The 126,331-nt window shown below is 42.3% G+C and overlaps 7 protein-coding genes, 2 long non-coding RNA genes and 1 other non-coding gene across 15 annotated transcripts; 8 read left to right on the forward strand and 2 right to left on the reverse strand.

Annotated features, from left to right (window-relative positions):
• The first annotated feature begins 2,575 nt into the window (after positions 1 to 2,575).
• LOC106676970 (uridylate-specific endoribonuclease C-like) lies at positions 2,576 to 21,676 on the forward strand. Of its 2 annotated transcripts, XM_076886948.1 has the most exons (4): positions 2,587 to 2,693; positions 2,792 to 2,847; positions 20,629 to 21,538; positions 21,622 to 21,676. In XM_076886948.1, exons 1-3 carry the CDS (start codon positions 2,668 to 2,670, stop codon positions 21,498 to 21,500), a joined length of 954 nt encoding a protein of 317 aa, XP_076743063.1. In that variant the 5' UTR covers positions 2,587 to 2,667; the 3' UTR covers positions 21,501 to 21,538; positions 21,622 to 21,676. The 2 variants fall into 2 exon arrangements, with proteins under 2 accessions (XP_076743064.1, XP_076743063.1); XM_076886949.1 differs by lacking the exons at positions 2,792 to 2,847; positions 20,629 to 21,538; positions 21,622 to 21,676 and adding an exon at positions 3,100 to 3,547 and having other exon boundaries at positions 2,576 to 2,693.
• A 4,016-nt stretch (positions 21,677 to 25,692) lies between these two features.
• On the forward strand, positions 25,693 to 31,089 carry LOC101472342 (uncharacterized). The gene is made up of 3 exons (XR_013099602.1): positions 25,693 to 25,960; positions 26,070 to 26,125; positions 29,218 to 31,089. It is a non-coding gene; the product is annotated as an uncharacterized LOC101472342 (long non-coding RNA).
• Positions 31,090 to 36,170: 5,081 nt separating this feature from the next.
• LOC106676968 (uncharacterized) lies at positions 36,171 to 39,508 on the forward strand. 2 transcript variants are annotated; one of them, XM_076886950.1, is made up of 4 exons: positions 36,171 to 36,327; positions 36,426 to 36,481; positions 38,533 to 39,370; positions 39,454 to 39,508. In XM_076886950.1, the coding sequence occupies exons 1-3, from the start codon at positions 36,302 to 36,304 to the stop codon at positions 39,330 to 39,332; spliced, it is 882 nt and encodes a 293-aa protein (XP_076743065.1). In that variant the 5' UTR covers positions 36,171 to 36,301; the 3' UTR covers positions 39,333 to 39,370; positions 39,454 to 39,508. The 2 variants fall into 2 exon arrangements, with proteins under 2 accessions (XP_076743065.1, XP_076743066.1); XM_076886951.1 differs by having other exon boundaries at positions 38,533 to 39,335; positions 39,453 to 39,508.
• Positions 39,509 to 42,534: 3,026 nt separating this feature from the next.
• On the forward strand, positions 42,535 to 47,445 carry LOC106676967 (uncharacterized). The gene is made up of 4 exons (XR_001342516.4): positions 42,535 to 42,797; positions 42,891 to 42,946; positions 44,118 to 46,478; positions 46,553 to 47,445. It is a non-coding gene; the product is annotated as an uncharacterized LOC106676967 (transcript).
• A 4,766-nt stretch (positions 47,446 to 52,211) lies between these two features.
• On the forward strand, positions 52,212 to 63,662 carry slc12a3 (solute carrier family 12 member 3). Its single transcript, XM_004575787.4, has 26 exons — positions 52,212 to 52,672; positions 52,747 to 52,890; positions 53,450 to 53,525; positions 53,620 to 53,715; positions 53,819 to 53,958; positions 54,057 to 54,167; positions 54,889 to 55,000; positions 55,085 to 55,215; positions 55,362 to 55,446; positions 55,749 to 55,909; positions 56,498 to 56,605; positions 56,943 to 57,066; positions 57,975 to 58,076; positions 58,181 to 58,336; positions 58,420 to 58,519; positions 59,601 to 59,712; positions 59,824 to 59,961; positions 60,121 to 60,227; positions 60,400 to 60,482; positions 60,686 to 60,763; positions 60,860 to 60,958; positions 61,053 to 61,164; positions 61,524 to 61,610; positions 62,371 to 62,509; positions 62,621 to 62,688; positions 62,826 to 63,662. The coding sequence occupies exons 1-26, from the start codon at positions 52,391 to 52,393 to the stop codon at positions 62,965 to 62,967; spliced, it is 3,093 nt and encodes a 1,030-aa protein (XP_004575844.1). The 5' UTR covers positions 52,212 to 52,390; the 3' UTR covers positions 62,968 to 63,662.
• Positions 63,663 to 64,158: 496 nt separating this feature from the next.
• On the forward strand, positions 64,159 to 74,170 carry herpud1 (homocysteine-inducible, endoplasmic reticulum stress-inducible, ubiquitin-like domain member 1). The gene is made up of 8 exons (XM_004575788.5): positions 64,159 to 64,530; positions 65,293 to 65,370; positions 67,684 to 67,761; positions 68,481 to 68,614; positions 69,613 to 69,723; positions 69,813 to 70,181; positions 72,315 to 72,426; positions 72,644 to 74,170. Exons 1-8 carry the CDS (start codon positions 64,378 to 64,380, stop codon positions 72,815 to 72,817), a joined length of 1,209 nt encoding a protein of 402 aa, XP_004575845.1. The 5' UTR covers positions 64,159 to 64,377; the 3' UTR covers positions 72,818 to 74,170.
• Positions 74,171 to 74,650: 480 nt separating this feature from the next.
• On the forward strand, positions 74,651 to 89,040 carry cetp (cholesteryl ester transfer protein, plasma). Of its 4 annotated transcripts, none has more exons than XM_023152075.3 (20): positions 74,651 to 74,822; positions 74,924 to 75,035; positions 75,249 to 75,383; positions 75,612 to 75,910; positions 76,416 to 76,530; positions 76,612 to 76,743; positions 78,672 to 78,742; positions 80,255 to 80,342; positions 80,415 to 80,484; positions 80,572 to 80,632; positions 82,527 to 82,618; positions 82,769 to 82,868; positions 83,809 to 83,888; positions 84,477 to 84,527; positions 84,601 to 84,753; positions 84,887 to 84,954; positions 86,307 to 86,349; positions 86,721 to 86,790; positions 87,953 to 88,038; positions 88,119 to 89,040. In XM_023152075.3, the coding sequence occupies exons 4-20, from the start codon at positions 75,769 to 75,771 to the stop codon at positions 88,194 to 88,196; spliced, it is 1,500 nt and encodes a 499-aa protein (XP_023007843.3). In that variant the 5' UTR covers positions 74,651 to 74,822; positions 74,924 to 75,035; positions 75,249 to 75,383; positions 75,612 to 75,768; the 3' UTR covers positions 88,197 to 89,040. The 4 variants fall into 4 exon arrangements, with proteins under 4 accessions (XP_023007843.3, XP_076743067.1, XP_076743069.1 ...); XM_076886952.1 differs by having other exon boundaries at positions 75,617 to 75,910; XM_076886954.1 differs by having other exon boundaries at positions 75,286 to 75,383; positions 75,617 to 75,910.
• Positions 89,041 to 89,221: 181 nt separating this feature from the next.
• On the reverse strand, positions 89,222 to 91,182 carry LOC101474011 (uncharacterized). Its single transcript, XM_024803262.2, has 4 exons — positions 90,830 to 91,182; positions 90,258 to 90,504; positions 89,790 to 89,927; positions 89,222 to 89,672 (listed from the first exon to the last, which is right to left on the reverse strand). Exons 1-4 carry the CDS (start codon positions 91,015 to 91,017, stop codon positions 89,403 to 89,405), a joined length of 843 nt encoding a protein of 280 aa, XP_024659030.2. The 5' UTR covers positions 91,018 to 91,182; the 3' UTR covers positions 89,222 to 89,402.
• Positions 91,183 to 95,470: 4,288 nt separating this feature from the next.
• LOC143419304 (uncharacterized) lies at positions 95,471 to 105,964 on the reverse strand. The gene is made up of 5 exons (XM_076885510.1): positions 105,789 to 105,964; positions 97,081 to 97,227; positions 96,509 to 96,755; positions 96,041 to 96,178; positions 95,471 to 95,921 (listed from the first exon to the last, which is right to left on the reverse strand). The coding sequence occupies exons 1-5, from the start codon at positions 105,962 to 105,964 to the stop codon at positions 95,652 to 95,654; spliced, it is 978 nt and encodes a 325-aa protein (XP_076741625.1). The 3' UTR covers positions 95,471 to 95,651.
• Positions 105,965 to 110,271: 4,307 nt separating this feature from the next.
• LOC143419584 (uncharacterized) lies at positions 110,272 to 116,668 on the forward strand. Its single transcript, XR_013099603.1, has 2 exons — positions 110,272 to 110,846; positions 114,993 to 116,668. It is a non-coding gene; the product is annotated as an uncharacterized LOC143419584 (long non-coding RNA).
• The last annotated feature ends 9,663 nt before the right edge of the window (positions 116,669 to 126,331 follow it).

Consider the following 126,331-nt stretch of genomic DNA (forward strand, 5'->3'; position numbering starts at 1 on the left):
CAGTGTGAAATGACATTTTGAAAGAGCCCCGGCTCTGACAGGTGGCTCTTTGTTATCATTATTCCAGCGTAACACCCGCTCAGCCCTGCTCACTGTGCTGTGCTGCGGCTTGTGCCAACTGTTCCCACAGAAAAAAAGGCACGGGCGCTCAAGACGCCCATACAAGCACACGCATATTGGATTGTTTAAATCAACACAGCCGGTATGAGGATGAAGTCCTAATCAGCAGAGCAATTAGCCACCGACTCAATGAGAGCTTTCTGGCAAATACATAAGCAAACATAAACAGAGGTGCACGTTTGCACACGCAGCATCTGAAAATGAAACAAAATGAGGTATTGATTGGCTGTCGGAGGGGCAAACAACATCATTTATCCCCCGCGGGATGACACGGAGCACAAAGGAATCAATCCAGAGGAGAACGAGAGGGGAATACATAGACGAAGAGCAAAGGCCAAACAAACGACAGCAGGCCGGCAGTAAACAACGCTACGGCTGATGGTCAAAAGGTTTAGACTGAGCTGCACAGCAACACACATTTTCCTTTTGAACATCTGACTTCATCATTTAGAGTTTTAAACGTTTGATTCGCAAATAATGACTTAACATATCTACTTTGAGCCCCCTTACTTATCATTTTAGAAATGTTTTATGGGACTTCTGTAGTTACCTGCTATAAAGATGTTTGACCACCAGGGGTCTAAGGAGCTTGGAAAGAAAAGCGTCTGGACTTCTTTGACTTGTTGAAGATGTTTCACCTCCGAGAAGCTTCTTTAGTTCTAAGAGTCAAATGGTGGAGAGTCCCAGTACCATTTGACTCTTAGAACTAAAGAAGCTTCTCGTCTTCCTTAGACTACCATGCCCTGGATGACTGAGAACCTTCAGACACCAGAGTGCAACGTTCACCAGAAAGGCTTAGCGTAATAGGACATGCTGTATTTTGTCTAACCTGTGTTTGCATGTGTCCGTGCTTAAACAGTGATTCTACAGCTGGGAGAGGCCCTCTCCTGTCCAACCCCCTCACTCTGTGACCTACGTCTATAAACGGATGGATGGAAGTGCTACATTGACTTGCTGTGCCATCTTGTGGTATGAATTAGTATTACACAAAAGTGCAGCCCGATCCTCGTTCAACTTCAGCCGATGTCTCACAGCGTAAATATTACTGAATGATATTTACTGACTAGAAGTAATAAATAGAGTCATCTTTTCCTTTTAACTTTAACACTGAGCCTGCAAAGCTAAATTTAATTTAAAATATGCATTTGCACTGTGGAAGACTCCAACCTGAGCTGGAGAGACAGAAATCCATCCAGAAAACAGAAGTCTGAAGCACATTAATAATATCACTGTGTGTCTCATAAATTGTAATTGGTAAATAAAAATGTTAAGTTTTTAATGTAGTTCTCCTTTATTCTGAAAGTGGTTTCATATCTTGACTGCTTTCATTTTTACAGCAGATTTATATAAGAAAATGTGATTGGTGAAGGGAGTTACAGCGAGGCACTGATGGGTCCCGGTATGTTTGTCAGTATTATTATTATGGGGGACTGGATTTAGGTTTCACCTGCAGCTACAGGAAGTAGATAATGCTGTGTTTGTTAAATTCAAACCAGTTCATCAAGCAAAAAGTCACTGCTGCTGCTGCTGCTGCTGCTGCTGTGGGCCTTGGGAGGAAATAAACCGGCGAGGAAATGAATAAGTCAAAATAAACAAGTCGACACCTTGTGCAGATCCATCATTATTAAGCTGCAACGGTGACTGCACAGCCGAGGTTCAATCTTTATGGCTCCGACAGCCAGCTTGCTTTGTTGTGACTGGAGTACCAAACAGACTGTTGGAGTACTGTGCATGCATGCAAAGTCACAGTCATAGCTGTGCGATCAGATGCATGGCTTCTTAAAGCAGTTAACATTATCAATTCAGAAAGTTTACTGCAGTTTTTTTATGATTTTAACGGATAAAAACTCAACTCCTAAATATATACTTAGGACGTTTGAAATACAGTGCATCATAAATAAATAAAATAAGTTTATGACAGAAATTTTTATTTCACTTTTCCTTTGTAAAGTCTGAATTTAGCAACACGGGTGAGGAGAAGACAAAGATCTGATGACTTCGGTGACATTTAAAGTATTAGGGATCTGCTGTATTGGGTGACCAACGTGCTTCGGCTTGTGGTCTTCATCAGGGTCATAAAGTCAGAATCTAGACAGAATTTTTTGGTCTTCTCTGGATTAAACCTGCGAGGCCCTGGAGCAACAGTTTATGTTTGAGCGACGAACAAAATGAACATGTATAAGTAAAAGGAGAGAGCAGCTGAGCAGAAAACCCTCTGCTGTAATGCATCATATCCTCTGCAGAAGACAGGCAAGTGCTCTCTGCTGGAGCAATCACATCTAGTGGTCACACTTGCGTGAGGCTGCCTGTGTGTGTCTCCCTCACACTTGTATGGGGGAGGGAGGTTGACCTGTTGGGTACCTCAGTTCAACTTCTCATTAAAACAGGCTAATTGGAAACACCTGCAGTAGGAAGGACCTATAAAGACAGCAGCATGTCCTGAACACTTGACTCAGAAGCACACTGGTGTTTGGCTGGAGTAGCTGACAGGGCACGACTGCATGCACAGTCCGGTTGGAGGACACAGCGAGTGCAGCTGCAGCAGTCATGGCTGCTCGGTTGCTCATTGCAAGGTACCACGTTTAAATGTGCTTTCATGATCTACACTTCCTGTACTCAGATGTGGACCTTTGTCTGGTTTTATCTTTACTGTATTTGTGCTGTTTGACAGGTTTTTACTGCTTTATGTTTTGAGTGATGTGAACTACTCCTCAGCCTTTCCAGGAGGTGAGCATGCTGAACCCGTGCCAATGATTTATGAAATGATAACTTGCTGTCTGACGTGAAGACTCCAGTGAAGTCATGCCTGCACCCACAGTCTGCAGCATCCCTTTAGAAAATACTTTATTCATTATTCTACAGACTTATGTTGGAGATTTAGGGAGAAAGTCTGACTGGGTACCCTCCCGGGTACCCAGTCAGACTTTCTCATTTCCTTCGCTGGTAACATAACCATTAATGTTCATGCTTTTGTCACAGCCTGATCAAGATGACCACGTTCTCAACCTCCAGTTCAGCTGGCACGGTGTGGTGAAGCCCGTTGGCAGTGCCTTCATCGGCACCAGCCCCGAGTTTGAGATGGCCGTCTTCACCATCGTCTTCCTCATGAACACGGAGAGAAGCACCACAGTTGTGGTCAACATTGACCAGTGTCAGATGGAGCTGGTGGTGATCAGACACGGGCGCTCACTCGGGACGGCGTACCCCAAACTGCTCAGCAGCAACGGCAGACATGTCAGGCAGCACGCGCACTGATGTGATCCATCATTTTATTCACTTCTGATAAAAACTAATCTTTGTTCAGCAATACGTGGCCTCATTGATAAGGAACTGACCTGCCTAATGTACTGCAAAGGACATTTACATGTATTTCAAGATCACTGTGACCTCAGTAGCTTTCAATAAAATGTTACTTTGGAGTTCAACATTTTTATTTTGCACAGGTGTTTTTTTTTTTTTTTTTTTTTTTTTTTTTTAAGAAAACAAGTCTTTCTAGGCATTTACATTTATTCAATGTAATATATATATATATAGAACATAGAACTGTGGCATGACCCTTGTGGGGACAGTAAAAGCGAACAAAAGCGAGATCCCGCAAGTGATGAAAAGTAAAGAAAATCATGTGTCCTTCCTCCCTGATGAGGCTTCAAAAAAGAAGGTTGTCCTGCTCCTGTCATCCATGCACATACAACCAAGCATAGGACCCACTGAAAACCTGAAATTATTGGATTTTAAAACCAAGCAAAGGTGGTGTTGATACTTTTGACCAGATGTGCACTCATATGGCTGTGGAAGAAAAAACAAGAAATGGCCCCTTTGCGTCTTCTATGGCATGATCATTGTTGGTGTGAACTCGTGGACCATTCACAATAAGAATGCAGTGAAGAGAGGTGACAACCAAATGCAGAGGAGGCATTATATGCAGGCTTTGGCACCGACACTTATCAAACCATTGGCAGAGGCTTCCCTCTTCAAATCTGACACGTCAACTCACAGTCCTGATCTGTAGCATCCTCGACATCCCTACCCTTGTCACTCTTGCAGGTAAGGCAGGACCAGCAGTAGAAGAAAGTAGTATTCCCTTAGTGAGGTGTGCTGACTGCCCCGCAGGCTTGGACAGGAAGTGTGTCCATGCCATTATTACCCTGCGTGTACTGACAGCATGTAAGAGTGGTCCTAGAATTTCCATGTTATCCTTATTTAGGGCAGTGCTTATGGATAAATATCACAAAGTGGTGATTACCAGGGGAATTCATAGGGTGAAGAAAATATTTTAGTCAATTGATCATTTTCACCCACTCAAAAATGCCATTTCTTGTTTCTCTCTCCTGCAGCTGTTCGCATGTAGAACAGCTGTGCCTTCACCAGGGAAGTCTCAAATGTCCCTGGAAGGGCAGGTCAAACCCCAACTTTCCAGTGTCATTATTTTTTGTTTAGGAATTTTTTATTCTCATATTCCTAATTTTTCAGTAACTTTGGAGCATTTCTTTAGGGTCCCCCCATGACATTTGTTTTGTTAGACATGTTGAAAATACCACAGTTGAAAACAAAAGAAGACCACTCTAATTTTTTGTCATAATTTGATATATTTCTGATGTTAGTGATGGTGTTACTCTTTATAGTGACAGTGTTCTAGGGTTAAACATGACAGTGAGTTCAGCACACCGTTACTGTATACCCATTCGTTTCTCCCATACTTGAAACACATTTTAATCAAGAAGCATTAAAATTTATCAGAGTGTGTAAGGGCTGGTGTGTTCTGTTACCTTCAGGAGGGCAACAACTTCCATTTTTCCAGTTAAAAAGGGAAAACAAACAAATAAACAGCAAGTTTGTTTTTATTCATAAATCATGGAAAACTATTTGCACTGGGTGCATGTTTATGCACGGTCTCCAAATTGAACACTAGAAAAAACAATATGTCAGAAATGACAAACTGGGACAGCACGTTCCCCTTCACTCTGCAACTCTCTGTAAGCGAACAGCCTGCACACCTTTACAATGTTTTCTTTCTTCCTTATTGGAGTTATTTCTGAACCAGCTGCCTAATCCAGATCTTATTTCACCTAACTTCATATTTACTCTATCTCTCTATCGCTCTCCTGTTTTCTTTAATGAACTGCTTTGATGAAATTTTCAATTCCATTTTTTTTATATAGTGACAAATTACAACCTTTGACTTTGGAGGGTTGTACTTGGCCTGCTACGCTGGATGTAAGAAGCTCTTCTCTCAACTGATCAACATTCCCAAGGCCACAAGGTGGTCTAGTACATTGGCTGTTGCCTTTTCTGTGTACTGAAATGAGGGGATGCAGATAAATGCAATTGCTGTCGGACTATCCAGTCTTTGAGTGATGACGTGATGAATCCTGTTTCTGGGCCCAAAGTGGTCTGCATTTAATAAAGCTGATGTGTTTTTATCATGTTTTAATGCTTTCTATCTTGTTCTATTTAATCTCAACAAGCCTCTAAAACAGTCAGTGATCACTGTTGGCTTCTCTCAGTTTTTATTAGGCTACTACTAATCATTTTAAAGCTCAGTTTTTAAACCCTTAAGATGTAACTACAGCCCAGCCCATGCAGCAGTATATTAATGACTAACTTCGTATTGTGGATGGATTATCTCAGTGGTTTTCCTGTTTGGTCCATTTACAGCATCCTGCCATGGGATTGCATTTGCCCCTAATCATTGGGAACCCTCACATTAACTTTTATCGAGTGGGAAAAAAGGTTTCCGTTCGTTAGCGTTCCTCCTCCAGCTTTACTGTTTATGTTATGTTAATATAGCTTTGTTGCGCTAGCGATAACGTAGCACATCATTATATACCAGCTAGCCCAACCTCAGTAGCCCTACAAACGTTGCTGCTGTTTAGTTTTCTGTCTTCATTTATGTTGGAAGTGATAGCAGAGCTGTACGTTTTAATTTGTTTCATAAATTGCTCAGTCAGAACATGGTATATTATATTTAGATGGCCGCTAGCGAGCTAACTCCCTGCTAACTTCTAACTCCGTTAAATATCATAAATTGTGTTTTCATGGATGTCTGGATGTTAAACTTAATTGTTACACCTGGTAGAACAGCCACACTGATCATTTTATTACAGATGAGAGAATTTAGACAGTTTCTAACTCTCAGTAATGCTGCAGTGATCATTTGACTAAGGGACTTGCAGCGGAGTTTGGGCCCAGACATGGGCAATGACGTCAGACTTAAAGACCGGATAGGAAAACCCGGACATTTTTATCAATCTCAAAAATCACCCCAGACGCTCCGGATGGAATGTGAAAAGTGGACATGTCCGGGGAAAAGAGGACGGTTGGTCACCCTAATCAACTTACCTATGTCACTATACTTAAATATGTAGTATTCTAATACCTGGGAATACCTTAAACCTAGCTGTGGGCTGCACAGGGTTCTCAGGGAGAGCAATATTGAGAGACCAACAAAAGCACCACAAGAGAATAAGAAAACAATCCATAATGCAAAAACACACCAAAACATAACAACTCAAAATACTGGCTCAAACTGACCCAGAACCGTGACAGGTAAGGAGATGTCATTTCAGGACTTAAACCAGACTCTAAGAAATTGCTGTGTCTAATTTTGCGATGCTGCGAGTAACAAACTGGGTTCCGTCTGGAGGTTGAAGAGGAACTCTCCCTCGCCAGGCCGACAGCCGTCTGTGCCACAGTTTATCTCATCTCAGTTTATCTCATGGAGTGCAGGGCTAAATTTAAAATTATTAGATATTTAAGACAATGTATATATTCTTCTATGACAAAAAATACAAGTGTTCATTTAAGCAAATAAACAGAGCCGTAAGAGATGTTTTTCAGAAATTGTTGTCTTTATTTTGATTTGCAACTAACAAAATTTTTTAAAAATTTGTAGTTTTTGTCGTGCTCTCTATTATGTGAACCCCTCACCTAATTTGTTATGTTTTTTAACAAATTAAACCCCAACAATCAAATGATCCCCTGTGAGCAAGCACTAGGCACAGTGGAAAGGAAAAACTCCCTTTAAACAGGAAGAAACCTTTGACAGAACCAGGCTCAGGAAGGGGCAGCCATCTGTCACAACTGGTTGGGGGGTGAGAGGCAAAAGAAAAGAAAAATGAGAGCACAAGTTAGCTAAATGTTGCGCACGTTGTCTAACATGAACAACGTATGGTTTTCTGGACTGTGGATGAAAAGCAGTCCATCATTACTAGTCTTTAAAAGGGAACTAATCCATCACCAAGGTGGCAATATGGCTCAAGGAGGCCATAGACAGAGTTAAATAGGCAATCACTGTTAAGCATTGAAAAGCCCCAGTAAGCTGCAGGTATAATAAGGCCTACTGCGGCAACACCTAAACCTATTTTAAGTAGGCGTTTGGCACCATGACGCCATGAACCACTAGTCGGAGCCACGTCAGGAGATGGTTCTGAGACAGGACAATCAAGCTCTTCAGGTTGAAGACCAAGATTCTCCTGTGTCGGGACCACATCAGGAGGTGGTTCCAAGGCAGGAAAAAAAAGCTCCTCGGGTTCAGGAGCAAGATTCTCCAGCTGCAGAGGTTCACCAGTGATGTTGTGAACAGCAGCTAATATTTCTTCTTCCTCCTCCCTTCTCAGCTCATCCTTAAGATTATTAATTATTTCTCTTTTCATTTTAAGATGTTCATAAAGTTCATCTATGAGATCTTCGTTATGAACAATCTTGAAATTTTGCTCTTTGACTTTTTCTTTCAGCCAAAATATTTGCAGTGTCAGACTTTCTGTTGTCTTTTCTTGATACTCAAGATTTTGTAAACGTTTCTTGAGATTTGTGTTCGCTGTTTTTAATTTGTTTATCTCAGCAGCAATGCTGCTGTTCTCCTTAAGGAGATATTCTTCCTTTTCCTGAAAGTCACAGTGCATCATTTGAACAGTTTTAACCTGTTCCTGCAATTTAGCCTCCAGAGATTCCACCTGTGACTGTTTGTCATCCAGAGCCTGTCTCACCCGACGCTGAAGAGTACAGATTTCTTTTTTCAGCTCAACTATCTGTTCAGTCTTGTGATCTATTTCTCTATTCTGTTTTTCTATTATCTCTTCTTTTTTTTGATATTTTATGGTGAGCTTCTCCCACTTGGTGCTCAAGTCTCACTAACGCTTCCTTGAGATGTGCGTTCTCTTTCTTCTGTTCATTTCTCTCCCTTTCAATCTGAGACAACTCAGCAACAATGTTGCTGTTCTGCTCAAGCAGAGATGCTTCCTTTTCCTGAAATTCATGGAGCATCATCCGAAAGGTTCTAACCTCTGCTTGCAAATTTTTATTCTCTGCAACAATTAGAGCTTGGATGTTATCTGACTGTTGAGTCACTTCTTCAAGCTCAACCATGCTTTCCCTAAAGTGGACATTCCTGTCATGCACATCTGTACTCATTTGTTCACGCTCATTTTTAAAGCGATAGTAATTCTTTTTGTAATATTTCTTTTCGCGCTTTAGGGTGCTTAACTCCAACTGGAGTTCTTGTATTTTCATTTGAAGGTCCCTAGGCTCCGATATTTCTCTCTCCACTAACCCACATAGTTCGATTGATTCCGCTGGAATCGCTCTGTCAGACTGTGAATTATTGACTATTTCTCGTGACATTTCTTTAAAAGCTTAATGCAACGTGTCGAAAGAAAAATACGTGTGCTTAATTATTTAACTTTAAAATAGTCCCTTTCTGAAAGGTTTCTGGTTTGCTAAACACAACTCGCTGTTTCTGAAAATGTTCCAAGTGAAACTGTGTTTGCAACGGTGAAGAGGGGGTATTTATAGACTTTCGTGGCTGCGAATTTGACGTCAGCGCTCTTTGAGCCTTTGATCCTTTGATTCTTTGGAACGTGATGTCACAGCAGGGGGCGTGGCCAGGATTTTTGGTCGAGGCGTCACATTAGCAGGCCAAGCAAATGTTTGCTGTATGGTCGGTCATATTATTCGTATGGTACAGTACGGAGCCCCGCAAGGGACATGGGAGAAAAAAATGAGAAGAACTTTTGCGAGCGCTCGCAAAAGTTACTCGGGATCTTGCAAAAGTTTTGCGAGCGTCCGCAAAAGATCCTGCTACTTTTTGATGGCGGTTCTGTTGAAGGGTGCGGTACGGTACGGAGCAGAAATGGAGGAGGATTTAGAACATTTACTGCGGTCAAGAGAGGTCCCACAAGAGGACATCATACACATGCATCAAGACAAAGTAGGGGAGACCGGGGATAGTTGTAACATTTTTGACATTTCTGTCTGTAAATTGGAGCTCTTTTAAGGTAGTGGATTCAAAATGTAATGCAAAGTATTTACATGTCTCAAGTATTAAATAGTGCAGCTATTTTCTCTGCAGCACAATTACCCATTGCATGGTATGGCCTCAAACACAAAGAGTGAAATGTTACAATTAACCCCATAGTCTGGGTTAGTTGTAACATATCCTGGGGTGAAATGTAACACAATGAAATAAGGGTACTAACAAAACATTAACATGTAATCTTTGTTTATTCAACACATGAATGCACTTAGAGCCATTTATGTAGCTGTGTGTGTGTGGCAGAATGCAGAAATCTAGCTTTTGAACATATTCCAACCCCCCAAAAAAGACAAGTTATGGAATTTTCTGCAACTGAATATTTCATTAATTTTGGTTGGTCTTCCTCGAGGTTGGCCTCATTGGCTCAGTGGGCATTATAACCTACAACTCTTGCACCAATTTTGAACATAACAATGAAGCTGAAAAAATGTAGCTGTGCACCAGCATCGCAATTCCATTACTTTTTATCCTGGCTTACCTTGGTGTGGTTTGCAAAGTTCTTCAGAAAGATGAGGAAATCTGTTTCGTGCACCCATCCTGATTTATTTCCACTACCAGTACTTCCTACTGGTCCATCTCTGACACAGTGGTCTGCATAATGTATGTGTGGGAACACAAACAGTGGAGGAATTGTGTTGCCAATGGCATTAACCGCATATACAAATGTGACCAGTGAACCTCTCTCTGCTGATGTCATTGCCCCAACTTGTTTAATATAAGTTAAAGTAATAGTGTGGTAAGTTGTAACATCTGCATTATTGTTACAACTGACCCAGACTGTTGCTGTTACAACTGACCCAGACTCCTATAGCCATGAACTAGCTAACATTACAGCCAACGGCTAAAACACTAGCACTAAAGACTTACACAGAATATATCCCCATAGACATACAAATAACATAATTTAAGTTTGATGAGTTTAACTGCAAAGCAGATAATGCTACTAGAAATTGAAATAAAGTAGAAAAACTTACTTTTTGCCATACAAATTACTTTTTTTCGTGTTAAATTGTTTGTGTTTGACAAAATGTGCTGATTTTTCACATGTGATAGCAGAACTGAGTTGGGCGTGCACAGGATGAGTCACATCATTTGAAACTTAGCCCTGATTGGAGAAATTGGAAGTGTTACAACTGACCCACGTTACAACTATCCCCGGTCTCCCCTACGTATAAAATTCCGTAAGTCAAAGAACAAGACAGCATAAAACACCGGGGTTGAGAAGGCGAGTAACTTGTTGAAAAACACTTGTTGTATATGCAAGCCTTTAATGTTAACTCTTGTAAATATGTTCAGGTTAATTAACATAACTGGTTAAGTGCACATATGTTTTGAAATTTCATAAAGTTATCTGGCTGTGCCGTTACCATGGTAACGTGGACGCCACTGTAATACATCCTTTTACTCTTGTAAGTGAGACATGTAGGCTGAAAATAAAGAGGTGTATCTTTTTTCAATGTCTTAAAATCTATTGACATATTTTGTAGACTTTTTAAGAACATTCATGATTTTTAATAGGCTAAGGTAAAAGATTGAAGAAGAGTCTCATGAACTTGAAGGGTTAATGTGTCTGCTGTCAATTATTGCAGTACTTGCACAAATAAATTTCAAACATATTTAGAACATTGATATTTTAGAATCTGTATAATTCATTTACATTTCTTATGGAAAGTGCATGTTTTTTCTTGTACCCAGGACCATGGACTGAATATCATCGCACAAGGTTTGCCTTTAGATTCAAGCAACCAACTTTCCCCATCAAATTCAGGAGATCCACAGAGCCCCCTACGTGTATCAATTGGCAGGATAAAGGTTGTTGATGATCTTTTGACTGTATTTATGGACAGTAGCATAATGAATGTGACTTTAAAGTTGAACTTTGTAAATGAAAATGCTGTTGATGACGCTGGGGTGTCAAGGGAGGTTTACACTGCATTTTGGGAGCAATTTTTGGAACAGTGTGAAGGTGAAACTGAACGAGTTCCAAGGCTGAGGCCAGACGTTTGTGAGGCTAAAAGGCAAGCAGTTGGGCAGATATGGGTGAAAAGGCTTACTAGATCATGGTGTCTTTCCTGTGAGGCTGTCAAAAGGCATCAGTTGATGTAGACATTCTGATTACCGTACATCGTTTCTCAACTATCTCCCTCCTGTTGAGAGATCAGCTGTTGAGAAAGTTCTAAAAGGCACATTGGATGAAAATGATGAAGAGGACCTGCTTCACCTTTTCTACAAGGATGGGTTCCCACTTCCCATCACCTAAGAACAACATGCATCCTGCCATTGAAACAATGGCTCATAAGGCCATTCTCCAAGAGCCAAAGTATATAATGGATTGCTTCTCCACACCCATGGCACGTCTGCAGCTGAAACTGTCAGACATGGAAAGTGTGTTGTCTCTGTATGAGACAAAGAAGGCCACAGGCAAAAGAGTAGTGCAGCTATTTGAAACAACAAAATTGATACTGTCTCAGGGAGAACAGACAACCTTTAACCATCTTCAGCGTTATGTCAAAAACACTGATGAACCAAAGCTGAAAAAATCCTGCACTTCTGCACAGGATCTTCTGTGATCTGTGTTGACAAAATTTGTGTGTGCTTTAATGCTGAAACTGGGCTCAACAGAAGGCCTGTTGCTCATACTTGTGGAGCTACCCTTGAAGTGCCATTTACTTACAGTTCTTATCCTGAATTTTGTACCGGGTTCGACAATGTCCTTTCCAGCAATTACTTTGAAATGGACATCATTTGAACTTGATGTGTGTACTAATGGTTACAGCTGTAATTGTTATATGTATGATTATCCTTGAGTTCATAAATTCTGTCTTTTTTTTTTTATTTATCATTGAAGCATTTGATACATTCAGCCGTATAGTGAGCAGTCATCAATTTAATTTTCCGATGGTTTAGTTGTATGTTACCTCAGATTTCACAAGGACTTTTCATTGTTTAAAATGCTTTGAAAATGACTTTTCCTCTGCTAATGTGTTTCCTCTTTTTTGATAAATGAGTGCAAATAAAAGCAGCTCCAGTTATTCAGATATTTTAAGATAAAATAAATGTTTTAACTGTTCTCAATTTTCTTCCATGGTCCATATTTTTTAGTCCATCCATCTCTTAAACGTTAATGTTGATTCAGAACAAAACCCTTACTTTAGCTTGATGCTGAGAAACTGAACTTTTTAACATGGGGTTCTATGAGGGCTGGCTGGCTTTTGAATCCAGCACACCAGAGCCTGACCAGAAACTGGTCGCTCCTGATATGGGCGTCACTTATGGCTGCCGTAATAGCATTTGAGCTTCTGATGAGGTCACGCATGAGGCGTTTTCATAATAAGACACGAAACGAATGCTGAATAAAATTTGAAATGTTTCTGCTGAGCTATTTAACAAGTCAGCAGCGCCGCTGTGTGGCCAAATGAGCGTACTGCATCAAAAATCAAACGAGACGCTGAAAATGAGAGACGTGGATAGTTTTCCATTGTTTCTAATGCAGGACGCTTCGCACAGCATCACGCACACAGACAAAATTCTTTTAAAATAAATTATGTTAAAACGTTGAATTATGTTAATCAATGATGCGACAAAGTAAAAATACTCCATTACCAGAGATGGGCAGTAACGCGTTACTTGTAACGCGTTACTGTAATCTGATTACTTTTTTCAAGTAACGAGTAAAGTAAGGGATTACTATTGCAAAATCGGTAATTAGATTACCGTTACTTTCCCGTAGGAACGCTGCGTTACTGCGTTACTAAAACCGAGATTTTTTTTGCGAGAATGTCTCATGACAGTGACGTAAGCGACGTTGGTGACAGCAGCTGTGTGCAGATCAACAATGGATAATATATTGAGTGCGGGAGAGAGTATGAGCGTGCAGCGTTTAAAGCGTGGAAGTACTGACCTTACTTTGAGTTTGATTCCATAAAAAGTGACAAAAACATTAGCGTCCATCGTGCGTGGGAAGAAAACTTCTTTTTACAGCGAAAAAAAACCCTAAACTTCCAACAAGCACCGAGTAGCTACGACGTAATGGGAAACTCACAGAGACACTCGCGCGGATTCTTCAACTGACCGCAGCACACCTACACCAGGGTAACCCTCCGCCTACCCTGCTCCTGCTTTACAGGTGAAAATAGAGCAAAAGGACCGCTGAGTCTTTGACTTTATTTATTTTCTGCTGTGTTTTACTTGCATCTGTTTGAAAGAGTGAGTGAAAACACAAAAAATATTTTATTTTATGTGCTGGAATGTGTAGAAAATAGGTTTAAATGTTAAACTAATTTATTCAAGTCAGAGAATGTTGCATATAATTAAATGTTTTGCTTGATGCATAAAGTTAAAAGATTAAAACTGATAAAACAAGTTAAAAAAAGAGACTTTTCCATTTGATTACATTTTGTATGATGGATTATGTAGAAAAAGTAGAATTGGGCTGAAAGATCTATCACTTTATCACCTCTTCAGGTTGTAAATCGTGTTTTTAAAAAGTAACTAAGTAACTAAGTAACTAAGTAATTAATTACTTTTGAAAATAAGTAATCAGTAAAGTAACGGGATTACTTTTTGGGGGGAGTAATCAGTAATTAGTTACTGATTACTTTTTTCAAGTAACTTGACCAACACTGTCCATTACTGTACTCATGTAGAGTTACAGTATTCGAGAATTCTCCTGAGAGCTTTGGTTTTACACCAAACATCTGAAGTCAAACGTCTCCACTGCAGTGCCTTGCGGTCAGCAGCGGATCAATTCCCATGACAAAGTGGTCAGGATTCTACAGAGCATCCTGGTATTACCTCACCCTGTGAGGATTTTAATATGTCAGATTATATTCTTTTTTTTTTATATATACATTTGTCAACAGAACCCAAGTTTCCACTGAAATCACAGAAAACATACCTGACAGAATCCTTTGGTTGTTCCATATCCACCTGCACAGGAAACACCGGCAGGAAGACCAGGCCAGTGTTTCTTACAGACCTTTGGTTCAATGGCAGACACGTCCACCACCGTCGGCTCATCAACAGGTTCGCCATCAGTTTCAGTTTTTCCCCATCCAGCCACCTGACACACTTGATTTTCTTTTAGGTTTATTTCAGCACGTGGAGGCTGAATTGTTTGTACTCTGTGAACTAATCGAACGTTCACACACAACTGGAGACACAACATGAAGTAAAAAATAGAAACACATTTTCATGTAAAAACTCTTTTAAAAATATAATTATTCTACAAATACATCACATGAAACTGATGCTGCTTTCAATGATGTCATTAGCATGTTCAGTGTTTTTGTATCCTTCATGGATTTCATTTTCTCTCAATCTTTACTTTGGGATGATCAGTGTGTGCGGTCACTGTGTGAGTAATCATTGAGAGGGAATTAAAAATGTCAACAATTTTAAACTGATATCTTTATTTCTCATTAGGCAATCGTCACAAGCAGGTTAATGTCAGCATTGCTGTAACCAACGGCTGTCAGAAGTCAAAGGTCATTTTTATTTGATGCTATTGCACTTAATTGTGTTTTATTTTCCCTCGAAATAACATCTGCCTTATCAATAACTTGGAGTGATCTGATCAATAAACACAAGTTTGAAAAAGTTTGTTTTTGGATGAACTTCATGAACAGGAAATCTAACTCACAACCGGTCACAGTGTGCAGCAGTGAGCACAAAGTCTTCAGTGATGAGGAATTCTCCACAGACATGTTGACCCTTGTTATTCTGAACTGATCCCATGTAGGGTATCGAGTTGTCCGGAGCTTTTGTTCCATGAAAAATTCCTGTTGAAAACTCTGGTAAATTAAAAAAAAAGAAGATGATAAAGTTAGTGTGCCGTTTACAGCCGTAAGATAAATCAGGTATATTTGATGTTCACACTGATGCCTTGTAGACATGGTAGAAAACAAAGAAGAAACTTGTGAAGACAGTGCATGGTGCCAGCAGGACACTCAAACTGTCCTTTACTCAGTAGAAAGACTTTTATACATCACGCGTCTTAGTTTGAAGGCTGGTCTATCGTTATCATCTCGACTTCCTGTCATGCCAACCTCTCTGCAGTGCAGGTTTGATTTACCATTATCTAATGTCAAAAGGGGGATGGTGCGTTACAAGGCAGCAAGAGAGACAGAAAGGCAGCAGAGTTCAGGTAAGAGTTGGATTTTAAATAGAGGGTTCTGTGTGCGGGCAGGCGGAGATGAGGATCCAAATGCAGGACTCAAACACAGAATTGTAACTCAAAACCTCAGCTTTATTGCTGGAGAAATTAAAACATGAACTGAACAAGGGTAGTGAACACGAAAATATTGACCACAGTATAAAACACACATCCGACGGTACGATGCGGCACTGAGCAAGGGCAAACACAGGGCTAATATACACAGGGAAGTAATCAGGGAATGGAAAACAGGAAACAGGGAAACAATACACACTAAACTAACACTAAACTAAGACACGGACTGGACAGAGAGAGACAGACTAGACACTGAACTAAACCAGCAAAAAACATGAGAACACAAAACCTAAGAACTAATCCCTAAACAAGAATAACTAAAACATAGATTAATAATCATCATCCTCATAACCAACAAAAGCACCACAAGAGAATAAGAAAACAATCCATAATGCAAAAACACACCAAAACATAACAACTCAAAATACTGGCTCAAACTGACCCAGAACCGTGACAGGTAAGGAGATGTCATTTCAGGACTTAAACCAGACTCTAAGAAATTGCTGTGTCTAATTTTGCGATGCTGCGAGTAACAAACTGGGTTCCGTCTGGAGGTTGAAGAGGAACTCTCCCTCGCCAGGCCGACAGCCGTCTGTGCCACAGTTTATCTCATCTCAGTTTATCTCATGGAGTGCAGGGCTAAATTTAAAATTATTAGATATTTAAGACAATGTATATATTCTTCTATGACAAAAAATACAAGTGTTCATTTAAGCAAATAAACAGAGCCGTAAGAGATGTTTTTCAGAAATTGTTGTCTTTATTTTGATTTGCAACTAACAAAATTTTTAAAAATTTGTAGTTTTTGTCGTGCTCTCTATTATGTGAACCCCTCACCTAATTTGTTATGTTTTTTAACAAATTAAACCCCAACAATCAAATGATCCCCTGTGAGCAAGCACTAGGCACAGTGGAAAGGAAAAACTCCCTTTAAACAGGAAGAAACCTTTGACAGAACCAGGCTCAGGAAGGGGCAGCCATCTGTCACAACTGGTTGGGGGGTGAGAGGCAAAAGAAAAGAAAAATGAGAGCACAAGTTAGCTAAATGTTGCGCACGTTGTCTAACATGAACAACGTATGGTTTTCTGGACTGTGGATGAAAAGCAGTCCATCATTACTAGTCTTTAAAAGGGAACTAATCCATCACCAAGGTGGCAATATGGCTCAAGGAGGCCATAGACAGAGTTAAATAGGCAATCACTGTTAAGCATTGAAAAGCCCCAGTAAGCTGCAGGTATAATAAGGCCTACTGCGGCAACACCTAAACCTATTTTAAGTAGGCGTTTGGCACCATGACGCCATGAACCACTAGTCGGAGCCACGTCAGGAGATGGTTCTGAGACAGGACAATCAAGCTCTTCAGGTTGAAGACCAAGATTCTCCTGTGTCGGCACCACATCAGGAGGTGGTTCCGAGGCAGGGAAACCTCCAGCAGAACCAGGCTCAGGAGGGGACAGTCAACTGCTGGGACTGGTTGGGGGGGAGGGTGAAAAAAGAAAAAAGATGAAGAAGGTGGAGAATATGTGTTAGGGGGGACAGGAGAGGTGAAAAGTAAGATGGATCACAGGTGGAGGAGGACGAGGCTAAATCATCTGAATAAGCGGCAGAACCAGCCTTTTTTCTTCTTTTTCAGGTATTTTTCCATGAGCTCGTTCTCCAGGATAAGGGTTCTCAGCTGATCGTTTGTTTCTGCATTCTGCTGCTCGAGTTGCTGGCATCTTTGCTCCATTTCTTTTAAAGTTTCTTGTTTTTTTCTAAGCTTTTCTGTCAGGTCTTTGTATGCTGCCTCCTCCATTAGATTTGCCTTGCACATGTCTGTATTTCTCTCTTGCTTTTTGTTGTGCATCTCTTCTAACAGCTCATTTTTTCTCTGGATTTCTTGACTCGTACGCTGCAGGTCTTCATGTATTTTCTCTTGTTGTTGCTTTTGTGCCTGCATTTCAATTATTTGGCTCTTCAAGTCACTGGACTCCAACAACATCTCCTTAATGACCGCTGAGTGTTTCCTCTTCATTCCATCAATCCTACGCTGCATCTTTGAACATCGTTTTTCCAGTATTTCCTTTTCTCTTTGCAGTTCAGGTGTTTCATTACAAAATTCTAGATGCCTTCTCTCAAAGTCCCGGAGAATACGTTCTTCTTCTTCCTGTTGCTTTTTTTCTTCAAGAAGCTTTTTATTTTTGCACTTTGTTTTACCAAACCTGACTATCAGATCGTTGTACAATTTCTGTGTGGCTTTGAGTTTGTCCTGCATTTGTATTTCCTTTTCTCTTTGCAGTTTAAGTGTTTCGTCATATTCTTTATTATAAAATTCTTGCAATTCTAGATGCCTTCTCTCAAAGCGCTCACAGGCGGAGGATAGTCCTCCTCCAGCCGCTATCAGGGCAGGAGATGTTCACGTGCGTCCAAACTGCAAATGAATCGCGCACGAGCAAAACCGCCGCTCCCGCACTGACTGTAACGCAGTCAATTCTTCTTTTACTGTTATGCTGTTTTGTGGATCACAAGGTTTAAAACTACGAGGGCCGGTGTCTTTTAGATCTCACCCTGGGTCAACACACCTGAATCAAATGATTAGTTCATTACCAGCCCCCTGGAGAACTTCAAGACATGTTGAGGAGGTAATTTAGCCATTTGAATCAGCTGTGTTGGTTCAAGGATACATCTAAAACCTGCAGGACACCAGCACTCGAGGCCTGGAGTTGCCTACCCCTGGTCTATATGATCTGGTCAGAGAGGCTGACTGCATCACCGCTGATGATGAGTACTAGCGGTTCTGAGACAGGAGAATCAAGCTCTTCAGGTTGAGGACCAAGATTCTCCTGTGTCGGCACCACATCAGTAGATGGTTCTGAGACTGGAGAAACAAGCTCCTCAGGTTCAGGAGCATAAAGAACGAGCTGACATTTTTCTCACGAAACCAGCGATCAGCTCAACAGACCCTCAGTTTACCTGCATGCATCCTCCTCCTCATCAGTCAGCTGTTTAACACCTGCTGCTAATTCAAGAAACACGCCTACGTTACCTGGTGATAGTAACTGGGCAGCCGGTACTCGATATAAAGCAATGTCAGCGCATTTTTCTGCACAAGATAAGTAAATATAGTGTTTTCCCAGAGCTGCTGGAGCTTGTTTCCTTACAGAGCACTTTATAGGCGAAGCAGCTTCATCAGCGGCTGATGTCCAATCACCGGCACACAGCTTTGAAACCTCACCTTAGTTTTAGCTCTCAGTGGTTAAACGCATGACTTCATTCACTCAGGTTCTGTCTGTCGGGTCACGTTTACTTCGCTGTTTTATTTACAACTGAGCAAATCGGTTTGGCTGAGGTTAAAGTTACAAACTCAAATTGTCGGAACAGGTTTGCTCGTTTCTTGGATTCATTTGGTGATTTATTAAATGTATAACTGTTATTCTAATCTGCTGCTGAGTCTCTTACACTTTTCTTTATGCTGTATATTTTCACGTCTCTGGAATAGTTGGCAGTTAGATAGTCAGCTGGGAAACTCTGTGTTAACTCATGGAGCTGAGGATATCGTGGATATGCTGACCTCGCTCCGTGGTGTACAGGGCCGTTTACCCTCATGATTAATATTCACAATAAAAATATTAGCCGAACATCATGAAGTCTGTATGTGTTTCATAGTGTCGAACAACCTTTGTACAGTTAAAGCCAGCAGTTACTACATGACGGAAACACCAACGTTATCTCTTTTATGCGTTTATACACAGGTCACGCTGATTACTGAACAAAAACCCAAAGATCAGATGTTAAACAGATTTATTTGCTCTCTCTCCTCCTTAAACATGTTTTTAATGTTAGTTATAATTCAGAATTGGCGACTGAAACACGTAGGACACATAAGAACATCAGGAAATAAAACACTGATAAATATAACCTCAGTAAAAGAAGTCAGCGGGGGTTATTACAGCTGTGTACAGGGGGTCCAGCGATGGACTTGTGGTTCTGTGAACAGCACAAATGCCAGGTGACTGTGAAATAACTAACAGCACTTCTTCCACAAATGAAGCCAGTAACTTACTATCCTAAAAGATTAGCCCTAGTTGCTTGTGCTTTACCTCCATGCGTGAGATCAGTATGTGCAGCAGCTTAAGCTGTACAATGTTTCAGGAAATAGTTCATTTCACCTTTTGACACTGTTAGTTCCACACGAGGTACACGAGAGATGCAGTAGCCTTGGTAAAAGTTGTAATATGATCGAGAGCACATCAATAATTCAAGTCTGTGAAAGGAGAGGTTTAAGAGTGTCCTTTTATTATTTACACTGGTGCAAGTTGTGTAGTATGTTATCCAGGCAGTCTTTTCTTTCACTCCCCACTTCAGATGATAAAGCTGTTGGTCACTAAACGTCTCTCAGTGTACTTTTTCAGGACTTTAAAGATATTGGGGTAAAGTTGTGATGCCTCATGTCCAAATCAGCAGGCTTAATTCAGTCAAAGGTATTTAAACAGATTGCAGTAAAACGAATCTACTGATGTGTTAATTGCACTGCCGTCCTTGCTCTGTATTTCTAATGTGACAGCTGCACACTTGGAGCTCCACTGCTTTAACGTGACAGCAGACTTTCATTCAGTGAGGTGGAAACTCTACAGGTTGCATTTACGACGCATTGTAATCAGTCATCGTAAGCTTGGCTGTTTCACTGGTGTTTTATTACCTTTTTACTCCAGTAATCACTTTAAAAGGTCAAGTTCTTCCCTGTTAAATTTGGAAAAGAACAATTGTAACTGTAGATGGTATAAAAATGCATGAATATTATGCTTTGCCTGAGTGGATCAAGCAAATTAAGCGATTTCTTCTCTGATGTTAAAAAGGTATAAGAATGCAAAGGTCTACGACACTGGTTTAAACTCAAGACTGAAGTTGTATCCAAACAATACTGAGAAACTGAAGATGTACATGTGTTTTCAACCTGATAATCTGTATTCTTACCCATGTTCTCTCTCAGCCACAAGTCCTGTGCAGCCTAGAGCGTGGCAGGGTGGAAGAGGGGAACACGATGTGTATGGAAGTCCTCGTCCTTTCCAGTACATGAGGGCTCTGCGGCCGACAGATCCAAAGATCAACCCTAATGTGCGCGATCAGGTCCAAGTCCAATCCCCGAGATCGTATCAGCCACGCTCCAATATTCCCGCCCACAGACCCATGGAAACGTATCCGCTCCAGCCTCGAGCACACAGAAACCACCTTGTGGCCAAGCCCAGGAGCTTTGACTTGAGCCTGAGGATTCCTTTTGCTCAGTCTCGTGATGGTGCTAATCCTCCTCGGTACAGACCAAGCGGCTTTATTATTGACAACAGTTTTAATAATCCCGGCAGACGCCATGGCCATGACGCTTCCAAGCTGGGCTACCAGTTCAGCTTATCCTTTCCCTTTTCACGAGGTTCTCCACGCCGCCAGGAACATCACGGCGGACATCGACACAGGCCTGAGGAAGCTGATTTGGGTCACCAAAGACCGCAAGTTTATGTGCCGCCTCATACAAGGCCGCACCCCAACGAGCAGCAGCAGCATCATCATCATCGTGAGCATCATCATCGTGAGCATCATCATCGTGAGCATCATCATCGTGAGCATCATCATCGTGACGAAGGCCGCCCTGGTCGGGTCTCTGCATTTCCGGAGCCAGATGGACTGGAACGCCCATCAAGGCCGCGCCATCCTCAGAGATATGTCGACCCTTACAGTGGCTACTACAACTCCCACATGAATCCTACGTGGAACGACTACTGGTGGTATTACCATGGACCTCACTGGGGTCATGTAAAGCATCCATCTTCTGACCCTTGGCCAAATTTCCATCGGTCAGCTTCAGACTGACATGGATGGAAGAGACGAGCCAAACTCGCAGGGCTCAGGTGGGTCACTGGTTTTTGGATATTACAACATGGCATTTCTTGATGGTTAAAACCTGTTCCTCATATTTCTTCCTCCTTCACAGCTCTACAGTGCAACAAGGATCTCCTGTATTTATCTAAAATAAAGTGTGAAAGCTCTCCTGCAGTTTCTCTCGTCTTCTGTCAGGTTGAAAGAATAGCTGAACATTTGGGTTGAGGTTGATCTTTAGAGCTAATGACATTCATGTGTTTGCAAGCAAGAAGCAACAAGTCTATGCCCGAATATTAAAAGCCACTGACTCTGCAGCTCACTAAATATTTGGGTGATGTACATTTTGAACTGTATCTAGAGATGCAACTGAGCCCAGTATTTCACAATTATCGCAGGCTTGACACAAAATCAAGTGTCCCGTCTTTGAGCCAACTCTAGCCCTCACTTTCACTAGAGCTGCCATTTAAAAGTCCCCGAGAGTGAATCAGACGTTCCATCCTTCAGTAGTTGCTTGCATACAAACTTGAAATGGTTTTGGAACTTTAGTCGAGTGCCTGTCATAAGATTTTAATATTGCTACTCCTTAATCCAGTGCATCATTGTGGAAGAACTGTAAAATGGTTCTACTTCAAGTATTCTGTGCTGGCTGACAGTGGGGCTGATGGTAGGGGGAGTGGCAGAACATCTGTAAAGATGTGTTTGAGGGTTTTGTTAAAAGCTGAACCTCCAAGGTTTGCAAAAGTCAATAGCAATGCACAAAACACAAAGTCCATCATTTTTCAAATAAGTTTCTTTAAAGAGGTTGAAGCACAGCAGTGACGCATCACAGCATAAAGGAAATGTGCAACAGACTAGAAAAATGCAGCAGTGCACTGGCACAATGAACGTCCACTAGGTGACAGGTACGTGCTCTGCAAGAGCAATCGCCTAAAACATGTGTTTGAAGGAACCGGTGAGCAGAAATTGAATTGTATGTTGGTGCTCTGTTTTGCAGAGAGCAGCAGGTTTCTCCAGAATGTGAGATCTACCTGGAACATCAAAAAAAAAAAAGCAGTGGGGCTCTTATGGCTTGGTGCACTGACGCCAGTAGTCTACAATGGGTTGTTTCAAAGGTTTCCACATCTCAGCCAACAACTGAAACAGTATTTTATTAAGCTGATGACATCTGAACCTCAGTGGTACAAGAGGCTCCTCCCACCAGTGTGTGGGTGTGTCTCAGTGTCAGAGAAGCTTTTAAATGCAGAGAGAAGAGAATGGCAAGACTTTTATACACATTTCCCCTCATGATTGCTCTTGAAGGCCACAGCATCCATAAATATTATTTTTCATCTCTTGCTATAGAGGATTATAGCTGCTATAAAGCAAACAAATTAACAATGAACTTAGGAAAAACTGATTATGGAAACTTTGTCCACTTCCATTCACTACTGTTCACTTCTTTCATGTTGGTTTTGGACTGTAGATCAATAAAGTTGTTTAGCTTGACTGTTTTGTTCTAACTGCAGCCACGATCTAATGTTGCCACCAAATGGCCAAAGGAGACTGTTCTACTCCAGCCTCCACCACAGAAGAAATATCAATCCCCAAAGCCCAAAAGCTATGAATTTGGTCTGAGAATTCCTTATTTTGATCTTTTGGTCAGAAATGACGAGGGGGATTTGTCCAGTGAAGGACGTGATGGTGGAAATGATAAGATAAGATAAGATAACCTTTATTAGTCCCACACGTGGGAAATTTGTTTTGTCACAGCAGGAAGTGGACAGTGCAAAAGTTATGACGCAAAAATTAGAATACAATAAGAATAAATACAGTACACAACTGTACAGAATAGAATAAAATAATATACTATATACAGTAGAATAAAATAGAATAAAAATATACAATAAGATAAAAATAGAATACGAATACAAATACTATATACAACTGAGTAAAAATACAACGATGACAGAAAGGATTATTGCACTTAGTATTATTGCATATGTATGGATGTGTGTGCTTGATCAGTTAAAGTCTTTATTATGGAGTCTGACAGCAGTGGGGAGGAAAGACCTGCGAAATCTCTCCGTCCCACACCGTGGGTGCCGCAGTCTCCCACTGAAGGAGCTGCTCAGTGCTGTCACAGTCTGCTGCATGGGGTGGGAGACGTTGTCCAACAGGGATGACAGCTTAGCCGCCGTTCTCCTGTCACTCACCACCTCCACTGGGTCCAGAGGGCATCCTAGAACAGAGCTGGCCCTTCGGATCACCCTGTTCAGTCTCTTCCTGTCCCCAGCAGAGATGCTGCCGCCCCAGCAGACCACACCATAAAAGATAGCAGAAGCCACCACAGAGTCATAGAAGGTCTTCAGGAGTGGGCCCTCCACTCCAAACGACCTGAGTCTCCGCAGCAGGTACAGCCTGCTCTGCCTTTCCTGTAGAGGGCGTCTGAGTTATGAGTCCAGTCCAGTCTATTGTTCAGATGAACACCAAGGTACCTGTAGCTGTCCACAGCCTCAATGTCCATACCCTGGATGTTCAGTGGTTGCAGTGGAGAATGCTTGTGCCTGCGGAAGTCTACCACCAGCTCCTTGGTTTTACTGGCGTTGATCTGGAGGTAGTTCTGCTGGCACCAGTCCACAAAGTCTTGAGTCAGTCCTCTGTACTCCTTGTCGTCCCCATCAGTGATGAGGCCGACTATTGCAGAGTCATCAGAGAACTTCTGCAGGAAGCACTGGGTGGAATTGTGGGAGAAGTCTGCAGTGTAGATGGTGAAGAGGAACGGAGCCAGAACCGTTCCCTGTGGGGCCCCCGTACTGCAGACGACCCTGTCCGACACACAGCCCTGAGTCCTCACATACTGTGGTCGGTCGGTGAGGTAGTCCAAAATCCAGGTAGTGAGGTGATGGTCCACTCCAGAGTTCTCCAGCTTGTCCTTCAGAACCGAGGGAAGAATGGTGTTGAAGGCACTGGAGAAATGCTCCTGCTGTCCCCAAACCAGGTCAAACCGACTTATCTGTTCCCTCTTCATCAGTACAGATATGATTGGATCAAGGCAACCCTTCTTGAACTAGTGCCTCCGAAACACAGGAGCAGACTCATGAGCCAGGTCATGTAAAACCACAAAGTCCCACTCTGCATGAAACAGAAGGCCTTTCTTCAACTGTGAAACCACACTGCAATAGACTTTTGAGCCAAGTAGAAAATGAGTTAAAGAAGGAAAATGAAAGAAAAATAAGATGTTCTTTGTGTACAGGCTGTGATCAGCTGATCTGGGCTACTGCTGCTCTGAGGTTTACTGCTCTTTGTGGATTTACACAACCGAATTTAACAAGATGTCAGCAGGTGTTTTATGAGTTGTACTATTCCATCCTCTACACTGACAGTTTGTTTTTCCGCACGTTTCACAGCATGAAGAAACACGATGTCACATGTACAGATCGGTATCTCATTGAAAACCACGAGGCTTTACATTTGCAGTTGATCAAATCCCACTGAGCAGAGGTTAATGATAACATCTCTTCTTCCTCTCCTGTCCTGTCTTTCTTATCTTTCTCCATCTGTGAGTGAAGTTAGCTCTCTTTCTTTTGTCTCCCTGTGAAATACAACAGCTGGGCCTTCAGCTGCAGCACGCTGTGTCACAGTCTCACTGTGTTTGCTGATGTTTGTTGAGCTGACAGAAACGCTGCATTTGAAATTACCTGACACTGAAAAACTTTTACTCCCTTTATTTGTGTTTTCTTACTTCAGCGTGAAGCATGACTAGCAGTTTTTATATGTAAATGTCATAAAGATAATCACATTATTTAAAGGTTTATGAGAAACCAACCCTTCAGGTTTCTCAACCACGTGAGTGAGCAGTGAATCAGCCAGATCCAACCCTCACTGATCACGTTCAGTTTCCAAACACCAAGAGCTGGTCGTGAGAAATACTGAACTTAAGGGTTCAAGACGGGTTGGGGGACATCACAGAGGCTACATTTATCTTCAATATGGGATCATCGTTTTTTACTGTGGCTCCTGATGTCAATACAAGGCCTTTAAAAAAATGTGTGCAAGGTGTATAAAATTATAAAAGAAAGAAAACCCCACTATAATACAGCTCTGCACTTAGACAATCAGGTCAGAAGTTGAAATCAAATGTGTTCTTATTGTCCACATCCTCTCTGGGGCATAGATTCAATCATTCTAACGTCTCAGCCAGGCCAATCAAATCAAGTGTTTGCACCTGTGTGAGGCAGAGTTTGCTTCAGCCCAACTTTTCATTAGGAAGATGGAAAAGACACACACAGACAGCCGCGTGGCTTGGATGCTCGACTTTGAGTCTCGTGGGTGTTTGGTTGGAGGAGCTGGAAGTTGGGCTTTCTGGATCCACGGCTGACAGGGCAGCTGTGCTGCACAGTCCAGCTCAGCGCTCGCAGCTGTGAGGACACAGCGACTGCAGCAGTCATGGCTGCTGGCTTCCTAATTGCAAGGTAACACATTAAATATGAAACCAAATGGGTTTTATTAGGTCCATTTTATTTACTTGAGTCTATGTTTGTCTGGGTCTACCTTGACTGTGTATTTGTAACTGTTTAACAGATTATTGCTGGTCTGTTTGTTGAGTGAGGTGAACTACTCCTCAGCTTTTCCAAGAGGTAAGCCTGACTCACCTCCTGCTGTTTGGAAATGGGGCTAAAACTCTTCTTGTAAACAAGAGAATGGGCCTTTGTTAAAATACCTGTGTTACTATAACTGAAGAGTCCTGCAAATTAAACCCTGTTAAGCTTTGATTCGTTAGCAACAATTTACCAGCTCCCCTAATTAAAGTGAGACCAAACACTAGGCCTACGATCTGATACACAGCACTGACAATTCAGGGTGGTGTTTTAGGGAAACTGCACTGCTTCATTCACGTTGGCTTCATCTGCAGACTTACAGGCACAAGATGGCTCTAAAATTCTAGAATATTCTAGCAGCTCTCAACCAAACCGCGGTTATTAAAGTGTGCTTTAATATGTATAGTGATGTAAGAAATCTCCATAAGAAATCTGACCTATGTCCTGTTTCTTTTTTTTTTTCCAACCCTGCACAAATCAACAAAGAGCCATAACAATTTGCAAATGCAGGGGAATGTCTATAAAGGGGTCTCGAGGTGGCACTCTTCTTCAGTCCTGAAATGTAATTTTTACAATCTGAGTCTAATAAGAAATATATGCTATTAACTTTTCAAATGTATGTGGTCTTAAAACAGGACAGTGTTCAGGGTATGTTTGCAGCATTCTCACGCTATGGAGTTCTTGTGTACTGGATCTAGATGCTGTCTCCACACTATATGAAATGCAGTTGGTATAAAATGAGTTGTCCTGTGCTTCATCTTATGCTGCTTAAATTGTTTCACAGGGAACTAGACGAGCCTTCTTTAAGCCAACTGTCAGGCCGGTTTATTCGTCACGACGCTCCTTTGTTGTCATTTGCAAAACACCGTAACAACACTTGGGTGCAGTCGGGAACTGTTTCTGTGCTGCTAATCATGAATTATGAAGTCCATTAATTCAAATTAGATTGTTGAGATTCTAGAGACGTGTTGAAAATAGATTTTTAATGTCTAAATTTTACTACTTCTTTCTAACCTTTATTTAACCAGGAAGATCCCATTGAGATTAAAAACCTTTTCCATGGATGGGCAGCAGCAAGTTACAAGTCACAGTTACAGAAATTACTGTTAAACACAGACGGCAACAACACAAATGCAAAATTAAATGAAAAGAATAAAATTAAGATAGAAAAAAAATTTTAAAAATCAAAGGAAAATACAAAAATTCAGTTAAAATGACAATCTAATTGAAGCAATTGCATGTTATGGACTTGGCCTCAGGGATTCTTAGTTAGCACTTAAGTGCTTTATGAAATAATTCAGTGTTTTTCCAGTCGTTCTGCAGTTTGTTCCAAGCCAAGGGTGTTAAATGTCTGTTATATAAAACTGTATAAATGAGAGTTCCTCCGACTTGCCGAAGCAGGCCATCCTACCCGAGAGTATAACTCGGTGTTGAGTCTGAGATTTACGGTTAGTGATGAACCTCAGTGAAGTATGCTTCACTATCAACCATTCGAAGACATTGAGCAGAAGCATTCATGTATAGGATATCTCCATAACCCAGCACAGGCAAAAATGTTGCATTTAAAAGCAGATTCTTTATATTGTAAGAAAAACAACTTATTTTGAAAATAAAATCTGTTTTAACTTCAGATTTTTCACGAGATTCTCTACATGTGGTTTGAAGGTGAGCGCTGTGGCACTCCGTTGTGCACTGTAACAAATTCAGACCATCAGATTTAATGCACTGAGACAGTTTGAGAACCATGCCACTGCTCTGAGTCCTGACTGGAGGAGTCTAAGTTTTAAAATACAATGATCAACAGTGTCTAATACGTTTGACAAATTAATAGAAAGGGACGCACAGTGTTGTTTCTTATCAAGTGCAACAGTAATATTATTTGCCACTTTCACTGCAGCTGTGATGGTACTGTGATTTATTTATTTTCTTCCTCTAAAGCCTGATTGATCAGATAAAACGGCATTGGTGTGTAGAAACTAACTGCTCGCACACACGAGCTTCAAGAACTGTGGCACAGGACAGATTAGATATTGGTCTATAATTAGTAAAAACTGCTGGGTCACCCACTTTTAGTAGAGGGATAACAAAAGTTGATTTTCATACTGAGGGAATTTGATTCAATTCAACTTTATTCATATAGGAAAGAAAAACTCCCTTTTAACAGGAAGAAACTTAATTTATCCCAAATTGTGATCATATCCATCCTGGGTATCAAACTGCACACATTAAGATGAATAATCTTCAGCCGAGGTGAGGATTTAAATTCAGATGGTGTTTGACTGCATTGCAGCTCAGGGCCTGGTCTAGGTTGAACATCACCAGATAAGAGCAGTATTAAGACAATCAGAAGTCTCAGAAGTCTCTGCTTTGAGACTTTGAGTTTGACTTGTGAAATGTTGAAACTAAGCAGAATTTTTCTTAACTTTGTAATCATACAAAACAAGAAGGTTTTGAAGATGAGGTAAATCTTTGTGTAGATCAAATGAAAAATCCGTGTGCTATTCCAAATACATTGGAGATCGTACAGGATGTACAGCAGCAGTGATGATATAGATCTGGGATCATGTTAAATGTGCTTGACTTAGAAAAATTCAGTGTCCCAAAGTCCCCCACAGCCAATAAGCAAAGTTATTTTAAAAAGTAATTATCCAAAACACACGACTATTGTTGATACTGAATTAAATGTATCATCAGGCTGCAAAGACCTAGGATGGCAAGTAAGGCTCCAGCCAGAAGCTCATGTCCTGGTGGCTTGCTAGCAGATGGCTTCTGGCATCTGCTTGGCTTCTGCTTGCTAGCAGATGGCTTAGTGTGCTGTCGATAGGTCCAGCCAGCAGCACAGGCCCCGGTGTGGTGCAGACGGTTTCTGGTAGTAGCAGAGGCTCCCAAAATGGGCCACTTTCCAAGAACTAACAGAATAGTTTAAAATACCCTTAAAATACCTTGTTGGAAAAACACTAGAATCCATTTAAAATAGTAAAAACAGAAAAATACCCAACAAATTCAAAGCAGACATTCAACAAGGAGACATGCTGCAGCCATCTTGGTCAGTGGTCTTGCCATGTAATCTTGCAGAAATTACAAATTACAATGTAATATTTACATTAACCTTCACCTGTTTTCTTTCATAGCCAGAAGTTTTGTGCAACCGAGAGTGTGGCAAAGTGAAGGAGAGGAAGAAGCCTACAACTATGAGAACTGTCATCCTTTCTACTACATCAGTGCCCAGGACAAAACATTGGAAAAGCAGGGACGTTTAATGATGGCCCCTTTCCATATCTGTAAACAAAACCATCCCATAGTGTACCAAAAAGCCTCAAACCTCAAGCCTGCAAACCCCTTGCAGCCACGATCTAATGTTGCCACCAAATGGCCAAAAGAGACTGTTCTACCCCAGCGTCCACCACAGAAGAAACATCTGTCACCCAAACCCAAAAGCTACGAATTTAGTCTGAGCATTCCATATTTTGATCTTTCGGTCAGACATGAAGGGGGAGATTTGGCCAGTGAAGGACATGATGGTGGAAATGATACCGCTCCTGTCTCTAAACCAGGCTTTCAAATCGACTTATCTGTTCCCTCTTCATCTGTCTCTCAATATCCCAATATCCCAATGACCAGCTATGTTGACAGTTCAGTAAATCAAGAAAATCCAGAGAACACAGAGTTTGTCAATTACGGTAACATAAAGCAGGAAATGCCACAATCAAGGCAACCTTTCTTAAACTCTGCTGGTAGTAGTTACTCAGAAACACAGGAACCGGCTTATAAACCATATTCCATCGAAACACAATCAAGTTCAACTCTTACTGGATCAGAAAGACCTTTTCTACATTTTCAAACACAGGAGCAGACTTATGAGCCAGTTCATGTTAAACCACAAAGCTCCACTCTGCATGAAACAGAAAGGCCTTTCTTCAACTTTGAAACAACACCACAACAGACTTTTGAGCCAAGTCGTGTTAAACCCCAGTCAAGTTCACCAATAACTGGATCAGAATGGCCTTTCTTTAACTCTGCAGCAACAGGGCAACAGACACATGAACCAGGTTATCTTAGACCTCAATCAAGTTCAACCCTTGGTGGATCAGAATGGCCTGCCTTAAACTTGGCACCTCCCTGGCAACAATCCTTTGAGGCAGGTCATCTTAAGCCTCAAGCAAGTTCAGCAATAGCTGGATCAGAATGGCTGGTCTTCAATTCGGCACCACCCTGGCAACAATCCTTTGAGGCAGATGGTCTTGAGCCTCAATCAAGCGCAACCCTTGGTGGATCAGAATGGCCTGCCTTAAACTTGGCACCACCCCGGCAACAATCCTTTGAGGCAGGTCATCTTAAGCCTCAAGCAAGTTCAGCAATAGCTGGATCAGAATGGCCTGCCTTCAATTCGGCACCACCTCGGCAACGAACCTTTGAGCCAGGTCGTGTTAAGCCACAGTCCAGTTCAGCAATAGCTGGATCAGAATGGCCTGCCTTAAACTCAGCAGCAACACAGCAACAGACTCATGAGTCGGGTTATCTTAAACCACAATCAATTCCAGCCCTTGGTGGATCAGAATGGCCTGTCTTCAATTCGGCACCACCTCGGCAACAATCCTTCGAGGCAGCTGGTCTTAAGCCTCAATCACGTTCAACCCTTGGTGGATCAGAATGGCCTGCTTTAAACTTAGCACCAATTCAGCAACAGACTCATGAATCAGGTTATCTTAAGCAACAATCAAGCTCAACCCTTGGTGGATCAGACTGGCCTGTCTTCAATTTGGCACCGACTCGGCAACAAACCTTTGAGGTAGATGGTCTTAAGCCTCAATCACGTTCAACCCTGGATGGATCAGAATGGCCTACCTTAAATATGGCACCAACTCTGCAACAGGCTTCTTTACACAGGAACTAACTCAGTGTCAACTCTGTTCAATCTGTGCACAAAGGTTATTTTACTTTTGGAGCGCATTTCTGCCAAGACTAACTCACCATGCAAATAAATACACAATTTCCTTCTTGCATCTGATGTCATTTATATTTTTATACGTTTACTCATACATCTCTAGTCCCTTTAGGGCAAAAATAACTTGGTATTCACTTATATTTTCTAAAATGTCCAATAATAGTTTTAGAAATCTTTAACATTTGATAGGACTTCTGTAGTTGCCTTCTACAAAGATATTTGACCACCAGCAGGTTGCTTTGCCAGAAATGTTGTTACCTGTGTAGTAAGAAATGCAGTGTTTGATCTTACATCAGGGCCTGCTGTTTCTGTGTTTAAATAGTGATTCTATATTGGTGTTGGGTGTGGATACCAGAGTGCCTTATTACAGCTAGAATGGGTCCAACTCCCTCACTTACTTTTATAACTGGTAAGATAAGAATAGAAGGATGACAGGATAAAGACATGCTGTGGAAGAGAGACAGAGATTAATGACAAGTATGATTCAAGGAGGTGTATTAACACATAGTGAGTGAAGAACTATCAACCAATGCATCATGGGAATCCCCCAGCAGTCTACATCTATTGCAGCATAACTGAGGATTCAGGGTCACCTGGTCCAGCCCTAACTATATGCTTTAGCAAAAGAAAGTTTGAAGCCTAATCTTGAAAGTAGAGATGGTGTCTGTCTCCTGAATCCAAACTGGAAGCTGGTTCCATAGAAGAGGGGCCTGAAAACTGAAGGCTCTGCCTCCCATTCTACTTTTAAATACTCTAGGAACAACAAGTAGGCCTGCAGTGTGAGAGCAAAGTGCTCTAGTAGGGTGATATGGTACTACAAGGTCATTAAGATAAGATGGGGCCTGATTATTTAAGCCAATGAAGGGAAGCCAAAACAGGAGAAATCTGCTCTCTCTTTCTAGTCCCTGTCAGGACTCTTGCTGCAGCATTTTGGATCAGCTGAAGGCTTTTCAGGGAGTTTTTTGGACATTCTGATAATAATGAATGTGGTGGGGCGTGGTCTGCGGGGCCGTGCGGACGCACCTGCACGGCATCCGCAATCACGCCCGCCGTGTTAAAACACGGGGACTCAGGGGTTGGTGGTGGTGTGGTGTGACGTGAATCAAATAAAGTTGGCTCTGAACGTCGCTCCGTGGTCCCGCCGTGCCTTATTCATGCCACAATGAATTACAGTAGTCCAGCCTGGAAGTAATAAATGCATGAACTAGTTTTTCAGCGTCACTCTGAGACAGGATATTTCTAACTTTAGAGATGTTGCACAAATGAATGAAGGCAGTCCTACATATTTGTTTAATATGTGCATTGAAGGACATGTCCTGGTCAAAAATGACTCCAAGGTTACTTAGTGTTACTGGAGGCCAAGGTAATGCCATCCAGAGTAGGAATCTGGTTAGATACCATATTTCTAAGCTTTTCAGGGCCGAGTACAATAACCTCAGTTTGATCTGAATTAAGAAGCAGAAAGTTAGCGGCCATCCAGGTCTTTATGTCTTTAACACATTCCTGCAGTTTAACTCATTGGTGTGTGTTATCTGGCTTCATGGACAGATAGAGCTGGGTGTCATCTGCATAGCAGTGTAAATGTATGCTATGTCTTCTAATGATACTGTCTAAGGGAAGCATGTATAGTGTAAACAGAATTGGTCCTAGCACTGAACCCTGTGGAACTCCATAATTGACCTCAGTGTGTGAAGAGGACTCTCCATTTACATGAACAAACTGGAGTCTATGGCTACGTTCACACTGCAGGCGAAAGCGCATCAAATCCGATTTTTTGGACCCTATGCGACCCATATCCGATCATGGTATGACAGTGTGAACGGCACAAATTCGATATTTTCAAATCCGATCTGGGTCACTTTCGTATGTGGTACTGATTCCGATACATATCCGATGTTTTAGAAAGCGACTGCTGTTTGAACGGTCATGTCGCATTAAATCAGTCTTTTACGTCACTGACACAAGACAGACGCCAATTATCAGTTCTGGAGAAGACATCGCGAACGCTTCCTGGCCAATAAGTGTAGATGTTAGTGAAACTGTTGGGAAGACAACGTTGGGGAAACGTGAACATTTTACTTTCACGTATATTTTATGTACTGTATAATCTGATTCGTTTAATTCTAAAGTCCGAAGTCTTTATATTAAGGCCCATCAGTCAAACAATATGGTTTGCTCTGGGTGTACAGAGCGTGTTGTGTGTGACGTCTTCTTTTGCGCATGCGGGCCGCTTTGAGCGTTCACACTAGAGCGCGTTTGCTGTCGCATTTTATTTGTAGTGTGAACAAGCAGACACAAAAATCGGATTTGATCAAAAAATCGGAATTGAGCATTAACACCTGCAGTGTGAACGTAGCCAAATAGATAGATATGATACAAACCACTGCAGTGCAGTACCTGTAATACCTACAGCATGTTCTAATCGCTCTAATAGGATATTATGGTCGACAGTATCGAATGCTGCACTGAGGTCTAGCAGGACAAGCACAGAGATGAGTCCACTGTCAGAGGCCATAAGAAGATAATTTGTAACCTTCACTAAAGCTGTTTCTGTGCTGTGATGGGCTCTGAAACCTGACTGAAACTCTTCAAATAAACCTCTGCAGATGATCTGTTAGCTGTTTGACAACTACTCTTTCAAGGATGTTTGATATGAAAGGAAGGTTGGAGATTGGCCTATAATTAGCTAACTCAGAAATATCAATTGGAGAAAAAGACTCTAAATGTTGCATCTGTGAGATGATTATGGGTAATTTTTTCTCTAATTCTTAAAATTTTATTTGTGAAGATGTTAATGAAGTCATTACTTGTTAACGTTAAAGGGATAGTTGGCTCAACAAACGCGTTACTGTAATCCGATTACTTTTTTCAAGTAACGAGTAAAGTAAGGGATTACTATTGCAAAAACGGTAATTAGATTACAGTTACTTTCCCGTAGGAATGCTGCATTACTAAAACCGTGAGTTTTTTGCGAGAATGTCTCATGACAGTGACGTAAGCAGGTGTGATGTTCGTGACAACAGCTGTGTGCATTTAAAGCGTGGAAGTACTGACCTTATTTTGAGTTTGATTCCATAAAAACTGACAAAAACATTAGCGTTCGTCCGGCGTGGGAAGAAAACTTCTTTCTACAGCGAAAAAAACCCTAAACTTACGAGCAAGCACCAAGTGCGCAACGACGTAATGGGAAATTCACAGAGAAACTCGCGGATTCTTCAACTGACCGCTGCGGCACACCTGCACCAGGGCAAATCTCCGCCTGCCCCACTCCTAGAGCAACAGGACCGCTAGTCTTTGATTTTATATATTTTCTGCTGTGTTTCACTTGCATCTATTTGTGTGTAAACACAAAAAAATATTTTATTTTATAGTAGTATTTATTTATTGTCATTGTCAAGAACAATGAAATTGATTGTTCTTGACAATGACAATAAATAAATACTGGAATGTGCAGAAAATAGGTTTAAATGTTAAACAAATTTCTTCCAGTCAGAGAATGTTGCATTTAATTACATTTTTGCTTGATGCATAAAGTTAAAAGATTAAAACTAATAAAACAAATTTTAAAAAGGAACTTTTCCATTTGTTTACATTTTGTATGATGGATTATGCAGAAAAAGTAGAATTGGGCTGAAAATTCTCTCGCTTTATCACCCATTCAGGTTGTAATTCGTGTTTTTAAAAAGTAACTAAGTAACTAAGTAATTAATTACTTTTGAAAATAAGTAATCAGTAAAGTAACGGGATTACTTTTGGGGGGAAGTAATCAGTAATTAGTTACTGATTACTTTTTCAAGAAACTTGACCAACACTGCTCAAAAGAGCTCTGACTTTTTGTCAGCCTGGCTACAGTGCTGAAGAGAAACCTGGGGTTGTTCTTATTTTCTTCAACCAGTGATGAATAGTAAGATGTTCTGGCTTTACAGAGGGCTTTCTCATAAAGCAACAAACAGTTTCTCCAGGCTAAATGATGATCTTCTAAATTTGTGCTGCGCCATTTCCTCTCCAACTTACAAGTTATCTGCTTTAGGCTACACAGAAACTACACAGAAAACTCTGTGTAAGGCCCAGGTGGACGATAGATGATAACAAGTAAGACTGGTTTCTGAGTTTTACAGCTGGGGTGGACGAGGCTAAGCATCAGGCTTTCAAATGAATTAAAAGTCTGTCTGGGTCTTTGGTTGATTAATAAGCTGGTGTGGAAATTTGCTGCCACACCTCCCCCTCGGCCTGTGCTTCGAGGTTTCTGGTAGTTAGAATGACTCGGGGGTGTTGATTCATTTAAACTAACATAATCATCCTGCTGCAACCAGGTTTCTGTAAGGCAGAGTAAATCGATTTGTTGATCAATTATTAACTCATGTACTAACAGGGACTTGGAAGAGAGAGACCTAATGTTTAATAATCCACATTTCACTGTTTTACTCTTTGGTGCAGTTGAGGATACTGTATTGTTCTTTCTTTGTGATTTTTTTATGTTTATGTCACAACATCAAGCAGCACTGAGTGGACGAGAGCATCAGGAGGTCGACCCTGTGACCCGGTGCAGAGGGAACGCTCGGCGTTTGTAATGCTGAACAAACAAAACCATGTGGGAGATTCAGTGTCAATGATTCGTACCATCTGAACTCGTGGGGTAACATTTTTGAAAATGCTATAAATACAAAGAAATATAATATAAATGCTCTTTCAGCCACGATGCCACGTCACTGTTTGAAATTGGATTTTTAATCTTAATTAGATGTTTTTACCTGGATAAATAAAGGTACTGTACTGGGATAAGAAATAATAAAGTCCATAGCGTGAAGGCTCTTCTTCTTTAAAGCCTAATGGCAGCTGGTAAACCAACTTAAAGCCACATTACTGCCACCTACTGGAGCGTGGATGGGAAAATAGCAGGAAAAAATAACTATGTTGTCTCCTTCAATCCTGTAACGGGAAGATATTCAAATGAAAGATTTTGTAATTCTGTGTTGCTGTCCTAAACAAATTCCTCAGGTTGCTAAATATAGCCACTAATTTCTTCTCTCTCCCTCACACGTTTATGGGGGAGGGAAGTTGACCTGTTGGGTACCTCAGTTCAACTTCTCATTAAAACAGGCTAATTGGAAACACCTGCAGTAGGAAGGACCTATAAAGACAGCAGCATGTCCTGAACACTTGACTCAGAAGCACACTGGTGTTTGGCTGGAGTAGCTGACAGGGCACGACTGCATGCACAGTCTGGTTGGAGGGTTTGTGAGGACACAGCGAGTGCAGCTGCAGCAGTCATGGCTGCTCGGTTCCTCATTGCAAGGTACCACGTTTAAATGTGCTTTCAAGATCTACACTTCCTGTACTCAAATGTGGACCTTTGTCTGGTTTTATCTTTACTGTATTTGTGCTGTTTGACAGGTTTTTACTGCTTTATGTTTTGAGTGATGTGGACTACTCCTCAGCTTTTCCAGGAGGTGAGCCTTACTTGCATCTTGTTGTTATGAATTTTTTCCAAAGCCTGTAGCAAATAACATTTTCAGCCTGTGCTGAAACAACCTGCTCCACAGTTAAAAAAACTATAACAACTTACTGCCTTACCTGAAGAGTCCAGCAAAGTCATGCCTGCACGCAGAACCTGGAGCATCTCTTTAGAAAACACTTAATCATTCTTTAGATTCAAGATTATTGGGGAAAGTATGAAGGCCTTCAGTGGGTACTAAACAGGAGACAAAACAACCTTGGAAACAGCTAATATTCTAGAGCACATAATTAATACATTACAAGTCTTTGAAAGCTGACTGTTAATGCCACTGTGTGCCACTAAATGGGTCTGCAGTCTACCTTTGTAAGGACAACGCAGCCAATGGGCTAAAGTTCTGTCATGTCCAAATCAGCAGGTTAAATTTGGTTTGCTTTGGAAGCAGAGAATTGAAGTGGATAAAATGTATCAGACACTGAGAAATGTCACCAGAAGACTCTAAAGAATTGAATGTTTCTGATGCTAGAGCAACGTTAAACTGGAAATGCTGATTAGATCCAGTGGTGGGACAAAGTATTCCAAACCAAACCAAAAAGCCAGGTTTTCTTCATCTAAACTGGCTTGACAACATCTAAAACGCCAGTTGAAGGTGACTGGTGTTAAGGTTCTTGGTGTTTTGTATGCAGCACATTTCCAACAAAGTGCTTTACAGACTAAAGTGTAAAATGCACAACAATAATAAAATAATTTTTTAGAATAATAAAATAAATACAAAAATACAATAACACAAACATCTGCAGCAACAGTGACCAAAGCTGTAAAAATTGTTTGGGTCAACATGTGCTGGAAGTCAGTCCATTAAAGCTGTGTCTTTTAGAAACGTAAGATGTTCCACTGTTTGTGCAGATCCAGTATTTGGAGGCAGGGGTGTCCAACTCCAGGCCTCGGGGGGGGGGCAGTGTCCTGCAGGTTTTAGATTTCACCCTGGGTCAACACATCTGAATCAAGTGATTAGTTCATTACCAGGCCTCTGGAGAACTTCAAGGCATGCTGAGGAGGTAATTTAACCGTTTGAATCAGCTGTGTTGGATCAAGGACACATCTAGAACCTGCAGGACACCAGCCCTCGAGGCCTGGAGTTCCCCACGCCTGATTTAGAGGGAGGGGGGCCTGCCACAGAAGGCTCTGTCACAACAAAATTTAAGTTAGACCATGGAATAATTAACACTGGTTTTTAACTTAACCTCATACTTTCAGGAGCCTGAATAGAAGCTCATATGGGTAAGGAGGGGTTTGGTCGTTTTCATGATGTAAAAACACAACTTGAATCCTGTAAGGAAGCCAGTGTAGGGAGGCTAGCACTGGGGTTATGCTCCATCAGTTTCATACCTGTCAGCAGAGAAACTGCTGCATGTTGGCCCACCTGAAAATGGTAAATTGAGGACTGGTCCAAACCAAAAAGTGGAGAGCCTCGCACTAGTCCAAACTGCAACTGAATGAAAAGATGGTAACAAACGGCTAAATGCTCTTCATGGCACTGAAAACTAACCCTTTGTAAAGTTTTAAACACAGGGAAATATCTGTTTATGTAAATACTTTTGGGAAGAAACTGAAATGACTGATTCTAGAATAAAATTTCACTTGCTGGGCCCACGTCATCATTTTAGGGTTGACAGTGTTTTAGTAGGTAAAGGTGAATGGCTTGGCCAGTTGAGCTGCGGTTTGGGGAAGGCCTCAAAGGGTACTGGCAGCAGCTCCCAGGCCTGGCAGATCCCCTGTGTACTAAATAGATGTGAAGAAGATAAAGAATTTTAAAAAGGGGAGGCAGGGTCTGTGCAAAAAGGTTTCTTTAGCTGCAATCATCTGCGTTTCTTGCCGCCTTACAGATTAGGAAACAAATTTTGGTCCACTCAGAGAAGACCTCTGTCAAATTTAAGTCACTTTCCTCCTGTTAAGATAAATGTGCATCAGTATACTGAAAAACTGTAGATGTGGGGTTTTTTTTAGCTTGGTTTAATCTGTATTCTTACCCATGTTCTCTCTCAGCCACAAGTCCTGTGCAGCCTAGAGCGTGGCAGGGTGGAAGAGAGGAACACAATGTGTATGGAAGTCCTCGTCCTTTCCAGTACATGAGGGCTCTGCGGCCGACAGATCCAAAGATCAACCCTAATGTGCACGATCAGGTCCAAGTCCAATCCCCGAGATTGTATCAGCCACGCTCCAATATTCCCGCCCACAGACCCATGGAAACATATCCGCTCCAGCCTCGAGCACACAGAAACCACCTTGTGGCCAAGCCCAGGAGCTTTGACTTGAGCCTGAGGATTCCTTTTGCTCAGTCTCGTGATGGTGCTAATCCTCCTCGGTACAGACCAAGCGGCTTTATTATTGACAACAGTTTTAATAATCCCGGCAGACGCCATGGCCATGACGCTTCCAAGCTGGGCTACCAGTTCAGCTTATCCGTTCCCTTTTCACGAGGTCCTCCACGCCGCCAGGAGCATCACGGCGGACATCAACACAGGCCTGAGGAAGATGATTTGGGTCACCAAAGACCGCAAGTTTATGTGCCGGCCCATACAAGGCCGCACCCCAACGAGCATCATCATCGTGATGAAGGCCGCCCTGGTCGGGACTCTGCATTTCCGGAGCCAGATGGACTGGAACGCCCATCAAGGCCGCGCCATCCTCAGAGATATGTCGACCCTTACAGTGGCTACTACAACTCCCACATGAATCCTACGTGGAACGACTACTGGTGGTATTACCATGGACCTCACTGGGGTCATGTAAAGCATCCATCTTCTGACCCTTGGCCAAATTTCCATCGGTCAGCTTCAGACTGACATGGATGGAAGAGACGAGCCAAACTCGCAGGGCTCAGGTGGGTCACTGGTTTTTGGATATTACAACATGGCATTTCTTGATGGTTAAAACCTGTTCCTCATATTTCTTCCTCCTTCACAGCTCTACAGTGCAACAAGGATCTCCTGTATTTATCTAAAATAAAGTGTGAAAGCTCTCCTGCAGTTTCTCTCGTCTTCTGTCAGGTTGAAAGAATAGCTGAACACTTGGGTTGAGGTTGCTCTTTAGAGCTAATGACATTCATGTGTTTGCAAGCAACAAGTCTATGCCCGAATGTTAAAAGCCACTGACTCTGCAGCTCATTAAATATTTGGGTGATGTACATTTTGAACTGCATCTAGAGATGTAACTGAGCCCAGTATTTCACAATTATCGCAGGCACTCCAATTTATGTAGAAACGCCATTCGGCCATCGAATGACACTTCAGTCGAATTCCTGCTCTGAGTCTCAAGCTGGGATCGCTGCCTGCCAAGACACGAGATTAGCCACCCAAACTGTCAGTTTTGGCAGACTATTGAATAGTTTCTCACATCTTAAACTTGTTCTCCAGGACAGTTCTTGGCTGCAGAGGATGACTTGAATGTTTAACGTTTTCTCCCTGGTGAATAATGACAAAGATTTAGGTAAGATGATTCTTCTAAGGGTTAAATGAGACCTGTCCCCTCCTGAGCCTTTATCAAATGCAGTGGAGCACTGAGGTTTGGCAGTTGCTGAAAGAAGACGTTCTGCTGCACCCAGTCCAGATTGGCTGGCCTTGGTTAAATCCCTTTAAGCAAAATATGTAATTCTCAGATTATAGTATTCACCAACATGTTGCCTCTAGACGAGCCCCTAAAATTGAGGCTGTTAAGTTTGAGTGTGCCTGATTTGAAACCTAATGCTGCAGGCTCTCAAGCTTTTAACGCCTGCCACACCACTACTAGCATATCATTCAAGAACCTTGCGTTTTCCTCCAAATCAGAGTTGAAAATTAAAGTGACTGGATGTAGCGCAAAACTGTAAGTGGTAGTCTGCTCAGGTACCAGTTTCAGCCCTGTTAGAGGCAATGGACAAAATGCTGATTGGCCTAGAACTGGCAAGAGCTTGAGCAGCCCCACACTTGTGTACGGGTAAAAATGGAGGTTTTCGTTTAAAAAAATATATATATATATATATATATATATATTTCTGTCCACATGTAAACGCTAAAAATGAAATGTTGGCAAATCAGAAGCCTGGGACGGAAAGACTAAAGTACTTCCAAAAAGGTTTTGTTTTCTTGGAAAGGCAGACAAATTTGTTACTTTTCAAATGCCTTCAGCATTTCAAATGTTAAAAGTATTTTGGTTGGTGTAGACTTGCAACTAGGAATGAACAATATAAAGTAAATTTATTCAAAACCACGTTAGGATTGTGGAAGCAGCTGTGTTGACTGTAGAGGCCACGTCCGAAGTTCCCTCTGATGTCTCTGTCTTTCTAAACGGACGGACAGTAACTGTGTAAGAACTGCAGATAGTCAGATTAACAGCAACAGTATTTTGTCTCTATCCACCATTGTAGAAATTCATCTCATGTAAACAATAACATGGCGCACAGCGTCGCGTCGAACAAAGCGCACACCTGTGACGTTCCGTGGCTAAATATCAGTTTTCCTCATCCACACGTAAACGCAAAAACTGAGTATTTGAGATTCTCCACCCTGGCAGGAGTTTTTAAAAATCTGTTTTCAGTTTTACGTGTGGACGAAAGGTGCAAATGCACAGAAAAATCTGCGTTTTCAAAAATACCCGTGTACATGTGGCCCTAGCCTTACTTCCAGTCATCCCTTGGATATGGACAAATTTGATAATTTTTCATAGCTAGATGTACCGCCACTAGATGCCATGAGAGATGCCACATTTTCAGCAAACAGCTCTTTGGGAGTTCCATTATTGGTGAAAAATAAAATTTTATGGCTGTCGTTGGAGTTTCTTTTATTTTTAAAGTTGTCTGTTGTGTAGATAAACACTGGCTCATGTGTTAGATGCCTGTTTTATGCTTGACTGATTTGTAGGTCAGTTTTACATTCCTGCAGCTGTGTCCATGGTGGGGGTTTGTTTGTTTTTCACACCAACCACACAAAGAAAATCATCAGATCGGGTGAAGTTGCTTTTTTTTTTTAAATAAATAAAACATTTTCTGTTATCACATTTTGGTGAGTCTGTGTGAACTTGAGCTCACTGGGTTAAATCCCAGTGCATCTTATTCTTTAGCCAGAGTGGATCGTCTGCCGCCTCCTCCTGTCCCAGCATCCTTCTCTTTCACTCCACCCTCTGCTTGTCCTCCTTAATTACATCCATGAATCGTCTTTGAGGTCTTCCTCTTTATTGCCTGGCAGCTCTATTTTTGACATCCTTTGTCAGTGTATCCACTCTCCCTCCTCTGTACAAAAAAGAGGAAAAACAGTCTACTCTAGAGTTTGAATCGGATATTAAAATTTTATTCATCTTTCATCAACCTTTTGAACATAGCTTGAAAGCTTTTAGAGCTGTATTCAAACATGTCAAGCTGATTAACGCACACTGTAAATGTGTTCTGTCCCTTTACCATTTTCTGTTCAGTGTTCATTTATTTCTCTCATGATTTTCTCAGTAACGTCAAAATAAAAGCACCCAAGTTCACTGTGTGTATGTTGGAGCCTTTACATGTTTATTTCCTGGCTTGGCCACAGATGACAGAGCGACTCATCCTCCTTCAGCTGTTCATGAATTTCCACAGCCAAATCTGGTTGTGGTGATACTTTCAGGTTCTTGTAGTGTGTCGTTGACCAGGCAGGTAAATTAGCTTCAGTTTGTGGTTGAAGGCTAAACAGCACATTCAGTCATGTAGTGTTGCCTCACCCCAAGAACAATTCAGCTATTTAATCTTAAAGTATCTCAAGTCTTTTTTTGTTTGCTTTCTTAACATAAAAAACATATATTTCATACCTCTGATAAATTTGCCTTTAATGTAGCCAATTTATTTTATGTTGGTGCTTGAGCTCAATGCAAGACTTTTATTATTAGTCTTTTATTTCATGTCAAAATGTGTATAAGCGCATAAAACTGTAAAAGGAAAACAATACAGCGCTGTACTGTAGAAGTTAAAATCAAACGTGTTCTTATTGTCCACATCCCCTCTGGGGCATAGATTCAATCATTCTAACGTCTCAGCCGGGCCAATCACATCAAGTGTTTGCACCTGTGTGAGGCAGAGTTTGCTTCAGCCCAACTTTTCATTAGGAAGATAGAAAAGACACACACAGACAGCCGCGTGGCTTGGATGCTCGACTTTGAGTCTCGTGGGTGTTTAGTTGGAGGAGCTGGAAGTTGGGCTTTCTGGATCCACGGCTGACAGGGCAGCTGTGCTGCACAGTCCAGCTCAGCGCTCGCAGCTGTGAGGACACAGCGACTGCAGCAGTCATGGCTGCTGGCTTCCTAATTACAAGGTAACACATTAAATATGAAACCAAATGGGTTTTATTAGGTCCATTTTATTTACTTGAGTCTACCTTGACTGTGTATTTGTAACTGTTTAACAGATTATTGCTGGTCTGTTTGTTGAGTGAGGTGAACTACTCCTCAGCTTTTCCAAGAGGTAAGCCTGACTCACCTCCTGCTGTTTGGAAATGGGGCTAAAACTCTTCTTGTTAAAATACCTGTGTTACTATAACGTCCTGCAAGTCTAACCCTGTTAAGAATTGAGCCATTAGCAACAATTTACCAGCTCCCCTAATTAAAGTAAGACCAAACACTAGGCCTACGATCTGATACACAGCACTGACAAGTCAGGGTGGTGCTTTAAGCAAACTGTGCATTTGCTTTTGTTTGTATCTTGATGTAGTTTTCTGATTAGGAACAGGTTAAGTTAGCCTTTCAAATTAAAACTGTCTGGGTCCATGGCGTGGGGGATTGCTGCCATTCCTCCTCCGCCTTCATGGATTCAGACAGAAAGTTGGAGGTTGAGTAATTTAAATTAACAACTTTCCTGATGTAACCGCATTTCTGTGTGGCAGAATAAAGCAATATGTCGGTAATTAAGTCAGTGACTGACAGGAAAAAGAGGGAACTAATACAAAAATCCACATGTAACTGTTTTGCTCTTTCCTTTATTGCAATATTGTTTTGCTATACAGCAAATGGAGAATCTATAAAGGGGACTCGAGGTGGCACTCTTCTTCAGTCCTGAAATGTAATTTTTACAATCTGAATCTAATAAATGATTAAATATTGTCAGTTAAATACCAGTGTAAGTAAAAAAAAAAAAAAATTTAATTAAAAGTAAGCTTTATTCACAGTCCTGTTTCAAGACCATGTACATTGAAACAGGACTGTGTAGAGTATATCTGCAGTATTTTAATGTTATGGAGTTACAGGGTCTAAATGCTCCACACTATTAAATATGAGTTGTCCTGTGCTTCATGTTACGCTGCTTAAAATGTCGCACAGGGAACTAAACAAGAACCTTGTTTAAGCCAACTGTCAGGCCGGTTTATTCTTTATGGCACATCTCTGCTTTGTTCTTGTTCCTCCCAGAGAAACCTCATTTGAAAAAACGGTAATGTAGCTCTGTGCATTAGCAAACTGTTTCTGTGCTGCTAATCACCAATTATGAAGCTAAATAGATCAAATGAATTATGCTCTTATGATAGATTCCTGCAGAAATATGCTGTTGAGGTTCTAGAGGTGTTGGTTTGGAAAATATAGTCTAAATGTCCAAATTTTACAATGTAATTTGTAACTTAACCTTCACCTGTTTTCTTTCATAGCCAGACGTTTTGTGCAACCGGGAGTGTGGCAAAGTGAAGGAGAGGAAGAAGCCTACAACTATGAGAACTGTCATCCTTTCTACTACATCAGTGCCCAGGACAAAACATTGGAAAAGCAGGGACGTTTTAGGACGGCCCCTTTCCATATCTGTAAACAAAACCATCCCATAGTGTACCAAAAAGCCTCAAACCTCAAGCCTGCAAACCCCTTGCAGCCACGATCTAATGTTGCCACCAAATGGCCAAAGGGGACTGTTCTACCCCAGCCTCCACCACAGAAGAAATATCTGTCACCCAAACCCAAAAGCTATGAATTCAATCTGAAGATTCCCTTTCTTGATTTCCTGATAAGAAATGATGGAAAGAATTCTTCTAATAAAAAACATGATGGTGGAAATGATGCGCCTGCTGTCGCCAAACCAGGTTTTCAGGTCGGCTCATCTGTTTCCTCTTCATCTGTCTCTCAGTCTCTCAACACCCCAACCAATAGCCATTTTGTCCACTTGGCAAGTCAACACAAACCAGAGACTCCTGATGTTTTAAACCCAGAAAAACCCATTTCAGCCACGACTGAATCAAGGCAACCCTCCTTAAACTCTGCTAGTATGGGCCAGACGGAAACACAGGAGCAGCCATTTTCCATGAAACCACAATCAAGTTCAACTTTATTTGGATCAGGAAGACCTTTCGTAAGTTTTGCAACACCCCAGCAAGAGACTCGTGAGCCAGTTCATATTAAGCCAAGTTCATCTCTGGCTGAGTCAACAAGGCCTCTCTTAAGCTTTGGAACAACACAGCAGCAGACTTATAAGCCAGTTCGTGTTAAACCTCCAAGTTCAACCATGACTGAATTAGAACAGCCTTTCCTAAACCTTGGAACAACGCAACACGACGGTTATAAGCCATATCCTATTAAACCACAATCAAACTCTGCCATGATTGGATTAAGGCAGCCCTTCTTAAACTCTGCTGGTACAGAAGCACAGGAGAAACCTTATGAGCCATATCCCATCAAACTACAGTCAAGCTTGACCCTGATTGAACCAGCGAGGCCTTTACGTTTTACATCACCACAGCATCACATTCATGAGCCAGTTCGTGCTAAACCACCAAGTTCAAATCAGGTTGGAGCAGAACGGCCTTTTGTGAACTTTGGAACAACACAACACCAGAGTTATGGGCCATATCTAGTTAAACCGCAATCGAAGTCTGCCATAATTGGATTAAGGCAACCCTTCTTAAACTCTGCTGGTGCAGATGCACAGGAGAAGCTTTATAAGCCATATCCCATCAAACTACAGTCCAGTTCAACCCTGGTGGAACCAGTGAGGCCTTTACGTTTTGCATCACCCCAGCAAAACATTCATGAGCCAGTTGGTGTTGAACCACAAAGTTCAAAGCATATTGGAACAGAACGGCCTCTTGTGAACTTTGGAACAACACAGACTCGTGAGCAACATCCCATTAAACCACAATCGAATTCAAACCTCATTGCATCAGCAAGGCCTTTCCTAAGTTTTGCAGCACCACAGCAAGAGACCTATGAGCCATTTCACATTAAACCACAAAGTTCAACCCCAGCTGTATCAGAGCGACCTTACTTTGGAACAACACAACAGCAAACTTATGAGCCATATCCAATTAAACCACAATCTAGTTCATTCATGGCTGCATCTGCAAAGCCTTTCCTGAACTTCGAAGCACCACAGCAGCAAACTTATGAGCCATTTCATATTAAACCACAATCAAGCTCAGATCGGTTAACCTCAGACTGGCCTGCCTTAAACTATGCTGCTATTGGACACTCACAAGCACAACAGGCTTATGAGCCATTTTACTTTAAGTCGCGGTCAACTTCAACCCACTTTGGATCAGAACAGCCTGCCTTTAACTCTGCAGCTGCACGTCAGAATTATGAGCCGGTTCATGCCAAAATGCAATCTTATGACAGTTGGCCATATTTTCAGGACAGGTCAACGATGTCTTCAAGCCAAATGAGAGTCCAAAGACAGGACTCTGCCAGAAACAAACTCAACAGGAAACGCGACTACCCAAAACTTTTTGATGTGGCTGGAAGTGATGGTCATAACAAACTTGCTTATGTTTAACAAGTTCAGGCTCAAGGTTTTAAATCTGCAATTGTCAAAAACTATCAGAGTTCACAGTTCATCCCTTTGCTTCCAAGACTTCTTTTTTCATATCCAGCCACCAGCCCTTCTGATTTCATCTCCAGTGACAACCAGGATACAAACCCAAACAATCTGGAACCATTTTCATCCTCACCTCTGTTCATCCTACCTAACAACACTTTGATAACAGCCTTGTCAGTTCAATTGGAAGCAAAAAGTACCTGAGGTTTAGGTGAGTCATTACATTCTTGTGATTTGACTACATCTGTGAAAACTGGTATAATGTCTGAATCTCTTGTCTTACAGTTGTGCACTTGAACTGAAGAGATGTTAATCTACTGTCTACTCATGTGAAAGTGCCCATGCTCCATCCTGTTTAAGTCTTTTGATTGGCTGCTCTCAAGACGAAACAGTGACAGTCATGTCTGTGCACTATAAACTGAAAGCAGGTGACAGCAAAGGCTAGAAATATCTAGCTACTTCAACCTGTTAAGCTGACCGAAGTCTTTTTGTTTTTGTTTAATCCATACAAAAAACATGAAGTATAGATTTAGCTCTTGCAGAGCGCAGCTTTCCATGTTTGTGTGGCCAGGTGCACTGATTTTTAGTCTAATCTTGTGCCCTGCAGCTTCACAGCAAAAAGCCTCCAGGATGTCATGGTATTTCACACAGCTGCAGCCGAGCACAGTGACCTGTAGTTTCTTCAAACTGTATAAATGCAGAGGTGCAAAGAGGCTGTTTTCATGTTTTTGTTGGAGGTTTGAGATTAAAACACTGACAAGTTGTTGCACTTGTTGCATTGGCACTGCATCACTACTAGGACATTAATCTAAGATAAGGTGAAGGAGGCACATCTGGAAACCTCAGGGTTTCCATGGTTGAAGTCAGTCTACAGGCCACAGAGAAGCAGTCTGGCTGGCCAAGAGTTTACCACCATAAAGCATTTTCAGTTAAAGGTAGAGGAATGTCTTGTGTTGTTTCTTGCTTTTTTGTGTTTTAGTTCCTGCATTAGCTCAAACTTTAATTACCAACAGATCCAACAGAGTTGTAAATGGTGTGATTGGGAACATAGTCAGTTACGTGATTGTTACATGGTTTATAACCCTTAGGTCACCATCTTGTAGTCTGACCTGTGGGTTAACCACTTGTGGAAGAGTGGCACTGATGGAAAATAAACGATGTTCACTATCTATAGAAAACTAGTCACTCATCCTTTTTGGTCTCTAGAATTGTATTGAGTGTAAAGCAATCCAATAACATTTCATGGTTATATACTGGCCAACTCTGAAACATTTCTTGCTTTTAGTTTTTCTAAAAGTCACTGAATGGTGGATCTTACCCTTTGTATGAAAAGAAAAAAATTAGTCTCCAAATCTAAGCTCTTCGAGGCTTCCCCCCCCCCCCCTCCCCCAACAATACATCCCTAAACCTTCTTTTTTGTTTTCCCCTAATGCAAAACTGGTTTATGAAGTTATCTGCTCACCACTGGCATTTTTTAATTGTTAGCATAAATAATGAGTCTGTCTAGATTCCCGTTATTCCACCACTGGTGAGTCTGGTGGGGCCCTGAGCGGCCCTTCTACCCGTGTTATTATCTAAGAAATATTCAAACACCAGTGTGTTTTAAACAGTGTAAAGACAAATTGATCACTCTGCTCAGTCATGTCTCGGTCAGAGTTGGACACACTAGACTGCTCTGCTAGCTAAATTAACAAATATAAAATGTTAAAGCAAAAGAGAGAAATATTGTGGTACTGGCTGAAGTTGTTATTCAAATGTCTCCTCCGCAGATGAGGCTAGCCAAGCAGCATTTAGTTATATTTAACCTTTATTTGCTTTACTCACCACGGTCTTGTTTTTTCACACTCCCAGAAAAGTAACTCTCCACTTTCATGGAGTGGCTTTTGTTGTCTTTAGCTTTGTCTAAAGAGAATCATGTGTGATACTTGTAGTGGGAATCTGGTGGCGCCTCCGTGGGAGCTCAGGTTTTTCCCACTGCCACTGCAAACCTTGCACACTGCCTCCATTACTCTCATAGTTTACTTTTCCCTTCTAATTGCAAGTTGGTAACTTTGCGTTTTTGAAACCTAATCTGCTCGTACCCAGTATTTTTATCACAGCGGGGTATAGTGTTGAGGTACCCGTTTAGTTTTTATTAGCTCCAGTGAAAACAGTTCAGAGTCTTTGTCAAATCTCAAGACTCTTCACAAATGTGTCGTCTATTGTATTCAACGATGAGAACTCACTGGAGTAGTTGAAGGAGCAAGTACATCGAGAGGGAGAGGAGGAAGAGGACTCCAACGTAGCTCTTGAAGTGAGGTTACTGCTGCTTAGTGTGCTGGAAAATCACCACCCATTCACACACATTTTAATTGCCCTTTTAAAATTGGCTGACTGTAGATTATTAAAGGTCTTTACTTTTTCACTGGGTTCAAGAGTTGAGGACATGAATATCATATTTACATCCATATCACCAAACCATATAAATTTTCCATTGAAAATAACTAGTCTGAGTACTTGTACAGTTTGCCAGTGTAACGAACACATCTGGCACGAATGAGAGGAAGCCGGTGTAACATTGAAGCTGCAAGGAGCAGGGGGGGAGGACTTTAAATACCTGGAGTCAAACGTCCAAAACAACAGACGGAGCAGAGAGAAGAGGATAGAGCAGGCAGGGCGACATGGGTGAAGACGAGTGTCAGGGGTGTTTTGTGATGGACTCAGAGCAGTGAGAGTAAAAGGAAAGGTTTTTAAGCTGAGAGCGGCTCTGAGAAGTTAAGATGTTCATTGGGAATGAACAGAATTAGAAATGAGTCCTCGGAGGGAAGCTCGGAGTCGGAGAGGTCAGAAATGGTTTGCACACGTGCAGCCGAGGGAGAGTGAATATACCAGATAAATGCTTCCAGACGTAGTGAAGGAGGACATGCATGTTGACGTTACAGAGGAGGATGCTGGGATAGGATGAGACTGAGGAAGATGATCCACTGTGCCCCCCCCCCCCCCCCCCCCCCCCCCCCAAAAAAAAGAGGGAAAAAAAACGAGCAGATAAGGAAAACGTTTGTTGCTGCAGTATCGCGTTTGAAATTCATTACAGTTGTGGGTTTTCCTCAGTGGAATCAATGTAACTATTTCCTGATGAGATCATCATTACAGGAAGCGATGGTTTTGTTCCCTCAGTAAGGAATCAAATGATAAAACATAATGATCAACTACATCGAAATGTCAATGAGGGCAGAACAAAAAGCAGAGTCATGTTTATCTGTCCAGTTTACCTTGGTGCAGTCTATGCCGGGGTGTCAAACATAAGTCCTGGGCCCACAGTTACCCTGGCAAAAGCTCAAATATGGCCATAGTTTTGTAGTTTTTCCTATTGAGATAGATGCTTACTTCACCACTGACACAACACCTAATAACAGAGTTAGACAAAGTTGCTTTTCCTACTGTCGATCACATAAATGTAATAATTTTTGTTTTTCATTTTTGTTTGGAAATTAAAAGACTTTTTGGGAATTAATGAAAACTTCATATTCTGTAATTAAAAATGGCTCTTACCATGAAAAAGCATAGAAAGTGTTTGTCTGACTGGGTGAATGAGGCAAGTTGTGTAAAGCACTCTGGGTGCTCGCAGTGGGAAAAACTCTATATAAGAACCATTTACCAGTTACAAGAACAGGCTGGACAATGAACTAGCAGAACTTTTATTTTACATATTTAATTTTACTCGGTTGTCTCACAGTGTAAAATGAGTTTGGTTATACCTGATCTATGGGAAGCATGGCAGAGCTTAAAATGCAAAATCCAATAGCACTGTTGTAAATGACAAAATGAAGGTTAATTAAGTAGACGGTACAGATTTAAACAACATGTGGGGCTTAGTTACATTTTACCTGAACACTGAAGGACACTGCAGTTATCTCAGATTTATATAAGAGAAAACGGATAAACCCAGAGCTTTAAAACCTGCTGGGTGTCTCTGTTTGTTTTTCTGCTTCAAGGTCAGTTCTTTAAACTGCAGAGCTGCAGCTGCCGAACACACAGCCCAGCTTAATTATTTAACTGTTTTAAAAAGGAAGAAGTAATTCAGAGTAATGAGCCTCCACCTTTAAGTGGAAATGGGTCTTTTCTTTGTTATCAAGGTGTCGTAACAGCACTGTTCAGCTGCAGGCAAAAACTAAGAAGTTTAATTCTGGAAAAATAACCAGGTGACATCACAGTGATGTCACCAAAGTTACTCTTACAGCCCAAAACTTACAAACAGTAAGATTCTGGATTTTGTGTTACGGTGGTCCGGAAAAAGACAGAATTAGTCCTGTGAGCAAAATAAATGTTTCAGGTGCTCTGCAGCTCGAATATGACAAGAACGTCTGAGGAAGCTGAGTGACGATGTTATACTGTGACAAAGCAGCGTGAAGAGATGCAACAAGTTACATCTGTCAGATTAACAACCGTTTGTATCTTTCCATGAATGCATGTAGTATGAGTTAATCTGGTTTATTCCCAACATGATGCAGAGTACGAAAAGAATACATCAGTGAAGTGTTAATACTGTTGTTTCTGAGGACGGGTTGGTTACGTTCTAGGTTTACAGTAGACTAAAAGTTATATTTTGTCACAGTCTCGGGTGTATGTTTGTTCCATAATGTTTCCATGTGGTGGTCGATAAAGTGACGATTCTGCTGTAATCACAGATTGGCACGCTCACGTTAAATTGTTCTAAAGCAAAGACTAAAAGCATCTGATCTTCATTAAATTTGAAAAGATGAAACGTATCAAAATTGAGTATTTTGGTCTAAATAACCCAACATGTGATGTCCACATATGTGGACGCCAGGTGCTAGGAGGTTAAAGGATCTCACACAACAAACTAAATATTTGAAGATCATTTTTAGTTGTCATGCATCATGCAGTAGTAAATATGACACGAATCTCTGTGAAAGTTTGCATTAATCATAGCTTGTATGGAGAGCCTGTGACTTTTAAACAGTGAGGTTGGCATTTGTTACTGTGGGGGAACAATGACGTTCTTCCAGAACGTATTCATAGGGGTGGCCACATCGAGGCACCTGAAAATATTGGGGTGGTACACCAAAAACAGAACAACGGAGGGGAGGGGGTGGCGACGGGAAATTGTGAGGGGCCGACAAAGTGGCACAGTGTGAATGACAACAATTCTATATGAATAAGTAAATGTTTCAGCTCATTGTAGGGTGTCTTCCTCGGTCTTCTGCTCACGTTTACTAAAATTATTGCCAACATGGGGCAGTCTTGCCAGGGGAGGCCCAGTATTTGGGTGGTGGCCAGTGCCCTCCTGACCCCCCCTTCCCATTTTGGGTGATACACGTTTGTGGTGCTGTGTAGCGTCGCCAAGAAGAACTTTCACAGTGATGCATGTTGTCTGTAACTCTGTCTTTTAGCCAAGATATCCAAACAAAATATCCAGTCGATTTTTTTTCTTCTAAATTTACATTTTCAGACATTAGATATTTGTCTTGATTGTTAGGGTATAATTAACACCATATTGGTTTGATGCAGAGAAACAAGTGAAACTGAAATGCGACTGGAAAAGTCATGATAATTTCAAACTCTTTCGTGCTCTGTTGACTGATTTAACTGTCGAGGATATGCTGCAGGTGCGTGTTTGTCTGTAATGATGCTGTTTTACATCTTAACCAAAAGTCCCCTCAGGAGATTACCAACTTCTCGAAACTGAGCAATAAGAAGTACACACAGGCTATAAAATCCCCCACTTCTGGTAACTCCTCCATTATTTGAGCTTTTGGAAAACTTTGAAGTGTTGAAGGGCGTTGCACATGTGACTCCATAAAAATGGAACCGTGTGTTAACTGGCCCTGCTCAGTCCAAAAGGGGCTGACCCTGTCATGTGAAATTGTCCGTGTCAGGCTTAATAGGTTGTGTAATAAGTTGTTTAATTGTTCACTGAACTAGCCCTCTACCACGGCTTCAGGCTCTTCCTGCATAGTTAAGGTCAAATATAAAACCAACCCCTCTTTCATCTTGAGCTACAGCATGGCTCCTGCACAGTCACTGACTCAGACGCTGGGATAGGACGCTCAACGTCGGCTCCCTTTCTTCACTAGACTCGTGGTCACAGACATTTTTAAAAAGATAATTCTGCTGTTCTGAATGGAGTTACAAGGAGCCAATGATGGCATTCGCCTGGCTGCCTACAGAGCCAATCTCCCTGCGTCAGTGGCTAATGGTAAAGCGACATCAGGAGGCTTTGAGTCCGATTACTACACGTGTGATGGGGATGGCAGCAGTGTCGCATCTCGCGTATCTGTTGATTTAACTGGCTACGAGACTCTGGATGCCCCGCCGCGCTACGACTTCTATGCCAACACGGAGGTGTGGGGCCGACGGAGGCAGTTCAGGCCGTCTCTGTTCCAGCTGCACGCCGGCCCTGAGGTGAGGGATCTCTTATTTATTTAATTACGAAAACTAAGAGAGAAGAACTGAGTTTGGTTTTGTGTCTTGAGCAGGATGACTCCAGACCTCCCATGTATGAAGAGACAACAGGTGGACAGGCGGAGGCAGGAGGGAAGGACAGCTCTGAGGAAGATGAGGATGAGCAAAAGGAGCCGCCAACTGAACCCACGCGCTTCGGATGGGTGCAGGGGGTCATGGTAGGTGGAGGCTTTGACCGATGGGAGGCGATTTTTCTGCTGCTGTTTTTGAACTTGGAGCAATCTTGAATCTCCAGATACGTGAAGTTAAAAGATATTTTTCTTAGACTTAACGTTGAAGGCCTCTAAAGCAGCATTCGTCTTGTGTTTCCTGCAACTTAATTCAACTTAAACAAGGAATTAGAAAAGATTAAAATCTGAGACTAATGTAATTTAACTGTCGCCTGTTTTTGCACGTGAAGCTGTGAAAATGTGAAATTGTTTCTGAACATGTTTGCTTGTTTTTGACTCCCTGAGGCATTAAAGGGTTACAGAGTACAGTCAACGACTTATTGTTAAAGGAAGTTAAAAATATTACCCGTGTGAAACTTTAAGTTTCTTCCAAAACCAAAAAAAGTAGATTGATGACGATTTCATATTTGATGCACTTTCTACAAGCTCACTTTCACCGTGCATGTAGGCTGGGACAGAAACAGGACTTTTACTGAGCCTCCACAGTGATGCCGTTGATGATACTTAGACACCAGCAGGCTTCACTCAGTGTTGCATCTGTTCTCAGATCCGCTGCATGTTGAACATATGGGGGGTGATCTTGTACCTGAGGCTGCCTTGGATTACTGCTCAGGCTGGTATAGGTATGTCCAACGACAGCATCCTTTATCCACAGCACATGTTTCCCAGACGGTGAGTATCCCTCACACTCACAGTGTGTTTCCCTGTTCTCATCAGGGATGACCTGGGTCATCATCCTGCTGTCCTCGACTATAACTGGGATCACTGGTCTCTCGACCTCAGCCATCGCCACCAATGGCAAAGTCAAAGGAGGTTGGATTTGTTCACTGCCACATGCAACAGCCTAGCTCTTTACTTTTAATGCTGCTGATTCCACACACAGTGCTCACTTTTTAATCTACCCTCTCATCTGCAGGCGGGACGTACTTTCTGATCAGTCGCAGCCTCGGTCCAGAGCTCGGCGGGTCAATCGGTCTCATCTTTGCCTTTGCGAATGCTGTAGCTGTGGCGATGCACACCGTGGGCTTTGCTGAGACTGTTACTGACCTCATGCGTGTGAGTAGCATGCCGTTTTATACGTGCGCTTTTATAAAATACAGTAAATAATGTCTGTTCATTGTCTTTACGCGTGAAATGTCTTTGTGCGCCATCAGGAAAATGGAGCCGTCATGGTGGATCGAACTAACGACATCCGCATCATCGGCATCATCACGGTGACATGTCTGCTGGGCATCTCAATGGCTGGCATGGCCTGGGAGTCAAAGGTTAGCTTAATCAGTTGTATGTGACACTATGATAAGCTGCCATAGTGGTTTGGATTTAAATGAATAGAATTTTTGCTAATTTTGTATTCAGATTATGAAGCCAGAGTCCCTAACCAGTCCGGTATCTGGAAAAATCATTAATGCAACATTTTTGAAGCCATCTCACTCTTTCACATAAGAGCAGAGGACTCGCCCTCTTCCTAGTTAGCATGTTGACGCTAGTCTTTGTGATAAACCCGACAAGCAAGACATCAAGTCACAGCCGCCAATGATGAAAGACTGAGCCACACTTCAGCAATAAAATTAACACGTTTCCAGCCTGGTGCAAAAGCAGCTAATGTCCCCTTCAGATTTTGGTAACTCAGCAGTGTGGTGTTCTTAACTGAAAGGTGTGCTGGCACAGGCAGGCTTAGCTCCTGGGTCTCGCCTCCGTTAGCTGAGAAGTTTGCGTTGGTGAAACTGTCACATTTTAATGGCCGTTTTTCTGCATTTTTTTTTATTCATGCATGGGCGTGTTTATGCTTGCTAACCAAGCTTTCCATGTTTCCATCTCCACCACCTTCATTTCTGGCTCAATAAATAATCTAAATAAAATTAAAATCAAAAAACTGCTTTTTAGTTCAACCTGGATACATAATCGATGCATAACGATGTGACTTTGTCCATCTTTTGTTTACAGTGTGTGCATCTGCATGTTTACAGCCTATTCTTCCTCCCACAGGCACAGGTTCTCTTCTTCATAGTCATCATGGTCTCATTTGCCAGTTACATTGTTGGAACAATCATTCCTGCTTCACCTGAGAAACAATCCAAAGGTTTCTTTAGCTACAAAGGTGACTATGCAGTGAGCCGGTCTTGCAGTTTACGGTAGTTTATTGCCGAGCTCTCCTGTAAACTCACTCTCTTCCCTTTAACAGCAAATATCTTTGCTGCAAATTTTGTACCTGACTGGCGGGGGCCAGGGGGCAGCTTCTTCGGCATGTTCTCCATTTTCTTCCCCTCTGCCACGGGCATCCTGGCAGGAGCGAACATCTCCGGAGATCTGAAGGCATGTTATACAAATGCTTCTTTTCTTTTTTTTAATAGTGGGAATGATATACAGATAAGCCAGTCGGCTTCATGCACACACACACAGCTTTAAATTAAATTTACATATGTTCATGTTTTTAAAAGCCTTTGTCGTCTCCTCCTCAGAATCCAGCAGTGGCCATCCCCCGAGGGACGCTGCTGGCTATTTTCTGGACCACAGTATCCTACCTCATCATCTCTGCTACCATTGGTACTGCATGCCTCTGGAAAAAGCTCTGCTTTAGAGTTGATACTTTTTTTTTTTATTTATGTGAAATAAGCTTACAAGCAAGTCTTGTAACTGCATTTTGCACCAGCAAAGTATACAAACCACTTTTATTGCAGTTTCTGCCAGAGCAGCCGTTTCCACCACACTTTATCATAACGCACACACACGGCTCTATGTGCATAGTATCCCAATAATTGTTGTTTTACAGCTCCCTGATCGCACAGTTTTCCTCCTGTAGGAGACCAAAAAAAGCAACCCTTAAATTCGTCTTTGTGTCCTCCCAGGATCCTGCGTGGTGCGGGATGCGTCTGGCGTTTTGAACGACACGCTGTCTCCCTCATCAGCAGTCGAGGATTGTGTTGGTACAGCATGCCAGTATGGCTGGGACTTCACAGGGTGCATCAACAACAAGACGTGCGTCTATGGTATTCACAACTACTATCAGGTCAACACACACACACACACACACACACACACACACACACACACAGGAAATAAAAGTCAGTGCTGCATTTTCTTCCTGGTCATCATGGAAACTTCTAGTCTGTTCTACCCTGTCCTACCTATGGGGCGATCGTGGCTCAAGAGTTGGGAGTTCGTCTTGTAATCGGAAGGTTGCCGGCCCCGGCTTGGGCAGTGTCGGTCGTTGTGTCCTTCAAGACACACTTCACCCGTTGCCTACTGGTGGTGGTCAGAGGGCCCGGTGGCGCCAGTGTCCGGCAGCCTCGCCTCTGTCAGCTGTGGCTACAATGTAGCTGCCATCACCAGTGTGTGAATGGGTGGATGACTGGATGTGTAAAGTGCTTTGGGGTCCTTAGGGACTAGTAAGGCGCTATACAAATACAGGCCGTTGACCATTTACCTGACTAAGGTGATCCCGTTTACACACTTTCACTACTTTTCTGTAATTTCCCCTTACAGTCACTCCACGGTCACACTCCCATTCTATTAAGCAGCCACAGCAGGTCACCTTGTAAACACAAAGATGTTTCTGCCCTCTGAGTGTACTGAGTGAGCGTATTTCTGTCTGCAGTCGATGAGCTTGGTGTCAGCCTTCGGCCCTCTCATCACAGCTGGGATATTTGGAGCCACTCTGTCATCAGCTTTGGCCTGCCTGGTGTCTGCTCCCAAAGTCTTCCAGGTACACGCACAGTCGGTCTTCACGGAGGTTTACAACCATCAGATATTTCTTGTGACTCTTTAAATGTTTTTACAGAGTGTTTGCTTTACTGTGGCTTAAAGAGATGAAGTCTCACATCCGTAGATACGGGCAGTAAACTCACTTATAGAGTATGAGAGGAATCTGGGATATCTGCAGGAATATTGTTTAGACACAGGGTGAACATGTTAGACCAAATATTACATTTTCTTGTTTCTTACTCCACAGGTCGCAAACTCAGCTTTAACGATGAAAGTCCCTGAGTGTCTTCTTTCTTGTATTAATGTGTTTCTTATTCTAACCTTTCCCCCCCTCACAGTGTCTGTGTAAGGATCAGCTCTACCCTTTCATTGGCTTCTTTGGCAAAAGTTATGGCAAGAACAATGAACCGATCAGAGGATACCTTCTCACATATATCATCGCTGCTTGCTTCATCCTCATTGGTGAGACTTTGAAAGAGTCCGAGTTGTGTAATATCTTTCAAATAAGATGAGTTAGAGGCATACCCGACAGGTTCAGAGGGCAATAACGGAATCATAGACGCAGCAATCAAAATGCTTTTGACAAACTGGAGGAGTCTCCCCCTGCTGGCAGTTAGAAAGAATGCGGTTTCAAGGCACTTCTGCATTGGGAACAGTGTGTCCATCTTTCATCATTAGTAGTCCCTGCTGTTGGGGTTTTAAATGTCAGTATGTGAGTGACATTTCAAACCCAAACAGCAGAGACTACCAATGATGGGTAGCTGCTGAGAAAGAGTTTCCTAATTCACAAACATTTCTGCTGTTTTCATCTAATTTAAGAAAAAAAAATTCTTCAAAACTGTTTAGAAATACATGTTATTTCATATAATCATATTACATATAATTTATCTAATAAAATCATAATAACCATAGGATCAGTTAAAATCTTTAATCCCTTTAGTCAAATTCATGTCATTTCTTTAAATGCATTTCAATAGCATTTAATAAACCAGCTCTTTGCAGAGAGAACGTTTAAAAAGAACCGTTTTGCACATTAAATGACTGTTCTGTAGCTTTACAGAGCGCCATAAAGATCCAGTAAGATGTTTCAGTAGGAGCGTTTGCTTTGTAAAGGGTCAGCCAAGTTACCAAATGTACATGAAATCAAACAGTTTTGATATGTGTGATGGCATACGCTCTATGAAGCCCAAAGGCAGCCAAGTACTTAAGCTCATCTTACTGCTGATATCTGTTAATGCCAAATCAAAACTGTATTAAGTTATTAATTATGCTATCAAGCTTTTTCCTTGCGGCTTCATATCAAACGCTTTTTTCATGTGAAGCCATCACAGAAAACAGACAAATCCTCTTCTCTTTTATTGCATCACCAGCTGAGCTGAACACCATCGCGCCCATCATCTCCAACTTCTTCCTCTGCTCCTACGCTTTGATCAACTTCAGCTGCTTCCACGCATCCATCACCAACTCACCAGGTAACCAGCTGAGAGATGGCAGAGCTGACTTTATCATTGTATATAAGAATGAATCATCATCTCAAGTTAAAATATGAACATATGTTAACTGTCTGTGTGTGCAGGTTGGCGTCCGTCCTTCAGGTTCTACAGTAAGTGGCTGTCGCTGCTGGGCGCCATATGCTCCGTGGTGATCATGTTCCTGCTGACGTGGTGGGCGGCCCTTATTGCTTTTGGCGTCGTCTTTATTCTGTTGGCATACACACTCTACAAGAAGCCAGGTAAACACACACAAACTCTCTCACGCACACGTGTGTAAAAACAAAGCCATGCTGCTGCTTCACTCCCTCTCTGCTGCGTTTAGACGTGAACTGGGGCTCATCAGTGCAGGCGAGCTCCTACAACATGGCTCTGAGCAGGTGTGCAGGCCTCAACAGCGTAGAGGACCACGTCAAGAACTACAGGTGAGCCTCTCCAGTGTCTCTTTCTGTTGTGAGGTACACACCCCAAACAGCTGAAGATCCACTATTAGCTCACACTTGAGGAACTCACTTTTAAATCTGACTTCTTCTTCTCTTTCTCTCTCTGTCCCCTCTCCCGGTATTGCCACCATGGGGAGCTCCTCTGCTCCTCGACTCTGGAATTCCTGACCTCCTGATTTAAGAAATATCTCTTCCTTCTCTCTCTTTAAGTCCCAACTCAAAACTCACTTTTTCAAAATAGCTTATCCCACATAACCTCTCCACTCCGCTATTTTAAATTTGTTTTATGTCTTATATGATTCTTTAAACTGCTTGTTTTTATGTTGCTTTTATTGTTCTGCTGTGTACAGTGTCCTTGAGAGTTCTGAAAGGTGCTTTCAAATAAAATGCTATGTATTATTATTATTATCAAAATTTGAAGGTTGGATGAGTGTTTCTGGAGATCCTAAATGAAGTTAAGTTTCCTCTTTAGTCCAGGGGATTCTTTTTTTTTTTGTTCAGTTTGCAACAGTGTTACCAGTTTTTATACTATTACTAAAGTTGGATCCACGGTTGAAATGCAGTAGTTTAAAGTTTGTTTTGAAGGACTTTATCAACACTTCAGTTACTTTCACTAACCTCATAATGACATTATGGCAACGGTGGGGAGGAAGAACACTTTTAAAGCAAAGCTTTTTTTACTTTTACGTTCTAAGATTGAACCAATGTTTCTGGAACGATTGATGCTTATTTTAACTTCTTCTGGATTCATGAAGACATGAAGTCTAGTGACTTTTTTCAGGACTGCAATGACCTTGGTCACCAAGGACATGCCCCTCAAAAATAAATGGTAAAGTCTAGCTTATGCACCAAGATACAAAAAGCAGACTTGTTATTGTAAGTCCAGACGCTTTTCTTTGCAAGCTCCTTTGACTACGATGACCTGGATGACTGAGAACCTTCACAGACAAAAAGCAGAGTAGGACTGATAGAAGTTTATTTAGTGATTTTCCAGGAAGAGAAAAGACAAAATACGTGAGACATGAAGAGTAAACTGCTCCGTATCTAACTCCAACACTTTCAGGCCCCAGTGTTTGGTGCTAACGGGCCCTCCCAGCAGTCGTCCAGCCCTGGTGGACCTCGTCAGCTGTTTCACAAAAGATCTCAGTCTTATGTTGTGTGGAAATGTGTTAACTGTGAGTTCTCCCACTGATCGCACAATAAATCCAAACAATAATCGGAACAATGATTAATTGTTTGAAAGCGGAGTGATGAAATCTTTCTACCTTCCTCCCCGTGTTTCGCAGGATGATCCCTCTCCTTCAGTACTGGAGAAGGCCATGAGCGACAGTCACCTGAACTGGCTCAACAAAAGGAAGGCCGGGTCGTTCTACAGAGGAGTGGTGGCTGCAGATCTGCAATCTGGGGTTAACGTGTTGCTACAGGTCAGGGGTGAAATACTGTAATTGATAGTTGAGATGTATCAGCAGAATTGGGCTGAGGGGCATGGCCCACCCACAATGCCAGTGCTGCCCTTTTGTAGTGACTGAGGTGTGAAAAGCACACGTGAATCCTCACCTGCTGGTGTTCTGACTGTCCACCAGGGGGCAGGTTTGGGCCGTGTGAAGCCAAATGTTCTCATCATGGGTTTCAAGAAAGACTGGCGGAGTGACACACCTCAGGCTGCTCACAACTACATAGGAGTAATGCGGTAAGCCAGAAAACTTTTATGACCAATACCGCTGCTAAAGTATTGCTAACAGAGTATTATTTTTGCGATATCAAATATTTATTGTTTAAAAACTGAACCTCAATTCCATAAAAGCTAAAGGGTACGAGTGTGTGTTGATGCACATGGTCATTCATTTAAATGTCGCTTTCAGTGATGCGTTCGACCTGCAGTTTGGCGTGTGCGTGCTGAGGATGAGAGAGGGATTAGAGGTCTCCAGTCCCTCTCAGTCACACGGTGAGAGCCTGCATGCATATCGCAGCAGGCTGCACATCAATGAACCCGGGAATGCTGCAGCCACTGCTACGTTCCCACGGCACTTTGCTCTTGGCATCAACAAGAGGCGTGCTAGGATGTGCAGTCCACATTTATCCATCATCTTTTAAGTAGCTGCCTGCAAATAAATGAATGTGCAAAGAAATTTCTTGTTTTTGTTTCAGTTAATCCAAGTTTTGACGGTGGACCAGAGAGCATCAACAGCATCTCTGTTCCTTCCTGCGTTCAGACAAACCCCACATGTATGTAAATGCATGATAATATCACAGACACACAGAATACCCAAAGACCCTCTATGGTGTCATTTAAATTCTATAAAACACGTTGTCTGTTTGCAGCTTCTGTCTCCATCGAGCCCGAGCCTCAGCATAGTACACAGTTTCAGAAAAAACAGGGAAAGAAGACCATCGACGTGTACTGGCTGTCTGATGATGGAGGTCCGAGTACATCTCCATTAGTCGCCTGCTTTATGTCTTAATTCAAGAATGTCCACAGACATTTACTCCTCGTGCGTGTGTGTGTGTATTCCAGGTCTGACCCTGCTGCTGCCTTACCTGCTGACCCGCAGAAAGCGCTGGGCCAAGTGTAAGGTCCGAGTGTTTGTGGGAGGAGACGCAGAGAAAAAGGACGAGCAGAAGCAGGAGTAAGTATCATGCACAGGTCTACAGTGTAGATCGCTTCAAAAAGTTTCTTTCTTCTCTTGGAGTTTTTCCAAATGCCCAAATCATCTCAGGAACGCAGCACTTTAGAGTCAAACTGTAGTTTGTTTTTTAATTGGTCAGTAATATAAAAATAATCTTACTGACAGCCAAGTTTTGCTATTTTCACCGTAAAATTGAACAATCTTGCATCATCATCAGTCTATATTCCATCAGAAAGACTTACTTTGTTTTCCCAAGAAACGGGGAAATGCAGTATATGGTCTGACATCCTGCGTTCTCGCAGACACAGACTGCACGCTGTTAGACATGTGCTCACTCCAGCCTCACGTTCTCTTTCCAGGGTGTTGGAGCTGATCAAGAAGTTCCGTCTTGGTTTCCATAGTGTCGAAGTCCTTCCTGAAATCAACCAGCCTCCTCAGCAGATGAAGTAAGCTTGAAGATGAGAATGAAGGATGGATGTTTGGGAATGTGAGCCAAAAAAGCTGCTGTCAGCTAACATAAGAATCCCGATCACTCAGTTTTTTGTGGTTTTTTAATTTTATTTTAGGCTTTGTTTGTTTTGTTTTTTTGTGGTATATGAAGTAAATTAGCCAAATCACTAACTTTAATCTTTTATAATATCCCCACCCACCAAACAGCTGTTGTGAAGAGCCGGGAGAGTCTATGAGGACTGACTCACTTTTGAAAGCGGCCTCTAGTGGCCATTAGACGAACTGCAGCTTTTGTCGCCATGCTGACTTTAGAGATTGTTGCTTATGACAAAGAATATATTTGAACACAGTATTTCAGAAAAATCTTTAGATAACTGTTTTAAGATTTCACTTAATCTATGAGCTGCTGCATCTAAAAATATTCAATTTAGCTGAATTAGGAGTTTTTTCTTCTAAAACTAATCAGCAATTGTTTTACATTTTCTGCTCGGGCGTCTCAGATTTGAACAGGATTGTTTTGGTTCAGAGTTTGAGCATATATAGGGAGATATAAAGTTTTAGCTTCCCTATTTATTTATTTTATAATGTGTCTATCTCAGACTACAGCTGATTTATTTAAATGAATTTGAAAGACTTAAAAAAGTCTTAAAGTACAGTATGATATGTGAAGCTAAAATTTAAAACCAGACAGTTGAACAGAAGGCCCACGATGATTTGAGATGGAATAACTCCAAACTCTGTCTCTGTGTGCTTCAGTGTCCATCAGTTTGAGAAGATGGTCAGTCGCTTCAGGGTGGATACAAATTCTAAGCCGGACTCAGATTCTGGATGTGCAAGCCAACATCAGGAGCCCTGGATGATCACGGACCAGGATTTCGAGAAGAACAAGGCCAAGGTCAGACACAAACTGATCAAATATGTTTAAACCAAGCCAAAACATTTCTTCTTTCCTCGCGCATCCCATCTTAGTTTGAACGTTTTGTTTGTTTTTTCCTGTGGAATTCAGTCTCTTCGCCAGATCCGTCTAAATGAGGTACTGCTGGATTACTCTAGAGAGGCCGCTCTCATTATAACGTGAGTAGTTTTTCTGCTTTTATTTAATAAATGATGGAAAGTGCTGAGTTTACAGGTGTTGTGAAGCTTTCACCTGAGAATGTTTCAAGCTCATTGTTACTGGGTGAAAATCAGCTGTTTGCTGTGTTTCCTGACAGCACCATGCCAGTGGGGAGGAGAGGACTGTGTCCCAGCACGCTCTACCTAGCGTGGCTCGACTTCTTGTCTCGTGATCTGAGACCTCCAGTCCTTCTGGTCAGAGGAAACCAGGAGAACGTTCTCACCTTCTACTGCCAGTAACATCTCCAGTGAGACCAATGGACATATATGAAACCAGTTATCCTGACATTACAACACCTTTCAGGCCACAGAAAACATTTATTTTTCCATAGATTTATTTCTTGTAATTTGATTTTCAGGTATCAGTGAATGTACTTTCTTCAGTAATGAGCACATGAAATGCTTTGTTACATTTTGATTAACTCTGATCACAAAAATTAGTCAAAAGACGTCTACTGTACAGTGTCCTCTGTTTGTCAGTTAGGGTCCCTTCATGCTAATGTTGCACTCTCCACTTCATAATATACAATAAAAAATAATAAATATAGCTAACATAAATAATTGAAATAATTATGCAGGTCTTTGTTTGACAGATAATTGATATTGACAGAAAATGCTAATGCTTCTTTTTTTTTTTAAATCTTTCTATTTATTGATTTGTGGCACAGGAGCAATGGTCTCCTATAGCTTCACCATCAGTCTAATTTAACTTTGTAAATAAAGTCTTCAGTACTCTTTTTAATATTAAGGTACAATATTAAGGTAATGAGGTACAATGGGAACACACGGTATCACAACATGTCCTTGTTGTAACTCTCTTGTAGTTAAACCAACGAGCTGTGTAATAAATCGATCATTAAATTAATAAATACTTGTATTTGTAAGTATATGCATATAATCAAAACATGATACAGTATTAAATATGTTTAAAGGTGCTGTTGTAGTTTCTGGTCATTTTTTCACGGCAGTATTTATATTCCGATGTTTTGCTCAGACGTGTCGTTAACATCTTGTAGCTCCGTTCACTTTTCTGCATAAATCTTGTGGGAATATCTGAAAGTTTACAGCTGATGTAACACGCCTGATGCAACTTCAGCTGAGATAGTTTTGCTTCTCTTATCAGAGACGGAAGTTGACAGGAGCTCTCACTATGACTGTTTTAGAAAACAGCAAAAGCAAAACCTTGAAGAAAGCTCACAGGAAGTGTACAAAAGAAAACATACAAATGTTTCACTTTGGTGGTGTGTGTTCGCTTTTTACTTGGACTTTAGCCCGGGTCTAAGCGCGTTTATCTCTGCTTTTCGATACCTTCTCAAATGGCACCAGAGTGTGGGTTATTCCTAAATAAACGATCTTTGGAAGCATAATCATAACTGCGCATGCTCAAGCGGCGAATATTCTGCAAACCTCCACGTCTGAGCACGAGCAGACGGTAGCCAATCAGGAGCGGCCACAGTGTGTTTGGAAACAACCTTCCTCCTCTAAAGTCCCGTATGAGGACCAGCGGAGACACTTCTAGAGCCACCCAGGTCACTGCAGTTTCTCTTTGACATAAGACGCACTTTCCCCCGGCTGTTCTTCGTGTTAGGGAGTCCAGCGAGTCACGGAGACATCCTGTTTTTCTAGCTCACACATCGGCAGACGGTAAAAATGGATGCAGGAAATTCTGAACAAAAGGCGATCACTCTCATCATAAAGACGCCCAACCAGGCTCAGGAGGACCGGACCATCGAGGGAGTGAGCCTGCAGTGGACCATAAAGGAGCTGAAAGCGCACCTGTCCGCTGTCTACCCGACCAAACCGGTGAGTTTACACAGAGGGCGGCGGAGCTATTCGCGGCTGTGCTGTGGAATGTGATGAGAGTAAAAAGGAGCTGTCAGCCATTTCCCGGGTCACGCGCGTGTATATGCGCGCGCTCACACGAAACCAGCGCAGCGTGCCTGCGAGTCCCATGAGCGCGAGCTCGCAGTCATGTCATTTTTTTCTGTTTAATTAATAAACTGAACTGTGACTGACACACCTGCAGTGAACACGTGTTTCTGTCTGTCTGTTGTTTTGGTATCTCTCTGTAGTTATGTCTCTGAAATAAGTACAACTTCACGGGAACATTCGTGCTATTCAGACCACATCCAGAGGTGTGTCTTAGGCGGGGGGGGGGGGACTACACATGTCAAACATCAGTTTTGGACAGGAAGCAGAGAAGCAAAGGATCTACGCTTCAGTGGGGTGTAGCCAGGCACAGGCAGTGGACTGAAAAGGTTCAAGTGAGGAGCCAGGTTTCGTCTGTTTACCCAAATGTTGTGGGAACTTGGCCATGTGTTTCTGGTTACGAAATGTTCTCATCAAAATCTTTGTTTTATTGTTTATTCTTTGTTTGATACTAAGAATTATTTTTTTACTACAATTAGATATAAGTCTTTGTGATCTACTGCAAACAAATTACTCGACTTTGGCCATATTTCATGGTTTCAGTTTAGTACCTTAAAAAAAACAAGCTCCCCCACCTAACCCAAAGCAGCAAGGAGATCTGATTCGTTACTGACTTTATTCTTGTTTCGTCTCCAGGCTGTGAGTGACCAGAGGCTCATCTACGCTGGCAAACTGCTGCCTGATAACCTGCACATTAATGGACTCTTCATACAGGTGTGTGTGATAGCACGAGCTGTCATGTCAAGTTGTAAATGTCACGAGCTGATTATGTGCCACTATGCTGGTGACAAACTGGTGGAAGAGGGCTGCTCTCACTGCTGCTTGTAGGAGAATAAGGAAGTACACAGTAATTACTGAGACCTGTGAAAGGGCTGTGCCACAAAAACTAGGACAGACTATTTCATGTTTTTTGTTCAAGAATCCCAGTAGAGGCTCATTGCCTGAGAAGGCATGATAGACGTAAGACAATACCAACCGTGCACAAAGGAGCTGTCAGCCATTTATTCTGTAAACCAATCAGCATACAGCTGTAGAAAACCTGCACGCAAGCTTTGGAGCTTCTGCGGCCTTAGTTCTGTGGGCCCGACCCCACTTCCTTTTAAACTAGAAAAACAAAACAAACAAAACTCATCTTACTGTCTGTCAGCGCTGGGAGGAACCACTATAGAAAAGAGTGCAACAGAGGGACAGCTCGGACTGAGAAGGTTGAGAGCTGAGGATGAGATGGTTTGGACACGTTCAGGGGGGACAATAGCAGATTTGTTGGACAAAGGATGATGAAGATGGTGCTGCGAGGTAGGAGGAAAAGAAAAGGACTTCAGTGAGGATTCATGGCTGTAGTGAAGGAGGCCAGGGATAGGGTGAGATGGAGATATAAACTTAAATTTCAGTTGTATACAGCGCTGTAATGAAACAAAATAACTGTGGACTTTTTTTGTTTGTTTTCTGTAAAAATCACTGATTTGGCGTAGTCTCAGTTTTTTTTCCTCCCATGGTCATCCACAGTTTGAGAACCACTGGCTACTCTGAGTAGACAGAAACCCAGCAGAAGAGCTTCATACCGTACCAGAGCCATGCTTCCCTCACTGTAAGGGTCAAGAGTGCAGTTTTTTTTTTCCTTTCATTTGTCACTGGTTATCAGACACACACACACACACTGCAGTGAAAGGCCACATGCAAAAAGAAAAAGTCACAACCTGGACACTGTCGTACAAAATGACTTCATTATTTCTGAGAAAAAGATTCCACAGAAGCATCAACAGCACAAACAAGTTGGTTTAGTTCAGTGGCTTAAATGAGCACAGATGAAGGCTAGTAGACCCCTATCATCTGCCTGATATGGCTAGGGATGGGTATCGTTTAGGTTTTATCCAATACCAGTACCAAACCGGTACTTTTGAAATGGTGCCGGTGCTTAAACGGTGCTCGAACCGGTGCTTAAACAATGGAAAACACAAACTTTGTCCTAAAACCTCTCATATTTAGCTGTTTGTAAAAAGATAACAATGTTAGCCTTTTCTGCAGCTTTAGGGCATATATGGTATCACTCTATCAAACAAGAAGACAGCCGCATGTAGCTACGACGGTGTTTGCTAGTTCACCTTACATGCATTAATGTAATAACGTGGTTAGCCTACTCAACGTAAATTACACACGAACAACATTAAGCTACTCACGCAGAGAAGAACGGCTGCTGCTGCTTCATCATCCTCATCATTTCTGCTACACTGGCAGGGCTAGGGGCCAGGACTCTCCTCTTCGGGTTCATGTTGCTAACTCCGGGTCGATAACAGGCACCACACCCGCAGTAGATGTGCTCGGTGTGAGGTCTCGCAGCAAGCTATCAAATACGGCGCATTTCTCAGCTTTTTAAAAAAAACGCTATGCGTCGCCAGGTGTTTCATCAGATTCGAGGTGTTACCTCCTTTGACAGTATCACAGTATCAGCTTAAAGCACTTGTTGCTGCTGAGTTTGCATATTTTGCTGTGAAGTACAGCCAGACTTTGACCGCTTCGCCTTGGGCATTTTTAATCAGTAGCTCTGCATAAAAGAACGTACGTATCTGGGCCCGCCTACTATTCTCGGAAACGTAAAATGATTGGCTAGAATCTAAAGTGTATCACAGCTCAGGAAAAAAAAGCACCGAAATAAAGCACCGAAATGTGCGCTGCTTTTCAGTCTGGTTACTACCGTTTATGTCAGAACCGGACACCGGTACCAATCCCTAGATATGGCACTAATGGAAGTCACCGTGGCCACGCCCCAAATCGTACGTTCGGGTTCTAAAAAAATTCACGGTCAGTGCAGGCCAAAACATTTTTCAAACCAGGCTGTAAACATGCCTCATAATCAGAGTCTGTGGGATCGACACAGGTGACGTTAAGTGGCCTCCAGAGCTCGTACGTTGGTGTAATTCTGCAGGCTTTGAGGTTCTCAAAGTTTAATCGGGGTTCATTCAGACACAAGTCTGTATGTGTTGGGTGGATGTCACATGTTGTTTAACTGTTTTACCTCCACTTCCACAGACGGACTCAATTCCCACACTGCACCTGGTGTGTGCTGTTAGGAATCCTGCCCAGGGACCTCTGGGAGCCAGACCCAAGGTGAGAACACTTTAGAAGTAACACCCAGTGACTTTTCTCTAACATCAGCACGTTGTTTCGGTCCTCCTGGCTTTATAAAGACCTGCATGTTCACAGCGAAACTCCTGTTGGTGAGGTATTTGAATTCTGAGCTCTTGTAAACAAAGCAGCTGGCTTCATGCCGCCCTCGTGTCCCTACGTTTGCATACAGGCTAGTTTCACACAGCGTCCTTGTGTGCCGTCTGTTACCATCCTTGTGTCTCAGAAATGACACCTGGCTGAGGCAACAGTGTAGTTTGCACTTCAAATGCTTTTCTAAATATTTTGTAAGTTTTGTTGAAGTTTCGAGGATATTTTCAGACTGAGTTAGTTTGGGCTCTGATGATGACAAATTCCAATCAAGAAATCAGTGTGAGGTTTTGTAAGTAACCTCAAGACACTGTGGTAAAGAGCGCTGCAGATGTGCTTCTTCACCTCCGCCCTTATTGTTGCCCCGCTGTGTAGTGGAACTGTTCTGCTTCAGCTGTTATCTACCAGAAGTCAGCCCAGACACTAAAGCTGGCATGCATTAGTATCAGTACACTTCCAAGCCGGAAACAAAGCTGCAGAAACAAAATGTGGTAGATCTGATAACACAGGTCTCAGCAGATGTTTCTTGCTGGGGATTTTTTGTTTGTTTTATTTTGTTTTGGGGGGGTTTGCAGAAAAAAAATGACATCAAACTCTTCTTTCCTTTGCAGACCAAAGAGCCACATTCCTCCAGTCCACAGCCCACACCAGCCCAGACTCCCAGCCCACCAGAGCTGCGGCAGAGGAGGCCGGCCTCCGCAGCTCCAGCACACACACAGACTCCAGTGTGGCCTCCTGCTGCCATGTAAGCAACAAAGGAAGAACTTCAGCTTGTGTGTCAGTGTGCTTTAATCCATCGCAGCAGTGTTTGTACTGTCAGAGAGAATGACCGCTATGCAGCCAAACCACTGAACATTTTTTATTCCCCTTTAATACAACGCAGCTATGACTGCTAACTGTACAGTAAGCCATCGCTGACTTCCCTTCTCCACTTCCCCACTGGGGGAATCCCAGTTTCAAAACCAAGTGGCCTTCGGTTAAACTAACCTTTTAAAAGCTGAAGAACAGTCGAATCCTGATCATGTGATTTCTGGATCTTTGTTATTGTTTGTCAGCGACATTCAACAAAAACCCCAAAAGCTGAACTTAAAAATCATCAGTCGTGATAAAGATGCAGAACATGGAAGAAGCCACAGCTTTGCAGGTTGTGCTTTCTGAGGGGCCACTGTTTTCTGTGTCAGGCCGTTTTTAAATTGCAAACATGTAGCTGCTTTTAAGGTGGATTAAGGTATAATTTGTAGTTAATTTCATTTAAGCAGTGCAGAGCACTACCTCTGGAACCAGTAGCAAAGATCACTGTTTCAGGAGCTCACAGCAAATATCAAAGTGTTTTGAATTTTCAAAAGTAACCACCAACAAACAGAGATGGTGACTGTAGTTCCTGGAACCAAGAAGACTGAAAATAATCAAGCATAGCTGAAAAATCAGCTGATGTTAGTTGGAGCTCCGCTGACCCCGCTCTACACATACAATTACTAAATCTCATTTTATTCATCGTATTAAAGCTGCTTTAGTCTACAGTTGCTGTGCATCTGCAGGCCGCTTTGCAACCCACCATCGCTCAGTGCCTGCTCTGCTTTGTACCGGCCTCTTTCTGCTGCACTCCACGTATGGGACTGAAGGCAAACACAGTCCCAGCACAGAGATGTTCTCTCGCGTATAAACGACTGCAGATGTCAGAAAATGATTTCTGTTTCCTAAAGTGAAGTGAAGATTAACAGTCTTGTGTCATGTCCCCGGCAGGACTGGAGCTCCTCAGATGACCCAGCCAACCTTTCCCACCTACTCCCTGTACAGCCCCCAGCAGCTGCTGTGGCTCCAGCATGTCTACGCTCGACAGTATTATATGCAATAGTGAGTTCTGCTTCACACACTGAAGGTTTTACACCCACAGCCACGTCTTGTGTTTGTCTGACTACTAATTCTCATTTTCCCATCACCAGCCATGCAGCTTTAGCAGCAGCAGGCAGCATTCCCACAACAGCTCCAACCATTGGCCAGTACCCTCCTGTTCCCGCCCACCAAGTACCCGTCCCTGCCCCGCTAGCTGATCAGAACCCCATCAACAACCTGCCAGCCAATCAGAATCCAGTGCAGGATGGCGCTTTCATCAACCCCGGGGAGGCCAACCAGAACATGCGGATGAACGCGCAGGGCGGAGCCGTTGTGGAGGACGAGGAGGGCATGGAGCGCGATTGGCTGGACTGGTTGTACTCTGCTGCAAGATTCGGGGTCCTGATGATGATCGTGTACTTCAACTCCAACCTGAGCCGCTTCCTGCTGGTGATGGGCACCCTGCTCCTCATGTACCTGTAAGTGTGCAGCTGTGGGTTCAGAGAGCTGCTGTAATCACTAGATTTAAGTCACAGGGGTCAACAAGAGTCTGGTTTTCTGAGTTCTCCCTTTTTAGCGTCTCTTGGTGAATTGCACACCAACACGCCTCGCCCATTTAAAGCCCAGCAGCCTGTCTGAGTCACAGACGGAGTGTGTATACACAGAGCCCCACCTGCAGGCCATGGATCCTTTAAACCTGTTACACCAGCAAGGGGAACAAAAAAAGGTCCCTATACAGACCGATATAAGAAATATTATATTTATTTGTCTAGCAGACCTGTACAAATTAGACTCGAGCTGCTGTTAGAGCAGTTTTGGTAACACTTTGGTTACACTTGATATTTAGTGATAGGTACACTAAAATAAGGCAGTAATGTCAGATTTTTAAGATAAGACTTTATTGATCCCAGGACGGGGAAATTTTTTGCGTTAGCTCAGCTCAGGTACAGATATCAGAAGGAAAAATACCAAAAAAGTACAAACAAATTAAAAATAAGTAAGATAATGCAACGGTAGTATACACAGTATGTGATTATGAATATGGTTGTGGAAATATGCAAGACATAAACTATATAACATAACTATTCTACCACTGCTACAGAAGACAAATGAATAAGTTAAGCACTGCAGGTGCTTCAGTTACTACTTTCCTGGTAATTTAGTGGAAAAACAAACTATTTCTTTCTATCCCGTACTGTTCAGGGGCAGCCTTATTATAGAGCGGCTTACCCTTTGCCAACTTCTTGGTATTGTGCAGGAAAGGAGACAAATATGAAAATGTAAATATGATCTGAAACCGTCACCTCTCAAAGTAAAATAAACTTTTTCAGTGATTTACTGTTAAAGTGGAAGTGCATTAGAAGTGAAGATGGTAGACCTATGATCTGACAGCAGACACGTTCAGAGTTAAATGAAGTGTCATTTCTTTTTTTAACATTATTGCTCTTTTGGGTCGACGAATATCAGTCATGTTTCTGTCAGTACTCTGCTTCTTCATATGTACTGACTCCTGTCCTAAGTGAGTCTAAACCACTGAATAAAGCCTGAACTTCCTCTTACTGATAAAGCTCAGACCGCAGTACTTCCTCGTGCTGCGGGGCTGCCACACAATCATATTTGCATCTCTCTGTGAAGGAGGGAGTTTCCGGGCTCAGCTGTGTACTGCTGACTTAAAGTCGAGTGATTTCATTAATGATGGCTGCACTGATAGCCTATCGTGACGCATACGAGTTGCTGTTGACATCTATCAGCCGTGTTGGCAGGATGTGCTTCCTTTAAAAAGTTTTTCTTTAAATCTTAAAACTCTGGAAGCTGTTAAAGAAAGGAGCGCTCACCGAAGGCTTCGTTTGAAGGGTTTGCTGCTGGTCGTGCTTTCACTCTTATTTGAGGCTGGAGATCACGCTGTCAGCATCAGCCGTGCTGCCCCCGGCCCACTTCCCTCTTGCTGACCGACGACCTCTACGGCTCAGTTCTGTTTTTGTTTTTTACTTTTAATCATGATGGTAGACTTTAAATCCTCACAAATGAGTTCACAGGTGTCAGCACTCAGCTGAAGGTTGACTGAAAGCATCACCTGCAGTTAGTTTCTAATCACTTCTTAGTTTTTGGAATAAAAGGCTCTAGACGAGCGCTCACGTGTTTTGTTGCCGTGACAACTTTATTAAGTGCTTAAATGTCATGTGTAATGTCTTCAGCTTCTCATCATAAGCAGAAATCTGATCTGACATTTAGTTTTTCTCAATAAATGACTCATATCGAGTTCTGTGAGATCATGTTTTCGAGCCTTGTGCTGCACCCAGCTGCCCGCTGCTGACCCCTAGTGTTCACTTTCAGATTTATCTAACTGGTGTTTAGGTGGTGCAGCAGTTTTCCTTAACCACAGAGAGCAGAAAATGGGGGGCAAGAAGTTTTTAACCACAGGCCTGAGCTCTTGATCCAGCGTTCTGATGGAGACTAGCGTGCTGAAACCAGGCACTGGCAGCTCTATGTGGGCATCACGGTGTAGGAAGCTCCAACCACGATGTGACGTTACAAACCTTTGGAGCTTCTTTCAGGATTATAGATGGTTAGCTTTTCCTTGTAACCCCTGAATTTCCTGCCTTGTCTTCCAGACACACCGTCGGCTGGTTTCCCTTCAGAAGGAGAGTGCAGGTCCCAGAACCCAACCAGCTGCAGCCCCCCGAGAACCAGCAGAACCAGAACAGGAACCCAAACCTGAATCCAGTAAGAAACTCATCATTTTTCTCTCTTGTTCACTTTTTCCTACATTGATGAAACTCCAGCTAAATGCTGCACACTGAGAAAAGACTGAATGTTTTTGAAATGAGCTAGCAGTGAGACCCGGGTCAGGTCGAGTCGCTAACCTGCACACAGGCCCTGATGTTTGCTGTAGTGGGTGAATTAAATGCTGCAGGCTGATGTGTGACGTGTGTCTCCTCAGGCAGGTGAGCACGCCGACAGACAGCAGGATGAACCAGCAGCTGAAGGATCAGAGGGAACGATGACAGCGGTGTTGGTGCCTCCTCACCGAGTGTCCGTCATGTGGACGGCCTGGGTTTTCTTCAAAACCTTCTTCTCCTCCCTCGTACCCGAGGCCGCTCAGGCTGTGGCCTAACTGAACATCTGGGACGGAGGACTGATTGCAGACAGTTCCCGCTCTTCTGTCATCTCTGGAGATGTTTCTTGAAGCGTGGGTGGAAGGCGTTTACCGAATAATAAATGGATGCAGACAAGAGCGCTGCACCTCAGTGCTCCGAGTTCCTGTGACTTTGATCTTTCAAGTGAGCGGGAAGCAAACCACACCAGCAAGATCCCCAAGAACTGCCAAAAAATGTGGACAGAATCAAAGATGCAAGACCTGAAAATATATTAATAAATCCTCCAACAGGATCCCAGCCGACCTGACCACAGACATCCACTGCCTGCCACCAGCCCCCCACCCTGATCGTTCCCTCCTTTTGTCCACAAAGTGGCAGCGGGTGCCGATAATCCTCCTGAAAGCTGAAACTGTTGTGCCTAAAACGCTCTTCATGTAACGACGTTTACATCCACATGCCTTCTGATTTAAAATCATGTGCCACGCCGTGGTCGCTGCGTGGCCCGGCTCCGTGAATCAGTATTCGGCTCATCTGAGGACGCGTGGGTGCACGGGTGTCTGTAACACTCAATCGGACTGAAACGTTCGCCTCTTCCAAAAGCGGCTAAACTTATCTTCGCATTGAATTTTTAAAATCAGGGTCCTCAAAATTATATGTGTATATATAAGGATTTCTGTTATTCATATATTTAGGGACCTTTATTTGCTTCCTTACACTTTTTATAGTTAATCAGAAACAAGCTGAAGGTTTGTCCAAACATCCACATTAACACAAGTGAAAACGACACTTTACTCATGTTATTTTCCCTTTCAGTGAGTGGCAATTGTGACCAAATACAATTTGAAATCCATCTGTAAAACAGTGATGGTGGTGCAGCTTAAAATGCATTTTGTAATTGTATTGTATGTACACGAAGCACTTTATAACATGTATCTTATGCAAAGAGAGGTTGTGATTTCTATTAATGCCGAGTTGCTTTTACTGTCAGAGACTGGACAAAGTTTCGTTTTAAAGTGTGACTTGATGTGAAACTGAAATTCAGTTCATCAGCTGTGCTTGTTTTGGGTTTTTTCTTTGGTCCTCAGAAGAGAATAAACAGATGTTAATATCATAACAATGCCTCTGAAAAGAAGCAGCTTTTAGCAGAGGTTAAAGGTCACAGCCCTTCCTGTAATCCAGTCTAGTTTGCTTAGCGCTTAAGCCCCGGGTGTTAGCACTCCGGTTCCCTGTGAGGGGACGACGGTCGCTCGTGGGTCACAGTGTGCGATTGGAAATTTCTTTTTTAATCATCTTTCCATTACAAATGGATGAATGCTGTACAGTGAAGTGTGTTTTCCAATAATGGATGCAATAAATATTCTTAACTTTAATGATTCCTTATTTTGTGGATTTGTTTCTTCTGATGTTTGAGTTTGATGACCGCATGTTTAAACATACTGAGGCTCAAGTCCCCCCACTGCATGTGCTGCCTGCAGGCACAGTCACAGTACAAATACATTCAAATTATAGGTTCAGCACAGCAAGCTAACAATTATATTTGCAGGTTGGCTTGATTTGCCGAATGCAAATAATTAATACAAAGTAGAATCCACTAGTTAAAAACAGGCCAATGCAAAGTTTGGCTGCTCTGCCTGCATCCAAGGGGTGTAAGCCTCCTGTTATTAAATGGAATTTTAGTGTATTTCCTTTTGAAATTAAAATGTAATCAGATACAAACACAGGTTATTGCATTAGAAGTCAGAAATAATTATTTAGGTAGTGCAAAATTTCCTGGTAAAGGGAAAAGCGAAGTCAAACCTTTCACCACCAGGGGGCAGTCTTCTTTTTCCATATGGTGTTATTGTAGCTGATGAATAAGTGTCCAGAAAACGCATGTTGTAGCTCTGCCTCCAGAGTTTTCTGCTCCAGCCTCCTCCCTCAGTGTAAACAGGTAACGTGTGGGAATCAAACTGGAGCTGACACGTTACCACAGCAAGCAGCTCATCCACCTGGATGCAGACAGCCACGCTGGATCCTCATGCAGTGAGCTCATGTTCATGTGCTGATAGCAGAAGCACAGAAGATGCGGACTGCTGAGCGACGTTTCTTCATTCATGTAGATGTTTTGCTTGACTTGGTTTCAGAGCTCGGGAGTACCTGCAGTGTGTCCAAACCTTTCAGGAACAGAGCAATAAGCAGCTTCGTGTCACTGGACCAATCATCTGCAGCAGCTGAGAGCGGGCTGCCTTTGTCCAGGTTGGTGAACTTGTGCCTCCCACAGCCTCTCGTTTCTGTCTCACACTCGTGTTTTTAGAGTGGAAGAACCAATCAATAAAGTCAGCTGATGCCATCGCACATAAAACACCCACACTTATTGATTCCTGTTAAGGCCCCAGCTAGATCAGTGCCCCCTTTGTTGTTACGTCCAGGCTCCGTCAGCTGTACCTCCCCTTTCGTCTCCTCTTACAGGGAGCTCCTGTTTCATTGTGACCCTGCATTTATTCAGGAACGCTGGCCCTGAATGTTAGTCCCCTGATGAGAGGAGGAAAGGCTGGAATCAGAGGCTCCGTGTCCTTTTGCTCACTTTTAAGGCGTCTTTGTGGGGTACGTATGCTGGCAGTGTTGCCTTCTGCTTCTTGTTTTGTCCCAGTTTGAAAAGAAAGGGATGCATTCTTTGTCCTGCTGAAGAGCTCAAAACTCCAGAGTCTGTGCTCATACCTGAGGTGATAGGACAGGTTGGACTTTGATCAGTTTACTTTAACGGGGACAGACCTGAGTCAGTGTTTGTCCTTTCAACGAGTCTGAAGCACAAGACTTGTCTTTCTCTGTCAGCACAGATATCAGGAGCACAGTTTTCCATGTTCCTGATGATCCGTTAGTAAAGCCAGAACCGAGGGAACCAGGATTCACCTGCTGTGCTCCGACAGAACCGTCCACAGGGTTAGACACCTCAGCCAGTTCTCAGAGAGGGAAAACCACCTCATGCACGATGCCCGGCAAAGTCCCGCTGCTGCTGCTGCTGTCGTTGCTGTCCTGGTTCGGCACATCCCACTGCTGCCTGCAGGACCCCGCTTCAGCCTACAGATTCACCGGAGCCGTGTGCAGGCTCACCTACCCCGCTGCTGTCGTGTGTGAGTCTTTTTTTCCTGGAATTTATTTGACTCCATTTATTGATTTTATCTAATCATCCACTCAAGCAGCGACTTTCTGGAACCAAAGAGCAGGAACAGAGTGACGATTTTATTCAAACACATACATTCAGTGAAGTTTCCGGATAGTTTTCCCTGTTTGCAGTGAAATAGCAGCAGCAGCTTTAACATGATTTCATTCAGTTGGTCGTCAGGTGAAGTGCACGTCACATCTATCTGCCACAAACCTCAGTCTGGTTGTGTTAAAGTTTCTTTTCTCCTCACTGATGTTTTAGGGTCTTATGAAGTTCATTCATGTGATTATTGCAATTTGGTGCTAATAAAACAAAAAGATTAAAACATTTAAATGGAAAATAAGACTTGTTTTCAGCCAGTTCTGAAAGTTGTACTTAATGGGAAGTATTCACGTCGGCTCATCTGTCAGATTAGGTCACCACAGATCACAACCCTGTGGTGTTTTAGAGCACACGTGCTTTTATCTTTGCAGTGAATGAGAAAACCACTAAAGTGATCGAGGCGGCTTTTCAACACGCCCGATACCCGAGCATGAAGGGGGAGAAGTCCCTGCTCTTCATTGGAAAGGTCATGTACGGCCTGGACAAGTGAGGAGACACACACACACACACTATAAACATATATGTGACACCCATGGTGAAAAAGCGTGTCCGTCCTTCACCGTCCAGTTTGGAGATTCACAACCTGTCGATTGGTCAGAGCGCGTTTGAGCTGCATCCAGGTGAAGGCATCGCCATGGAGATAAGCAATGTGTCTGCAGTGTTCAAGGGCAGCATCCAGTATGGATACGGCAGCTGGCTGTGAGTATGTGTGACCGACAGTGACACACACACACACACACACACACACACACACACACACACACACACACACACACACACACACACACACACACACCACCATATGATCTGATCTACAGATTCTTAGAGACTACTGCACATCACCTCGCTGAATCATGTTACTGTTTGTCTGATGAGAAGTGTGGATACTGGACTCAGTGATGCTACTGTCAAGTTGTGTTTGGTTGTAGTTTAGCCACATGCTGCACAATTGTTACCTTTAAAACAAGATCAGAGAAGCAACGCTGCTAATTTAAACCATAAAAAATCCAAATCCACGTTCGCATTAGAGAGTGTGGAGCAGGGAAATTATTTTACTGCTATTGTTAAATAATTGTCATCATTACCATTGCATTAATAATATAATCTGGAGTTTATATTGCATTCAGGGGTTAAACAGTGTCTCTTTCAGAAAGACTGAGTTGCAGGCTGACAGGAAGTTGTATGCAGAAGTGAAAGCAGGAAGTTATTTTGAGCAGCAGGCTAAGATGAGGCTTTAACAATGTAACATATAGCTTTAAGAAGGCTTTAAGGTTTTATGCATACAGGTATTAAATTAACTTTGTATTCCAGGTGCAGTTATAACTATTTTATACATATTGCATATCTGTGCTTATTTGAGTTGATGTTCAGGTTCTTTAAAGGTCTTAAGCTTCATCTAGTGAGAGTGTCTAGATGATCCATGCTGAGGGAAAACTAGAACATAGAAGGAATTGCAATACATGCTTACAAAACACTTATATATCAGATCATTTTATATTAAGGTTTTAGTAGAGGTTCTTGGTTAAAACATTTATTTAGTAGAAGACAGACACATAGTCTCAGTGAGCCTCTGTCCTGGTGAAAGGTCAGAAGTGCAACAGGTGAATTGAGAAAGAGCATGTGAGGTCGTGACACACACACATGAGTTAGATTTATTTAGAGGAGAGAGAGGTTACTCATGTCTGGCTGTAACTGCAAAAGTGTCTCGGTAAAAGAGGAACCGTTCCTTGTTGTCTCGGCAAGAAAGAGGAACAAGACAAGAACTGAAAGGTAGACAGGAAGGGCCAGCCATGAAAATAGAAGATGATCTTCTGGGTTAAAAGTCTGATCTATGTATAAAATGTATCTGTGACGCATGAAGGGGCGTCAGTAAATCAAACCCTGATGCTATAAAATATCTGTTCATGCTTTGATTAAGTCGAGGACTACTGGCTGTCTGCGTACAGAGTGTCTTCCCACACGTGTGTTCATTAAAATCATTGTTGGACCAAGATCCTCTGGACCATGAGTGGTTTGTACTCTCCCTCCTCAATTTTGAACCTTAACAAGAGCAGCTCTGGTTTTGCTCAAAACAGGTTATAGTTTTAACACGGGTCTCTATGGAGACCGACTTTCTTTCATGCTAATGCTCTTCATACTCCAATGCGCCCAAAACTTCCAATTTAATTTGAATGAATGAGTCTTCACTTTGGAATCAATGATTATTTCTCAGTAATACGACCACAGCAGCGATCTGATGTCATTTCCTCCTGTAGTTTTGTTTTCAGGGCTTTAGAAATGATTCAGTTCAACGATGACTGAAAGTCAAGCAGTTTTTCTTTGTTTGGTGGTTTTTGAAACTTTGACACAGAGTTTAAATGTCAAATAGCAGCAACATGGCTGACTAGCTGGGATAGCTTTGTTGCAGTTTGAGTCTGATGGGAAAACCACTGCACTAATACTTTGTTTTTAGCATAGGTAGATGGACTTTTGTGCATTTTGTGGGTGTTTTTAAACATTTTTTAGTTGAATTACATTATTTTCAGCGACTGGGCGATTACTAATTCTCAGGCAGTGAGGATTAGTAATCCCTCCTGTTTCCTGTGATCTTTGACCTTACTCTCATTTGTATTTTTCTTTTTCTTTAGTGTTAACTTCGGACATTCAGTTGACTTTGAGATTGACTCTCAGATTGATCTTGGAATCAACCCCAAACTTTGTAAGTACATCATGTACCAGTTTGTTTGACCTCTCAACAAGCCACCCCATCAGCAGTCACCGTTCCTGGGTTAGGTTTGTGTTTTGTTCCACATTCATCTTGGTAGTTTTTTCCATTTTTTGATGCTTTACGTTCTAGCTCCATTAATGTATTCAAAGCTTTCAGAATGTATCAGGACTGAACATAAAAACATACAATGATCACATAAAACTCAGTGGATTGTTAAGGTTTAGTAAAACAAAAAAAGGGCATAATGAGAGGTCAGAGGAGAATGGCGAGCCTGCTTTGAACTGACAGGGTGGCAGCAGTTGTTACAAGTTCTAACCAAGCTGTGCAGAAGAGCCTCTCTGAACCTGAAGCAGATGTGCTACAGCAGCAGAAGACCACACTGGATGTCTTCCTGTCAGCTAAGAACAGGAAACTGAGGGGACAGTTCATACAGGCTCACCTAAACTAGACAACAGAAGACTGGAGCCTCCATTTCTCCTGCAACATTCAGATGTCAGTGTCAGAATTTGCCATAAACCACATGGATCCATCCTGCCTTGCATCAGGGATTCAGGCTTGTGGTGCTGTTGCTGTAATGGCACATGTAAGTACCCACTGAGCATTGTTACCTGAGTGTTCCTGCTGACCGTGCCCATCACAGTGCAGCCATCCGTTGACGCCTGCTTCCAGAAGGAAAACCATGTCACATCACAAAGCTGAAATAATCGCACACTGGTTTCTTAATAAACATGATGATGACTTCACTCTACGGCCTCCACGGTCACCTGGTCTCAGTCCTGAAGAGCACCTTTGGGATGTGGTGGGATGGGAGATTATCATCTCGGATGTGCAGTAACTGTCCGCATGGACCGAGTGAACGTTTCCAGTACCTTTTTGAAGGTGCTGGCAGTTCTGATGGTGAAAGGAGATCCAGTCTGACACAAGCAGGGTCTACTTTATAACATGTAAGATTATTTCCACTTAAACAAACATGTGTGCCTTTAGTATGGGAAGAAACCCATGAAGGAACAGCAGACGCATGCCCTGGTATCTTGGACGGCTACACCAAAACTAAAAATCTAGCAAAAGGCTGCCCCCTGGTGGTGAAAGTTTTAGTTATTTTTTTGAAGAGGTTGATTGAGTGAAGTACAAACTCAGTCTAACTGCGCCGCTGCACAAATATTGCAGGGATTTAACGTGTGTCGTTTGTGTTGCAGCTTGTCAGCCTTATGTTTGTTTTCCATTAATACTTTACATCTGTATTGTATTTCACACTGCGTTATTAGTAGCATTTTACTTTTCCTCCACAGAAAACTGCAGTAACTCCCAAGAGCAACCATGTTTGTGTATTTTATAATAATAATAATAATAATAATACAGTGAAAGTTTGATGTCATCATCCACCATCTTAAAATGTGGCTGCTAGTGTAGCATGTGGCGGTCTCTTTTGTTCCAGCTGACACACAATGAAGCATCATATAAACACTGACTAGCTATCCTCTGTCACCTGTGTGTCCCCGTCAGACTGCGGTGATGGAAAGGTAGCAGCAGACACAGCAGACTGTTACTTGAACTTTCACAAGCTGCGTCTGCACCTGCAGGGAGACAAAGAGTAAGTAACAGAAGTGGGAATGAAGCATCTGCATGAATCTCAGTGTCTGACTGTCAACATTTTTGTGGTCAGGCCGAACTGGCTGAAGAAGCTCTTCACCGACTTCATCACGCTTACTGTCAAGCTGGTCATCAAGGGACAGGTGAGGGCGACAGAGACAAACCTATGATGTGCACAACAATGATTTTTGAGAAGAATAAAGCAGTGACAGGTGTCTTCTCAAATACAGATCTGTAAGGAAATCAACAAGGCGGCAAATATACTGGCTGACTTCATACAGGACACGGCAGGTACGCGAAGACCTGAAGGAAGTGTTTGAAATCTAGAATTAAAATCACTTTCCTTTCCTTAACCCTTTAAGACCTACCATAGAACCAAGTCCGCCAGAGCTTGTATTATATTTGTACATGCTGTGGAGCCATTTTTGGGAGCATTTCAAGTTGATATACATCAATACAACCATTATAGCCCAAATTTTAATAATATGTCTGCATTAAGTGCATAGTAATTACATAAATTGCAAAAAAGTGCAATAAACTACAAAAAAATTGAAAATTGTTTTTGTTTTTTTAACATATATTTCTAGTTAGAGAAATTTAAGAGGCTTAACCCTCAAAACAAAATAGTTTCCCACCACAGGAAATTTATTTTGAGTGTCTTCATAGTTTTATTTTTGAGATACACCAATTTTTATATACTGCAGGAAAAATGAAAATAAATATTATAATGCAGATTTGCAAAAAAACAGCATATGCATCAAAATAAACTATTTCCAGCAGTGCAATATGAGTCCTCAGCATCCCAGAAACGAAACAGAAAGTCATAAAGTCAAACATAACTTTTAAAAACACCAGTATAGGCTCATGAGGCCCTGATAGTAAAAAAACTACATTTCCGCTAAAATGACGTTACTTCCGGTTTCGGGCAGGTCATGGCGGACATGCAAAAGTTCGCGCTGACGTCTATTCCAACGTAGGAAGTGTTATGAACAGCTGATCGAATCGGCAAAGCGTGTTTCTAGAATATTATGTTTTTGTTGCTGCAAGTGGTTTTTATGCAATTTTTGCAAAGCTTTATGTGGAAGGAAACTGTGACCGAGGACAAGCTGATGGCATAAGATGTAAGTACAACTCCTCCGGTTTCATATGCAAAAAAAAATTATTGCGCTAGCTTACACGGTTGCAGAGCTACAAGGATTTAAAAGTAGCCCGCTCCGACCGGTTTTAAAGGGTTAAGCATCTGTTTCTGCACAAGCTTATTATTGGCACCAAATAATCTCCCATGAACGATGTCTTAGTACATATTTAATAGAAATGCTAAAACATAGTATGACTCTTACTTCTCGGCGGGTGTTTGAGTTGCACGGTGCTCCTGCGGCGGTCTTTTGATTTTGAGGTTTTCAGCTCTTGTTCTTGTTGGATTAAGGTCAGCGTAGAGCTCTTGAGAAAAGCCCGGCTCCTGCTATGTTTGTCGTTTCTTTGTATCGTTTGTCGCTTCCAGCTCGTCATAAACTGACAGTTTTCCAGGACATGTTGGACTACCAATCATGGAGGGCAGTGTGGATGTAAATGTGTGAAACAGCCTGCATACAAATGTTCTCTACTGCCGTGGTGTCTGAAGACTGTGGTCTTAACCTTCTGACTATACAGACAGACGAGGTGCAGTGAGGAATTAGTCCTGTCAAACTGCCTCCTTTTTTATCTGTTTGAAATCGACGCTAAGGGAGTGCACATTAAAATAAGACAGGAAGACGAACTCTTTGAAGCTGAAATTGATGTTTTGCTCCAGAATTCTTCAAAAAATTAGATTTCATTGGATTTTGAACAGATATTTAAGACAATGAAGCAGCTGTGTCTTGATTTTGTACAGCGTCAGTTTTCATGTTATGGATTATTTTTTCTCAGTGGTGGCGAGTCATTGCTCAACTTCTTCTCCTGTCGTCCCTGGTCATACACGCCAAGGAGAATAGACTTCTTTAAGTTATCACTGCACATGTTCAAAGCAACAGAAAGTGGGAAAAATGCTTCACTTTCCACAGTTTCCTATAAATGCGTGCAGGCGTGCCAGCAACACTTCAAAGGAACAACATATGATTGTTTCAGTGAGATACCAGAGAAATCAGGTCTTTGGCCTTTTATGTGATCGACCACTTTTTGAAGTTTTCTATTTTATCCATGTGTGCAGAGCAGTTCCTCACTGATGGAGACATCAGTGTGGACATCGGTATCGCTGCTGCTCCGGTCATCACAGCAAACTACATTGAATCATACCACAAGGTAAATGATGACTTTAGATACATAGTTGAATACACAGCAGTGCTGGATCTCCTTTAAATAGTGTAATGTGCAGTAATTCTTCAGTACTGGAGGACACGTAGGGGTCTAATAATGATCTCGTTGGTCACTGTGGGGCTCCATCTCTCCCAGGGACTGACCAAGTACAACAACAAGGTTGCTGTCATCAATGAATCGGTTTTCCAGCCGAGTCACCTGACTGAAGACAGGATGATCTACTTTTGGATTTCAGGTTAGCAGCAGACGCTCTGTTTATCTTGTGTATTTTATTTTCCAGGTAATTTACACCTTTGTGAAGTGAAATTCCACCAGGTACTATAGAAGGCAATGACCACGCTCCCCGTTTCTGTCTTCTCTATCCCCTCACCCCCACCAGTCACAGCAGAGGGGTGGCCCTCTGTGAGCTCGGTCCTCCTGGAGGTTGTTTAAAGGGAATTCTTCCTCCCCACTGTTGCCAAGTCCTTGTTAATATTGGATCATCCACTTGTTGGGACTTTACAAGTTTCAGATTAATTTGTAGCTTTGGAAGTCTGCCACAAAAGAAAGAAACATGAAAAACAGCATGTATGTTGGTTAACACATAGACATGCTCAAGACGGCCTGCTGGAGTTCAGTCTGAGCTTCAGAATGGGGCTTGAGTGGCTGTAAACGTGGAGTGTTTTTGGAGCCAGACGAACTGTCGGAGTATTTCAGAAGCTGCTGATCTGCTGGGATTTTCCCACACAAACATCTCTGGGTTCACAGAAAATGGTCTGAAAAAGAAGAATATCCAGAGAGAGGAGCAGCAGAAACTGAAATAAGCCCAAGTTAGAACCAATGGATGTAGAAGAGCGTCTCTGAACCTTAAACCAAAATCAGCAGAAGACTCCTCCAGGTGTCACATCTGTTCAAGAACAGGAAACCGAGGCTTCAAATCACCACACAAGACTGGAACCTGAAATTGGAACATTTCTCCTCAAGGCCGTCAACACTGAGCCAAAAGAGTGTCGAGGTTATGTAGCTGAAACACTGAAACCAGATAAAGGATGATCAAACTGTGTCCCATCCATGCTCTTTAACATTCACAGGTTTATTTGTACAAAAATAAAATAAAAACAATTTTATTTAAATATATTGAAAAACATTTATTTGTACGTGGAAAGCTATTAATGCAAATGTTGTTTTGACCGCAGACCAGTTCTTAAACCCGATGCTCAAAGCAGCTCACCAAGATGGCCGCTTTCAGCTCAATGTCTCTGGAGAAGAGCTCACCGTAAGTACTTCAGCCTGACCTAAAAGCTCCAAGTCAGACATTTGTGGTATCTTCTTGCTCGATCTGGGATCAGATGTTTGAACTTGCCTGCTTCCTAATTTCCTATTTTTTGTATGTTTGTCACATTTAAATGTTCAGATCATCAAACAAATTTTTCATTCACCACAGCAAGTCCTCCAGGTCCGGGGCAGCAGACCATCACGCTCACCATATTTTACTGTTGGTATGATGTTCCTTTTCTGAACTACTGCGTTACCTTTACGCCAGATGTAACGGGACACACACCTTACAAAAAGTTTAACTCTGGTCTCGTCGGTCCACAGACGAGCCTTTATGTTCCTTTGCTCAGCAGTGGTTTTCATCTTGGTCTACACCACCATGCAGGTCCTATTGGAGGAAGACTTTAACTTTGTTTACCCCTTAATAAAAAACACCTTTATTTAGAAATGTGTTATGTTTATCTAATATTTAAATTTGTGTGATCATCTGAAACATTTAAGTGTGACAAACATACACAAATATGAAGTCAGGAGGGGCAAACACGTTTTCACACCACTGTACATGTTTGAGTCTTGAATATCATTTCAGACGCTCCTCAGGACAAACCTCTCTACTGCCATGCCTGAGCTTATTAGGAAGGTAGGAGTGAAAGCTGCATATAATATATACTTTCTGAGATGGGACGTAAAGCATTTTGTGTTTTTGTGTTCAGTGTCTGCTGGATGCAGCTTCCCCAGAGTTAAGACTGTGGAGTTCATCTGTTCCACATTTGAACAGTTCCACCTCGGGAACCACAGTTTGGGTGCAGGCATCTGGACGGCTCCACTGTGAGGGCCAAGGCACACCAGTACTCTTCTTTCAGACGGTACCAGCTGCCTTTTCCTATACTGAGACAAACTGGGAAACACTTCTAATTCTCAGTATTGACACATTGCGTCTGTGCAGTGAATAAGAAAGCCATGAATTACAAAGTCTTGATCTTTGTGTTTGATGTGTAGGACATGGCCGTAGACATCACAACTTCCTATGTTAACAAGAAAGTCCTCCTGCAAGGTCATCCAACAGAGTAAGACTGGTTGACTCATATTTTTGAACACCTTGACTGATGACCCAGTTTGGTCCCAGCGGCAGCTGTGGCCTAACATTTGGCTCTAGAATGCTTTGGTGTACAGAGGAGCTCGTGCATGAGGTGTTTGGTTTCCTCCAAACGTGGTCCTGAGCATGATGGACGAACATCTCCACTTTGGTCTCGTGTGTCCAAAGCACATTGTTCCAGAGATCTTGTGCTCATGGGTAATTTCTCTGAGCTTTGCACAGTCTGACCTTTGCTGGGACTTCCACTCCTGGAAAGATTGGGCTTTAATTTTCATTTTTTTACGTTTTTGCTAAGTGAATATTCAGACAGTGTAATGTGGTTGAATGTGTAACACACTGTGTTTTATACAATGACCCCAATAACAAGTTGGTGATCTTGGTATCAAAACAAACTAGTTCAGAGTCTAGTGTAAAGGCAAAGGTGTTGATCTTAGGCTGCGTTCACACTGCAGGCGAAAGCGCATCAAATCCGATTTTTTTTTACCCTCTGCGACCATCTATCCATCATGGTGTGACAGCGTGAACGGCACAAATCCGATATTTTCAAATCCGATCTGGGTCACTTTCGTATGTGGTGCTGAATCCCATACATATCCGATGTTTTAGAAAGCGACTGCTGTTTGAACGGTCAGGTCGCATTAAATCCATCTTTTACGTCACTGACACAAGACAGACGCCAACTATCAGCGCCGGAGAAGACGACGTGAACGCTTCCTGTCCATCCAGTGAAACTGCTGAGAAGACAACGTTGGAGAAACGTGAACATTTTCTTTGTTCTGTATAATCTGCAGATTCTGACAGAAATCTGCAGCTATCCTTTGAAGCACCGCTCCTCTCAAACAGCAATAAGGATCATTATTAGGTTATTTACATTATTATGTAAATAACAAAATAACTTAAAGCAAAAATTGGGAAACGTGAAGTCCGAAGTCTTTATATTAAGGTCATCAGTCAAACAATACTGTTGCTCTGGGTCTAAACAGAGCGCGTTGTGTGTGACGTCTTCTTTTTAAGCGTTCACACTAGAGCGCGTTTGCTGTCGCATTTTATTTGTAGTGTGAACGAGCAGACAAAAATCTGAATTGAGCATCAAGACCTGCAGAGTGAACGTAGCCTTAGTCTGTTGCTTGGAGAAAAGATTTAAAAGGAACTCCAAAGGCTCACCTGTGCTGTCTGACTTCTACTTTTACTGTTCTCACCTAAGTGTAAGGATGTAAGTGTTAGACTCTGATATCTGATATAAAACTTATCTGCAGATGTAACTTCGGTCAGTTTGTCCTGTTCGTCTACGCCTGTGTGTGATTGTGATCCTCTTTCATTTAGGATCTCAGCATTCAGAGCTGAGCTGCCGTTACAGGATCAGCAGGTAGGCAGTCAGAGTAATACGAGTGTTTTTAACCTGCTCCATTTCCTTTATTTTGGATATTGTGGTGCGGTTGTGCTAATTTTGTACCTTTGACATCCTTTATAGAGCTGCTGTCAAACAACACGTCAAACTTTATGCTTTAAAAAATTCAATCACTGCTGAAAAAGTAATTTTCATGAATTCACCCTGAAAGCACTACACACGTTAAAGTGTTATTTTAGATGTATGACAAGCTGCACAGATTTGTACATTATTACTGAACTGTTAAGTGTGAATAATTCAGTCTTTCTTCAGATTATTTAATTCCCAGTTAAACTGAACATTTCCATTTCTGGTTAGACTTCATCGGTAACCTTTCCCTTTCTTTCTAGCGACATGATGAAGCACTCGAGTTCCTAAAGGAAGCTGTGGTGAAAGTTGGAACTCCCAAAGTCCTGTCTGGTAAGAAACACAGCGCCTCAGCTCCGTCCTCAAACCTTTCACATTATTATAAAGCTTTCCTAAAGTCTATAAGACTGCATGAGTTTTATCATTACTACGCCTCTCTGCCAGACACTTATGAAAGCACTTGTTGATTTGCCATCAAACAGCTGATCCAGTGCTTCAGCTTGAATGATTCTTCAAAGTGAACATAATCACTGCATGTATAAAGGCTCATTTACACCATTTCGCTCTCAAAAACAGGTCAGTAAGTGAAGCTGGATCAGCGTTGACAAAAGTGTAGACTTTCTTTACGAAATTACAGATCTCTGTGTTACAAATACTCCTGTAAAAAGTTTAAGCACTAAATAACTTCTATACTCCAGTAAAAGTAAAACCGTGCAGCCTCAGAAATATAGTTAGAAAGTAAAGAGTAGCGAATTCTACTCACCACTTTTGTAAAAAGGTAACTGAACCTTTTGCTATGTTAATACAATAGGAAACAATATTAGTCCAATCTAAGTTCTAATTGTCACGAAAGCTTCAGTCTGTCATGTCGGACACGTGCAGTGAAGGAGAATTTCATCAAAACAACTATTTTCTGTTGCCTACATTTTTTCAAAGTACTTCTTGGTCCTGTCATTAGTCAGCTGGCATTAATGAATCTAATAGCACAAATCAACCTGGTGACGTAACCTTGTGTACTGACAGAAGATGGTGCTAGACACTTTCTAAAAACTTGAAGCAGTTCTTCCTTAACCTCCTAAGACATGAACTCTTCCACGACAGCATTTTTAATTTCTCTTTGCTATTTGGGCTGATTGGGGCCCGATGAATGTAAAAACAAAGAATTACCTGATTTTATTTTTTTACCTGATTTTTGTTTCTAAGAAAAATCAGAGCCACTTATGAGGATATTCGTTTAAATTTTCGATAGAACAGTAGCAGTATAATGTCCTCGTAAGTGGATATCAGGCCCTTGTAGAGCAAAATTGAGTATTTTGGTCTAAATAACCCGAAGTGTGATGTCCACATATGTGGACGCAGGTGCTAGAAGGTTAAATCCAGCTTCACAGCCGGTGTTACATCTGTGTCAGAGAGCGAGAGCAGATGGTGTAAACAAGCCTTTGTACAGTTAGTGTGTCATTTCCACTCTGAAGGATGCTTTTGTGGTTTGTTCCAGTTCTGGGAGTTGAGCTAACCAGGCTTCTGGACAAACAGGGATTGTACCAGTTTGATGTCTTTAACCCTGAGATGCTTCCCCGGGACGTGAGTCTTCTCCTTCCTCTCTTTCTGCATGTGTTGTATCCCTGCATTCTCACAGCTTCTGCCTCTTATCTCTGCTGCAGGGCTTTGTGGTGATTCAGATGGATTTTGGTTTCCCTCATCACCTTCTGGTCGAGTTTCTCAAGAGGACACTTCAGTAACCTTTAAATGTCCGACCCGAGAGTGTGTTTTAATCTGAAAACTCAGCTAGGACTGATGTGAGTCAGAACATGCTTCTGTCAGTTAGTTGGTGAACATTTTGTTTGTTGTCGTTTGATTAAAATTAAATACCATGTAAAAGCTTCTGCAGGTGATGTACAGTCAGTAAAGATTACCACAATTATTGTGAGACTTTGCCTCACCTGATTGTGTGAGTTATTGAGATCAACACAAGGTGTGAGTGAAAGAAGGCGTCCACGTCCACTGTGAACGACCATCCTTGAACAGAGGAGCTGGCTTACACCTGTCTGCCACCTATAATCTAGTTTTGAGATCCTCTCCTAGACGCCTTATCGCCCACTCACAGCTTTGACAAATGCCCAGCTGGGACAAGCACATTTACTCAGGGCTTTGATGATGTGGTGTTCTTCTGTTTCCCTGACGGCTGTATCTGTGGGGATGGTGTTCACTCTGTGCTGGAGCGTCCTGTAGCATACGAATGTTTATTTTCACACTGACGTTTGAGACACTGCTCTGATAAACATAATCACAGGAATCTGTTATTCTGTCTGGAAACAGGAGTGGAGGATTTCACGAGGATGAAAATACAGTTATTAACTGTTTTATATATTTTGTTTGTTTTGTGCCTGTAAAGTTTAGTTTTGCTTTGTGGACAGTCGTTGTTTGAGAGATGCTGTAGAAGGACAGAATACCTGCACCGTGATCCAAGTACACTCGTAAAGGACTGACCCTCAGACAGGAGTTTGGATGTTTTACTAGTGTATGTTTTTTGTCATAATCTAATGCCCAAGATTGTTCATTAAAACTCATTCATATGCTGAATAACGTGCTTTGTTGGTTAGCGTTCTCTTATAAAGTTTATTAATAACTCCTGTCCCCTGGTCTGATAGTAGAAACATTTGTTTGGGCTGTAGCTTCACCTCTTAAAACACAATTTAATGGGATATTCTTTACTGACATCTGAACACAGAAACATGTTTTCAGTGCAAGAAATTCACAGAAGCAGTTTTAGTGAAGCTTTTTTATTCCAGCTTTCAGACAGCAGTCACACAGCCTTGGAATCCTTTACCCACATTTTTTCTTATATCAACTACAACAGAGTTTACGTTTAGTAAACTTATACAAGTATAAAAAAATACTTTATAGGTCAGATTTGTGGGTTTTATTGAGATGTGTTTCTCTCCATTTTAGACCTCTTTCAGCAGAAGGCCATAAGGACGGATGGCCCGTTTCACCATCTCCTCTTCTTTTTCCACCGGTAATCCAGCTGAGATGCGAACCAGCCAGTATTTACTGTCGTAGTGTTTCTCTCTATAAGTTGGGTTGATCCGATTCTGCAGAATCACTCTGTACTTCTTGCCATTATGAGCAGAGGTGAATATTCTGGAATAATGGATGGCCTCGTTGATGTAAGGAGTGGAATAAATCCCTCTGCCGTAGACTTGACCCGGGCCCGGCTGTTAAATAAAAGTGAAACATAATTTACATTTACAGCTACAATTTACTCTGGGCTAACCAGTAACAGTTTTATTGGAGACAATAATGCACTAACAGCAGTAATAATAAAATCTAACCTTGTAGAATCCTTCGATGATGCCCTCAGCACCTTCCTTTGACGTCCCGTGGTAGGACACGGGCCACTCCCCCGGCACTGACTGGGTGCTCCGGTACTGGGTTCCGAGCCATGCATTTCCATCATACTTGTCCAGGACCTAAAACATTTTCGTAAAATAAAAAAGTGACTTTAAAAAACGGAACAGCTTTGCAAAGTTTGGAGCGTTCAGGTGCAAAACTCAGAACAAAACCGTTGATCACCGTTGATGAATAAAGGAGCAAAAGCTATTAAAGCATGTTACTTTCTCCACAGGCGCCAGCGCTGAGGTGAGCTTTACGACTGGTGCTAAACTGGATGAACTGAGGGACTATGTTACTGATTTAGCATTACTGACGAATACTGTGATATATTTGATAATATCGATGATGACTGCCCAGATCTTTTACTGTGTAATGTAGTAGTACTGAAGTCAGTCATCTGTGTTTACCTTGATGGCAAAGCGTTGCCAACCACATGGACGTTCATACACCTCTCCACCTCTGCAATAGGTCTCTGTGTCTCTCAGCCCAGTGAAGTCGAAGTCAAACTTGCGGTCAAAGAATTCATCCTGATCGATGATATAAGTCTCTCCCCCTCTTGTCCTTTCATCAAATGTCAAGCTGGTGAAGCTTTCAGAAAGCTTTCCACCTTGGAGAACACTTTGAATCCTGGCAAAGTTGTTTCTTGACAGTGGGCTGTAAGTTAGCAGAAAAGGATGCAGGTTCAAAGCAGATTAGCTATATCTTCATGTTATCCTCAACAGGCTGCTTTCTGTTATAGAGGTTAACAATCTCTGGGTGAAATTAATCTTTCTTAAATTAAGACTAAAAATCGAGACTCAGGGGTAGTTTAAATTTAATCCAGCATACGATGAACAATGTCGAAATTTGAATTAAAAAATAACAAACACTTAAGGTCCTAAGTCTCTACCTAGACCACTAAATAAAAAGACTAAATACATAAAGATAAAACCTGCATTCAGTTTTGATGACTAACAAGAGTGACATCAATCATATTTACCAGGTTTCATCGCCACCCAAGACCGCAGAAATGAGCTGGTTTGCAGACAGAGTTGGTGCTGCAGAACTGGAAGAGGCCAAGCCTTGGAAAGCTACACTGCGTGCTCCGGAATTTAGTTTTTGAACTGAAGTTACTTTTGCATTGCAGATTACACCCAACGCTTCAAGTGCTACCTCTCTGTCAATCATCTTGAATTGGTGTCTTTAAGCTGCAGCTGCTCACTTCTTCCTACAAATGCTCTGGCCTATGTGAAAACAGAGCTCATATTTATAACACCTACTGAGTGATGACGCCATTTGCTTTAAAAAAGAAAAAAAGCAGGACATAATATTTTCCTCGTGAGACTAACGTCACTTCTCAGGAAGCCTAACGGACAAAGCTCGTGTCGTAACTCGAAGCCAAACCGTGAGAAGCCTCAATGTTGCATCAGGCCGCCATCAGTTAGGCTTTAACTGACAAAGGTGTGTCGTAACAGTTGGCATCCTTATCACTCATCATCCTTTGTCCATTATATCCACTTTGCCTCTCCCTCACATGAGCAATCTTGTCACATTCTGGCGAGGGCAGACTGTATGAATTGACGAGAAGGACCCAAAATGCAGACACAAAGAACGTGGAAGAAAACTTGAATATTAACAAAAAGCGAGCCGTTAAATAAGGCTGGTAAAAAAGGTACAAAGAAAGGGCAAACTGAAGTAAACTAACATCAACCTAAACTGGGAGAACTAAATAAACAACAAGAAGAACCTAGACATGAACCATGCCATGGAAAACGTGGCATGAACAACAAACAACTTGACAAGGAATGAACAGAAACACACAGACTAAATACACACAAGGGTGATTAGGGGAAGTGGGAACACACGGGGAAAGAGCGGACACTGGTCTGACATAACGAGACAAAGGAAGCAAAGCTGACTATACTGACATAGGACACAGACCTTCAAAATCCTGCTCCTTCCATCTAAAATCTCTGTTTGTAACCGATTTAAAGAACTGCAGCACAAAATTTTGCACAATGTGTAGATTTCTCCGTATATTTATAGTAAGTATAATATGGGAACATCTCCAAACTGTCTCAAGTGTAAGGTCAGAGTGGGCACTAGATTCCACTGCTTGTGGGAATGTGCTATTATCCAGTCACTTTGGAAAGAGGTCTGTGCCAATGTTAGTACAGCCATTGGTCATCAGGTGACAGAAACCCATTAATGTGTATATTGGGATATATTCCTGTCTCACTGGTACAACATGAGCATGTAATTCAGTCACTGTTAATGTTGGCCAGGAAAACCATTGTGTTGAGATGGGTGGGGGCTGAGCCTCCCTCCATTCCTCTATGGAAGTCGCTCGTCATTGAAGTTATGACTCTGATCAGGCTGGGACATTATGTTGATGGGAGCTCCCGAATTTTTGTGGACAAATGGAAGAAACCACTGGAAGCACTGGGTGTAACCTGTAAACTGGATCCTAGTGAACAACAATTATGGACATAATGTTGTAATATTCTAGTGCTGTGTAGTGTTATTATTTTGGATGTGAACCAGTCTTATATTTGTTGGGGAAAAAAGTTAAATAAAAGTAAAAAAAAAAAAAAAAAAAACCATAAACATCAAAATAAACTAAAACTCAAAACGCTGTATCAACAGACCCAGGAACGTGACAAATCTACTACTAGACATGAACAACTCCAAGCTGTAAAAAGTATGAAGGCCAAACCTTTGTAAATATATGCAACCGTGAATCATATCAAGTAATTTTAAGCCAGAAATAACTTGACTATAACAAATTAAAAGCAGCCATCAGTTTGTAACAAAGTGGCTTTTAGATATCCTGGGTAAAACTTTTCATTGAAATCAAAAGAGGGCAACAGAAATTAAAACAAATATAAATTTACAGTTCTATAAACATACTTTAAGGAACCAAAAATAACAAAATTTATTAGAACGTGGCTACAATTATGCAGTGCAATAAAAATTCTTGCAAGACTTGGCCCAACTCTGTGTACTGCATGTGTACAGTAGGCAGCCAGCTTATAAACAGCTATAAAATGCTTTTCTTTTTTCAGTTTAGTCCTTTAGCAATCACCACAACAGGTCATCTGCCTCCATCTGACCCCTATACCTGTCACACCAACCCCCTTCATGTCCTCATTCTCTACATTCTAAATCTTTTCTGGGTTTGTCCTCTTTTCTTCCTGCCTAGCAGCTCCATCTTCATCATCCTTTGTCCAATATATCCACTCTGCCTCTCCCTCGCATGAGCAACCTACCATTTTGATGTTTTAATCTTTAAATGTCAGCTGGACATTTAAACATGCTGCTGTTGTTAGACGGCACCATAAATTCTACTAACAGAAAAGACTCTTATTCTGTTAATGCACAGCAGCAGCAGCCTGTTGATTCAAAGGTTTTATTTAGACATCGGCTGCGTTTTCACTCATTTTCAATCCGGTCCTTGTACCTGCCCTTTTTCACAGGAATGCTGTGTTCGTTAACCCACTTAACACTGACCTGTGAATCATTCAAGCACAAGAAGGCTCCTAACTGAAGAGGTAAAGCTGTGTTGCATCCATAATAGACAACTTAACAAAGAAGCAATTTTCAGTGATTTCTCCGAACACTTTACCAGCAGAAAAAACATCATTTGTCCTCATTCTTATAGTTCAATCTAAAAAAATCTTAAAGATCTACATTTCTGCACATAGAGAGAAGGGTTTCACTTCCTAACTTTAAGTGGTATTACTGGACCATTGACATAAAGCACATTAAAATGTGTATTAACAAACTACACAAGTCATAAATGACTTCAAACATAGTTTATCTGAGCACTGAAGTGTAATATATATGGAATAAATGTGAAACTCTTTTATAAAAAGAAAGACTTTCACAAGCTTGATAAATGTAGTGGCTGTCTTTCAAGGTCAAAATTAAAATGAAGAGAGCAAAACTGGTGCCAAGAACTATGTAGTAGAACTATATTTATGTTTGTCTGTTTAGGTGAATTTGATGCCAGATAAATGCAGGAGAACAGACTCAGAAAAGGAAGGTGTGGTAAAAGATTATTTTCCAGTAGTGCTGTCAGGAATAGGATAACATGACTGCACATGTCCAGGGAGGAACAGAAACAGGTGATGGCTGACTGACAGGGGCACACAGATGGTGCGCAGCGGCACTGCTTCTGGGTATCGCGTTGCATAATCCACAACTAATAAAAAGCGATGTCTATGTACACTCCACTGAAATGGCCCGATGAGGTCCATGCCAATGCGTTCAAACAGGGCCTCCATTAATGGTAAGGGGTGCAAAGGTGCTTTTGGGACAGCTGGCTGGTTAACCCGGTCCAGGTATGACACACACCATCGGTGCACAAATCTTATCATATCCCACTTGCCCTGCCCTGGGCTTATAATGAGCCGCCTAGAAAATCATTTCCTGGTGGCTTTTAGGCACCAACAACTAGGTGTGTTCCTTCTCTGTGCGAGTGTCAACTCACTCAATAAAGCCTATTGTTCTTTTTTCTCTTGTTTTGCATGTCCCGTTTGGTTCTTTGGCAATCGGAATTGTCTGAAGGCCAAGAAAGATAAGAGATAAGAGAGATAAGATAAGATAGAACTTTATTAATCCCTCGGGTGGGTTCCTCTGGGAAATTCGACTTCCAAAAAAAGCACAGCAACGAGTCAGAACATGCTTCTGTCAGTTAGTTGGTGAACATTTTGTTTGTTGTCGTTTGATTAAAATTAAATACCATGTAAAAGCTTCTGCAGGTGATGTACAGTCAGTAAAGATTACCACAATTATTGTGAGACTTTGCCTCACCTGATTGTGTGAGTTATTGAGATCAACACAAGGTGTGAGTGAAAGAAGGCGTCCACGTCCACTGTGAACGACCATCCTTGAACAGAGGAGCTGGCTTACACCTGTCTGCCACCTATAATCTAGTTTTGAGATCCTCTCCTAGACGCCTTATCGCCCACTCACAGCTTTGACAAATGCCCAGCTGGGACAAGCACATTTACTCAGGGCTTTGATGATGTGGTGTTCTTCTGTTTCCCTGACGGCTGTATCTGTGGGGATGGTGTTCACTCTGTGCTGGAGCGTCCTGTAGCATACGAATGTTTATTTTCACACTGACGTTTGAGACACTGCTCTGATAAACATAATCACAGGAATCTGTTATTCTGTCTGGAAACAGGAGTGGAGGATTTCACGAGGATGAAAATACACAGTTATTAACTGTTTTATATATTTTGTTTGTTTTGTGCCTGTAAAGTTTAGTTTTGCTTTGTGGACAGTCGTTGTTTGAGAGATGCTGTAGAAGGACAGAATACCTGCACCGTGATCCAAGTACACTCGTAAAGGACTGACCCTCAGACAGGAGTTTGGATGTTTTACTAGTGTATGTTTTTTGTCATAATCTAATGCCCAAGATTGTTCATTAAAACTCATTCATATGCTGAATAACGTGCTTTGTTGGTTAGCGTTCTCTTATAAAGTTTATTAATAACTCCTGTCCCCTGGTCTGATAGTAGAAACATTTGTTTGGGCTGTAGCTTCACCTCTTAAAACACAATTTAATGGGATATTCTTTACTGACATCTGAACACAGAAACATGTTTTCAGTGCAAGAAATTCACAGAAGCAGTTTTAGTGAAGCTTTTTTATTCCAGCTTTCAGACAGCAGTCACACAGCCTTGGAATCCTTTACCCACATTTTTTCTTATATCAACTACAACAGAGTTTACGTTTAGTAAACTTATACAAGTATAAAAAAATACTTTATAGGTCAGATTTGTGGGTTTTATTGAGATGTGTTTCTCTCCATTTTAGACCTCTTTCAGCAGAAGGCCATAAGGACGGATGGCCCGTTTCACCATCTCCTGTTCTTTTTCCACCGGTAATCCAGCTGAGATGCGAACCAGCCAGTATTTACTGTCGTAGTGTTTCTCTCTATAAGTTGGGTTGATCCGATTCTGCAGAATCACTCTGTACTTCTTGCCATTATGAGCAGAGGTGAATATTCTGGAATAATGGATGGCCTCGTTGATGTAAGGAGTGGAATAAATCCCTCTGCCGTAGACTTGACCCGGGCCCGGCTGTTAAATAAAAGTGAAACATAATTTACATTTACAGCTACAATTTACTCTGGGCTAACCAGTAACACAGTTTTGTTGGAGACAATAATGCACTAACAGCAGTAATAATAAAATCGAACCTTGTAGAATCCTTCGATGATGCCCTCAGCACCTTCCTTTGACGTCCCGTGGTAGGACACGGGCCACTCCCCCGGCACTGACTGGGTGCTCCGGTACTGGGTTCCGAGCCATGCATTTCCATCATACTTGTCTAGGACCTAAAACATTTTCGTAAAATAACAAAATGACTTTAAAAAACGGAACAGCTTTGCAAAGTTTGGAGTGTTCAGGTGCAAAACTCAGAACAAAACCGTTGATCACCGTTGATGAATAAAGGAGCAAAAGCTATTAAAGCATGTTACTTTCTCCACAGGCGCCAGCGCTGAGGTGAGCTTTACGACTGGTGCTAAACTGGATGAACTGAGGGACTATGTTACTGATTTAGCATTACTGACGAATACTGTGATATATTTGATAATATCGATGATGACTGCCCAGATCTTTTACTGTGTAATGTAGTAGTACTGAAGTCAGTCATCTGTGTTTACCTTGATGGCAAAGCGTTGCCAACCACATGGACGTTCATACACCTCTCCACCTCTGCAATAGGTCTCTGTGTCTCTCAGCCCAGTGAAGTCGAAGTCAAACTTGCGGTCAAAGAATTCATCCTGATCGATGATATAAGTCTTTCCCCCTCTTGTCCTTTCATCAAATGTCAAGCTGGTGGAGCTTTCAGAAAGCTTTCCACCTTGGAGAACACTTTGAATCCTGGCAAAGTTGTTTCCTGACAGTGGGCTGTAAGTTAGCAGAAAAGGATGCAGGTTCAAAGCAGATTAGCCATTTCTTCATGTTATCCTCAACAGGCTGCTTTCTGTTATAGAGGTTAACAATCTCTGGGTGAAATTAATCTTTCTTAAATTAAGACTAAAAATCGAGACTCAGGGGTAGTTTAAATTTAATCCAGCATACGATGAACAATGTCGAAATTTGAATTAAAAAATAACAAACACTTAAGGTCCTAAGTCTCTACCTAGACCACTAAATAAAAAGACTAAATACATAAAGATAAAACCTGCATTCAGTTTTGATGACTAACAAGAGTGACATCAATCATATTTACCAGGTTTCATCGCCACCCAAGACCGCAGAAATGAGCTGGTTTGCAGACAGAGTTGGTGCTGCAGAACTGGAAGAGGCCAAGCCTTGGAAAGCTACACTGCGTGCTCCGGATCTGAAGTTACTTTTGCATTGCAGATTACACCCAACGCTTCAAGTGCTACCTCTCTGTCAATCATCTTGAATTGGTGTCTTTAAGCTGCAGCTGCTCACTTCTTCCTACAAATGCTCTGGCCTATGTGAAAACAGAGCTCATATTTATAACACCTACTGAGTGATGACGCCATTTGCTTTAAAAAAGAAAAAAAGCAGGACATAATATTTTCCTCGTGAGACTAACGTCACTTCTCAGGAAGCCTAACGGACAAAGCTCGTGTCGTAACTCGAAGCCAAACCGTGAGAAGCCTCAATGTTGCATCAGGCCGCCATCAGTTAGGCTTTAACTGACAAAGGTGTGTCGTAACAGTTGGCATCCTTATCACTCATCATCCTTTGTCCATTATATCCACTTTGCCTCTCCCTCACATGAGCAATCTTGTCACATTCTGGCGAATTGATGAGAAGGACCCAAAATGCAGACACAAAGAACGTGGAAGAAAACTTGAATATTAACAAAAAGCGAGCCATTCAATAAGGCTGGTAAAAAAGGTACAAAGAAAGGGCAAACTGAAGTAAACTGACATCAACCTAAACTGGGAGAACTAAATAAACAACAAGAAGAACCTAGACATGAACCATGCCATGGAAAACGTGGCATGAACAACAAACGACTTGACAAGGAATGAACAGAAACACACAGACTAAATACACACAAGGGTGATTAGGGGAAGTGGGAACACACGGGGAAAGAGCGGACACTGGTCTGACATAACGAGACAAAGGAAGCAAAGCTGACTATACTGACATAGGACACAGACCTTCAAAATCCTGCTCCTTCCATCTAAAATCTCTGTTTGTAACCGATTTAAAGAACTGCAGCACAAAATTTTGCACAATGTGTAGATTTCTCCGTATATTTATAGTAAGTATAATATGGGAACATCTCCAAACTGTCTCAAGTGTAAGGTCAGAGTGGGCACTAGATTCCACTGCTTGTGGGAATGTGCTATTATCCAGTCACTTTGGAAAGAGGTCTGTGCCAATGTTAGTACAGCCATTGGTCATCAGGTGACAGAAACCCATTAATGTGTATATTGGGATATATTCCTGTCTCACTGGTACAACATGAGCATGTGATTCAGTCACTGTTAATGTTGGCCAGGAAAACCATTGTGTTGAGATGGGTGGGGGCTGAGCCTCCCTCCATTCCTCTATGGAAGTCGCTCGTCATTGAAGTTATGACTCTGATCAGGCTGGGACATTATGTTGATGGGAGCTCCCGAATTTTTGTGGACAAATGGAAGAAACCACTGGAAGCACTGGGTGTAACCTGTAAACTGGATCCTAGTGAACAACAATTATGGACATAATGTTGTAATATTCTAGTGCTGTGTAGTGTTATTATTTTGGATGTGAACCAGTCTTATATTTGTTGGGGAAAAAAGTTAAATAAAAGTAAAAAAAAAAACCAAAAAAAAACCATAAACATCAAAATAAACTAAAACTCAAAACGCTGTATCAACAGACCCAGGAACGTGACAAATCTACTACTAGACATGAACAACTCCAAGCTGTAAAAAGTATGAAGGCCAAACCTTTGTAAATATATGCAACCGTGAATCATATCAAGTAATTTTAAGCCAGAAATAACTTGACTATAACAAATTAAAAGCAGCCATCAGTTTGTAACAAAGTGGCTTTTAGATATCCTGGGTAAAACTTTTCATTGAAATCAAAAGAGGGCAACAGAAATTAAAACAAATATAAATTTACAGTTCTATAAACATACTTTAAGGAACCAAAAATAACAAAATTTATTAGAACGTGGCTACAATTATGCAGTGCGGTAAAAATACTTGCAAGACTTGGCCCAACTCTGTGTACTGCATGTGTACAGTAGGCAGCCAGCTTATAAACAGCTATAAAATGCTTTTCTTTTTTCAGTTTAGTCCTTTAGCAATCACCACAACAGGTCATCTGCCTCCATCTGACCCCTATACCTGTCACACCAACCCCCTTCATGTCCTCATTCTCTACATTCTAAATCTTTTCTGGGTTTGTCCTCTTTTCTTCCTGCCTAGCAGCTCCATCTTCATCATCCTTTGTCCAATATATCCACTCTGCCTCTCCCTCGCATGAGCAACCTACCATTTTGATGTTTTAATCTTTAAATGTCAACTGGACATTTAAACATGCTGCTGTTGTTAGACGGCACCATAAATTCTACTAACAGAAAAGACTCTTATTCTGTTAATGCACAGCAGCAGCAGCCTGTTGATTCAAAGGTTTTATTTAGACATCGGCTGCTTTTCACTCATTTTCAATCCGGTCCTTGTACCTGCCCTTTTTCACAGGAATGCTGTGTTCGTTAACCCACTTAACACTGACCTGTGAATCATTCAAGCACAAGAAGGCTCCTAACTGAAGAGGTAAAGCTGTGTTGCATCCATAATAGACAACTTAACAAAGAAGCAATTTTCAGTCATTTCTCCGAACACTTTACCAGCAGAAAAAACATCATTTGTCCTCATTCTTATAGTTCAATCTAAAAAAATCTTAAAGATCTACATTTCTGCACATAGAGAGAAGGGTTTCACTTCCTAACTTTAAGTGGTATTACTGGACCATCGACATAAAGCACATTAAAATGTGTATTAACAAACTACACAAGTCATAAATGACTTCAAACATAGTTTATCTGAGCACTGAAGTGTAATATATATGGAATAAATGTGAAACTCTTTTATGAAAAGAAAGACTTTCACAAGCTTGATAAATGTAGTGGCCGACTTTCAAGGTCAAAATTAAAATGAAGAGAGCAAAACTGGTGCCAAGAACTATGTAGTAGAACTATATTTATGTTTGTCTGTTTAGGTGAATTTGATGCCAGATAAATGCAGGAGAACAGACTCAGAAAAGGAAGGTGTGGTAAAAGATTATTTTCCAGTAGTGCTGTCAGGAATAGGATAACATGACTGCACATGTCCAGGGAGGAACAGAAACAGGTGATGGCTGACTGACAGGGGCACACAGATGGTGCGCAGCGGCACTGCTTCTGGGTATCGCGTTGCATAATCCACAACTAATAAAAAGCGATGTCTATGTACACTCCACTGAAATGGCCCGATGAGGTCCATGCCAATGCGTTCAAACAGGGCCTCCATTAATGGTAAGGGGTGCAAAGGTGCTTTTGGGACAGCTGGCTGGTTAACCCGGTCCAGGTATGACACACACCATCGGTGCACAAATCTTATCATATCCCACTTGCCCTGCCCTGGGCTTATAATGAGCCGCCTAGAAAATCATTTCCTGGTGGCTTTTAGGCACCAACAACTAGGTGTGTTCCTTCTCTGTGCGAGTGTCAACTCACTCAATAAAGCCTATTGATCTTTTTTCTCTTGTTTTGCATGTCCCGTTTGGTTCTTTGGCAATCGGAATTGTCTGAAGGCCAAGAAAGATAAGAGATAAGAGAGATAAGATAAGATAGAACTTTATTAATCCCTCGGGTGGGTTCCTCTGGGAAATTCGACTTCCAAAAAAAGCACAGCAACGACCGAAGTTACAGTTACAGAATTGTTATATATATACACACACACACACACACACACACACACACACACACATATATAAATACAGAGACAAATATAAATAAAGTATACAAAGGGGATAAATAGAATAAATAGGAATAAAAATAAAAATACAAGTGAATTGCACATTTCAAGTAATGAGTCTATTGCACTGTTGACTATTTACAAAAAGTATTGCACAAAAGGTATTGCACAGTGAGGTGAAGAGGCACTACAGCTTAGTTGTTCCCCCCTCCTTTGTCCTCCTGTTTCCCCTCCCTCTCCCCTCCAGAGAGGAGTTAAACAGTCTGATGGCGTGTGGGACAAAGGAGTTTTTAAGTCTGTTAGTTCTTGTCTTGGGGAGAAGCAACCTGTCACTGAACAGACTCTTCTGATTGTTTATGGCCGTGTGCAGAGGATGTCCAGCATTGTCCATAATGTCCATCAGTTTCTTTAATGTCCTTTTCTCTGCCACTGTCACCAGAGTGTCCAGCTTCATGCCGACCACAGAGCTAGCCCTCCTGATCAGTTTCTCCAGCCTGGATGAGTCCCTCTTTGCTGTGCTGCTCCCCCAGCACACCACAGCATAGAAAAGTACTCCAGCAACCACCGACTGGTAAAACATCCTCAGGAGCTTCCTGCAGATGTTAAAAGACCTCAGCCTCCTGAGGAAGTACAGTCGGCTTTGGGCTTTTTTATACAGGTGCTCTGTGTTGCATGTCCAACGGATTTATTTTACCAAGTGGATCATCACAGCCTTGCTGCATTGGTCCATTTGATTGACTTTTGTTAGTATTATCTATCCATCCATCCACTACCGCTTATCCTTATCAGGGTTCACAAGTTGCATGTCTTTGGACGGTGGGAGGAAGCCGGAGTACCCGGAGGGAACCCACGCAAACACGGGGAGAACATGCAAACTCCACACAGAAAGACCCCGGCCTGATGGTGGAATTGTATGGGCTCAAAATATGGTCATAAATATTTTGTACTTGTAAATCGGTTTTGTACTTGGTACTGTAAAAAGATTTGTATGTGTAAAAAAAATTTGTGCGTGCGTAAAAAAGATTTGTATGTGTAAAAAAAATTTGTGCGTGCGTAAAAAAGATTTGTATGTGTAAAAAAAGATTTGTGTGTGGACTTAGCCAAAAAAAAACCCTGCAAGTCACAACTACGAATTTTGACCCTATTTTTCTTCCTTTAAGCTGATTGGTCAATGTCATGTCAATCACAAATTAAACAATCCAATCAGAGAACAGATGGGTTTGGCTGTCGGAGGGGCACTTTTTTGAACTGCAGGTCCTTGAAGGGTGATACAGTTTGAAGCTGGAGGATCTCTATATAAATATCCGATAGCAGTTAGGTCCCCTTACTAGTGATGGTAAATTTGATTCTTTTTACTGAATCGAGTGTTAATGAGTCACTCACCAAAGTGAATCGGGTGTTTTGAGTCATTTGATTCACTGAGTCAGTTGATCAGAGAGTGCAAAATTTTACATTTTCACTCAAACTTAATTTGTTTCCCTTTTCATGTAAATCCTACTGCTAAGATGAATGATTAAAAAAACAACAACAACTATTTTATAGAGCAAAAAAGAGCAAAAACATTTTTAAAATTAAGCAATTTCCTATCAAAATTGCTTAATAAACATTTATTTTGTTTATTTGTATTTTATTAGTATTTTCCTTAAGTGTGTCAAATATATATTTTCTCATCTAAATGTCCACTGCGCTGTGAGCCAGGGGGCGGTAATGCGCCTTAACATTGGTTGCCAACCAAGAAGAAGAAGAAGCTGTGAGCCAGGAGGGAGGGGGTGAGTGAGTGAGTGGTCGTGTCCGAATTCATGGGCTGCATTCTCCTGAGGACCCGGCCTTCGCGGTCTACGTGGGCCGGGTCCTCAGAAGATCGGGTAGGCCGGAAGTAAACGGCCGTGAAATTGGACGGTCTAGCCTTCTGATTAGCGTCACCGCTGTCTCGGTGGAGTTTAATAAACTCAGCCGTCTGCTCCTTGCTGTCTAAAATATAACAGGACACTGGAGTAAACTCTCGGCCATCTCACACTTCTGTTTAATCAGTTTTCTGTTTGACGTTTAGTCAGCTGTGTAAAAACCAAGGAGGAACCCACCCGGGGGATTAATAAAGTTTTATTTTATCTAATCTAATAACTTTAATCTCAGCCAAACCGATTTACTCACGAACAAACAAAACACTGAAAAAAAGCCCAACAATAACATTTTTAGGTTGTCTAAGTGACTTATATATTACGTTTGTCACGGCCGGGCGGGTTACACACAGTAATTCGGCATGCCCGTGTGGCGTGTTGGCTAGACCCAAGCGCGGCGAAGGCTAGCGGTGGGTTTGGAGCAGGCACGCAGTTATTCTAGTAACGATCAGTGCACGAAGCGTGGCTTCGGAACGGTCGTTACCGACAGAGAGCGAGCGGAGCCGGGAAGAGAAAAAGGATTGAAGGGATAATCACTCACGGTTGCTGAATCAGGCGGAGACTGACGTCGGCAGAGTTTCGGAGCTCCTGACACGAAGAGAATGATGTCTGGCGTCTCTCTTTTAACCCCGGCCCCGTGATCAGCTGATCACAGCTGATCACCGGCTGACAACGTTTAACCCGAGCAGCGAAAGTCCGCGGTGATCTGAAAATGATGTGCCGGGAGTTGTGCCATTCTCGGCCGCATCAGTAACCCTCGAGCTCCCGGCTAGCTATCGAGCTGGTGGGTAGCAGACGTCTCCGAAAACGTCGAAGCACTTTAGCAAATATGTGATATCTTGATAAACCGAGCAGATATTTGATGTTTACACAGCTACTTTCTCGCCTGAAAATATGTTAAAAGTTTATTTTGTGACCCAGAAAGATTAATAAGAGTAATTTTAAAACTTAGTAGCGGCCGCCATTAGCCGGAAACTGGAGCTTGGCTGGGCCGCGCTATGAATTCTGGGATATGGTGGGCCACGAAGGACACACCCGACCCATCCTTCAAATTCGGAAAAAGGAGCACGCATTTGTCGGCTGCATTCGGAGGGGTCTACGAATTTGGACAGCCTTCGGCGCGTCGCTGTGACGTAATCGGTCTACAAATGCGGCCTCAGGAGAATGCAGCCCATGAATTTGGACACGACAAGTGACTCGTTCGCTCGCTCTATGATTCAGCACAGGAGGGAGGGGGTGAGCGAGTCCTGAGTGATTCGCTTACGCTTACGATTCAGCACAGGAGGGAGGGGGTTAGTGAGTCCTGAGTGATTCGTTCGCTCTTTGATTCAGCACAGGAGGGAGGGGGTGAGTAGCTCAAATGTGTTGTTAGCAGCGCGATGCTACTCTGAACCGAGGAGCTATTTTCTTGATGTGAGCTTCTACTCAGGGTTTTTTCTTCCAGTTCAGAGCAGAAATGCTTTTGTTACGAAACTGGCTGTTGTTTTTTTCCCCCACAATTTTAATTATAAGCTAGATATATTTCTACTAATGGAATTAGTTTGCTAACAGCAACAGGGATGAGTCAGTGAGTCAGTTGGGCTTGTGAATCATGATTCACGAGTCAGTAAAGTGATTCTCGGGTATTGAACGATTCGTTCACGAATCGAACATCACTACCCCTTACTTTCAGCAGCTGTTGAAATGATAAAGTTGTGGTATGTCAGTGGTTAGAAACACCATCATTACTTTAGGATTAGTTTAACACAACGTCAGGGCTGACCCAGGACCATTGCTGTGAGTCACAGTGCGCAGCATAAAAGTCCTTTCACATCGGACGCAGGATGTGCTGCTAATGCTAACTGCTAACTAAAAGCAAAGGATCCAGAATTTGTTGCTGGCTGCTGGGCTCTGTGGGTTTTTGCAGCAGCTCTACCTGTACTAGATGCACCTGCTCCTTGTCGTTTCTATCTCTGACTTTATGTCCTCTACAAGAGTTTGTGGGTTTTTTTTGCTAGTTCTTCAAATGTTCAATAAAAACATGTATGCTAATTCATAACGAAGAAAGCTTTGTAATGAAGACTGTCATTTCCAAAACACTGCCCGCCCCCACCCCGTGGTCCGCAGCGCTGTTGAAAAGGCTGTGGAAGTCCCTGTATTAAACACGTAGTCCTGTGACACAAAAATCACCAAACTCGGACGACCACAGACTGTTTTCCTTCGTGGTGATGAAGGAAAACGCTGGGTTGGCATGTAAAAGGGCATTTATTCCCTTCAAAGACCTGCAGTTCAAAAAAAGCGCCCCTCGACAGCCAAACCCATCTGTTCTCTGATTGGATTGTTACATTTGTGATTGACATGACATTCACCAATCAGATGAAGGGAAGAAAAATAGGGTCAAAATTCGTAGTTGTAACTTGCAGGGTTTTTTTGGCTAAGTCCACACACAAATCTTTTTTACACACACAAATCTTTTTTACGCATACAATTCCTGATTTACAAGTACAAAATATTTATGACTACATTTTGAGCCCATAGAATTGAACTCAGGACCTTCTTGCTGTGTGGCAACAGTGCTAACCACCGTGTTAGTATTATTAATTAATTTATTATATTTTATTTTATTTTAAGTTATTACAGACAGGGCAGACATGACTGGGGGATAAGAAAGAAAGAAAGAAAGAAAGAAAGAAAGAAAGAAAGAAAGAAAGAAAGAAAGAAAGAAAGAAGGACAGTGAGAGAAGACACTAAAAAATCTGTTGAAAGAAAAAAGAAGAAAACAAGCAAAAGGAGAGCAACACAATAAACACAACACCACAGCAATAACCTAGATAAATATAAGGAACAGTAAATACTAAATATTGAATGTTATTGTGCAGTACGCAAGAGATAGCAGCCAAGAAAGATATAGTGTATGTCTGTGAGCACCTGTGCGTACACCTGTGTGCGTGTATTCAAAAGGTTTCTCCATGTAACGATCTGCTAGAGGTTGTGGGAAGCCATAGCCCTGCCCCCCAGGGCATGAAGTAGGCATGGAGGTGATCCAGGCCCAAGGAGGACCATCAGAGGGGCCACCGTGCCACCCTCCTGGAGAGATCTGAGGAGAGCCCCAGACGTGGGGTCACCTGATACAGAAGCCACAGGAGGCTGCAGTGACGAGTCCGTGGGGTCCGCCGGCAGCCAGCTGCGCCAGAGTGAACCAAGCCCCAGGCATAGTCAGGCCCAAGGTGTGAGGGCCCAACACCCCCTGGAAGTGGCCCGACCGAGCCACAGGCGCCAAGCAGCCACTGGGAATGTACATACCTGAGCGCCCGGCCCCAGACACCAAGGACCACCAACGCACCAATGACTGAGGGCATCCCCAACTTGCAGGGAGTGTGGTAGGGGGAGATAGGCCCCCAAAGCTGGGGGGGCTGAGATGTTCCCAGAGAGATGGAGTGTAAGACCCGACCTGACATATCAACACAGACAAACAGGCACACACAGACACAAACATGCATTCCCACCGTCATGCACACATACAGGGAGTGCAGAATTATTAGGCAAATGAGTATTTTGTCCACATCATCCTCTTCATGCATGTTGTCTTACTCCAAGCTGTATAGGCTCGAAAGCCTACTACCAACTAAGCATATTAGGTGATGTGCATCTCTGTAATGAGAAGGGGTGTGCTCTAATGACATCAACACCCTATATCAGGTGTGCATAATTATTAGGCAACGTCCTTTCCTTTGGCAAAATGGGTCAAAAGAAGGACTTGACAGGCTCAGAAAAGTCAAAAATAGTGAGATATCTTGCAGAGGGATGCAGCAGTCTCAAAATTGCAAAGCTTCTGAAGCGTGATCATCGAACAATCAAGCGTTTCATTCAAAATAGTCAACAGGGTCGCAAGAAGCGTGTGGAAAAACCAAGGCGCAAAATAACTGCCCATGAACTGAGAAAAGTCAAGCGTGCAGCTGCCAAGATGCCACTTGCCACCAGTTTGGCCATATTTCAGAGCTGCAACATCACTGGAGTGCCCAAAAGCACAAGGTGTGCAATACTCAGAGACATGGCCAAGGTAAGAAAGGCTGAAAGACGACCACCACTGAACAAGACACACAAGCTGAAACGTCAAGACTGGGCCAAGAAATATCTCAAGACTGGTTTTTCTAAGGTTTTATGGACTGATGACATGAGAGTGAGTCTTGATGGGCCAGATGGATGGGCCCGTGGCTGGATTGGTAAAGGGCAGAGAGCTCCAGTCCGACTCAGACGCCAGCAAGGTGGAGGTGGAGTACTGGTTTGGGCTGGTATCATCAAAGATGAGCTTGTGGGGCCTTTTCGGGTTGAGGATGGAGTCAAGCTCAACTCCCAGTCCTACTGCCAGTTTCTGCAAGACACCTTCTTCAAGCAGTGGTACAGGAAGAAGTCTGCATCCTTCAAGAAAAACATGATTTTCATGCAGGACAATGCTCCATCACACGCGTCCAAGTACTCCACAGCGTGGCTGGCAAGAAAGGGTATAAAAGAAGAAAAACTAATGACATGGCCTCCTTGTTCACCTGATCTGAACCCCATTGAGAACCTGTGGTCCATCATCAAATGTGAGATTTAAAGGAGGGAAAACAGTACACCTCTCTGAACAGTGTCTGGGAGGCTGTGGTTGCTGCTGCACGCAATGTTGATGGTGAACAGATCAGAACACTGACAGGATCCATGGATGCCAGGCTTTTGAGTGTCCTTGCAAAGAAAGGTGGCTATATTGGTCGCTGATTTGTTTTTGTTTTTGGATGTCAGAAATGTATATTTGTGAATGTGGAGATGTTATATTGGTTTCACTGGTAAAAATAAACAATTGAAATGGGTATATATTTGTTTTTTGTTAAGTTGGCTAATAATTCTGCACAGTAATAGTCACCTGCACACACAGATATCCCCCTAAAATAGCTAAAACTAAAAACAAACTAAAAACTACTTCCAAAAACATTCAGCTTTGATATTAATGAGGTTTTTGGGTTCATTGAGAACATGGTTGTTGTTCAATAATAAAATTATTCCTCAAAAATACAACTTGCCTAATAATTCTGCACTCCCTGTAAATACAAGAGGAAAGCAGGGCAGCTGACATCAGTTGGCAGACAGGACATGGAGACGCCAAACTAGAAACACTAACGCATGGCACAGACTGTCAAAGTAAACCAGGAAACAAACAGAACAAAACCAATACTAAACATCTGAAATCCCAAACTACAAGAAAACAATACACAAAACACTGGGTCACCGACACTCTAAATAACTTTTTCCATCTGCTATTTTCCTCTGACACAAATTTATGCAAAGTTTAATCAAATATAACTTTTTTTCATTAAAGTACTTAAACCTTATAATAGCTCTTGGGTTCCTGTAGCTGGAAGTGCACAGTGATCAGCACCAGGTGGCACTGTGGGACAACAGTTATTGCAACATCGCTACTCTGCACTCGTCATATGTTGCCAGGACAAGTTACTTCTTCTTTATGTTTTTCTTCTTATCATCATCATTGTTGTTATTATTGTAATTTTCCAAAAACTGCAGCCAACAGTTTCTCCAGCAATGCCATTGAACAATTCCATCTGTCATCAGCATAATATTTTGCCCCCTTTGAACTCCCGCTCACTGGATTTTTTTTCCATTTTGGACCTCCTGTAAACCCAGGAGACTTTACTGCATGTGTGCAACTGCAAAATCCACCATCCAAAAACGTCTGAAATTGTATCCTGTTATAGGGCGTAGAATCTAGTGTTGGTTGTTATTGCCAACACATTCAGGGTCGATTTTGTTGCTACTGTCTGTATCTGACTTACCAAAAGCAGAAGTTGTAGATGTCAGCTGTGGAGAATTCAGTCAGTTCGATTGGTGGTTGTGTTTAGGTACTTTTATTGTTGTTTGTGGAACAAAAATGTTTTTCTGCCTCATTTGTGTTTGCGTCCATGATTCAGTATTTAGGTTTATGTTTGGTGCAGCTGAAGTTTATTGCATTTGACAGATAAAAGCTTCATATAAATGTTCTGTTCCACTAATGAAGGCTTCATGTCCTAGTGATGGGTCGTTCGCGAACGAAATGGCTCTTAGAGCCGACTCTTTGACGTGAACGACGCGAGCCGGCTCCTTATCGCGAGCCGTCACGTGGGGTTTTTCTTTTCTTTTCTTTCTCTCAGCCTCTCTCTCGCACTTTTTTTCCGCTTCACTCTGCACGCGAGCCTTGTGCTTTACGCTGGGCAGAGGGGGGAGGGGCGGTAGTTACACTCAGTAGCACAGGAACAGAGCCAGAGAGAGAGAAAGAGAGGCAGGGACAACAACATTAGAAAGGTATAGTAATCATCCACAACTATTTTCGGTTGCAGATGATAAAGGATTGAGAAAGTTTATTCATGCAGGTCCATATGACAGAGAATGTGCATCTTCTGTTTGTTTTCATATTATAATTTATATTTAATTGTGTTGTGGTTTGCAGTGTTTTGTGTTCTTTTCACTTTAAATTTGTAACAGGAAAAAGCTGAAAATTTAAATAGTTAAAACTTGAAATGTGAATAGTTGATTTTTGTATTATATGATTTATTTATTACATTTTATGTGGAGTGAATAAATAAAAGTATATTTACGGTGGCCCCTAGAGACAAAGCACATACAAACTTCAAATCACGTACGAACTCTGAAGCATGTACAAACTCCAAAACACGTAAAAACACGTAAAAACTCCAAAACACGTAAAAACTCCAAAGCACGTAAAAACACGTACAAACTCAGAAGCACATAAAAACTCAAAACACGTACAAAAGACAACAGAAGTGCTCCAGGATGCTGGGCGCAGTGTTGAGCCTTTGTTATCTTGTGGCTACACAAGCCAGCAAGTACCAACGACTGGATTTGGTGTGTGGTAGTAACAGGTAAATGAACTTTTTTTTTAAATTATTTGAATATATATATATGAGTGCCTGTGTATAAATACACAAACAATACACACATGCTTTCAATTGTGTAATTTAAGTGATCTAGTAGCTCTGCTTTGGAAGTTCAGTTCATGCTAGAAATGTGTTTTGGAGTTTGTACGTGTTTTGTCTCTAGGGGCCACCGCATATATTTATATATAAACATATATAAATAAAACCACTTGTTTTTACGTTAGTAATTCCTTTTGTGCATAATTTTATATTATTGTTAATAATAAATTAATTAAAGCAACAAAACAACCCGAAGAGCCGGCTCTTTTTAGTGAGCCGAACCGAAAGAGCCGGATCTCTAAAAAGAGCCGGAAATCCCATCACTATCATGTCCCCAATGTTTTATTAGCTCTAAACAGAGCGTCCAGGCTAAATCCCCGCCCCTCACTCACCCCGCCTCCAATGTTATTTTCTTAAGGATGTGGAATTGTACATAAAATCATTATCAGACTCCACCAGCAAAAAGTCTCTCAAAACACAACATATATGGGAATTTTTTGTGAATCTTTTTTTTTTTTTACCCCTGGTTATTTGTATTCATGTTCTATTCTCTTGTATACTTCATCTGTGTTACGACCCGTCTAGGCCAGGCCATAACATGAGCGAGGCACTCGCTTCCCCCCCAAGACCCAAGCAGTCTGATAGAAGTAACTTTTAAGTTTAAACTGCAGATGTCTATTATTAAAAGATACCTCCGTTATAAAGCTTTCAAATGTATTAAAATGTTCATATATTTTTGTATCACATGCCATTACATCCTGACACACACACACACACACACACACACACACACACACATGCTAATAAGTAAGCTTGAAAAACAGGAAATGCTACGCAACTGTCTCTTGGTATAAATAAATCTGACTGCAATGCCTCGGTTGTGAGTATGATCCAATCTCTCACCCGTGCACGTAGTTCTCTGAAAACTCTCTGACTGTCTTGTATTCCTTCATTGTACTTAAAATGTCACAAAACCACTGACATTTAATTGGTCCTTCGAGCCGGAGAGTTGACTGATATTACTATATCGATTATTAGTCCAACTGTCCACAGACGGAGTCTTCGGATCCTGACGTCGTGACCGCCTGCACTGCAAACGCTCGCTTCCAGGAAGACGAGGAAAGCCCACAGTCGTAAATTCGTCTGCTGGCCGGTGCTTACACAGGCTTCACGGCGACAGGACTCGATAACACCGGAAAAGAACACAGCGCTACTTTGAAGGTGAATATAACACAGTCATAAACATCATGCGTTTGAAATAAATCGACTTTACAACGACACTCATACCTGTAGAATCCTGTGTGGACACTAAGGGAGGTCCTGTGTGGGCCGAAGGTTCGAAAGTAACCTATAAGACGGGATTGCACTTCCTGTGTGGATCGCACCCGCTAAAAACTTTAACAAGGGAAGGTTAGAAAGTAACCTATAAGACGGGATTGCACTTCCTGTGTGGATCGCGCCCGCTAAAAACTTTAACAAGGGAAGGAGTGTCGAGTAAAAGCAGGTTTTCGTTTAGGCGCAATGTATGTGTGTAAAGAGTAAGTACGCCTTTGAATAGAGACTCTAGGTCTCTGTACTACTCTTCTGTTTTCCTGTGAGGTATTGTGTGGTGGGGAAGAGAAAAGGTTGCGCTTCATCGCATAAAATTGGGGCCGCCCTGAGTTTAGCTCAGGGTAGAAGGCTGCCTCAATAACCTCCTCCGACCTTTGTATCCACCAAACTTCATAGTGTATGTGTTGGCAGTATTAATAAAATAAAAATAAAACAAATAAATTAAAATGGGAAATAAACCCACAAGACCTGAATTAACCGCTGATGAGCAGTGGATGGAGAAAATCCATCCAGGTGCCGGCCAAAATAAGCGCAAATAAGGGAGACCCTCCAAACAGAACTAAATAATGAAATATAGTTGGCATGACGATCATGCCCAGATTGTATAAAATAAATAAAAGGAAATCATTCACATGAAAACCTTTTCTATAAAAAGAGATGCATAAGGTAGATTAAGGCTGTGTCATTGTTCAGCCAAGGAAAGTGCGTGAAAAGATAAATGTCTCCATCTTGGAAATGGGTGAGACTGCAGCTCGCCCACAGTCCTTGATGGATACAAAATAAAATATAATAATAAACTACTTGGTTCGACATGCAACAGAGAGAATGAATGTGACTGAAGGTTGGATCTGAGATGAGGCAAACAGAAGACCAGTCTAAAAAGTAGGCACAAACCTGTTCAGAGAAAAAGCAAATTTGTACAGATTGGATGAATTCTAAATTATCTGTTTGCTGAGTAAGATGATCCTAACTATTAATAATATTAATAATGATATAAAATAATAACAGGAAGTATCCTAGTCAGTATGATGTGAGATGGATAATTGTTATGAAGTAGTCTGCATCAAGCTTAAGGTTTGCTCAAACTCAGTATAATGACATATGAGATGAAGAAAATAAAGGCAATATTTGAACCAATTAGGTGCATAGAGGCACTTAACCTGTTTGAAAACCTGTCATTTATCCTAGATAAAAGATTACTGAGATGTGGAGCACATTTATAATAACAACTAATAGGCCAAACCCTGTAGATAATAGCTAAACCTACAGGATTGAGAAGCTGAATTAAATATGTGGACACTGCTAAGTTGATGAGCATGTTACACTTTTTTTATCTTTGTTTTATTTGTTTTTTAGAGCAGAGGCTGCATGCTATTGAAAGCCCACACATGCAGCTGTCTGTGAGCTCAGTTTTTCCCTGACACTTCTGCTTTGTTTCTGGCAGCATTTTTCTTTGTCTTTTTGTGTCCTGACTCAATACAAGCAGCGCTACAACCAGTGTATGAGAGAATCAGAACCATACTAGCCCCAAGACCTGATTATGCAAAAATAGGAGAGACTAAACAAAAAGAAAATGAGACAGCCTCTGATTTTCTGGATAGACTGCCCCCAGTCTTCCGACAAAACTCAGGTTTAGAATATACTGAAGGCCCGGAGACACCATACCAACAACAGCTAAAAAAATGCATTTTTGAAGGGCCTCCTCCCAAAAGTTAGAGCTCATGTAGATAAACATTGGGTCACCCAAAATACTGGGAACCTACCCGATGCTTTGCAGTATGCAGAACATGCAGTGAAAGTCCAAAAGAACAAAGCAGCCCTGTGGAGTTTTTGTAGTAACCACTGAAGGAGAAATCGTTGCATACACAGGAAGAAATCCACAAAAAGGGAAAGGCAGGAAACAGAATAAAGATGATAAAGAACGACACAGAAGGTGTTATAATTGTGATAAAGAAGGGCATTTTGCCAGAGATTGCAGGAAAAGACAGAACACACACATGAGGGCTGGCTTCAAGGCCGCAGGACAGGCTGTATGAGATACACTCTGGGGTGGGTTTTAAATGTAAAGCCCAGCACCCACCTAACTGACTCTCCAGCCTCATGCCTTGTAACTGAGAGGGCAGAATGATCGCAGTTGGCACCTGTAGATGAAACAGACATTGTAAACTTGCCAAAATCCCTATGGTCCACTGGACCAACAGATGTCGGCCTGATAAAAAACGCTGACTCAATACAAGTAAAGGTAATCTCAAAACACAGACCAATGAAGCCGCAATATCCACTATCTGCAGAAGCAAAAAACGGAATCCGCCCAGTTATAGCAGATATGGAAAAAGCAGGCATTCTCATAAAAACAAATAAAACAACGTGTAACACACCTATATTTCCAGTAAAAAAAGCAAACACAGGGAAATATAGACTTGTTCACGACTTAAGAGCAATTAATGACATTACAGAACAAATACCTCCTGTTGTGGCGAATCCACATACAATATTGAACCAAGTGTCACCCAGAGAAAAATGGTTCTCAGTCATAGATCTTTCTAATGCATTCTTTTCCGTGCCCCTGCACCCAGAGTCACAAGGGCTATTTGGCTTCACGTTTGATAACCAGAAATACACATACACACGCTTACCACAAGGTTTTCAAAATAGTCCAACACTATATGCGGAAGCTCTTAAACACTCAATGTCTACTTGCACTCTGCCTGCTCCAGGAAAGTTCCTACTATACGTAGATGATATTCTGGTGACCGGAAACACGCAGACAGACTGCAAGGCAAACACCCTCACCGTGCTATATCACCTAGCACAGCAGGGTCACAAAGTGTCACAACACAAGTTACAACTGTGGCAGTCAAAGGTCATATATCTAGGTCATGAACTGACAGACTGACAACTGACATATCTAGGTCAAGGCAGACAGCGTTTAGACAGCAGAAAAGTAGCTGTACAATACGCTTCTAAGCCTGTCGCCAAACAACAAATGATGAGTTATTTAGGTCTTTGCAACTTTTGCAGATGTTGGATACCTGAATATGCACTGCTGGCCACCTTTGCAAAACTTGATCTATGGCAAACACTTAGTTCTGAAAGATGACATAAAATGGACACCAGAGGCAGATAAAGCATTTATTGACTTGAAACTTGCCCTGCAAACAAGCACAGTTTTAGCTTTGCCTGACTGTGACAAGCACCCTCCTTCCTGCAGAAGTAGATGGTGCCGAACACAGCTGTATGCAGAAGCTACCTTAAAAAAAAAAAAAAAAAAAAAAAAAGAAATGAAATGAAACCCCGACCAGACATTTTTAGTACACTGCAGCCTACTGTTTTAGAAGCGAAACCTTTAGCTTCCTCTTTTTCAGCACAGAGTGAATAACTAACGGCTATCATACGTGCATGATGCGCAAAGATCAAGATATATATATTCACACTGACAGTCAATATGCGTTGCACACCAAAAAAGATAATTCAGCAATTACTGAAGGCAATAACTTCGCAGGCCAAGCCGCAAAGAAGGCCGCACGGCAACCAATATGAACTTTAATGTCTGAAACTTTACAGCTAATACCACTTGATGTACTTCAAAATGAATAGGAAGCCGCTCCTATAGAGGAGCAAAAGAAATGGTTAAAGTGTGGAGCACGGCTACAAAATTGCTACACAAGACAGCAGCATTAGTGACAAATAGCTTAAAGCATTTGTCAAGGGGTGGAATGATGAGTATCCTCCCCAAACACTTCTATACTCAAAATTTTGAAGCTTCAGCACAAGAGCCTATCAGAACATGCATGATTTGCCAGAAACATAATGCCCAAGGGAATCTAAGGCCCCAAAGAGGTCATTTCCCCACTCCACCTCACCCATTTCATACCATACACATGGATTTTATCCAACTAAACAAACTAACACCTTTTGAGATAGAGCCAATAGATAAATCAATAAGAGAAACAACATTAGCAGAATGGATGGCAAAGCTGCTAGAGAATAAAGAAATAATAACGAACAATCAACTGCCGAGTGATTCTCTTCCAGTCTCTTCCAGGTTGAAACCAGGCGACTGGATCCTGATCAAAGTACTCCAAAGAAAAAACTGGAGCACTCCCAGGTGGGAAGGCCCCTACCAGGTCCTGATCACCACGCCCACGGCATGCAAAATTGCTGAACGACCTTCGTGGATTCATCAAAGTCACACCAAAAGGGTAGAGCCTACCTAAAGCATAGACCCTAGTCTCCTCCAGACCTCTTTGTGTTCGCCCGGTGGGGGGTAGGGTGATCAGGTGGCAACACTCGTGAACCCACCTCTCTGGCCGGGGTCTACTCACTGGGGGTCTTGAGAGAGAGACACAAGGTCAAGAAGAAGAGACGCTCACCCAAGGGAAAATCATCCAATCAAGATGATCAACATGCTATTACCAACTCTTCTGAGCCTGCTGGTTGTCTCCCAGACACACGGGTTCAACCCTTGTAATGACACAGACGGACAGGCAAAGAAAACAGACGACCTTTACCTGTGTTACAACAAGACAAGCTTCACCTCTACCGTATGGATACCTTTTAACTCATTCTACATAGGAGGATACAAAGCCGAAGCCTGGAAAGGCTACGACTGGTACCTATCCAGTTCAGACGGAAACAACCCAGGATGGGACACCGTTTTCACTTATACTGGAAATGATTGGATGCCATATCAAAGCAGTTAACTGCAAGAATCAGCAAAAAACCTTTCAAAGCAAATGAACTTGACGAAGACAGCTGAACACCTGATCCTCAACTTCCACACGCTGAACAACCCATTGCTGGAGAAGCCACCAAAATCACAGAAAAGAACCCACCTGGTTCCAACGCTGGCAAGTAGCTCTAACTGCTACCATCTGACCCTATTTATCTACAAGAGCGGAAAAGATCCACATCACTTCGTGTCAATATGCAATAACATAACGAAAGGCATGGTCCCATCATCCACAGAGGCGCCACAGGAAGAAGACGAACCAAACGGAAGCCCGGCTTTATCTGCAGGCCCACTCTCAAAAACGATGAAAACTGCCATAATAGTGGGACCAAAACTAAAGCCAGACGACTGGTTCCGAGTCACCACAGGGATCACAGGACACTCAAATAACTGGTTACTACTGGCAGAACAAGCAGCTCAAGATGCTAGTGATGACTGCATGGTCTGCCTAGGACCAAGACCAATACTGAGAGTGGTACCTGCACCTATGGAAGAAAACTGCCTGACAGCTGTAATGAACCATACCAACATTCAAGACAAGAACTGCACAAAATGGGACAGAATCTTTCCCATCACCAACGAAGGAAAAAGAATTTATAATGTTGAACATTTAACTTTGCTAAATGACACTCTAGTTGAAAATGTACCCGCAAGTGACTAGAAGTTGATAAGATGCAAAATATTTGAACAACAGCAGGGAATGATAGAAGTAACTTTTAAGTTTAAACTGCAGATGTCTATTATTAAAAGATACCTCCGTTATAAAGCTTTCAAATGTATTAAAATGTTCATATATTTTTGTATCACATGCCATTACATCCTGACACACACACACACACACACACACACATGCTAATAAGTAAGCTTGAAAAACAGGAAATGCTACGCAACTGTCTCTTGGTATAAATAAATCTGACTGCAATGCCTCGGTTGTGAGTATGATCCAATCTCTCACCCGTGCACGTAGTTCTCTGAAAACTCTCTGACTGTCTTGTATTCCTTCATTGTACTTAAAATGTCACAAAACCACTGACACAGTCACACGAAACAAATCCGTTAAATACAAGGTGATTTATTTACAATGTGAATAAAGAGAACCAAAACGGGAGTGTCAGCACTTCAGGGTGAGCCAAGGCCAAAACAATAAACAAAACAAACCTACACAAATCCCGCACCCCTGACCTTACCAAAACAAAGTCAAAAATAAAGACAGAGTCTAACCTCCTTAACTAACTCAAAACAGGAGAAAACGGGTGGTCAAAAGAAACTGCAGCTCACCCCTACCCACTCCACTTCCACAACTTTCAAGCGTACTGCAGCCAGCAGTTACCACAGGACTACTGCTGGGTGATGAGGAGAACCGCGAGGACCTCTCCCGCTGTAGCACTCCTGCCTCCTTTTAATGGGCGGGTCCTCCAGCTGGATCCAATCACGCCGGGGCAGTATATCCACGCACCAATCGGAACAGGGCCCTGGCACAGCTAAATTAACATAGAAAAAACACAACACCTGCACAAACAAACACATGGACATACAAGTTCGTAACAGTGTGTTGTAAACTCATTGTTTGTTTAATAAAGTTCTTGTTTGAAAAAAATGTATCCTGTATCGCAATATTTTGGAATAAAAGGTTTATAGGATGTACTTCAAATAGATAAGAACAATCGACTTTGCCAGCAAAATCTAAATTGAGTTTTTGTTACTATTGATGCTGCTGAGAAATAAACATGGTTCCAATTAAATGTTTGTCGACCCTCTGGGTTTGTTCAAAAATCCCTTCAGCTTGTTCGTGGACAAAAATGTCCACCAGCATGTTATGTTGTGGCAGGGATTTGTCCACCAGGGGGCAACAGTGGTTGGGGAGCTTTCAGTCTGTGGGGGCGCAAGCCCCGGTTCTCTTAATAAAGAAGCAACTGTGAGCTAAACATGGTCTCCGTGGTTCCTTGGTCTTAGGATATCACATATGGCGACGAGGGTAAAAGCCAGGTTTTGCTGTGAAGTTACACCGTGCTAAGTGACTTATGAACTGAGGTTGGCAAGTGGTACAGCGCTAGCATCTGTGGGAAGTGGAGCGTAACCCTCGGTGTGGAATAATGGCTACCACTTTGGGCTCGGTGGCACCGTTCGACAGCGAGCTACAATCCTGGGAGGAATATTGTGAGATTTTGGATTACTTCTTTGTGGCGAATGATATTAAGGAGGAGGAGAAGAAGCGAGCGGTACTGTTGAGTTGCGTGGGCGCACAGACCTATGCCCTGATTAGGAACCTACTCAGTCCGGTCAAGCCAGGGGATCGTTCTTATGCTGAGTTGGTGGGATTGTTGAACAATCATTTTCACCCTAAGCCGAGTGAAATTGTGCAGCGGTGGAAGTTTAACACACGGAATAGAAGGCCGGAGGAAAGTGTGGGCGATTATGTAGCGGAGCTGAGGAAGCTCGCACAGGACTGTAACTTTGGAGACTCCCTGACGGTGATGCTGCGGGATCGTTTAGTATGTGGAATAAGCGACGACAGAATACAGCGCAGATTGTTAGCAGAGGATTCGCTAACATTTGAAAAGGTGCTGAAGTTTGCTCAAGCAATGGAGGCTGCTAACAGAGACATTGTGGATTTGAAGAGCATGACAGAACAGTCGCGATTCACTAAAGGATTAGGAGCCGTGAACAAGATGGAGGACGGCGGCTCGACGTCACAACAGGTTGTCAGGAAGTGCTACAGATGTGGAGGACTAAATCATGTGGCCAAGGACTGCAGGTTTGTTTCAGAAAAATGCCACAACTGTGGAAAGGTGGGACACATAAAAAGGGTTTTCCGAATGAAAATGGAACAAAAAGGAGGGCGTGGCAGACAAGGTAAACAAGCCCATTTCTTGGAAGAGGAGAATGTGGAGAGTGAGGAAGAAGGAGCTGAAATGCACCACATAAAGGCAAGTGTGACTATGTATAATGTGCATGAGGAGATTAGCATCCCAAGGGAAGAACCCATCAGACAGAAGCTAAAAGTAAATGGACAGAATGTGACATTTGAAGTAGACACAGGCTGTGGTTACACTATCATGTCGAAGGAGTCATTTAAAAAACTTTTTGAAGGCAGTAAGGCGCCCAAAGTAAGCAAGTGTGGAATCAAACTGAGAATGTATGGAGGCCACAAGGTACCCGTGTGGGGAGCAGCCCAAGTGCAGGTGGAATTCAGAGACAGTAAGAAAACACTGGATGTGGTGGTGGTTGAAGGGGCTGGAACTAGTTTGATGGGTCGGGGATGGATTAAGGCCCTCCAATTAGACTGGCAACCTGTACATAAGATAGAAGGCGGAGATGATGCCTTACAGCGGATACTGGCCAGACATGAAACAGTGTTTAAGGATGAGTTGGGAACGCTGAAGGGGTTTGCAGCAAAGATACATGTAGCCAGTGATGCCAAACCGTGCTTCTATAAGCCCCGATCAGTTCCGTTTGCTATGAAAAAGAAAGTGGAGCAGGAACTGGAGAGACTGTTGGAGGAGAAAATCATCCAACCAGTGAAATTCTCAGAGTGGGCCGCACCCATTGTACCCATACTAAAGCCAGACTCCAGCGCCAGAATTTGTGGTGACTACAAACTGACTGTTAACAAGGTGTCGCCTGTAGAACAATACCCCATTCCACGAATGGAGGACATGATAGCGGGGCTGGCGGGAGGAGAAAAATACACCAAGTTAGATATGAGTCACGCATATCAACAGGTTGTACTTGATGAGGAATCTAGAAAGTATGTCACAGTGAACACACACAAGGGTTTGTTTACATACACCAGGTTGCCATTTGGTGTGAGTTCAAGTCCTGCCATTTTTCAGCGCACCATGGAGAGTGTGTTGCAAGGTCTGACCAATGTCGCAGTGTATCTGGATGACATCATCCTGACGGGAAAGAATGACAAAGAACATCTTCAAACACTGGCTGGAGTGCTGCAGCGCTTGGAGGAGGCGGGCCTGCGCTTAAAAAGGAGCAAATGTCAATTCATGGAGAAGGAAGTGACATTTTTAGGACATCGGGTGGATAAGACCGGTTTACATCCAGTGCCGGCAAAAGTGAAAGCAGTGCAGGAGGCGCCACCCCCAAAATCAGTGACAGAGCTCAAAGCTTATTTGGGGTTGTTGAACTTCTATAATAAGTTCTTGCCAAACTTGTCCACACTGTTGGCCCCTCTGCACAAGCTTCTGAGAAAGGGGGAACCATGGTGTTGGGGACCAGCACAGGAGAAGGTTTTCGGCAAATCAAAGGAACTGTTGCAGTCAAGCAGTGTATTGGTACACTATGATGAGCAAAAGGATTTAATTCTTTCTTGCGATGCGTCCCCCTATGGAGTGGGAGCAGTACTAGCTCACCGCATGCCAGATGGTCAGGAAAAACCCATTGGGTTTGCATCGTGTACCCTGAATGCAGCAGAAAAGAACTACTCACAGCTGGATAAAGAAGGATTGGCTGTGATATTTGGTGTACAGTATTTTCATAAGTACCTGTACGGCAGGAAGTTCATGATTATCACGGATCATAAGCCATTGATAAGTTTGTTCCATGAGTTGAAGGCCGTCCCTCAGATGGCGTCACAGAGGATCATGCGATGGGCAGTGTTATTAAGAGCCTATGAGTATGTCATTAAATACAGAGAAGGCAAAAATAACAGTAATGCTGATGGTCTGAGTCGTCTCCCTCTTCCAGAGAACCTCCCTAAAGAGGTGGCAGCTGAGGACCAAGTGTTGATGGTAGATCAGGACCAGGAGGGCGTGATGACATCTGAGCAGCTGCAAAGATGGACAACCAAAGATCCCATACTCTCCAGAGTGCGTGAGTATGCTATGAGAGGATGGCCCACTACGCAGCATCCTAATTTTCAGCCCTACAGACAGAGACAACAGGAGCTGAGTGTGCAGGATGGGTGTGTGCTGTGGGGGGCGAGGGTGGTGATACCAGAACAAGGTCGACGCCCCCTTTTGGAACAGCTACATCAGTCACACCCAGGAATGAGCCGCATGAAGGGCCTGGCCAGAAGCTACATGTGGTGGCCGCATATGGAGAATGACATTGAAGACAAGGTGAGGTCCTGCAGTACATGTCAAGAACATAGACACAGGCCACAAGAGGCACCGCTACACCCCTGGGAGTGGCCAGAAAAGCCCTGGAGAAGGATACATATCGATTATGCTGGCCCGTTTTTGGGTAAAATGTTCTTAGTAATAGTGGACGCCCACTCCAAATGGTTAGATGTGTATCCAGTTCCATCCGCTACAGCAGCTGCAACCATAGACTGCCTGAGAAATTGTTTCAGCACGCACGGCCTTCCTGAGATGGTGGTCTCAGATAATGCTCAGTGTTTTGTAAGTGCACAAACTAAAGAGTTCATGGCAAAGAACGGAATCACTCACGTCACCTCCGCTCCATATCACCCCGCCTCCAATGGGTTAGCAGAAAGAGCAGTGCAAACGTTCAAAGAACTCATGAAAAAGAGTACTGGAGACACTCTGGCAACCAAGTTAAACAGGGCTCTGTTTAGTTACAGAATCACACCACAGTCCACAACAGGGAAGTCTCCCGCTGAGTTGATGATGGGCCGGAAGTTGAGGTGTACTCTTGATCTCATACACCCTGACTTGAAACAAAAAGTGACAGCAAAACAAGATAGCCAAAGACTGTATCATGATAGACATGCCAAGGAGCGCATGTTTGTTATTGGAGACACAGTATATACCAGAAACTATGGCAGAGGACCCAAATGGATACCAGGACTTATACAGGAGATGACAGGGCCTGTTTCCTACTTGGTGATGCTGGGCAATGGGACAGTGGTGAGGCGTCACGTCGATCAGCTGTTTGCCCGCCTGGAGCCGTGCCTGGCAGCAGGAATGCCTGAAGGCCACCCGGGGGAGCCCCCAAAGGCAGCCCCAAACATCAGCGCTGAGACAGGAGACGAGGATGAGAGACACATAGAGGTGCAAGTTACACCAGTGGTGAAGCCACATATGGAGAGTAGTGATTCGCTGGAATCACCTGCCACGGGGTTACGGCGATCGCAAAGGACCAAGAGAAAGCCGGAGCACCTGAGAGACTTTGTGCCGTGATTACGGTGAACTGTTATAGGTTAACCTAAGACTGTTGGACTAAAGGTTCACTATTCCGGAGTGAAATTTCAATAAAGGCTGGGGACGGGGTTGTTGCATTTTTTTTATAAAGGTGAAGTTTTGGTTATGGGTATTTTCTGTAGTGATTAAAACTATAGAGTAGTTCCAGTTTAAGGGGTGAGGAATGTTATGTTGTGGCAGGGATTTGTCCACCAGGGGGCAACAGTGGTTGGGGAGCTTTCAGTCTGTGGGGGCGCAAGCCCCGGTTCTCTTAATAAAGAAGCAACTGTGAGCTAAACATGGTCTCCGTGGTTCCTTGGTCTTAGGATATCACAAGCAGATTAGGTCTGTAATTTTGTTCCCAGGTCCAGTTTGTATTTGTGGATTTGTGGAAGTTCTTCATGGTTCTTCGTCACACATGGAATTCAAATGTGTGATAAGCTGCAGGATTCAAACACAAGTGTAACTTATAAACACATGTTCATACTTTTATTCCACAATCAGAGAGAAAGAAACAGAGAGAGAGTGCAGGACAGACAGACAGGTGGCAGTCTCAGGTGTACACACTGCTACACAACAGCACCAGAGAAGCAGGATTTAGTGTTTGTGTTATTACGAGTGTAAACAAGAAGAGTTCCAGATGGTGCAGTGGACACATGTGTGACTGCTGTGATTGAAGCATCTTTCTTTCAGCTTAACGAGTGAACCGTCAGCTCGTTCAAACACACGTTAAAGTGCGTTTGGCTCGACACCACCGAACAGAGGCAGCAATATAACACAGCTAACATTAACAGTGCAGTGAATCCTGCTTGTGCCGTGATGTTCAGGACTGCAAACCGAGCAGCATTCACTTCGTCACGTCGCTGGGACGTAATCGGCCTTAAAATGCGTCCTTGAAGGATGCAGCCCCTGAATTGGGATATAGCCAACATACATGCCGAGGGTGGGGAACTCCAGGCCTCGAGGGCCGGTGTAGGTTTTAGATGTGTTCTTGATCCAACACAGCTGGTTTAAATGGCTAAATGGCCTCCTCAACATGCCTTGAAGTTCTCCAGAAGTCTGCTAATGAATTAGTCATTTGATTCAGCGACCCAGGGTGAGACCTAAAACCTGCAGGACACTTGAGCCCTGGCGGTCCCCACCCCTGCTATATGCCATCTTAAAATGTGTCACACTACAAGGTAAGAGTCCCCTTTGTTGTGTCAGTTAGTGATGGAGACATATACAGGTATTTGCAGCAAACTATAATTGATTGTTCTTCTCTCCTAACTTCAGTGCAGCTTGTAGAATAAAAATATAAATGAAACTGTTAACATTAAAGCTAACAGCTGGCTGCTTTCACCTTTACTTTGTGCTACATTCCTGTTCATCAAAACATCATTGCAGACAAATAAGGTCTCCATGTACCTGACCTGAGTGCATCTCTTAGAAACAAAATATCACCTCTCATTCTATTGGCTGTACCTTCATGATGTAAACAATGACGTGCATGCAGCGCAGCTATCGCCTCCAACTGTGCAGCCTTACTGGGTTTGCTGTGAAATATTTAAAGAGATCAAATATTTTTCCTCTTAATGGAAAGCATCACAAAGTCAAGGAGTGTCTCGAAGGCTGAGACGAGCTGAGGCACGAGTGCAGGGATCATTAACCGACAGACCGAAGCAAAAGGAAGATTTTAGTGTCTTTTCAAAAAAGCAATTGAGAGCCCAAAAACAGGAACTGAGATCCAAGCGTGCACGTCGCCTCCAACTGACATAATTGCTCGTTACCTTCAGATTACCAACACACACCACAGGAACGTCTTTTCACTGAGGGCCACTTCCTGTGTGGATGAAACAAACAGACAGCAGGTCTGCTCAGATGTGATTGGCTGGAAAAAATGTCATTTATTATTGACGCTTGACTTATTTTCCTTATCACACCTGAGTCTGCTGTTGTAAACATGCAGAGATGTGAGGGGTATGTGACTGAATCAGCTTTTTAAAAGTGTTGGATGAAACATCTGCAGGACCTGTTGTTCTGTCTTTACTCTTAGAGAAAGAGAGAAACTGGAGGGGCTGTTCCTGCTCTGCCCCTCACAGCAAACTGGACTCTATGAACTAAAATTAGTTAAACAATTGGTTAACATTTCTGTTTTTACGTTTGACTACGCACGTTTAGCTTCATTTCTGCAGTTCCACAATAGTATGTGTGTTTTATCCCTGGTATGAAAAATGTTCAGCTGCTGACGGGACAGAGTTCTTTGGAGTCGTGATGCAAAAACAACCTTTATCTTCACGGCGATGTCACACAGACACACTGAACACTGATTCTGAGGAATGCTTGACTTAACAAACACTGGTTGTTGCACAATCACAAAGCAGAACATGAACATATTTCAGTCTTCTTCTTCCTCCTGCTCCCTTCAGGGGGCGCCACAGCAGATCATCAGCCGCCATCTCCTCCTATCCCAGCATCCTCCTCTGTCACACCAACCCTCTGCATGTCCTCCGTCACTGCGTCCTTTGAGGTCTTCCTCTTTTCCTCCTGCCTGGCAGCTCCATCTTCATCACTCTGTCCAGTATATCCACTGTCCTTCATTCCCTGCTCGGTCATCTCTTTTCACTTCCTGTGTCATTGTCTTTTATTTTCTTATCTCTAGTCTATGTCAGAGCGCCTGTTTCCAGGCCCCGTCTGCGGTCTCCAGTTCCTTGTGCCTTTGGATTTTCTCCCTTTTGGACTTTTCACTTTTGCCCATTGGGACTTTGTTTTGTTTTCTCATTGTTTGTTAAATCTCACCTGTTTTCCATGTCTGCATTTTCACATCTCAAAGTGATATTTGAGTCAATTTCAGGGCCTGTAAAGAAGTTTAATCAGTAATTCAGCTTCTACCAGGTTCTGACTGTGAGCCGCAATTACACATACAGTCGGGGAAGATGGCCCCGCCCCTCCCTGAGCCTGGTTCTGCCGGAGGTTTCGTCCTACTAAAAGTGAGTTTTTCCTTCCCACTGTCACCAAAGTGCTTGCTCATAAGGGGTCACATGATTGTTGGATTTTTCTCTGTATGTATTATTGGAGGGTCTACCTTACAGTACAAAGCACCTTGAAACGGCTGTTGTTGTGATTTGGCTGTATGAGTCAAACTGAACTGAACAAACAGCATTAAAACATAAAACACAGATGATTAGAGCTCATAGCCAAAGCCAGTGCAAAGAGAGCCAGAACTCTGCAGGGCCAAAAAACCTGTAGTGATGTAGGTCAACGTTACCTGCTGCTCTGACAGTGGTATTTCCTCCTTTTGCGCGTGCTATCTGTAGATGCTGAACACCAGCTCACACCTCATCGGTCTTAACATAAACAGATTTAACACAGGTTGCTAGGCCTGTATGCTAACACAGTTATTTCAGATAAATCACCCTGAAAAGCCCCAGGAATCCTTCATCCAGTAAATCTGCCGCCTCTCTAACTTTGTTTTCCTCAAATTTTTGTTTTTTAGATGTGATTATCCTTGACGGTTGTCTCCTGGTGCACCTCTGCACTGCTTCCACTCTGCCTTCTATTTTCTCACTTTATGTTTTGATTTGATTCTTCTCTGAAAGTGCCATAGCACTTGGCTCTTCTTTTCTATGCTCAAGTGCTTTCATCTAACATTCACACTCAGATGGATGCATTGGAGCAACTTGGGTTGGCCAACCAACCTTCCAGTGTGAAGATGACCTGCTCTGCCTTCTGAGCTACAGCCTCCGCATCCTGCAGCACGTTACAGGAGTTGCAGGAATTTCATGCAAGAACTGGCCGTGTACTACACGTGACAACCCTTCTTCATGGTATTCTTCACTTTCAGGCTTTAGACTATGGTGGCATGTCAGAGCTGCCTGATCCCTCCAGAAGCTGAAGGAAGTATCATAAGAGGAGAGGAGATTAAAAAATGGACGGAGAGGAACCAAAGACAACAAATAAGGGAGGACTTCTTGACCACATGGCGTATGTCGAGGAACCAGCATCCTCCTCATTGAACGCTGGTACAGGCAGGAATAAACATGCTGCTGTTGTTAGACGGCACCATAAATTCTACTAACAGAAAAGACTCTTATTCTGTTAATGCACAGCAGCAGCAACCTGTTGATTCAAAGGTTTTATTTAGACATCGGCTGCTTTTTCAATCCGGTCCTCATTTGTCCTCATTCTTATAGTTCAATCTAAAAAAATCTTAAAGATCTACATTTCTGCACATAGAGAGAAGGGTTTCACTTCCTAACTTTAAGTCTTATTACTGGACCATCGACATAAAGCTCATGAAAATGTGTTTACCAAACCATACAAGTCATAAGTGACTTCAAACATAGTTTATTTGAGCACTGAAGCATGATATAATGCAATAAATGTGAAAATTCTTTTTGAAAAGATTTTCAAACTTGGTAAATGAAGTGCTGTCTTTCAAGGTCAAAATTAAAATGATGAGAGCAAAACGGTAGCCAAGAATTTAGTGCAAGTAACACACAGCTTTTCTTTTAATCAGCAACTCAATGTATAAAGGCGGGTGACGAGTGCCCGCCTTTATTTATTCT

Source organism: Maylandia zebra, linkage group LG7 (assembly GCF_041146795.1).
Source record: "Maylandia zebra isolate NMK-2024a linkage group LG7, Mzebra_GT3a, whole genome shotgun sequence".
Taxonomy (NCBI): Eukaryota; Metazoa; Chordata; class Actinopteri; order Cichliformes; family Cichlidae; genus Maylandia; species Maylandia zebra.

Coding starts and splice junctions, on each gene's coding strand:
- LOC106676970 (XM_076886948.1), top strand. CDS start 2,668: ATGGCTGCTCGGTTGCTCATTGCAAG. Junction 2,694..2,791: donor GCTCGGTTGCTCATTGCAAG/GTACCACGTTTA, acceptor GCTGTTTGACAG/GTTTTTACTGCTTTATGTTT. Junction 2,848..20,628: donor CTCCTCAGCCTTTCCAGGAG/GTGAGCATGCTG, acceptor GTTCTCTCTCAG/CCACAAGTCCTGTGCAGCCT.
- LOC106676968 (XM_076886950.1), top strand. CDS start 36,302: ATGGCTGCTCGGTTCCTCATTGCAAG. Junction 36,328..36,425: donor GCTCGGTTCCTCATTGCAAG/GTACCACGTTTA, acceptor GCTGTTTGACAG/GTTTTTACTGCTTTATGTTT. Junction 36,482..38,532: donor CTCCTCAGCTTTTCCAGGAG/GTGAGCCTTACT, acceptor GTTCTCTCTCAG/CCACAAGTCCTGTGCAGCCT.
- slc12a3 (XM_004575787.4), top strand. CDS start 52,391: ATGGAGTTACAAGGAGCCAATGATGGCATTCGCCTGGCTGCCTACAGA. Junction 53,526..53,619: donor TACTGCTCAGGCTGGTATAG/GTATGTCCAACG, acceptor TGTTCTCATCAG/GGATGACCTGGGTCATCATC. Junction 53,716..53,818: donor CAATGGCAAAGTCAAAGGAG/GTTGGATTTGTT, acceptor TCTCATCTGCAG/GCGGGACGTACTTTCTGATC.
- herpud1 (XM_004575788.5), top strand. CDS start 64,378: ATGGATGCAGGAAATTCTGAACAAAAGGCGATCACTCTCATCATAAAG. Junction 65,371..67,683: donor TTAATGGACTCTTCATACAG/GTGTGTGTGATA, acceptor CCACTTCCACAG/ACGGACTCAATTCCCACACT. Junction 69,724..69,812: donor CGACAGTATTATATGCAATA/GTGAGTTCTGCT, acceptor TCCCATCACCAG/CCATGCAGCTTTAGCAGCAG.
- cetp (XM_023152073.3), top strand. CDS start 75,769: ATGCCCGGCAAAGTCCCGCTGCTGCTGCTGCTGTCGTTGCTGTCCTGG. Junction 76,744..78,671: donor TATGGATACGGCAGCTGGCT/GTGAGTATGTGT, acceptor CTTTTTCTTTAG/TGTTAACTTCGGACATTCAG. Junction 88,039..88,118: donor CTGAGATGCTTCCCCGGGAC/GTGAGTCTTCTC, acceptor TCTCTGCTGCAG/GGCTTTGTGGTGATTCAGAT.
- LOC101474011 (XM_024803262.2), bottom strand. CDS start 91,017: ATGATTGACAGAGAGGTAGCACTTGAAGCGTTGGGTGTAATCTGCAAT. Junction 89,928..90,257: donor GGCAACGCTTTGCCATCAAG/GTAAACACAGAT, acceptor AAAATGTTTTAG/GTCCTGGACAAGTATGATGG. Junction 89,673..89,789: donor TCATCGAAGGATTCTACAAG/GTTAGATTTTAT, acceptor TTTATTTAACAG/CCGGGCCCGGGTCAAGTCTA.
- LOC143419304 (XM_076885510.1), bottom strand. CDS start 105,964: ATGTACATTCCCAGTGGCTGCTTGGCGCCTGTGGCTCGGTCGGGCCAC. Junction 97,228..105,788: donor TCCTGTGGCTTCTGTATCAG/GTGACCCCACGT, acceptor TAGCACTTGAAG/CGTTGGGTGTAATCTGCAAT. Junction 95,922..96,040: donor TCATCGAAGGATTCTACAAG/GTTCGATTTTAT, acceptor TTTATTTAACAG/CCGGGCCCGGGTCAAGTCTA.